At 43.9% G+C, this 144,179-nt stretch overlaps 4 protein-coding genes and 1 pseudogene across 4 annotated transcripts in view; all 5 read right to left on the bottom strand.

Moving 5' to 3' along the window:
* Nucleotides 1-1,681: 1,681 nt before the first annotated feature.
* On the bottom strand, nt 1,682-60,834 carry LOC120844653 (chymotrypsin-like elastase family member 2A). The gene is made up of 6 exons (XM_040216529.1): nt 60,754-60,834; nt 23,259-23,442; nt 22,032-22,161; nt 18,344-18,488; nt 12,616-12,746; nt 1,682-2,462 (listed from the first exon to the last, which is right to left on the bottom strand). The coding sequence occupies exons 1-6, from the start codon at nt 60,806-60,808 to the stop codon at nt 2,250-2,252; spliced, it is 858 nt and encodes a 285-aa protein (XP_040072463.1). The 5' UTR covers nt 60,809-60,834; the 3' UTR covers nt 1,682-2,249.
* Nucleotides 60,835-69,578: 8,744 nt separating this feature from the next.
* Nucleotides 69,579-86,520, bottom strand: LOC120844654 (annotated as a pseudogene).
* A 3,490-nt stretch (nt 86,521-90,010) lies between these two features.
* On the bottom strand, nt 90,011-100,094 carry LOC120844652 (chymotrypsin-like protease CTRL-1). The gene is made up of 6 exons (XM_040216528.3): nt 99,948-100,094; nt 97,094-97,289; nt 95,312-95,432; nt 93,364-93,499; nt 92,910-93,049; nt 90,011-90,339 (listed from the first exon to the last, which is right to left on the bottom strand). The coding sequence occupies exons 1-6, from the start codon at nt 100,009-100,011 to the stop codon at nt 90,136-90,138; spliced, it is 861 nt and encodes a 286-aa protein (XP_040072462.1). The 5' UTR covers nt 100,012-100,094; the 3' UTR covers nt 90,011-90,135.
* A 5,823-nt stretch (nt 100,095-105,917) lies between these two features.
* LOC115316316 (chymotrypsinogen B) lies at nt 105,918-139,624 on the bottom strand. Its single transcript, XM_040216537.2, has 7 exons — nt 139,494-139,624; nt 123,564-123,738; nt 117,608-117,616; nt 115,691-115,820; nt 111,460-111,604; nt 108,119-108,261; nt 105,918-106,174 (listed from the first exon to the last, which is right to left on the bottom strand). The coding sequence occupies exons 1-7, from the start codon at nt 139,549-139,551 to the stop codon at nt 105,968-105,970; spliced, it is 867 nt and encodes a 288-aa protein (XP_040072471.1). The 5' UTR covers nt 139,552-139,624; the 3' UTR covers nt 105,918-105,967.
* Nucleotides 139,625-140,591: 967 nt separating this feature from the next.
* LOC115316320 (chymotrypsin-like protease CTRL-1) overlaps nt 140,592-144,179 on the bottom strand; it is an 8,377-nt gene continuing 4,789 nt past the window's right edge. The window contains exon 4 of the mRNA XM_040216533.3: nt 140,592-140,830. Coding sequence (XP_040072467.1) covers nt 140,624-140,830 — 207 coding nt within the window. The 3' untranslated portion in view covers nt 140,592-140,623. The remainder of the gene's footprint in view (nt 140,831-144,179) is intronic.

Consider the following 144,179-nt stretch of genomic DNA (forward strand, 5'->3'; position numbering starts at 1 on the left):
ACATTCTGTTAAGGGCCTGTGAAGTTCCATAATGCAACACGCGTAGTGTTGCATTATGGGACGTCACAGACGTACAGACCTATTTTCAGAGAGGAAGCTGAATTGGCGTGTAGGTCACGTGATGTCAGGACACGTGACGTCGATTTCTCCGCTAAATGAATAAACGTCCCTTGACCAGACTTGAGAAGTAATCCGGTACTTTTTGAAGGGATTTTGTAATTGCCACGTTCTTTTTTTTATGTAGTTTGTGATGTAATTTCTTTGCAAAGTATTGCTAATGGATTGCTTGAATTACTCGTTACTTTAAAAAAAAAATATAAGCATTATACACTAACTGAAGCAAAACGAGCAGAACATTCAGCAGCACAAAGAGACCAAGTTGAACAAAAAAGAAAACATATGGAAAGGAATAATACCCGTAAAAAACACGATTTTTTTGTGTGACCGGTCAATAGAGCCACTAGAAAAACGGGCAAAACATGTACACATATATGAAAGACGACAATCAAGTAAGACAACGTCGAGTAGGCTCTCCGTCGTCTTCCATCGCGTTTTTCTGTTTCTCTTCTTTTTTTCCGGGCAAGAGAAACCTCTTCGTGTTTAGTTGTTTTTGTCTTATACAAATATATATATATTTCACCCTTTCCAAATTCTTCGACGTCTCCCGCCGCCTGCACATGCATCAAACGCAGGTCCGTACCCCCTCGATTCGCCAATTCACAACTCGCGTCAGAGACGATGTAGACTAGCGCGAGAGGGTCGAATTCGCTTTGTTTCTAATGTGCGTTGCTTTATTTTATCACGCTCTTGAGGCACGGCTGTAAAGCGCCCGGCGCGAGGCTAAGAGCGTGGTCTTTGAGGTTATGGACGGTGCTTCTTTGGTTTACTTGTCTGGGTATGGTGGTCGAGTCCACTCCTCACTTTGCAATCAACTGTCAACATAAAGCGGGGAGGGGGGGGGGGCGGGGGGTCAACATAAAGCGGGGGGGTCAACATAAAGCAGGATGGCTTAGGCCATCTAAGCAGTGCTGGCAGTGGGAGAAAGAAAACGCATAAAAGTGGTGTGATCGCGTATGGTTTTGGTGTGACTGATGGCCACCGCTTCTCTCGCTGTCTATGTCCTCCATGGCCTCCACGAATATTGGTATGAAAGTGAGAATCGATGAACGACCGATAACCCGTAACCGCCACTTTTTTTCGGACTGATCGAGTTTTAGGTCCTGGAGAGTCCGTCGCCTCCAGGGCCATCCCTTAGTGAGATGTGAAAAATTCAGGGCATTCAGGAGAACAGGATCTTATAGTGTCAGTGCATACTTTGCTTGCCAAAAACACCCACTGTCATCAGCAAGGACAACAAACTCTGATGTACGGAAAAACACCAAGGTAAGCTGGGACGCCAGCATTCTGCTTTGGCTATACATTTTAACGTTCGAACCAATTTTTTATTTTCTCGTGAATAACAGGCGAAACAACTGAGTCAAAGGGAGCTTTCGTAGATCGCTTCTTTAGCTCCGAACTTTGTTGCGGAGGAAGACGCTGCTACTGAGCCTGCGCACCGCTAGCTTTGTCTCCACAATTCCAGGGATATTTTCCGGAGGCCGTAAGCTACCCGGATGGCGGGTGTGGTTGCAGCTTTCGGTGCCTTGTCAGCTTACAGGTGAACGGAGTGAACCTACACTTATTTCTTTTGAATGCAATATTTTATTTTTACAAGAGCAACCATAAGACAGGCGTATAAGAAATGAAAAGTATTGCTGCAGAATATTTTTGAAAAAACTCAAAATTGTATCTATCGTTTTCTCGATAAGTGTACGGAAAAAGTAACGTGAAAGTAATTTGTAATATAACGAGAAAAGTAATTTGTTACTTTCAGCGAAAGCAATTTGTAACTGTAATTAATTTCTTTTGAGGCTTGGTAATTTGTAATTGTGATCCATCTCATTTTTCAAGTGACGAGCACAAGTCTGCCCGTGACCTACACACTAATTTAGCTTCCCCGCTAAACTTAGAAGGGAAACTGACGTCGCGTAACCTGATGTCACGTTGACTTTACGACAATTTCTTTAATTTTCTAAGTTTAGCAGGAAGGTTAACGTCACGTCGCCTATACAACTAGTCAATGTTGTAGTCCATTTTACGTATGCGACACAATCGCCCATCAATTGTGTTGCATAAATCAGCATAGAGATCAATTTTTCATTAAGTTAAACGAGTACACAACTGCGGTCCATTTGGTGCTTCATGGCATCTTACGAGCTAACTAGTCTGCATATACTCCGAATTTTCTCGCGACTTGTATTGGGATTTATGTAAGGTGCAATGAAGTCTTCAATGTAGGATGACACTTTGAGAAAAAACTGCGGTGCGTATGACCATCCACAATTAAAGGGCCCTCCGCTGACAATGCCATGTTGCGACCACACGCCGTCATTTCTGTGCACAACAGGTCCACCGCTGTCGCCCTGAAATAAAAGAAAAAAAAGCCAAAAGTCAAGTATCTCTTTTTTTTTATGTGCAAGCTTTTGTTCTACGAGTAAACGGCCTTACTAGCTGTTTGATAGAAGAAAGAACAGCGTTTTCTTTACCTTTGTAAATTAACTACGTGTTTTAGAATGCTGCAAGTCTGTTTGCGTGTGGCGCTAGATGTAGTGACGAAAAGCTAAAGTTAGCGAGACCAAGGTATACAAGGAAAAGACGCAAATTCTATCTTGAGCTAGCCGACTTACACCTGAACTCAACATCTTAGAAACAATAAGTGACCTTCTGGACGCATGGGATCTTTATATTCTCACATATGAAAAATAATAGAGGAATGTCAAACTGAAAATACACGTTTTATAAGGCGGACGTGTGCTTAAAAGGTTGAGCAAAAAGGAACCGTGCATTGTGCAACGGCGACGAAAGAGCTAGTCTCCGAAGCAGCGAATCATAATGCAATTTCGCGTCATTTGTTCAAGGATAGTTTGAAACAGAATAAACGAGGACAGCCGATAATGGCTTGAAACTTTCCAGAAGTTTGTAGTTTTGAAAAAAGAAACAAAATTAACGGGCAGAACTGGGTTCGAACATCGTTCCATGAATAGCAGCTACGTTAGTTGCGAACTTCGCCAGACACGCGGCAATATTAGTAGAAAACAGTTGGCAGCAAGAGATGCGGTTGCGTTATCTATATTACCTAAAATTTGGTTTCATCGAGTTAAATCATCAAGTCACCTGCAGTGTCCTTTTTGTTGTGATATTATGTTAGGTACAAGTAGGGTAAGAGAAAAATTTGATCCTACGGTTTTCGTCGTTTGATGCAGGTAAGGTCATGCACACAAAACTTTCTCGTTCTATACCCACCGCTAGCTTCATAATTTCGCAGAGTTTCGACTTTCCGCAATGCGTACTTTCTCTGAGCGGCCCGAAAAATATAGTTATTTCTTCTTCTAAACAGCCGCTGCTTTAAATACATACTAATTTCAATTGAAGTGCCTGTGATCTGGAAATTGTGGGGACAATCCAGACATTTTCGTAGAAGGGTGTTATTCGGTTCGATGGTAATGCTTTAAACATTTGTATAGAAAGCGGAATGACTGATAATAGTTAATAAAATAGACCACTTGGCACATACGTTCGAATTAGTCTGCGGAACATACGAACCGTTCTGGCACTAACCTGGCGTTGTTACATTGGAAAACAAACAATATTTTTGAAATCATAGGAGAGCGTTGCGTAAGCATTTTCGTCAGGCCGGTCTTTGTCTTATCGTTTCAATCCTACAAACATTTGCAGAGTCATAGTAATGAATCAAATTTGAAAACGTAAAGTTATGTGTGTGTTTTCCGCCTGGAGAAATGTTTTGTTTTGAAATCTCATGCAAATCGTATAGCGTGTGCACCTACTCGACAATTGAAAGAAATTGCTAAGAAAGCTCTGAGATTTGTAAATAAAAAGTGCAATGACGTTAAATGTCATGTCTAGGGTGTCTCGAAAACTATAAGCCAGTACCTAAAAAATCGCCGAAAAACAAAAGGACGAGGAAATAGATAGACCTGAGCGCACTCGCAACTGGTTTTTATTTGTGAAATATAATCATTTATATGCATATATTTGAACTAACAGAGAATCTCTGCTAAGTTCCGTGTAACCTCCGCAACAACAAGAAATACTCATTCACCGATAAAAAAAATTGACATATCGCTAATGCATTTTTTGCCCTTTGCCTGGATTTCAAAGGCCTCATCCAGCTTTTTAGAAACATCATACCTGTATCTATACACCGACACGCTGTTTACAAACAAGTCCGCGTTTGCCCACACCAGGTGTGGGCACCGCGCGTGCGTAGAAAGCGAATTCGCGTGAAGGGAAGCATCTGCGCATGCGCCATGCCGTCGACAGCGCCACCGCACACTCTAAGAAAAAATGGAGGAGAAAGGTAGCAACGGCGCGGTCTTCCTCCCTTCTACTGACGCGCCCCCAAGCGGACACGAGAAACAGGGAGGAACGAGACGTTTTCCTCCTTCTCCAAGCAGACGGGAGGAAGCTTTCGCCCTCCCGACTCATCTTCTTTCGGTTTCGTTTTTCGAGCACGTAGCGCACGTTGTTTAGTAAAGTTATTGAGTTGTTTGAACTTCAGCAGCAGCAAAAGCCGCCTGTAATTCCGTCGTCTAGTCCAAACGTGCAGAACATTCCGGTTGAATTGACGTTTTTACCACTAATGTTATCCATTTAGTAAACGAAGCCGCTAGAAACAGCGAAGTTCCGGAGCAGTGCCAGCAGCGCTACGTACACTGGGTAAGATGGCCGTCTCTGGATTGCAGGAGCGGGACCAGGGGGGTAAAGGTGGGTGAGGAGGAGTGGCAAATCCCGTGCGCCGACACCCGGGGTCCCGAGTGAACGATCGCGAAAGAGAGCGACAGAACACGAGAGAAAGAAAGCAACGTTGCTATGGCAAACGCGAAGAGTGAAAACTCTCAGCAATATAAACAGTGATAATTTAACGTTGTAAGCTAAATTCTGAGCTATTCTAACGCTTATAAAAAGCAATAAAGTCATTACGCTGCATTAACTTCCCTTCTGTCGAAATCTCGGAAATCTGGTGGTTGCGCAGTTTCGTATTCCTCAACTGCGCCCAGCCGCGCCCCACCAGCGAAGTTGGGTATATGGTTTAGTTTAGCGTTAACGCGAGGCCGTACATCTGCGCGCAATGCAAAAAGAAAGCTTCGAAAGGAACGCGAATATCTTTCCACCAGTAAGTTCGTGGATTGTTGAAGTTCACGAAACTGCTCTGATGATGTAACCGTGTTTGGGACCCCGAGGGTCTGCCTGCATGATCCGCCGCTTGCGGCAGCCAGAATGTATGGGAAAATGGCGGACCTTTTCCTCTAGAGTTAGCATGTATGATCTCTATGAGCGGGACCCACGCGGAGCTACAGTAGCGAAATTACGCGGAACTGTGTGGACGTTTTCGACGTTCTGGAAATCGCAGGAACTGCGTCCAAGGCAGGCAGGTTTTCCTGCCGGCTGCCTAGGTGCCTTCCGGGCTGAGTTCGGTTCTGTTTTCCCTTGCCGAGCGCCAACCGGCGTTCAACGTGGTTCTGTATTTCTGCGTGTCAGCAACATCGTGATGGCAGTGTTGTGCGTAGTGAACAGAAGACGAATTATTGCCGATGTGACCGTGTGTTCGCGTATCAGTGGTGTAACAACAAGATGAGATGACGTAAACTGTCGGGCATTGATGCCGCTGGTCGGGCCGTGATCGGAGGGGACGGGATGTCGCAGGATGACATTCCGCTTTACATTAAAGAGTTTAAGATCCCTTGAGGGATTAGGGGCAGTCGATCAACGTGTGGATAGTCATGTTGGAACGCTGGTCTGAACGGTAAGCTCCTATCGTACAGTGGCCAATGTGACTCTCGGTCCCCGGGAGCGATTGCGCTCTGGGGAAAAGAGTGAACAGTACGAAATTATGACAGAAAGTAGGTATATTTACTATGAAAGTTTAGCATTAAAAAAAAAACCGCTATCCTTTATTTTACTGTTTAAATTCCTGGAGAAACTGCCCTCCAAGTTGTGCGCTGGGATGAGCGCTAGAAGATTTCGAGCTCGCTACGGCGTAGCTCTGTACACTTAACACCTGCCGCAAGCCGCGACTTTCACTGCATTCAAGTTGATCGAAAAGCGATTTCTCTGCCCGTGAAGCATCACTTCCAGCTGAGTGAATATCTGCTCTACAAAGATTAATTAAAGACGGCAATTGCAGCCGTGCGCGAACCGCACAAATAGAAAAACAAACACTACAATAGAAAATACTGACTACGAAGTGCCGTGCGGGGAAACAAACTCTGGCTTGGAACCACATTGCAGTGGCTCGACGTATTGGCTTTCAAATAATTACGGCATGATCGAGCGTTTTCTTTTTAATAAGAGATTCATCCCCTGAGCCATTAAAAATACTCTAAGATGTATGACAGTGCCGGAAATAAATCAACATGCTGGGAATATTTTTTATTGCTTAGGGAGTCACCGAAAAATTCCGTACGTTCAAGACGACAACTATAAAAGACGGAAACGCAGAGCTCAGTTGTAGTGATCGGGTTAGTGTGCTGTTGAATCGATGTATGTATGTGCGATGCATGTGCATGCGCTCTATGTAAGTTCGTATGATGTTTGTAGTATGCGTAATATGTCTATATGTGTGTATAATAGAGGTACCCGAAGATAACACCACGCAATGCTAACGAAAAAAAATTTTTTTTTCTTGTAGAACATAAATTGGGCGGTACCAAGCGCCACCTAGCGTAGCTACTTGCGATTACTCTGCTTGACCCTGCCATCTGGTGGCAAGCGATTTAACATCCTTTTACGCTACGCAGCTACGCTATAATTTCGTGTTACCGTGCTGACATAAGCCAATAGGTTGCTTCGGATTTGCTTTTTTTGAGAGCGGCTTTTGGTTTTGCGGGCGAATGGTTTACCACTCCTCCGTGATATGCGGTTGACGCAACGGTTGACAAAGGAATTGTGGCTCGAGGAATAGCAAAGGTAAGACATAAAGTGCGCAAACTGTATGCGGGTTGCCTTCGTTTAAAGGGTAACTGCAAAGAAAAAAAAGTTTTTTTTTTAAACAGCCTAATTGGGACAAGCATGTCACAAAACAAATGTTCCGCGAAAAAAATTATTTTTTGTATCAATATTTACGCCACAGGACGTAATTTAGTAGAGTCAGAACCTGTCCACATTTGAAACTCCCGCTCTTTCGACCCCCGCGGAAGAGGAGTACGCCCCGCCCCTCACTCTCCTTGCGTTGCGGAGTTGAACTGGTTGAACGACGCAGCGTCTCGACTTCCGGCAAGATCTGGCAACTACGCCAGGCCGCGGTACCGCGGTATTGTTTTGGTTTGACGCGGTTTGCGAGAATATGTAGCGAAGACGTCACCGGAGAAGTGCCCCTGTGATGTTCCCGGAAGACGGAAAGTATCGTTTGTAATCGTCGTGCGCGCTTTGAAAGCGAAGGGAGTCACAGAATCCACGAGTGCGCAACCACAAGCCAAGGTTCACGACAGCGCTGCGTTGGTTTCGGCGATCTCGTTCTGTTTGGTGCAACACGGCGATGCGACAGAGCTGAAACGTTCGTGGTGTGTGTAATGCGGTGCTAACACGGAGCGCAAATTGGTTGTTGTGGGGTTGACGTTCAACCAGTTAAGTCCCGTCGTCGTCAGCTGATCCAGTCAAACTGGTCCGGGAGGACGCTGGGAGCGTTTTTAAAAGTAAATCTGCCTCGTTGTGTTTCAAAATGTGGAAGTTTCCCGACGCATGCCGTGAGTAAAAAGCTGCGGCCGTTTTCAAGTGTTTTAATTGAACAATGGACTCCGAATTGGTGTCCTAAATCTGCCGTTTTTATGCTTCGTGTTGGACTGCGTTTGTACAGCGTGTTGCATCGTGCGGTGTGAATAAATTTGGGCACGATTTCGTACCTGCCTACAGATGCATGAACTGAGACCATTTTTACGTAGTGGACATAGTGCTTTTTTATTGTCTGTCTAGTCGCGGACGTTAGGTGCACACGGGGCGAATCTCGACGGCCTCCAGAGCGATATGACGAGAACGTAACTAGACACGTTGGTCGCTACGCGAACGCCCGATTGCCTCCAGCCAAATAGCATTCCTTTCGGGGCGACATCGCTGCTGGAAGGCTCATTGTCGGGATCACACATCTGACATCTCCAAAAAGTCAGCATTTGCACGCGCAAACAAGCAAAAAAAAAAAAAAGCACGCTAAGCAAGCAAAGAGGAAAACGAAAGAACCGCCCTATGAAAGCCAAAACCCCGCGTCGCTTCCTATCACTAACACCTGCGACAGCTGCTAAACACACACTACTTCACTTCAAGAAGTCTCACTCAAGCACCTGGGTCAGCACGAAACGACGAAACACTGATCACTACGGCGAAATGATTAGTCGAGGTAGGCGAGACAGGCGGGAGCAGAGACTTCGGCGGCCATGAAAGAATGGCGAAGCTTTTGTTTGTATCAATCCAAACGGAAGTGCCCGTCTTGTAAACTTTTTGTAAAGAATAATAACTCTCATCACATGGGTTATTCTTTAAACGTAAAAATATGCCGCTCAAAAGGAAATAGCAACATATAACAAAGGTTTAACAACCGGATCTAAGCTGTCAATCAAACTCTTAGCCAATGAGAACCTTTTGGGATTGACGTCACATAATCACAACTTCGTGGCGCGCGATTTAAAACAGACGAAATAGCCGCAAACTAAAATGAGTCTCACGCAATAAATATTGCTGTAAAAAATGTTTTTTTCTCGCGGAAAATTTGTTTTTTGACATGCTTGTCCCAATTAGGCTATTTTAAAAAAAACTTTTTTTTCTTTGCAGTTACCCTTTAACATCGCACTGCTGACGATGAGAAGACTGAGTGACTGCATGCTTTCGAAACGTAAGTTTCTTTACCTGCAGGGGGAAGCCGGCTTCGGAAATAAATACAGTTCGCGGAAAGCTCTTGTTGCGTTTTTATTTGCTGCTCCTCTTGCTCCGTACAATAGACTTAGTGTTCTCGTTAAGCCTTATTGAGCTCGATTTGCTCGATTCGTGGCCGCCATAATGAGATTCAGGCGACGGAGGAACTTTTGCTCCCCTGCTTTAGGGACGAAAGTTTCTCCCTTTCTGAAGGAACATATGTGTCAAGAGGGTTCCTTCCTTTAGGGAGGACTATAATGACCCTTTTTTCTAAGAGTGCAGCTACGTGACGTCAGGGCCGCGTGTCGGTCTATAGACCTTTCCAGCGGCAGTCTCGAACGAAGCGAGCCGGCAAAAAATGCTGAGTCATTGAGCTGTGGACGCACGCGCAACGTCCGATATACCGCACAGCAGATCAACGGCGCATGCTTGGAAGGCGTTCCACAGCCCAGCAGACAAAGATGGCAGCGCGCACGAGGCGATTTCTGCAAAAGTCTATACTCGCGGTCAGCTTTCTGTGGCAATGCAGTCAATGCTAGGGGAGAGGGTTCATCAACCACTCTACCCGCACTTTCCTCCTCTCTTCGGATTGATAAAGAAACCTGACGGCGAGTACAGAAATCTGGAGTCGCCAAATGACGGAGCACATGTGCAACAACTGCAGTGATTGGCAAGATGTCGCGATGGACTGACTTTCGTCGTCGCGGCGTGTTCACATGCACGATCATTGAAGCACCTTCCCGAATGCTCGATATAAGACGAGCCGCATGATGTTGGAATTTCGAAGACAACACCCGTAGTACACTCCGTGTATTTGGTGCAGTGTCTGGTATCAGACGCATCTTTCGATACAATGCGATTGTTTATCCTACGGCGCAGCCACGCCAGCTTATTTGGAGTAGTAAACACCAAAGGCACCTGGTAGCGCGAGGTAACTTTCTTAAAATTATGTGTTACTGTGTGCATATACATGACTAACACCTCCCTCGTTCTATTCCTGTCGCTGGGCTGCCTCAGTAATCCTTTAATCGTGTTTACCAGGCTCTCTGCCAGCACGACCAGGGTGCCCTGAGGGAACCCCGCTCTCTTAAGCCTGCAACCTGTTTATCGAAACTTTCTTGTGCGCTATGCCTGTAAAAATATTTAAGAGCCGTTTTTGGACACATAAAGTCAATGTTCCTATTCGCAAATTTGGAATGAGCAGAGCTATACGGGAAGTGGCCCTTTTTGACCTTGGCTTGTACGTCCAGCAAATGTGGTCCTTCTGGAGACTTAACCGAAGGTCCAGGAACTGCAACTGTCCCCACCTTGGCTCCACATGAGTAAAGTGTACCCCACTGCCACATGTCCTAAACACCTCCAACATTTCCCTCACTTCAAATTCTAGTGCGTCAGCCTGATTACTCAGAGTAAGGAAATCATCCACAAATCTGAATATGTTGAACCTGCTAGAGACCCGTAGTTTCTTTTGCGATGGCTTTTCCGCACGCACTGAGAGAAACGTTGCACAACACAGGTGCCAAACTAGAGCCAATACAAATGCCCTTTTTTTCCAAAGATATCCCCATAAAAAAATGTGAGCTTCAAGTAATATGTAAAAAGCTAAAAAAAATGGTCAGCGGTAATCCTACAGGAACTCTTGAACGGAAGATTATCGTTCTTTGTCAATGCACTCTCTCATAGACAGAAACAGGGGGTCGTGAGGAACTGAATAGAAAAGGTCTTCGACGTCGACAGAGAAATCCCTTCGCATTCCCCTGTGGACACTCTCTCAACAATTGAATTATGTAATCAGAATTTTGCACCACAAACGGGTCATGAAAATTGAGGGCCGTCAAATGTTTACAGGTGAAGTAGGCAACGTTATACAGCCATGAATTCTCCTCGGTAACATTAACCCTGAAGGAGACCCCCGCTTTATGAGTTTTTGCCGTAAAGGACATGTCCAGTTTTAGTTTCTTGCTGGAAAGTCAAATACAGTTGCAGTTCCTCGACCTTCGCTAAGCCTCCAGAAGGACCACATTTGTTGGACGTACCCGCCAAGGTAAAAAAGGCCATTCCCGTGTATAGCTCTGCTTATTTCAAAGTTGTGAAAAGAAGCATTGTGTCTGTGTGTCTAGGAACGGTCCTTAAAACATCCTGCAGGCATAGTGCACAAGCAAGTCTCGATAAACAGGTTGCGAGGCTTAAGAGAGCGGATCTCCCCAAGGGCACTATGCTCGAGGTGGCAGAGAGCCTGGTAAAGAAAATAAAGGATTGCAGAGGCAGCCCTCCGACAGGAATATGACGAGGCCGGTGTTAATCACGTAAATGCACACAATCACGCATAATCTTAAGAAAGTTGCCTCGCGCTACGATGTGCCTGTGTTGTTTACTCCTGCCAATTAGCTGGCATGGCGGCGCCGTAGGATCAACAATCTCATTGTATCGAAAGATCCCTGTAATACCAGGCACCGCACAAAATACACGGAGTGTACTACGGGTGTTGTCTACGAAATTCCAACATCACGTAGCTCGTATTTTATCGGCAAGACGGGAAGGTGCTTCTGTGATCGTGCACATGAGCACACCGTGGTGACAAAAGCCACTCCATCGGGACCTCTTGCGAATCACTGCAGTCGCTGCCCATGTGCCTCGTCATTTAACGACACCAGATTTCTGGCTAGATACACGGATAGGGTTTCTAGAGAGCTGCATGGGGCCTTCGGAATCCAGTCAGAGGGCAAAAAAATGCTTAAGCGATAAGTCCATTTCCTTATCGGTAAATGACTATTTCTTTTTGTTGCGGAGGTTACACAGAACTTAGGAGAGATTATGTGTTAGTTCAAATATGTATATAGGATTTGTTTTCACAAATAAAAAAAAACCTGTTGCGAGTGCGCTCTCGTTTGTTTACTTCCTTGTCTTTGTGTGTTTTTGGCGCTTTTTTAGGTGATCATGAACGAACTTGCCCAAATTGCTACCTAAATGCTTTATGCCAGCGTTGGCGATAACAAGTTAGTAGTCATGGTGCAACCGGTAACCGTAACTCTTTTCGGTAAGGTTGTAGCGTACTTGTTACATTCCTGAAACAGTTACGCGTAAAGTACTTTCCTTACTTATTTCGCCGTAATGTGGTACGTAATTGCATTACTTCTATATTTTTTTTAAAAACTAAAAAATCTAATTTAAATTTTTTTTTGCGTTTCTATGCGTTAATCCCTATAGAGTTTTGAGTTCCCAGCGCTTACGACTTATGCATACTTGTAACGTCAAATGAGTAAAACGTTTAATTCGCAATTAGAAAAGTAACGCAAGAGTAACGTCCGTTACTTTTTAACGGTAACGGTAAATCGTTACATTTATTTTAAGATAAGTTTGGGCGGTAACGCGTTTTTTTTATTTGGAAGTAAAAAGTAACGTATTTCGTTACTTTTTTTTCGGGTAACGCCCACAAGATTGCTATTGACAAATGTTAGTCGTACCAACACATTTTTTGTCAACTTTATTAACTGCTTTGATTCCTCCAATTACAACGTAATATCTAGTCGCACTTTCTTCGAGGTTATTTTCTACGAAACTCTCTCGCATATGTTGAGTCGACGAAGAATAAATGTAAAGACACTTCAAGAATTCAGTGACCTGAAAGTCCTGAAGCCTTCGCACATTTGTACTCACCCTGCAGGTGCTGCCATGCACATGACCTCCGCAGAATATTTGTGAAATTACTGTTACTCCTCTAGCTCTGCAATCACTGTTTGATAAGTACTGCACCCTAGTCTGTTTCAGTACTGGTGAACCTCGGCTGCCTGATGGAAAACAAAAAGGAAGAAATGCACGTTGAAATGTATAGAAATACAAATCACTACAAGTGGTATACCGCGTAGAAAAGATTGACTGCCTTATCTTGAAAAGGCACCTGTGGCTCCGTTGGTTCGTTCAGGTTGTCTTATTTTGTTCTTCATTAAATATATGTACGTCGCCTTCATAAGGTTCGCAAATGCAGAGAATTAGTATTACCTAATAGATGAAAGTCTTTAAAAGTGTTTTTAAGGTCAATGCTCCAGCTTGGGCGAGTTGTTTAATCACGTTTATATTTCACAGCGCACAAAAGACAGCACACCATCAAATCAGATCCACACAAAGAAAGAACCCAGCGCTGATTGTCAACTCTGCGATATATTAAACATCATCTTCGTTATCTTTTACTCTGACGCACTAAAAAGGAGAAGAAAATAAAAATTAACCCAAAAGAACTGAGAAGAAAAAAAGAAATTGATAAATAAAAGGAAATGGAGAGAAGATAACGAAGAAAAAATAGTCAAGAAAAAAAAAAGAAAAAAGAAAAAATGAAAGAGAATAAGATCAAGTCCTACTACGGTAAAAGTTACTAAGGACGTTTTCCTTAATAATCTAACTTTTTTTAATAAGGTAATTGACGGGATACTATGACATAATCCATCTAGCAGGTCTATTCTAGCGGCTTCGATAGTTTCTCTAGTTAGTTTGTTCTTGCTTCGTCCCAGTATTGTGCAATTGTCTAGAAGGGGGAGCATCCAAAATCTCTGCAGTGAATGCCCAGACGACCTGAGTTAGCGTTAATGGCGTTGTTGTTATGTTCTCGAAGCCTATTGTTAAGACAGCTACCCGTCTGCCCGACGTAACGCTTCCCACAGGCAAGAGGGGAAAGAATATATCACTCCTTCTTCACAAGAAATGAACTTGGTCTTGTGGTTTTTGTTGCAGCGCCCTGGTGGAATAGATGGCCCATTCATCCGCTTGCATAGGCTGGAAGGTTTTTGCGGAGCAAAGAAAACAACGGCGATGTTTAGTCTACTTGCTACTTTTTAAAGCTTGTGGGACAAATTGTGAATATAAGGCACTATGACAGGCCTTATAGTGAGTTTTCTTGGTTTGTGATTAGTAGCCTATGCTTGGTTGAACTCCTTAAGTAGGCCTTCAGAGACTGAATTTATAATTACGAAGGGTATCCTGCTGAAACCAATTGTGTGATTTGCGTTTGAAGCTCATATAGGTCATGTGCACGCAGGATTTTTTGAGAGAGTTTTTTTATCAAAGTTTAGCAATGCCTCGTTTAACATGTTTTGAGTGTACGGAACTATGATTAAGTAGTGGCTTTTTTGCCCTCGGTTTATGAGACCAGCAGATGTGACGGCTTTTAAGAAACAATCGAAGGTCTAAGAATTGTATTGAATACTCGACCGGAAGTTCGTGGGTAAGTTTCAACGGATCAAGGCATTTTTGGAAGGTGGAAAGAATATTGGCCACCAAGCTGGGGAAGGTACTGTCAAAAAGAACCATCTAGTCATCCGCGTACCGCAAGACACACACTATTTCTTAACTGTTAAGGTTTTGCTGTAGGATTCTGTTGTGGGAGGCCAGAAAGAGGTCACTGAGCACAGGAGCTGTACAGGAACCTATACATATTCGCGTTTTTTTAAAAATATGTTAAGCCATTCCAGGTGGCAAACGCAGAATGTTGACTCCTTTTTTGTCATAACCTTTCAAAATGCAGCAGGGTTGTCCATCAAGGGCTTTCTGAAACTAATATTCACCTACTTGCATTCTACGTTTGCCACCTGGAATGGCTTAACATATTAAAAAAAAACAGGAATATGCATAGGTTCCTGATAGCTTCTGTGCTCAGTGACATCTTTCTTGCCTTCCACAACAGAATGTTACAGCAAAACCTTGACAGTTCAAAAATAGTGCGTGTGTTTCGGTACCTTGATGACTACTTGGCTTTTCTTGACAGCAAAGATAGCACCTTCGCCACCTCCCTACCGAAAAATGCGGTATAACTTTCCCTATCCGGAATATGGAACCGGGAATTTGTTACTGGAAACCCGAAATCCAGATTGAGAACAAAGGAATAATTTCTGAAAACCTAAATTCCAGATAGAGTCCAGATAGAATCCAGATAGATTTCCGGTTCCATAATCCGGATAGCGAAAAGTTATACCGGAATTTTCGGTAGGGCTTGGTGGCCGATGTTCTTTCTACCAACCAAAAATGCCTTGATTCGTTAAAACTTACCCACGAACTTCCGGTCAAGTATTCAATACGATTCTTAGACCTTCGATTGTTTCTTAAAAGTCGTCACATCTGCTGGTCCTATGAAACGAGGGCAAAGAAGCCACTACTTAATCATAGTTCCGCACACTCAAAACTTGTCAAACGAGGCATTGCTAAACTTTGCCTAAAAAACTCTCTCAAGAAATCCGGCGTGCACATGACCGATATGAGCTTCAAAACGCAAATAACCCGATTGGTGTTAGCAGGATAACCTTTGTCGTTATTAGTTTCAGTCTCTGAATGCCTAGTTAAGGAGGTCAAGCAAGCGGAAGCTATACTAACCACAGAACAAGAGAATGCAATATAAGGCCTGTTATGGTGCTTTATCTTCACAACCTGTTTCACAAGCTTAAAAAGGTAGCAAGTAGAGTCAACGTTGACGTTGTTTTTGCTGCTCCGCAAAAGCTTTCCAGCCTATGCAAGCGGATGAATGATCCATCTATTCTACCAGAGTGCTGCAACAATAACCACAAGACCGAGTTCGTTTCCTGTGCAGAAGGTGTGATATATTCTTTCCCTATTACCTGTGGGAAGTGTTACGCCAGGCAGACGGGTCGCTGTCTTAACGATAGGCTTCGAGGAAATAACAACAAACGCCATTAACGCTAACTCAGGTCATCTGGGCAACTAAGTAAGAATTTATCGAAGCCGCTACCATAGACCTGCTAGATGGATTATGTGTTAGTACCCAGTCGATTACCTTGACCAAAAAATACTTTGATTGTTTAGAAAAACCTCCTTAGTAACTTTTACGATAGTCGGACTTGATCTTATTCTCTTTCACATCTTTCTTCTTTTCGTTTTGTATTTTTATTTTCTTGACTCCTTTTTCTTCCTAATCTTCTCTCTCTGATCTTCCTAGATAAATTCTTATTTTTTTCTTCTTTTATTGCGTAAGAGAAAAAGGTAACGAAGATGATGTTCAATATATCCCAGAGTTGACAGTCAGCGCTGCGTGAGTGTTGTTTGTTTGAGTGGATCGATTTTGACGGTGTGCCGTCTTTTTTGTGCTCTGAAGTATGAGCATGTTTTTAATGGTTTGTGTTCGATGTTGCGATTAGCATTTCTCAAACCTGACTTATTTTATTACAGCGAAAATTGATATTTATGCTCTGAGTGCGCTACAGTCTTCTGTTGCTGTAATAATGGCTGAAATAAAATAAAAATGGCTGCATCTTCATAATCTAATAAGATACACATAAGGGGCACGTGAGAAATTGGAGTATGCTTAAACGTTCGCTATTGAGAACAGTTGCAGTCACAAAATATAAACACACACACACACACACACGCAATCTCACCTGCGCATAAATAAGATTCAATGCAAAATATCTGTTTCTGATGCTGTTTGTTACGAGAATCAACCACTTGAATAAAAACGTATTAAAAAGAGGGATGTCGTTCACTGTGGAAACACTTTATCGCGATTTTCGTTTCTTAAATGTCCAGTTCCTATCACATGTTTAGGGGCTGGAAATAAAGCTTCAATTATACCAAATGTTAGATTAATAAGCCACACGTTACTTATTCAGAACAGTTGTTTTTAAACATAATAAACTATAACCCCAAGACTAGCGAAAAAGACAACGACGAAAGAGAACAAGAACAAGAGTCTCAAACACAGCCACACCTTGAACACAGCTCAGCTCGGTTTGAGACTTCTCTTCTTCCTCTCCTTCATCGTCGTCTTTCCCTCTAATCTTAGGGTTATAGATTATCATGTTTAATCAACATCAACTCGTATTGCCCCCTAAAATACTTTTCTTCAGTTGTTATTATTTTTTTCTGTCCAATGTAACGCAAATCACAAATATCAAGATACGTGACCAACGATATAAAAAAAAGTGCAGGAATCCCTTTACGTCATTTAGAAACCACGAAATTTTGACTACGCGTAATATACTCAATTAAAGAAGTCTCAGTGCTCTTTTCCGCTGGACGAAGAAACAGCCAGTCACGAAAAAAAAATAGAATGATCTTAGCGAATGATAACCTCAAAAAAGTAAATACAACTGGATTAAAAAAAAAGGAAAATACGAAGTTTAAATATTTCTTTTGAAACATCGTGTTCATTGATACTGCGCAGCATTTTTGGTGTCTAATCGTACTCTGAGTTTCGCCTTTGCTGGAAACCTTCTACTATTCGCCATGATGGCTGCCTATCTGTTCTGCGGGAACGTAAACTCACAGACGGTTCTTAGAGTGGATAGCCTAAAAAGTGCCCGTGCACCTTCTATCACGCAAAATAATCGAAAGTCGATCTTTGTGATTCACTGTCAGGGTTCTCCCTGACAGTGAAGTCTGCCCTAAAAGACCTAGCGTGACGTGAGCTTGTGAAACACCGCCATATCGGTTTCCCATGGAAACCGATATGGCGGTGTTTTACGTATTTAGCCATATGTTTTCTTATTTAGCGTTTTTGTGTCACTTGATGATTTCCCTGTTCATTTGTATTGTATTTAAAATCATTAAGCGAGAAATATTTATCTCAGTTCGAACACGAACACAAAGCAGAAATTGGTCTTCTGAGAAAATCGGAACAGTGAGCTTTTTTCTGCCATCCACTTTGCGCGTCAATTACGTAACGTCCCACTGCAAGTAAATACGAATGAAAAAGACAAAGAGAAAAAAGGGATCTCTTATTGTAAAAAAAGAATCTGAACGCAAAATAAGAAAGAAAGCTTTTGCAAAAACTAAAAATGCCAAGCTGCTTTAGTTCTATTATGGCGGTGTTCACTCGATAAAAAGGTGTTCATTAAACGGTAGTTTAAATTAACAGTAATTTATTATTTTTAATTGTTTTCAGTGGTCTGACGGATGGAGCAGTCAGTCGTGTTCAAATATACATCCAGTGATTCCGAAGCACAATTTAATACCTATAGTGATATAAATCAATGTTATTTATATCAAATAATATTGATTTCTGTCAAATACATTTGGTTTAAATAAAATATATCTGATTTACCGGACCTTTGAAAAGAAATAACAACTTTTTGACATGGCTCTGACGATCATGAATATTACCAAAAGCGTCTTGATGTGCCCTTCAGTCATGTCCTCACAATGTAGGGCCTCTATAGCATAGAGACCCTATATATACATTGCATGTTAAGGTTTTTAAAATGTAAAAAAGGCAATTAAAAAAAGGAACCCGTGATCTCCAGTTTTTATAAGCATAGTGATTAGCTCTCGAAGGGCTCTGTAAATGGAAGGGGAGGAAGGGGGGAGGGTGGCAGGAGCAGACGTACGGGCATTTCTTAGGGTGTCTGTTTTCAAATGAATGTGTCGAGATATTCTTGAGTAGTCTTACGTTCTGTCTCTCCCCAACCAAGAACGAACACCTTCGATGTATTGGACAGTTCTTCGTGGTTTTCGGGCAAGCACACTGGCTGTATGGTCGTCGTCGTGTTCACCTTGCTCTTCAACTTGATGATTGCGATGTCCTGCCCTAAACCCTGCGAAAAGAAGGTGGTCTGTTGGGGTCATGTCTCTACTACATGCGTCACGGCACGAATCATGGCTGGTGCTTGCTACGGCATGCTGTCGCCTGATAGTGCTGGACGGATTTGACTTCTAAAATCTAAAGTAATCAATTACATCTCCCGTGACTTGCATTCAAAGTGACGTCGCTCACAAGTTGCCGTGTTCGATACAGACTTTTCTTCTAGGCCAAACAAATCGTTGCCCCTTACGTGACCCAAACGCTTCCCCATGCTCATACTGTATTGCAAATGGTGGAACCAGTTAAGGAATCTCAGCATTGTTTTAAGCTCACTCTCAGAACTAGACATAAAGGGATTTTCTGCCCACAATCACGGTATTGCCAGTATTAAAAAAATGTACACCTTCCAATAGTAATTTAAATAAAACAATCAGAAATTACTCACGAAATTACAATACAAATAAATCGAGGTTCCCGACTAATCGATTGAAAACCTTGGGGCTGTCCGTTTTATCTAAATTTTTATCTAATGACTCACAGGCTTCTTCGGTTATCTGCACGGCTGGTCAGATAGAAAATAAAATTGGCCATTGTAGCTGACGGGTGCCGATTCACATTGCCGCCCATAATGTGACCCTATGCTGAGCGCAAGTTTGTCTGCCTTTTGCGCATGGGTTCCGGTGACGTCTAAACGCAGAGTTCAGATTTGCTCTGATTGAAATGATATTGGGCAGACTTCAGTGCTAGCTGTCTCGAGGTCTACCCACTATCCTTCCAATCAAAGCCATCCAGAGCTCGTCGTTCTGACGTCACCGCAATCCCTGCGCAAGAGGCAGAAGAACTTGCGCTCCGTATAGTCAGATACAGCTGAAGAAACGCAGGGTGTTCCGAATCTCGAACACGGCATTATTGCGGCGACGCTAATAGAAAGTTTTGGGGAACCGTTTTTGCATATTGAATACTCTACGATAGGCCCTCCAATACGAACTGCGCATGTGCCACGGCAGAGGGCTCACACAATCGCAGTTCGTACTGGAGGGCCTATCGTAGAGTTTCAGACGTGCAAAAATCGTTCCCTAAGTCTGTAATTAATCCAGGTGCATTCGCCGATAAGTCCGCATAAAATGCCCAAACATTTTTTCGCCACGCCCGTCGTTTTTTTTATTTTTTATATTATTTATTTGCAGTAAGTGTACAATAGCTGAGAACGTTATTATTCACTTTACATCGATGGTTTAGCTGGAAACTTTAACGTTTGCCGTGTGTGACTGTTAAGAAAATGCCAACAATTCGTTGTCACCAGTTGCGCACGGGAAAATAAATTTTTACCTTTCAACAAGGGCTAAATCAACGGCTGCGTGATTGACATTTACACGTCTCGCCTATTTATAGTTTATCGTAGGATCATACATTGGAAGAGAGGCTCTGCCTACATGAAGACAAAAATCGAGGTGTATTTAGGCTATCACGAAACGTGTGCTGCAGCGACGGCTGTTATCTCGTGGCATAATTTCTGAGAAAATGTTCGCCCATACGGTGTGCAAGTCAGGTCTGTGCGCACCTGGCGCGCTTGTTTATCCGTAGAATGCGTTCTCTCGCTTTTGTTTCGCCTCCGACCTTAAAAGCGAGCAGGGGAGGTGGAGGGGATTTGCCAGTCTCGACTCTTGAGGCGGATGAGCCTTCATGAATGGACGCCGACTACAGCAGCGGCGGCGTCTGGCGCGGCTTGAAATTTTCATGTGTGGGAGCTCGAAGCTATCACGTGATTGACAATGTAGCTGACGACGTCACCGGTAGTTTTGGCCTTGGACGACCACGCATTTTCCCGGGGAGGTTCCAACTAACAGCCGGTGCTCAAAACAAACGCTTCGACTAATCTCTAGGGATACGAAGCGAATTTTTTTGATTAGGCGGAGCTCTAATTTCGTAAGTGCGAAACTTGAAAAAAAAAACAAAAAACACGAGGCATCGACAGATGCTCATCTCTGGTTGTAATCTTCGACAAAGAGTGCGTTTTATATGAGTGACAAAATGACGCCCTTACGGCGCGGATCCTCAATTGCTGTTGTAATGGTACAAGCGACTTTAGTCAGAAAAGGGTTTTATAGAATAGCGTACATTGCAAGATATCTGACACGTCTACTTTGGAGCAAAGCACTTGAGAAAGCCAGTCGCTGTTACTTACGCAGAACGTTAGGGAATTAGGAAATTCAAAATACGCTAACGTCTAAAAAAGCTGCATGAGGATCCATTGGTGTATACTTTGGGAATGCATTAGGGTAACGATATGAATCACTACACACGTTCCCCTTTCTGAAACGCTAACGCAGACCACTTCAATTTTCTCTTTTGGCTTTATCTTTTGCGTCCTCTCTATTTTTTGTTGGCTGTTTTGGTTTCGTTACGGGGTCAGGGCTAGCGTTTTGCAAGGGTCTTTCTAATTGATTCCCTAAAAGTCAATAATGGATCTTCCGGTGATTTGTTCACCCCCCCCCCCCCCCCCATACACACACACACACTTTCTGTGCTTTGCCTCTTAGAGTACGTCGACGCCCTTCGATAAGGTCATCCGTATCTCTCGTGGAAAGACACATCTACACCACTCGTGGAGGGAACCGCATTCATCGTTTTAACTGCACACACTGATCACAACCCACGCACCACTACTACGGAAACCCAGAGCGAAGAACAACCGGCGACGGCAGTGTGGTGACTGAGCACGCCCCGCATTCCAACGCGCAGTAGAAACACCTCTTAGATAACAAAGCCCTGGTGCTGAAGGAGATGGCGTCATCAGAGAAGACCAACGCTGGACAGAGATGTGACACGACGGTTGCGTCAACGTTCCGCTCAAACTTGATTGGAAGCCGAGCGCTGACGCAGTCCTCGTGTCCACGTCTTCGTCCAGCGTTCGCCTTCTCTGATGACGCAGTCTCATTCAGCAGTACGGTTTTGTTTTTTAGAAGACGTTGCGCGGCGCCGCCTCCTCTCTGGCTTAGAGCCAACTGCGCGCGGGACTCACGAAAACGAAAGCGCTCGTTTTGAAAGAGATTCGGCGGTGTCTGTCAGTTCGCCAGAGCAGAAGAGAGGGAGGGGTTAACTCATGCCGACGTCAGCGCTTCGGGGCAACGGGAGCGTCCCACTAATCGCCCTCTCTCATCTTCTCCCTCTCTCCCCGGCGCTGAGAAACGAAAGATGCCGCCGGGTTTTTGCCAGAAAGAGCGTTTTAATCCTAACGCATTAAAAAGCATTCTTCGCTTTGGCAGTCAGTATGACCCTTCACTATGCTCAGTGACGCAGCGCAGTGGTGTTTTTTAGTTCTGAATGCAAATTCAGCCTCTTTGGTTTTCAATGTAGATTCAGCCTCGTGATTATCTGAGCTGCTCCCTAGATAGCGGGCAGTTGTTCTCTCGCGTATATAGTGGAAACATATGCACTCCAGAATTTCTACTCTGAGAAATGAATAGCATCTATCAAAGCAGCGCTCTAACAGTGTTTTGAGGGAAGCAATCGTGTTTGTTTTGTCATCGAAAGGACCGCCATTTTGTTTTGTTACCGCTGGGAGGCTGGCACGAGAAGCAGGATGGATGCAAATTTCATGGACGTCGACAACAAGCTCCGCTGGTTCTCGTCTTAGGCGCCGGTGTGAACCGAGGTGAATCTTCAAGCTTGCCGGCCGTGTTCCCCTAATTCAAAAAAGAAAGCCGGTGCGAACAGATATAGGGTTCTTACAATGAATTCTAGCACTGCAAAACGAGCCCGCAAAATCAACACTTTTTCGTAGAAAGCTCGAACATGCACCAAAGGGAATTTTAGTGGTGCATTTTTGCTTGCGATATTTTGAGGTGCAATTTTGCTCTTGCGAAAAATAACACTCACAAACTTGCAAGATTCAGCACTGATTTAGCCATCTATAGCTATGTGCAAGTGCGGTTTCTTCTTGCTCGATTTACAGGGCTAATATTAATTCTGGAGTCTCTATATATTACTAACTGACGCGCATACCGCAAAATAAAAACAATAAACTCCACGTGGTGCATAATGAAAAAAAATCGCCGCCAGGTGGTGTGAATGTCTGGGCCGGCTTGCTAGAACAGCGTCTCAGCTGAGACTGGTGGGACGAAAGCGATGCAAAGGCGGGGCACGCGAGCGTCTTGATACGCGGTTTGAGTCCTGCTCAGCTCGTGCGTTGGCTTTGGCAGGGCTTTCTTTCACCCAGTCTCGGCTGAGACGCCCTTTATAGCAAGCCTGTCGTTATTTGCTCGAGAGTGCTGCTGAGCGAACTTGCAGCCACCACTCTCTATCCTACAGCCGCTAGATGCTGTCGATTTCGCTGAAGTCACCGATAGTCCCTAAGAGGTTAAAAAAAAAAAAAAGAAGCGTAGGGTGGGGAGAGTTTTGAGCATTTTTTTTTTGTCAATCCGTAGGCAATGAGATTTATGAATCAGCTAATAATAACAGCGAAAAAGATATCGTAAAGTAAGGACTGTGGACATAATAAGACACACACAGCGTTTCTTCCGTTCTCGGTGACTCTTCGGAGAGCAAGTTGTCTGCTTCTTGCGCTGCAGTTATGGTGACATCCGAACGACGCCGAGCTCTGACTGGCTTTGATTGAAAGAATAGCGGGTAGACCTCAATGATGAATGCCCTGAGGTCCCTACCCACTAATGTTTTCAATCAGCCAATAAGAGCTCAGCGTTCTGACATCACCACAACCTATGTAAAAGAAGCAGACGAACTTGCGGCCGTATAGTTTTAGCACTCTACAATGTCCCCTCACCAGACGCAGTGTGCGGCAGTCAAGACGTGCTGATCGCTGATCAGGGAACCGCCGCAAATATGTCCGCGGCCGCGCTGTTGCAACTGTGCTTGCCAAGGCCAGCTTCCCGGCACGGCGACCCTACCGCCATAAATGCGGTCTTCGGGCTCTATGAAAGGTTCGATCGACGGCCTCCCGCATCCGGCTGAAAAATAATGTTTTGTATTAAGATATAAACAGGGCCTAGTTGGAACACAGCTTGGAAGAAAAGCGCCGAGTAAACAGGGACCAACAAAGAGAAAGAGAGGAAGCGCACTCAAAACTGAAGTTTTATTTTAAACAGCATATTATTACTACCGCCTATGTGGGTGCTTGCTTAAAAAAATAAACGAGAAAAAAAAAACGACTTTTTATTTGTGAGTGCTAGTGACAGCACGCTTGTACACTTGTCCTCCCATTGATGCCTCATGCGAAAATGCCTCGCAAATGACTTTATCCGGTTCAGATATTGTTGTCTTTTTAATTTTGTTTTGCAATCGTCACAGTTTCGTAAATTTAGGACTTCAATTGCTTACAAAGGCATAGCTTTTTTTTTATTAAAACAAAAGTCAAAGATCAAATTTTTGGTCTTTGACTCAAGTTCCAAGTCGAAAACGAACGCATAAACAAATAGTCCGCGATATTAATTTTCGAAGTCCAATTAGTTTCAGAAATTTATGAATTTCTAATGATTACCACGCTATGTAAGGACTTCAGCGGGATTATCACATCTGGGAAAAGTTTTTCCAGATGATAAATTGTGATAAATTTGATATACTCCTAAAATGTGTCCAAAAGAGGAACAAAGAAGAAACAGATCACAGTTTATGTATTGATATGAACTTATGATTTCTGATTGTTTACTCACACGCACGCTGCTGGCTACGGTAACATTATCAAGATTTTCGTAAATAGTACAACGAGCCACATATGAAATATTTTGAAACTATAGTACAGAGGGTTTATTCTTAACTGCCCCGATTAAGTTGAGGTTCGCAAGTACCAACAAAACATACAGAATATGTTTAGCTAAACGTAAAATATCGTTCGTTTGAAAGCATCAACCTATGCATAAAAAGCTGAAACACCCTCTAACGGCTTATAACCTAAACAGAGCTTCTGAATAGTATTTTGCTCAAGTTTATGCCCAGCTTTTCAGATTTATAAATAAAAAAAGGTTCAGAATACTTACCGGGTTTCCGACACCAGACAAGGTTCAGCAGAAAGGCGAATATCACGAGCTTCATCTTTCGGAGATATTCAGTTAGCCTTAGCCGTGCCCTTTGATAGCTAGAAAAATGAGCCGTTAAATAGCAAGTAGACCTGTCTTTTTTTTTTTTTTTGGTCAGCCGCTATTGTATTAGCGACATGACCGCCGCAGCACTGAGTCACACCGTCAGGCGAGAGGAAGGGGGAGGGGGGGGTGCAGAAGGCTTTGCCCCTTTTTGCGCCAACAAAAAGAAATGCTGAATTTGCTTGACTGGAAACACCGCTCTTTGTCTATCACTCGGTTGGATTGCCACGGCGGGAAGTAAGATGGTTCAGATAATCCAAGCGTCGCCTCTTATATCTGTTTCGAACCATGGTCGAAAACGCTAAAAAGACGAACACGAGGAGATAAAACAAACACGGGCGCCTGAGTTTGTCTTCTCTCTTCTGTTGCTTTTTTTACCGCTTTTAGCCATGGTTCAAAACGTTTATCACCAACTAGCCCATCAACAAGTACGTTTAAAATTGATATCTGCTTTGTACGTTCAGGACACCAAAGCGAAAGTAGCGACGTCGAATGTCAACGATTGAGGATTCCTTCTCTCTTCTTATTGTATCCATTGTGCGTTGCGTTATACTTTTAAAGGGCGGGAAGTTCGTCAGTCCTTATGCAGGTCTGGTGTCACCTCTGTCCAAAAGAAATGTTGCTGGTGCAGTACCACTGCACCGGCGACCTCAGCGAAGGCACTTTAAGAAGCGCATGGCATGGGCTGACACGTTCACACTCCTTCCTCACTTATTTGTTCTTCGGCGCTCTTATTAGCATACATCGCTATCTCATTGGCCATGGAGCGTTAGCAGGCGCCGATGGTCGCCGCAACATGCGTTCCTTGAGCGGTCAGTGAGTCCACACAAACGTTGACGTCACGCGGCTGCGGTGGCGCTGCTGTCGTCCTGGTAGATACGCGGAATAATCCCTTGACTTGGATCCGCTTGCTGCGCAAGCGTAGTAATCACACCTACTGTGGGCAAATGCGGACTTGTTTGGAAACAGCGCATAGGTCTTATACGGAGTGCAGGTGGGTCTGCTTCCTTTGCCGGGGTCGTGGTGACGACAGAACGCCGGACTCTGATTGATTTCGATTGAAGGATAGTGGGTAGACTTCAAGGCAGCTTCCTTTGACGTCTACCCACTATCCTTCAATCGGAGCCAATCAGAGTTCGGCCTCGTTCCGACGTCATCTCCTGCTGAAGAAGCAGGCGACTTGCTCTCCGCATAGCTTGGGGACTTTAATGTATGGTAGTGCAGTAGTGATACCGCGATCGCACTCCTGTATATTCGATGCTCGCTCAGATCAGCACGGGCCAACGCCACGCCCAATAACTATAGCCTGTGCACTAGAAAGCTGACTTGATCACAGACAAGGCCCATGACGTCATTATTGGTAAATCCTCGACACGCCTCGAGCGGAAAAAAACAAGCTGAAGAGGGACAAGAGGGGCCGCAATGCGGTAGACGCGTTTCTTTCTGGCGTCGCCGCACACTTGCGTCACGCTTGTTTTGAGACGCTACGAGACCCGCTAGGGGGCGGTGCGTGGATTGGCATTGTGATGACGTTTCGGAGGTGATGACGTTTTGGGAGGTAATGACGCAGGTCTTGTCTTCCAGGTCGCATGAATTGGACCCAGGATCCTTGGGGTTTTCAGCGCGCGCCTTCGCTCCACGTGCTTTGAGTCGCGGTCCGACGATATTGGCGCGCAATGTTTCTGGATTCACGCAAGCTTACTGACACTATGTAACGCGAGCATACTCGCCCGCAACGCCACTCACCAAGAGGAGTCTTTGTCACGGTGTAATTTCGAATATAAGTGTGAAACTTTTTTTTTTCAGTTCCTTTTTTGGCAATTCTAATACGCAACGTGGGTTCCGATGAATGTCAGCCACGGTGGGTTTCCTAATGTGGGCCATAGATTGGGCAGCAGCCCTTTTTAAGCACTCGATTCGGACTCATAACAATCAGTGCCTTGACAAACATTCGTGTAGTGGCTAGAGTTCAATCGATACTATAATTAGAATAGCTAAACCCTAACGATGTGTGGAACTCAGCACATTTTAGGGCTCATCGTAGTACGGCCCTCTATTTTGCCAATGGTAGCGCTGGGTTTTCATGAAGAATGGCGGCATAGATTTATGTCCAAATCACATGGTCCGTTGTTCTGGCTACGAGTTGAGTGAGCGAACTCCTCTCGTGTTTCTCTATTCTATCCTTCGACTGCCATTGCGTGGAAGAAAAAAAAAAGAACGCGTCTTTCGCAACTTACAATTTGAAGGATCAGTTATAAGCTGTATTTACTGAAACTATGAAATGCGTTGCACCGTCGCTTTAAGCTCAGGATTTTCGGCAAGCTTTAGTGGTGGCGCTGAAGGGGTAGCGAGTAGGCCAAGTGCTCTAAACTCGTCCAACACAAAGTTGGAGCCGAAAGTTCGCGGAGCGCGCCGATTGGACTATGGCGTCAAAAGCGCTGCGTCATCGTCGGCCGAGTCCAATAGCTGCGCTCCTCGAACTTAGGCCTCAACTTTGTGTTTGACGACTTTAGAACCCCAAGGAAATGCACATTACTGCACGCCGTATCGCTCAAGTGTGCTCTTAAGTATGAAGCATCCACTATGATGTTATCACAGCTAGCTGATTCCCATGCTCAGTGTTCAAGTGGATAGAACGTATTTTCTTTGCGACATCGAGCGCCACTTATCAAACTGCGATAGGCAAAAGATCACTGTTTTGCGAAGCGGAATCTGCCACCTAAGAGATCAGTGAACGCTATTGACAGCGTGCAAGAAGGCAGTGGTCCATGGTGCAGCATTTAACAGGAGAATTTCGTACATCACTCGTACGTAATAGCCAACCTTAGTTTCTAATAAATGCCCATTGGCTCAAATGAGCACAGCGCTATAAAACAAAAAGCGGTCTCACAGTTGCACTCTTTTTTTTTTTCACACAAGACCTGGACATCGAAAGCAGTGATCATCTCCACATTCTGGCAAAACGTTCGCAATGGTCTAACATTTACCAAGTTCACACAATCCGCCGGCGAGGGAAGCGCAATATGATAATAAGCGGAGCGAAAATACTTATCATGTCAAGTTTATCAATCACTACCATTGGGAAATGTCGTGCCGTAGTGATTTCCGGACCGTCGAACACGCAAGCGCTTCATAGATGCATACTTCAGCGCTGATAAACGAAAAACGTGGTGATGAGTTACTTGCGCTGCCGCTCTCAGCTGCGGGAGACAGGATCAAACTCTAGTTCCGAGAAACTCCTGCTCGTCGAACTACGTATATGGTGCATCAATGACTTTCCTTTTAGGGTTATACTATTTTTGTAGTATAGATACTGAGAGCACGCGCTCACGAGGAATATACACAAAATATGCGGCAAAAAATGCCGCCGTAGCACACTCAATGACAAAAGCGTATCGGGAGTCAGTCTTTCGACTGCCAGAGAACAAAAAAGTAACAAACGCGTTAGAAAAAAAATAGTGGGATGTTATCACCCTAAGCAAAGCGCACGAACAGGCACCGTAACAACATGACAACACATACGCAGGGATGCCAGACTTTAATACGCTTTCGAATGTCAAGGTACCAAACCTTTGCACCGGATCGAGATCGAGAACCGCGACCACTGGAAGGCAAAGACACGGTCAAGTGGAGCGGGCACTGCTTCAGTTTGCGTTGTAACGCGGGCTCTGTCGTTGATGGTCCTGTCAACCAGATGCCGGTGTGGAGCGGCACTCCCCCTCTAGTTGCGGCACGCTCCCAATCGGGCACTCTGCGGTTACTTAACCATGAACTAACCCTGCTTGCAACTGGCGGTACAGTGTCGCTGCCTCCAAATGCAATCGCTTTTTGGATGCTAAATTCTTCCAATGCCACGTCCGATGCTGTTCATGTAAAACAGTAAAACGTGGCGTGAAGTGCAGCTTGACCGGGAAAAGCTTTCAGGTGATACTAAGCACATTTTGTGTACAGATCCTCTTTGACGTGAATATGTCTTTAAGATAAAATCAACTGACACCTGTGTTTCGCGCAGATAACCAGTTGATCATCCGCATTTGATCCACATCCTCAGACTTTGTAACCGGACTCTGAAAGCATCCGCAGTGTCCCTAAATTATAGTATCTGCTTTCGATCCGCACCCGGCGAATTCGCACCCGAATCCAAACCGCATCCGCGAAATTCGGAACAACATCGGACGCCGAATCCGCTCAATCGTGCTATATCATTTAATCAAGCGTGGATAAAAATAAAAGGTCTCGATGGCACTTTTTCCGCCGTTCGCTAACCTTTCTACAAGACCTCTTTGAGTCAGAATATGGAGAAAGTCATTTTTACCGTATTTTGTTTTATCGTATTTGTATTGTAAGCGATTACCTTTTCGGAGACAATGTGCGTCGCTGGAAAGATTATCGCGGTAACGAGATCGCCCCGGAAGTCTGCGATATTCTCTCCGTTCATCCTTAAGGTGAGAGAACGAGCTCCGCCTTCAGGGCAAGCTTTCTGCCCTTTGTAACACAAATGTGAACGCGCAGGCACGGGCAAAGCACTGCGGAAGCACTGCGGAAGCCAGCTAGCTTTCTTGGAAAGCGGACCCTCTAGTCATAGCATTAGGGTGAACGGAGTACAGAACATGCGCTCAAACGGAAGAACTATTCATTTTTTTTTTTGCAACACCCACTTTAAGCAGACGCGTATTTTTAAACATAATATTGAAAAAAGACATACTAATAAGTTTGTGCCATTTTATTTAGGGTAAATCAACAAAACAAAAAGGAGAGGAAAGGTGATCACTCACTGCAGAGAAATACTCGTATATACGTGGCAAGACTCGAGTACATCACTGGGGAAATAGCACAGTATTCAATAATGGGAGCGCCTCAAATCGGTTATAATTTTAAACACGACCCCGAATAGAGTTCTCCAAACCACGTACCAGCCAGCTTACTGTCGAGAAAGGAAGGAATAAAACACACACAGACATTATGTTTTAGTTCTCGAGGGGATTTCTACTTTGTTGTTGCTTGTACGTTTTTGTGTTTTCTTTGGCAAAACATTTTCCGCTCTTTCCCTGCCAAACAAGCACAGGATTTCCCAGGACAATTGCTGAACATGCATTTTTTACGTTTTCTAGGGACAACATTTTTGGTAAGATTGAATGCTCTAAATCGATCTTTGGCAAGAATCAAGTGTTTCTTGGCGTAAGAAAAAATTGTTTCCCTGTCTTGCTAGTTTTCTCTGGGAAATCTTCTCGCAGCTGCGGGGTCACAATCAATTCACAGTTCTGAGAAACTCCTGCTCGCCGAACTTCGTGTTTGGTGCCTCAATAACTTTCTTTTTAGGGTTATACCATTTTTTTGTAGCGTCGCTATCGACAGCTTGCGCTCAAGAGGACTATACAAAAAAATATTCGAGAAAAAAAGCAGCCGTAGCACACTCAGCAACAGAAGCTCGTGTTGGGAGACGTTCTTTCCAGTGCCCCGTAACAAAAAAGAAACAAAACCGTTAGAAACAAAATAGTCGGAAGTTATCACCCTAAGCAAAACGGACGAAAAGGCACCGTACCAACATGACAACGCATACACAGGAGTGCCAGACTTTAATATGCTTTCGAATGTCAAGGTACAAAACCCTTGCTCCGGAGCGAGGTCGAGAAGCGCGACCACAAGAAGGCGAAGAGGCGGTCAAGGGGAGCTGGCAGTGCTTCAGTTTGCTAAATAACGCGGGGTCTTTCGTTGGTGGCGCTGTCAACCAGTTGCCAGTATGGAGCGGCGCTCTATACTGGCAACTGGCACGCTCACAGTCGGGTTCTAGGTGTGGCACACTCTAGGTGTGGCACGCTCTCAGTCGGGTTGTGGTTTCATAACAAGAAGCCGAGAAAATGGAGATTACTTGGTTTTTATTGGGTGGACTAACAGGTAGGCACTCTGCGCTATACTAAAACCATGAATGAACCCTGCTTGCAATAGAGGTACATTGTCGAAGCATCCAAATAAAATTGCCTTTAGTTATCAAATTTTTTTTTAATCCCACGTGCGATCCTGTTCATATAAAACAGTAAAACGCGGCATCAAGTGCAAATTTACAATGAAAAGCTCTGAGGTGATACAAAGAGCATTCTGTTTACAGGAGGTTTATTACGTGAATGCGTTTTTAAGTTAAAGCAAACATATGGGTAGAGCTCCGCACCGATAACAGTTTGATCATCCAAATTCCATTTGTATTCTCCGATTTCGTATCCGGACTCGAACCGTATCCGCAGTGTCCCTAAAGTATTTTATCTGCTTTCGATCCGCATCCGAAAAATTTTCATTCGCATCCGAGCTGCATCCGCAAAATTCGGAAAAAATCCGACCCCCAATCCTCGCATTCATTCTACATCATTAAAGCAAGCATGCATTAAAGGGACACTGACACCCACCAAAATATTTTTTTCATTTTTTGCCAGGCGCTTTATTATGGTGTCGGAGGACTACCCAATTAATGTTTTTCAACAGAGTAGCGTATTTTTTTAATAAAGCCAAAAGACGCAACAGCTCCAAACCGAAACCGAAACCCGACGGAGGTCGGAGAAGCGGAGAGAAGAGAGTGGAGTGGCGGAAGTCACGTGGCTACACCCGACCGTGCGTTTTTTTTTTGTTTTTTTTTTTTCTCCATTCCGTAGCAGACGACTTGCGGCTTACGGGAACTGTTCGCCGTGCGATTCGTTTGCAGTTATGTTTGTTCCGCTCGTTGTTCTGTACTCCAAGATGAGTTGTTTTGCACATTGAGGAGTTGGAGATGAGTAGTGAGTGCCCGTGGTGAATTTCCATGATCGGCTCCGAAAAGAATACACCCAAGATGTTGCGTGAAGAGCTGGCTCACATGTCCTGCGTCCGAAAAAAAGTGGCATTGTGCGACAGAGTTTCCGAAAGATCAACGGGATCGAGGCCAATGGCTGGCTGCAATTCCTGTAGAAGATTTATGGGCACCTCGGAAAGCGGACGCTACCTGGGCCCGTTTTCTCGAACGCGAACCGTGGTTTCAAGTTAACTATTGTCCCTAGAAGGGGGAATTCTAGGTCACGTGACTCGAAGAGCAGGGGCGCCGAGGGAGGAGCAGTACCTAGAAGCAAAATGGCCGCGGCGTCGCTTAATGACGGCTAATCAAGGAGGTTAGAAGTACTTGGAGGGGGCACGTTGCAATATTGGTGAAGCCTAGTCATAAAAAGTTTAAACGATTTTGTGCCCAGCGTGACCACGGATCTCTCTGGCGATTGGTGCGCGTGACATGTCACGTGTGAGATGGATGGTTGAATGTAGAAGGGCTCCTTGCAGGCTTGCGGGCGCTCCGTCCGGTAGGTTTTATCAGATCGAAGGCTAGGCTGTGGTGTATTCTAGTACCCCGTAGCAAGACGAAGGCTAGCTACGGTCACGTGATGTGGTCACGTTGGCATGGTAAGTGAGGAGAGTAAGGAGGAAAATGAGAAAGAGGCGAGGCGTCAAGGGAGCATGGCTTGTGGAGGCTACGCGGCCGACGTCATGCCCTCTCCTACCCTTCTATCCTCCTTGGGGCTAATAGTTCTGCTTGGTTCTGCTGAGCATTCATTTCGATCCGGCTGTTATATTAATGACGCACCACCAACCTTTTGGCACGTCAAGCAAAGCGATAGTTCAGAGGGACTACTAAACTAACCGACGGCAGCATTCCGCGAACGCATCACTCTTCAGCAGTCCGGGATCCAAGACATATGACGGTACATAAGCCTTGCAAGTGTTTTTATGGTGAGTAAAAAAAAATGTTTTGCGAACGAGTGTTGGTATATATTTATAATCAACGTTTAATTTGTTACACTATGCACGCCAACTCGGGAGCAGCGATTACTTTGCGGAGAAAGGGGGTTATCCTCAATAAAGTCTTCGTTCCGGGTGAACAGCTGAGACATTGTACTGTTTTTTTGTTCACAGTGCGCCGACAGTATTCTGGCAGCATTGAGGTTTCTACATATCCCCGGTGGCCAGCAATTTAACGGTGATGAGAAGCTTGGCTTCTCGTCACCGGTGGATCGGTTGGACAAACGGAAGAGAGGGCAAACAGTTGAGATCAGCAGGAATCGCAGAAACGTGCTTCGCAAGGAACAAAAACGAGACTCCAGCACCGGCGTTGCCAGACTGGAAGGAACACGGTAAAGTTATGCGTTGTTTATGGCGAAACATATTGAAGGAAATGATTCTTATATTTTCGAATATTCGTCGACAAGCTCTAGCATAGTAGCTAAAATTTCTTCGTACCATCGGAAGCAAATAAATTGGTCTTCAAGTACAACATTACTATATTTTGTCTTAAAATAACATACTAGATCGATAACAACCAGCGGAAAAAGAGGCTAAAAAAATGACTGGCTTGTTTCACCGATAGATGGCGGATCTTATTGCCCAATCAAAAAGAATTATTGTTGTTCTATATCCAGCCGTTTATCACACTACCTAGGTACTTTTCCCTTGCTAGGCACCGTGGTTTACCAAAATGGGTTTACCATCGCTTCGAGAAAACCGGCCCTGATTTATATGCTCCTTGCATTTTGTGGAAAGTGATTACATTGAGTTCGCAGGTGTCAAAAAGGAAATCCCATGACATTTAATTCAGCGACGTGTCGTCCACAACATTCGTTTGCTATAATTTTTGTTTTGTTTCTTCAGTGATAATTGTAAAAAAAAGAAAATGTTGACATGAAAAAACGTTTGAAAAAAAAAAAAAGTGCTCCACGGGGGATCGAACTCGGTCCTACCGCGTTTAAAGCGGACGTCTCTCCCGCTGAGCTACTGGGGCATCTCTCTACGGGGAGATCTCTTTCCTTTGTAATATTTTAGCCGGTAAACTGTAAGTTGGAAAGTTTGCTGCCGATTTTCTTCCAGCAAAAGCACACCCGGGTCCAAGTCGGGAAGCACCACGCATTGGCAACATTCGCACCTAGTAAAGAAATCGTACACGCGCATATTCAACTCGAAGTAGACCCGCCGTGCTTGACGTTTGCGCGGGCGATGTTTTCAGCCACGAGAAGGGAGCGACGGCTCGGCGACGTCTTCGTGCAAATCGGCTTGGTGGTCGGGCGTGTCGTACGGGATGAATACCAATTCAAATTTCTCTTTAAAAGGCAGACAGAATTCGCCGGGACCGCGAACGACAGTTATGAAATACAGGTCCCACGCCCGTCGTCCGCTGCCATCGCCGTCCCCGCAAGTCCCACGATACGCGAAACGACGCACGCACAGAATGCTTCCGGTTGTCTGTGGAACTTTTATTTTCAATCAACGTATTGGCAGCTTTCTAAAAGCCACAAAAAATGGCTTTCATATTTTTTTTTTCTATTTTTAATATTGAGTGTGTGCCTTCAGTGACCAACGACTTTGATTAAATTTGGTGGTCGCATCGATACCTTAGAAAACGGCCCGCGACCACGGAAAAGAGAGTGAGCGAGGCTCGAACCGGCCAGTTCTTGATCGGCGGTTTTCGGGCGGAAAGAAACCGAATTTCGAGTCGCAAATTGTGTTCTGAGTAGTTGGGCTCTCATATGTCATGTACAACTAAAAACCTTGTCGAGCACAAACACCCTGTCAGTGTCCCTTTAAAAAAACAATTTCGGATGGTACTTCATACGCTGCTGTTTATCCTTGAACAAGAACTCGTTGAGTCAGAATATGATGAAAGTAATTTTGTCATATTTTGTTTTATCGTATTTGTATTATAAGCGGTCATCCTTCCAGGTATTCTTTGGGTCCCTAGAAAGATTATAGCAGTTATGAGATCATCCTTGGAGTCTTCGACATCCTCTTTATGCTCCGTTCACCTTTAAGCAGAGACTGGAAGCTCCGCGTTCAGGGCGAGCTTTCTGCCCCTGGTAAACACAAGTGTGAATATACAACGCGCAACCAAAGCACTGCGGAAGCCAGCGAGCTCGCGCTGAAGGCGGAGCTTCTAGTCTCAGATTAAAGGGATACTAAACCAAAATATTGATTTCGCAAAATAAGGCCGCAGAAGCGTTGAAAGGGACGCTGCGATCTCCAAAAACTCACTCATACGTCGGTATCTCCAACGGATGGACGTATTTTTAAAAAAGAAGGGCGCGATCAGTCAAGGACTTTGACGTCCCGATTTTCCGTGAGCAGCTGAGAATGAAGGGAAGCGGCCTCGCTTCCTTCCTCCTTTCATATGTTCACCAGCGTGACGGGACGAAGAGAGGAGGGCAGGGAATGAGAACCGTGACACCACATGTCTCGTCGGCCTCGTCGGCTGTGTGGAATCGCACATCTCTTTTCCGAAAAATACGGCCATCCGTTAAAGATATTGATTTATGAGTGATGTTTTGGGCTTCTGCAGAATCCCCCCTATCGCTCCAGCCCTCTTTTGTGAGCTCAAAATTTCAGATAGCATCCTTTATGGGTGAACCGTGGAAGCTCCGCGTTCATCAGAAGAACCTTTTCATACATTTTTTTAAATTTTATTTTGTAGCACCCACCTTAAGGATACCCACATTTTCAGAACATAAAAAAAACATACTAATATGTTTACGCCATTTTATATAGGTAAATCAATAAAAAAGGGGGAGAAGAAAGGTGGTCGCTTACTGCAGGGACATACTCGTATATACGTGGCAAGACGGAAGTAGATCACTGGAAAAATATCACAATATTCAATAAAGGTAATACCTCATATCGGTTTTAATTTTTAACACGACCCCGAACAGCGTGCTAAAAATCCACGTACCATTTAGCTAACTGTCGCGAAATAAAAAAAAAATGAAAGCCGTTTACAATTCCCTGTAACGCCGGTTAGAGCGCAGCTCTTGAGGAGGAAGATGGAAGCGTACTGAGGGATAGGTGACTCCTTGAGGTCACGTGACCTCATGGGGTCACGTGACCTCAGGGGGTCACGTGACCTGAAGGGTCACATGACCTTAGGGGGTCACGTGATCCCCAGAAGTCACGTGACTTCAGGGGGTCACGTGACCTCAAGGCGGTCACGTGACTTTTGGGGGTCACGTGACCTCAAGGGTTCAGGTGACCTCAGGGAGTCACGTGACCTAAGGAGATCACGTGACCTAAGGGGGTCACGTGACCTAAGGGGGTCACGTGACCTAGAGGGTCACGTGACCTAGGGGTGTCACGCGACCTGGGTGGGTCACGTGACCTCGCGGTCACGCCAACGGCGACGCCGACGGCGACGCCGACGCCGCTCAAGCCGGAAACGGGCCCCTAAGAGCTGCGCTCTAAAAAATAAAGCACACATAGACATTACGTTTCACTTGTAGAGGGGACTTCCTTCTTGCGGCGTGTACGTTTTAAGTTTTCTTTGGAAAAAAAAACATTTCCCGCTCTTTCCCTGTCAAAGGAGAACACGCTTCTCCGGGACAATTGATGAACCGGTATTCTTTACTTTTTCTAGGGAGAACATATTTTTCAAAAAATAAAGCTCTAAAGCGATTTATTCATGTACGGACGCTGTCTTTTTTGTGCAGTATTTATCTGCAGGCCTACATAATTTTTTTAGGGGGCAAGTTTCTTAGGGTCTGGCCTTGTCCATCCGTCCGGCATCCGTGCTCACATCGATTGCCATCCCATCTGTCTGTCATGGATTAAACGTTGCATGTAGCCGCTCAACGTCCATACAGGAGAGGGCGCTGCGGTCAAATCCGTATATAATCATGTTAAACTTTGCATGCATTGCCTTAACGTTTATAGACGAGAGGGCGCTGCGGTCGAATGCTCAAATGCGTATGTAACCACGTTCCATACCACATATTCTCTTTCTGACATGGACCGTTGACTTAAGCGGTGGAGAGGCGTTCCCACGGCTTCTAGCGGATCCAAGCTGATCCGCTAGAAAAACCACTGGCTCTGCATTTCACCGACCATAAAGCAGTAATAATGAAGTCGAAACGCAACCCGGAACTGAGCTCTACCTATGAGCAATAAAAAAAAAAATCAGCATCATCAGCACTACCTATGAACAATAAAATCAGTATCATCAGCACCACCATAGCTTCGCCCCAATCAACATCATTCACCACGTGGAGATGTCGTGATTGTTTTTTTGTTGAGATGGCTTGGTGGTTTTACCATGTTGTTACGTGTGGCCACATTGTTTCATGTGTTTCTGCAGGCTTAAAAACATCAATGTGCGTCGTTCTTTGTCACGGCGCGGGGGCCAATCTGGATTTAAATCCTTGTTTTTTGTCTTCGTATACAGTGTTTTTACTGCCTATTTTTTATGTTTGATTTTTCATGATCAAGTAGATTTCGTCCTCTGTCAGACATTTCTTTTGTCTGGGCATGCTGGATTGTCTGGCTGTGAAGGGAAAGGGGGGGGGGGGGAGCAGTTTCCTTGTCAGGCATGTAGATGCATTTTGTGGAGGCCCCCATGACAACTGTATTCCTCGACAGTTGTCTCACTAAACTTTGACTTTGACTTCGAAAATTAGGCTTTTCTTGGCGTAAGTAACAATTTCTACCCGACTGTCGTATTTTCTCTAAGCAGTGCGCCTTACAGATTTATTTTTAGCCGCATCTGCCAGTTGACTGCATATTAGCGCTTCGTCTCTGTCCCCTTCTTGGTCCTTGTTTATTCGGCGCTTTCCATTCAATGACTGCATATATTCGTAGGGGATGTGCGGGTGAACTGAAAAGGGATCTACACATCGGGTACTATGCAGCGTGAAAATGAATATGTAGCGTTTACATGGTGATTTATTCCGATAGTGTAGCTTCGTGACTAATAGTACGACTGAAATAAATATGGTCATATTCATTATGATTTACGGCTACACTACGTGTAGGACCTTGAGCGGGCACCGCGCACGAGGGAGGAGCTAATGCTGGCCCGAGGCATTTTGCCTGTTGACAATATCAAGACAGTATACTCCGCAATTTCAATGTGCAAACGCGCTGAATTCGGTGCAGACCAGAAGTTATCGTTAAGATCTGTCAATGTGAGCCATAAAAAGTCAGATGGCGAACGCAAAGCCCGTCACTTTGCCACCACTCTTTCCCGAGAGCGTCCTTAATGTGTGGGGTGAGGAATAGCCATAGGGTTACTCAAGAGCCAAAGGGTGTGGGGGAGGGGGGGGGGGGGAGGATTACTCCTTCCAGCTGTCGGAGCGTGATTGGGAGGAAATATGGGGGAATATTTTAGAGAGGTAATTCTGTGCAGCGGGACATATGTCCATCGCGTATGCAATTAGTTGTGATAGCCTGAGGCAGTGCGGGTATTTAGGGTCGCTCCTAAGCATGTGGTGCGCCACAAAAAAAAAAAAAAAATTCCAGTAATGTAAGAATGTTACTTATTCATTCCATTTCTGCAAAGCTTTTCGTAGGCATTCAAGACAGGATGTTTAAAACTATACAGGTATGCTAATGACATCACTGCACGCACATATTATTGATTACAAAAAAGGCGTGCCTCATGAAAAAAAAATAACTTGATATTTACTTGTTATTTACGAAAACAAAGACACATTTCAGCATCTAGTTTAATGGTAAGCATTTGTTCTGGATATAGACATTTTTATATATGAGGCTACTATACAGGGTGTTTCAGAGAACGCAGGCCAAATCGCTCCTGCGAAAACTACTCATCGCAACGAAAAAAGGCTTGTGGCGTTTTGGTCCTGGGCCAGGAGCCCATTTACGAAAATTATTAAAGCCCGGAATAATTAAGTTGCTAATTATTTTTGCGTAATTAAGTCTTTTTAATATTGTGTTTGAGGGCATCGTTTAAATTAGAAAATTGCCCAGCATCATCGAAAAACTCTAAATCAACAAATTGCAGAACGATCGAAGGCACGCAAAGCATTTTACGGCTTTCTGAAAAACCGCACAAAATCGACGGGTTTTTAAGTTTCGGTTCGCTATCGGAGCGCCGCTCAGCCCTGGCGGCACCGCGCCCCGTGGAGAGATAGTGTAACCAGCCTCTGCTGCGTCGCGCGATGACAGCGCGACGCAGCTACTGAAGGAATACTTCCGCTCGTAGTAATGCAGCCGGTCGACTGTATGTCGGAAAGTTTGCTGCCGATTTCCCGGATTTACCTCCTTTACCTGTACTCCCGGCTTGAAGTCGGGCAGCACCACGCATCGGCCCCATTCGCACCTAGTAAAGAAACCGTACGCGTGCGTATTCAACTCGAAGTACGCACTTCGTGCTTGATGTTTGAGCGAGCGACGTCTTCAGCCACGAGAAGGGACGACGGCTCGGCGACGTCTTCGTGCAATCAGCTTGCTGGTCGGGCGTGTCGTACGGGATGAATATCAGTGCTTTTGATCCGTCCAAAATTTCTCTTTCGAAGGAAGACAGAATTCGTCGGTACCGTGAACGACAGTTGTGAAGTAGAGGTCCCACACCCGTCGTCCGCTGCCACCCGCGAGTTCCACGAAACGCGAAATGACGCCATGTTGAGAATTATGCAGTGAACGCACAGAATGCTTCCGGTTGCCTGTGCAACCTTTTTTTTTTTTCTTTTTTTTTTTAATGAACATATTTTTAGCTTTTTAAAAGGCAAAAAATATGGGCTTCATTTTTTTTTTTTATTTTTAGTGTCGACTGTGTGCCTTCAATGACCCTCGACTTCGATCAAATTTGGTGGCTGTGTCTAAACCTCAGAAAATGGCCCGTGACCACGGAAAAGAAAGTGAGCGCGACTCAATCCGGCCAGCTCTCGATCGGCGGTTTTTGGGCGGAAAGAAACCGAATTTCAAATCAAGTCAAATTTGGGGGTTTTACGTGCCAAACCAACGACGGGCATCTGGCACGCCCCGGTGGAGGACTGAGGATTAATTTCGACCCTCTGGGGATCTTTTGACGTGCAACCGCAAGCTCGGTTACACGGCGCCTTCTCCGCAATAAGCCTCCGCCAGATTGTGGGCACTTCGGCCGGGATTCGAACCCGCCACATGGGGATCCGTAGGCCGACGCTCTCGGCTCGGAGCCACCGAGGCGGCTAGAAACCGAATTTTAAGTCGCAAATTCTGTTCTCGGTATTTAGGCTCTCATATGTCACGTACAACTAAAAACCTCGGCGAGCATAAATACCCTGTCATTGTCCCTTTACACATTGTTTCACCCTTTCCCAATTTTTGGACGTCTCCCACCATCTGCACAGACATCAAACGCGAGTCCATACACCCTCGATTTGCGGGTTCACAGCTCGCACCAGAGACGATTTAGCGTAGCGCGAGGGTGTCGAAGTCTCGTTGTCTTTAATGTGAGTTGCTTTATTTTAGCACACTATTGATGCACGGCTGAAAAGCGGACGGCGCGAGGCTAGGAGCATGGTCTTTGAGGGTACGGATGTTACCTCTTTCGGTTTACTTGTCTGGGCATGGTAGTCGAGTCCACTCCTCACTTTACAGTCAACCGTCAACATAGAGGGGGGGGGGGGGGTGGGGGGGGAGGCCATCTAAGGAGTGCTGACAGAGGGAGAGAGAAAACGCGTAAAAGTGGTGTGATCGTCTATGGTATTGTGAGGCTGATGGCCACCGCTTCTCTCGCTTTGTATGTCCTGCATTGCCTCCACATATATTGGCATAAAGGTAAGGGCCGATGAACGATCGATAGCCCGTAATCGCCACATTTTTTTTTTCTTACTGATCGAGTTGTATGGCTTGAAGTGTTCCTCGTCTCTATGGCCGTCTCTTAATGAGCTGTTCAAAATTCAGGGCATTAAGGAGAACAGAAGCCTATAATGTCAGTGCATACTTTTATTGCCAAAAATACCCATTTTTTGGGACGCCAGCATTCTGCATTCGGTATACATTATAACGCTAGAACCAAGTTTTTCTTTTCCTGTGAATCACAAGGGAAAAACTCGAGTCAAAGGGAGCTTTCATGGATCGCTTCTTTAGCTCCGAGTCTCGTAGCGGAGGTAGGCGCTGCTGGTGAGCCTGCGCACCGCTAGCTTTGTCTGCACAATTCCAGGGATATTTTCCGGAGGCCGTAAGCTACCGGGAAGGCGGCTGTGGTTGCAGCTTTCGGTGCCTTCTCAGCTTACAGGTGAACGGAGTGAGCTTACACTCTTGTTTTTTTTTTAATGCAATACTTTATTGTTAGAAGAACTACAATAATACGGGCGTATAAGAAATGAAAAATAGTGTTGCAGAACATTTTTGAAAATAAAATCAAAATTGTTTCTATCGTTTTCTGGATTAGTGTACGAAAAAAGTAACATGAAATTAATTTGTTATGTAACGAGTAAAGTAATTTGTTACTTTTCAACCTCAATTACATTTGAGGCTCGGTAATTTGTAATTGTGATCCATTTCATTTTTCAAATAACGAGCACCAAGTCTGCCCGTGACCTACACACTAATTCAGCTTCCCCGCTAAACGTAGCAGGGAAATTGACTTCACGTAACCTGATGTGATGTTGCTTGTACGACAATTTAGTTTCCTTTCTAAGTTTAGCAGAAATGTTAACGTCACGTAACGTACACAACTAGTCAATGTTGTAGACCGTTTCACGTATGCTACATAATCGCCCATATATTGTGTTGCATAAATCAGCATAAAGATCAAGTTTTCATTAAGCAAAAAAAAAAGTACACTAATGCAGTCCATTTGGTGCTTCATGGCATATTACGAACTAACTAGTCTGCATATACTTCGAATTTTCTCGCGACTTGTTTTGGGATCTATGTAAGGTGCAATGAAGTTGTCAACGTAGGATGACACTTTGACAAAAAGCTGCGGTGCGTAGGACCATCCACAGCCAAGAGGGCCTCCACTGACGATGCCATGTTGCGACCACACGCCGTCATTTCTGTGCACAACAGGTCCACCACTGTCGCCCTAAAAAAAAAGGCCACACATCAATTCCTTTTTTTTTTTCCTTATATGCAAGCTTTTGTTGTACGAGTAAAGAGCCTTAGCAGCTGTTTCCTAGAAGAAGGAACCGCGTGTTTCGACCTGTGTAAATAAACTACGTGTCGCAGAATGCTGCAAGTCTGTTTGAATGTGACGTTAGCGGTAATCACAAAATACGAAAGTTAGCGAGACCAAGATGCATAAGGAAAAGACGCAAATTCCTCATTGAGCTAGCCGACTTAGATCTGGACTTAATATCTTCGAGCCAATAAATGACGTTCTGGACGCATGTTGTATTTATATTGTCACAGATGAAAAATAATAGAGGAACGTCCAACTGAAAATAAACGTTTCATGAGGCGGACGTGTGATTAAAAGTTTAAGCAAAAAGGAACCGTACATTGTGTAACTGCGACGAAAGAACTAGTCTCCGAAGCAGCAAATCATTTTGCAATCTCGCGTGATTTGTTCAAGGATGGTTTGAACCAGAATAAACAAGGACAGCCGCTACTGGCTTGAAACTTTCCAGAAGTTTGAAGTTTTGAAAAACAGACAAAATGAACGGGCAAAACTGGGTTGAAACATCATTCCATGAATAGCAGCTACGTTACTTGCGAACTTCGCTAGACACGCTGCAATATCAGTGAAAAACAGTTGGCAGCAAGAAATAGAGTTGTTCTCTGCATTACAGACAAATTGATTTCACGAAAATAAATCATAAAGTCCCCCATAGTGTCATTCTTGATGTGATAATATTATGTTTAGGTACAAATAGGCTCATAGAGACGTTTATTAATGTCTTACGGGATTTGTCGTTTGATCCAGGTAAGGTCATCTACACAAAATTTCGCGTCGTATACCTACCCCTAGCGTCATACTCTCGAAGAGTTTTGACTTGCTGCGATGTGTGCTTTATTTGAACGGCCCGAGAAATAAAGTTATGTACTCTGCTAAGCAACCGGAACTTTAAATACATACTAATATCAATTGAAGCGCCTGTGACCTGCAAATTGTGGTGGAAATCCGAGCATCTTCGCAGAAGGGTGTTAATAGGTTCGATGATAATGATTTAAACATTCGTATAGAAAGCGAAATGACTGATTTTAGATAATAAAATAGACCACCTGGCACACACCTTCTAACTACTCGGCCGGATTAAAAAAAAAAAAAAACGTTCTGGAACTAATACGGCGTTGGTACAATAAAAGCAAAGCAAATTTTAAAATCAAATAACAGCGTTGCGTCAGCATTTTCGACAGACCGGTCTTCGTCTGTTCTGTTCCAATCCTACAAACACTTGCAGAGTCAAAATAATGACGCAAATTTGACAAAAATGAAGTTACGCTTTTTTTTCTACTTTTTTTTTTGTACCTGAGGAAATGATTGGTATAGTAGTGTAGGGAGCGGGTAGCGTTTGCACTATACTCGACAGTTGAAAAATGATCGATAGTGAAGCTTTTCGAGATTTCTAAATAAAAGATTATAATGACATAATAATTCACGGCTAGTGAGTGTCGAAAACTATGTGACAGCACCTAAAAAAGTGCCAAAAAACGAAAGGACGATGAGAAAGACAGACCAGAGCGCACTCGCAACTGGTTTTTACTTGTGAACTAATCATATGTATATGTTTCAACCGACACTTGGAGGGATGGTGAACTGAACATTTCAGTGTCTATAATCAGTCTTGGGTAGTAACGCGTTACTAGTAACGCGTTACTGTAATTTCGTTACTTTTTTAGTAACTTGTAACTGTAACGAGTTACTTTTTGAAAATGTAACTTGTAACTGTAGTTCTATTACTTTTTCTGAGGTAACGATGAAAGTAACGACGTTACTTTTGTCGTTACTTTCCAGTTTTTTATGAATAATATATCACTGAACGAGTACAATTTAGACATTCGTTTTGCTTTCGAAATTGTCTGTTCCGACATTTTGAGTGTCAAGTTATTTTTTGCACAAACTTGTGAGTACGCTCTTTCTCGCCAGTCACGACCCGAATATAGCCACGTGTAGATTTGGTTAAAAAACAATGTAGTTATCTTTAGCACGCCAGTATACTTTGTGAGTGAACACTTACATCTTGGTATCTTGAAGAACTATCTCTTTTGCGGTTTTTCGTTTTTCTGCGCAAATGCTTTTTAATCGGGCGAATCAAACATGAACCTCCAATGCACGCGGAGGGCAGTGCGAATGTTTCGCATTTTGATTAGCGCCACCACTCCGCACTGCGCATGTTTCGTATTTTGATTTACGCCACTACTCCGGAATAGTGTCAGCAGTCGAGACAAAATTTACTGCTGTTTGCGCGGGGTATGTTTCTGGCTTGCCGGGTACCAACTGAAATATGTCCAGGGACTCTATGAACCCAGGGCAACCGTCAACGAGCCAGCAATGTGCTAGTGCTACCAAGGATATGAATGATGATAATAACAAAGAAGAACTACCATGGCCGGCGTACAGAGAGTATTTTGCTGTGGTGGAGGCGGTTACTAACAACTTGACCGCAGAAAAAGGCACTCTGTTGCCTCAACACCTACTCGGCAATCAAAAACCTGTTCCGGCGAAACAGCACAGCAATCCCATCCAGCGCGTTAGACGAGCCCCTGTTGAGCAAGGACAGGGACGTGTTCGTTATCAAACAAGGGAAACTTTCAGACACTAATTTAGAGAAGCAACTGCTGCTAAGTTACAATATGAAGTAAAAAGCACACTGTTTAATTTCATGCAACTTGGTGAAAAGCGTTCTCTAGTTTTTCCTAATTTTTTGTGTTATAAAAAAGTAACTAAAAAGTAGCGTCGTTACTTTTTAAAAGTAACTGTAACTGTAACGAGTTACTTTTTTGTTGCGGTAACTGTAACGGTAACTTCGCAACTTTTTTTAGAAAGTAACTGTAACTGTAACGAATTACTTTTTAAAAGTAACTTACCCAAGACTGTCTATAATACACGGCGCACTATCTTTTCATGAGTAAGCAGCCCCTGGTGTGCGCGAGCACACGCAACGAAATTTTTCGTTATAATATCTCCCATTCACGCTTAATAAGCTCGAATGGGGGATAGGATCACGTCAATTTTGTTGCGTGTGCTCGCGCACACCGGCGGCTGCTGACTCATAGAGAGATAGTGCACCGCTTATTATAGCCACTGAAATGTTCGGTTAACGATCCCTTTAATCTCTCCTGAGTTTTACGCAGCCCCCGCAACAAAAATGAATACTCATTCACCGGTAAGGAAAGGGAGGTATCGCTTATGCATTTTTCGCCTTTTGCCTGGATTTCGAAGGCCTCATGCAGCTCTCTAGAAACCCTATCCGGGTATCGAGCCAGAAATCTGGTTTCGTCAAATGACAGGGCACATGGACAACGACCGCAGTGTTCGGCAAGATGTCCCGATGGATTGGCTTTCGTCGCCGTGGCGTGTTCACGTGCACGATCACCTAAGCACCATTCCGTCTGGCCGATATAAGACGAGCCGCATGATGTTGGAATTTTGCAGACACCACCCGTAGTATTTTGTGCGGTGTTTGGTATCACACATATCTTTCGATACATTGAGAGTGATGATCCTTCGGCACAGCCTCGCCAGCTTATTGCATGTAGTAAACACAACAGGCACCTCGTCGCGCAAGGCAACTTTCTTAATATTATGCGTGAATGTGTCGGTCTATAAGACCGACACATTCACGCATAACGCGGGCTTGTTTGTAAACAGCGTGTCGGTCTATAAGACCGACACGCTGTTTACAAACAAGCCCGCGTTTACCCACACCAGGTGTGGGCACTGCGCATGCGCAGAAACCGAATTCGAGTGAACTGAAGCATCTACGCATGCGCAGTGCCGTCGTCAGCGCCACCGCAGCTGCGTGACGCCAGGGACGCGTGTTGGTCTATACGGGATTAACACCAGCCTCGTCGTATTCTGTCGCGGAACTGCCTTTGTAATCCTTTAATCATATTTACCGGGCTTTCTGCCACCTCGGCCACAGTGGCCTGGGGGAAACCCGCTCTTTTAAGCCTCGCAACCTGCATATCGAAACTTTTCTTGTTAACTCTTGTGGAGAGGGGACGCCGGCCTGTACCTTCCACTGCATTGCCAAGAAAAGTTGTCGCGGAGTATAGGGTTTGTAAAGAGCTGAATGGAGGCCTAGGAAATCCAGGCAAAGGGCGAAAAATGCATAAGCGATACGTCCCTTTCCCTATCGGTGAATGAGTCTCCCTCTTTGTTGCGGGGGCTACACAGAATTTAGAAGACATTATGTGTGAGCTTAAATATGTTTATTTGATCAGTATCACAAATAAAAAAACATTTGCTAGTGCGCTATGATGTATTTCCTCGTCTTCTTGTTTTTTGGCGCTTTTTTAGTTGATAATGCACCAACTTCCCAAATTGCTACCTCAGTGCTTTATGCCAGTGTTGGCGATAAAGCGTTAGTAGTCACGGTGCCACCGGTTACCGTAAGTTTTTTCGATGACGTTCTAGCGTACTCATTACATCCCTGAAAGAGTTAGGGTACTTGCCTTACTTATTTTGCGTAACGTGTAGCGCAGTAGCGTTATTCGGTACATTTTCTTAAAAAAAATTAACTTCAATTTTGGTTGGCGTTTCTAGGCGCCAAGCCATATAGAGCTTGGAGTTTCTAGCGTTTACGGCTATGCATACCTGTGACGTCAAAGGAGTTAAACGTGTTAATTAACAATTACAAAAATAACGCAAAAGTAACCTCCATTACTTTTTAACGGTAACGGTAATTCGTTCCATTTACTTTGAGGTAAGGTAGGACGCCAACGCGTTTCTTTTATTTGGAAGTAAAATGTAACGTATTTCGTTACTTTATTTCGTAACGCCTAAAACACTGCTATTGACTAACAATAGTCGTACCGCCACCTCTTTTGATCAACTTCATTAACTGCTTTAATTCCTCCATTTACAACGTAATATCTAGCCGCACTTTCTTCGAGATTATTTTCTAAGAAACTTATTGTACTTGTTGAGTCGAGGAGGTAGAAATGTAAAGAAATTTTCAGAGTTCAGTGACCTCAGAGGCCTGAAGCATTCGCAGACTTATACTCACCCTGCAGGCGCTGCCATGCACATGACCTCCACAGAATATTTGTGAAATTACTCTTACTCCTCTTGCTCTGCAATCTCGGTTTGACAAGTACTGCACCCTAGTTTGCTTCAATTCTGCTGAACCTTGTCTGCCTGTTTGAAAAAGAATAGGAAAAAATGCACGTTGAAATTTATATAAATACGAATAATTACAAGTGATATACCGTGTACAAAGAGGCGACCTCCTTATCTTAAAAGGGCACCTGTTGTTCTGTTGGTTCGTTCAGGTAGTCTTATTCTGTTCTCCCTTGGGTATGTGTACGTCCAATACGTAAAGTTCCCAAATGCAGCAACTTTATATTACCTAATACATGAAAGCCTTTACAAGTGTTCTTTTAAGGTTTTGCTTGTGACGTTGCCTTTAGCATTTCTCATACCTGCTTTACATTTTTATAGCGAAAATGGATATTTATGCTCTCGTACACTACAATATTCTGTTGCTATAATATTGGTTGCAATAAACTAAATATGGCTAGATATTCGTAATCGTATAAGGAGCACATAAGGAGCGCGTGAGGAAATAGAGTATGTCCAAAGGTTCGCTATTGAGAACAGCTGCAGTCACAAAATATAAACACACACTCACACACACACACACACTCTTCCCTACGCCTAGGTAAGATTCAAACAAAAATGTGTGTATTTAGTCTTGTTTTTAGAAGCATTATGCCTCTTCAATAAAAATATATTAAAAACGTGGATGTCATTCAATGTGAAAATAATTAATCACGATCTTTCTCGGTTGAATGCCCAGTTCCCATCAGATCGTTAAGTGCTAGAAATAAAGCTGAGATTATATCAAATATGGGTTTAACAGGTCGCAAAATTTCTAAGGAAGAAGTGGCGCACAAAAAACCGGTGCTTACTTCTTCAAAATAATTGTTATTAAGCTTAATAAACTATAGCTCTGAGACTAGGAGAAAAACAAAGATGAAAGAGAGCAAGAACAGCAGTCTCAAACACTGCCCAGCTCTGCTTAAATGGTATGCAAATCACAGTGATCAAAATACTCGCGCAACTATTTATGAAAACTTGGATTCTTTAATTCATTGGATTAAGTACGGTTCATTCATCTGCACATATTGGTTTATATCCCCCTCGGAGACCACGTACGATGACGTGAAGTGCCCGTGTTGTATATATATATATATATATATATATATATATATATATATATATATATATATATATATAGTAATGAAGTCGCACTTCGAAACGTTGCTGGAGTTTTAAAGCACTTAGTGAGTCGACGTTTCGGCCTGAGACAGGCCTTCTTCAAGACTGGTGGCCAAAATCGCTTACAGAGTTGTTTTCGGTTTGCACACCCGGGTCGCGTCACGTGTCACATCATGTGTAAAAATGGCCAAGTAAAACCGCTGCTATACTCCCTCCCACTCCACGCCCGGCCGCAGCAGACGCCGCCAGCCATCTGAGCCAACCAAAGACCGCGTCAGTTTTCGTGACCCTAGGAACGGAGTGCCATCACGTGCGGAAGGCACAGTCACGTTCAAATAGTTGGATCGGCCCAGATGGACAGCAACGCACGCCGCAAAAGGATGTAAAGCCAAACAAAGCTCAGTAGAAAGAAAAGGAATGAAAGAAGCGCATACAGTAAATCAACGCCTACGCGCATAGACAACCATCCTGCATTAAAAAAAAATTGAAAAAAGCGCACACAGTAAACAAGAAACGCTCGGCCGAAGCGCATAAGCGAATTTCCTGCATTACAAACAAACAAACCAAAAAAAAAAAAAAGAAACACGCAAATTTAACAGTGTTAACCACAGTCCCAGAACATTCAAAAAGGAGCAACAGGTGGAAAATGCCTGTTGAAGGTCATGACCCGTTGACTCATTGACAGGTAATACAGAAATGCACACGGAAATATTCGAGGGTTGTACTAATGGGATTGAATTAGCTATAGTCACTCCGCTACAGGGCGATCAAGGTAAATTGCATGCATAGAGGACATTATACCGGGATCTTCATTAATACCGGCCCGGATTGAATTAAATTTGTAAATCAGGTTCGATTCTCTCTGCTCGCGATGACGGTTGCTTTTGAAATTGGATTGTAAAAATGTAACGTCCAGTTTGTAAAATGTGTGTTTAGGTAAGGCCATATGTCTTGAAAGGGGGAGTTTGGGAAATGAATTTACATGCGTCCAGTTATTGTTAACCCTCAATCGGAAAGGTGTGCTGGTTTGGCCCACGTACTGCTTACCGCAGGTGCCACATGTCGGGAGGTATATCACATTACTTGTGCCGCAGTTTAAGTTTCCGTGGATTAGGTAGGTGAAATTAGAATTGGAACTCTCTACTGTGGTTTTAGGTGTCACGTGTTAACACACCTCGGAATTGGTTCTTCCACAAGGGCGAGCGACTGCCAGTGCTTTCAGTGCAAGTTGTATTAGACCTAACTATGGCGTCCTTATAAGATTGCGTGGGCGTCTGTAGACTACTCGGGGAAAGGAAAGGATAATCCATGCTAGGCGTTCACTTTGTTGTAAGATGTTAAAATGTTTTCATAATATGGGTGTGACGTTCGGAGGCTTTTTGTTGAAAGTTAGTACGAGGTTCGCCCGACACTCCTGTGTTCGAGGGCTCCGCTCACTCAACAAGAGACCACGATCAAGGACCTGTGCCTTATTGATCGCATCGTCTATGATCTTTTCCGTTTATTTCTGTTCTTTCAGGACTTGTCGTAATGGATCGGTGTTTGTTTTAAAATTGTCGTTCTTTGAACATATACAAGCCTACGAGCCTGACTATAAGGTATGCTAACGAAGGAATGTCCTTACAGCATATAGAATAGACCTGGGAATATCGAGTACGCATATCCCTACACTGAATGAAAGCCTACCTGGGGTACAATTTTGTTAAACATAAAGACAACCAGTTACTACAAGCCATAGAACCATCGCAGCGAAGGATGAAGCTGAAAATAGCAAATACGACTGGATCTAAAAAAAGACGCAATATACCCAGGGTCAACAAACGAGGCCGGCGCTACTTCAGACCATGCAAAGTGCGTCGTCGACTTGCGAATTTGAACTACGAAGGGATGCCCGACGGAGCATGAACTTCATCGCGTCGCCCTCCAAGACCAGAAGTCGTCCACGTCGTGCGCCTCAAGCCGTACTACGCTCGATAGGACTGTGGTTTACAAGCCTCCGTACTTTGCCATTGCTTTGGTTTGTTTTTCTGATTTATTTCCCGTCAAGTTGCATCGGGACGACGCTTTTTATAAATGGGGGAGTAATGCAACACGCGTCGCCGAGCGAGAGCGTGCGTGGCCGAATGGTTATCGCGCTCGACTGTCGCACGGAAGATATGCGTACGATTCCAAGTAGCAGAATGGTCTTTTATTTACTCTTTCTACTTGTCGTTCTCTCAAGTTCGAGAACTTTCTCGCCTCATCGAGTTACGAATGTCCTACGCGCCGAACGTTCTAGGCCGAATGTTCCAGAAACCCACGCCGCTACAAAAGGTGCTCTCCGTGACGAACCAGAGTAAGTCTCGCCCCGTTCGATTCTGCTGTTACGCCGTTATCGACGCCCGTGACGCTCTATTATTATCTTCTATTTCCTCTATGTTTTGGGCACAAGTTAGCCCATTAAACCTTTCGTTGGATTTAGTTTTCATCGCCTCATCAATTCTCATTCATGACAATATATCTGCTTTACCAGACATTTGAAAAGAAATAATGATTTTTACCCTACTCTGACGACAGTGAATATTAACAAAAGCCTCTTAATGTGCCCTTCAGTCACTTCCTCACTATGTCTGTGAAAGAATGATCGCATTAAGGCCCTATATATAGATTGCATTTCACTGCCCTTAAAATGTAAAAAAAAAAAATAGAAACCAGCGATATCTAGTTTTTTCAAACGTAGTGATTAGCTCTCGAAGTGCTCTGTAAATGGAAGGAGAGGTGGGAGGGGGGTGTGGCAGGGGCAGACGTACGAGAATTTCTTAGGGTGTCTCGTTTTCAAATGAAAGTGTCGAGATATTTTTGGGTAGTCTTACGTTCTGTTGCTCCCCAACCGAGAACGAACACCTTCGATGTTTTGGACAGTTCTTCGTGGTTTTCGGGCAAGCACACTGGCTGTATGGTCGTCGTCGTATTCACCTTGCTCTTCAACTTGATGATTGCGATGTCCTGCATTAAACCCTGTGAGAAGAAGGCGGTCTGTTTGGGTCATGTCTCTACTCCATGCATCTGACACGAATCGAGGCTAATGCTTACTACGGCACACTATTGTCCGAAAGTGCAGGACGAATTTGAGCACAGAAATATATAGTACTGAACTACGTCCACCCTGACTTGTTTTCAAGGGGAAATCGTTCACAGGCTTCCGTGTTCGAAACAGACTTTTCTTCTAGGCCAAACAAATCATTGCCTCTTACGTAACCCAAACGTTTCCCCATGCCCATGCTGTATCGCAAATGGTGAAACAAGTTGAGAAATCTCAACATTTTTTGTAAGTTCGCTCTCAGAACAAGACATACAGAGATTGTCTGCCCACCATTGCCGGTATTAAAAAAAGATTTACATCTTGCAAAACTAATTTAAATAAAACAGTCCAACAATACGGACGAAACAGCAAACGAAACTGCAAACAGTCAAACTCGAGGTTCCCGAGTTTTCGATGAAAAATGTTGGGACTTTCCGTTTTATCTAAGCGTTTATCTAATGACTCACAAATTTCGTCGGTTATCTACAGGGCTGGCCAGATAAAAAATAATAATTGGCCATTGTAGCTGACGGGCGCCGATTCACATTGCTACCCATAATGTGACAATATAGGCAACCTGCAATGCTGTTTGGTTTGGCGCCATCTAGCGACTGAAGCAAGAAATATTGGGTACCCATGGGAGTGGCGGCTGCATCGTTAAAACGTGAGCGCTTACTCCGGTGGCGCCGCTTAGCCTAGTGTCTGAAGCAAGAAATACTGGGTATCCGAGGAAGCCGTGATTGCGATACGTGCCAGTAGAGCGGAAGCTACGGCCCTGGCGGGCCAATCGGAACGTGACTGCGTATCACCGGAGCGCGCCTAAACTGCGGAGAAGTATCAGGCTTTTCGCTGCGTCATGCTCCAATATGTGTGCGTTGCGCTCGTATACGTCCAGCATTTCGAAGCCTTCGGCACACAATATGGGGCTTATCGTTCACCCTTTGCCAAGTTATAACGAGACAGGGTATAACTGTGCGCTCTCACGCTGCTGGCGCCGCCTGGCCGTTGCCGGTTGGCTATATGCTGAGGGCAAGTTCGTCTGCCTCTTGCGCATGGGTTCCGGCGACGTCTAAACGCAGAGTTCAGATTGGCACTGATTGGAATGACATTGGGTAAACTTCAGTGCCAGCTGTCTCGAGGTCTACCCACTATGCTGCCAGTCAAATCCAATCAAAGGACGGCATTTTGACGTCTCCGCAATCCATGCGCAAGAGGCAGTTGAACTTGCGCTCCTTGTGTTCGCTGACAGTTGAAGAAACACAGGGCGTGACGAATCCCGAGCACAGCATTATTGCTGCGAAGCTAATAGATGGCTTTCGGGAACCCTTTTCAGGCATAGGATACGTACGATGGGCCCTCCAGTACGAGCTGCGCATGTGCCCCGGCAGAGGACTCACACATTCCCAGTTCGTACCGGAGGACCAATGGACCTTTTCCACATACCGACGGCACCAGGCGGTGGCTGCACGAACTAAAAATCGAGGAAGCGACCTACCTGCGCTACCAATCGATAATGGGAGCTACGCTACCAGTTTCTTCCCTCTCTGAGCAGCGGCGCCTGCCCAACGCAACTTTAAAGAGGGGCATCCAAGGCGTCCACCCAAACGTCGTGTTTTGCTTTCCGTCGACGTTCTTTTTTTGTGTAACACAATTATATATATGCTGCAATTACGTGTTCTACTCGCTGATATACAGCCTCCTTCCGAATTTCCTCGATTTTTCGTTCCTACTTCCGCCGCTTGGCAGCGGGCGCTCGCGCGTGCGCAGAACGCTTCTCGGAAAAGGTCCATTGTACATGTGGAGAAAACACGTCAAGCGACTCCGATGTCTCGGACGGAATGTCTTTAATCACGCGCGCTCGCGACCAATCAGCGTTTAAGCATGGCGATGGTACTGCGAGCTAAAAGAGAAAATAAAATAGAACAAAGTGGGCCCCCGCGGGTCCCATACAGCACACTATCGGACGTACAAAAACGGTTTCCTAAAACTCCCTAATGATGCTAGTTAGATTAGCCGATAAGACCGCTCAAAACGCCGAAACATATTAGGCAATTAACCTCGTTTTTTTTTTTGCTTACAATAACAGTACAATAGCTGAGAACGTTAGTATTCAATTTATAACGATGGAACAGTTGGAAACGTTAACGTTTGCCGTTCGTGGCTGTTAAGAAAGTGCCAACAATTCATTGCCACCAGTTTTTCGGGGAAAAACATGTTTACTTTTCAACAAGAGGCTAAATAAATGGCGGCGTGATTGAAATTTACACGTTTCGCATATCTATAGTTTCTCATAGGATCAATAACTGCAAGAGAGGCTCTGCCTACATAAAAACCAAAATCGGGGTGCATAAAGGCTATCACGGAGCCTGTGTCGCTGCGACGGCTGTTTATCAAGCGGCATAATTTCTGAGAAAATGTTCGCCCATACGGCGTGCAAGTCAGGTCTGTCCGCACCTATTGCGCTTCTTTACCCGTTGGATGCCCCCTCGTGCTTTTGTTTCCCCTCCAACCTTAAAAGCGAGCACCGGAGGCGGAGGGGATTCGCCAGTCTCGAATTTTCAGGCGCCGATAAACGTGACGCCGACTACAGCCGCCGTGGCGTCTGGCGCAGCTTGCAGTTGTGGGAGCTCGAAGCTATCAAGTGATTGATGACGTAGCTGATGACGTCAACGGTAGTTTTGGTGGCGGACGACCACGTATTTTTCCGGGGAGGAACTTCCCAATAACAGCTGTTGTTCTAAACAAACGCTTCGCTCAATCTCCAAGGTGACGACGCGAATTATTTTATTAGGCGGAGCTCTATTTTCTTAGATGCGAATCTAAAAAAAAAGAGGCATCGACAGTTGCTCATTTTTTGGTGATATCCAAAAACAGTGCGTTTCTAATGAGTGACCAAGTGACGTCATTCCGGCACGGATCCTATATTGCACTTCTAATGGTACAATCGACTTTAATCAGAAATGTGTTTAATAGAATAGCGCACACTGTAAGATATCTGAACCGTCTACTTTGGCGCAAAGCACTTGGGAAAGCGTAACACTGTTATTTACGGAAAACGCTGCTGAATAAAAAAATTGAAAATACGCTAACCTCTTAAAAAAGCTACAAAAGAATCCACTGGTGGATACTTTGAGAATGGGTTAGCATGACTTTTGGAATTGTCCCACACGTCCCCCTTTGAGAAACGCTAGGAGAGACCTTTTAATTCTTTCTTTTGGCTTTATCTTTCGCGACCTCTATATTGTTTATGTCTTTCTTTGGTCTCGTTACGGGTTCATGGTTAGTATTTCCCAAACGGGGACGTGTGTGGCGCTTTCTAAAGGTCACGCTAACTTATTCCCTAAAAATCCACCAATGATTCTTCCTGGAATCTTTTTCGGCCCCCTATCTGTACTCTGCCTGTTAGAGTACGTCGACACCCTTTGATAAGGTCACCCATATCTCTCCTCGAAACCAAAGCACATTCATAGAACTCGTGGAAGGAACCGCATTGATATCACTTGTGGAGGGAACCGCGTCCAGTAACTACACAAACAGATCGCAGCCCACGCACCGTTACTACGGAAACCCAGAGCGAAGAACAACCAGCGACGGCAGAGCAAACATGAGCACGCCCCCCCCCCCCCCCTTCTACCGCGCCGCGGCAACACCTCTAGGATAACAAAGCCGTAGTGCTGAATGAAATGCCGTCATCAGAGAAGGCCAACCCTGTGCACAGATTGGACACAACGATTCCGTCAACGTTCGGCTCAAGCTTGACTAGAAGCCAAGCTCTGACGCAGCCTCGTTTCCAATCTGTGTCCTGCTTAGCCTTCTCTGATCACGCCGTCTTATTTAACACTACAGTTTTTTTTTCTAGAAGGCGTTGCGTGGCGCCGCCTCCTGTCAGGCTAAGAGCCAGCTGCGCGGGTGACTGACGAAAAAAAAGGGCTCATTTTGTCAAAGACCCTGCGGTGTGTGTCAGTTTAACAGCGCAGGAGTGAGTGGGAGGGGTTGACGTGTGCTGAAGTCAGCGCTTCGGAGCAATGGAAGTTTCGCACGAACCACACCCTCCCCTCCATCTCCCTGTCTCCCTGGCGCTTACAAACGAAAAACACTACCGAGTTTTCCGCAGAAAGAGCGTTTTAAGGCTAACTCATTAAAAAGCAGTATTCGCTTTGGCAGTGAGTATGACCTCTCACTATGACCAGTGCCAAAGTGCAGAGAGTTTTTTGGGTCTGAATGTAAATTCAGCCTCGTAATTTCCTGAGCTGCTCGCTAGATAGCAGCCAGTTGTTCTCCCGAGTGCTTTGTGGGAAAATGTGGGCGCTTCAAAATTTCTAGTGTGAGAAATGAATCCCATCTATCAAAATATTCTGGCGGGCTAGTTGGTTATACATATTAAACTACAAATAGCGCTAGGACGAGGACAGACATCTGTCCTCGTCCTAGCGCTATTTGTAATTTTATGCACATCTATCAAAGCAGCGCTCTAACAGTGTTTTCGGGAAAGGAATTGTGTTTGTTCTGTCATTGAAGTTACCGCCATCTTTGTTTTCTTACCGGTTGGAGACTCGCACGAGCAGCAGGATGGATGCAAATTTCATGGACGCCAACAACAAGCTCAGCTGGTTCTCGTCTTTGGCGCCGGTGTGAACCGAGGTGAATCTTCAAGTTTGCCGGCCGTGTTCCCCTAATTGAAAAACAAGGGAGCCAATGCAAACATATGTAGGGTTTTCACAATAAACCCAGCGTTGTAAACCGAGCCACCGAAATCAACACCTTGACAGAGAAAGCTCAAACGCGCACCAAAGGGGCATTTTACTTGTGCATTTTACATTGCGATATCTTAAGGCGCACTTTCGCTCTTGTGCGAAATAACACAAAAAAAAGCTTGCCAGTTTCATCACCGAGTTAGCGATCTATTGCTATGTGCAAGTGCGGTTTCTTGCTGCTGGATTTACAGCACTATTCTTAATACTGGAGACTCTACATATTACTAAATAATACGCATACTGCTAATGAAAACAATGTCCGCCACGTGGTGCAAATGAAAACAATGACCGCCAGGTGGTGCGAATTTCTGGGCCAGCTTAACACCAAAAGTAGCGCAAGGTGCGTTGATGCACGAGGCACGTGCAACGTGCAGCCCTTGGGAAGATCATGGCGGCAAAGCGCAGCAGTGAGATACATTTCAGACGCCATGAATTTCCCAAAGGTTGCGCGCGGCACGTACCTCGAGCACTTCTACAACAATGAATGGCGCCACTTAGGATAGAGGGGCTTTAGGCCGGCTTAATGTCAAAAGTAGCGCAAGGCGCGTTGATGCCCGTGGCACGTGCAACGTGCAGTCCTTGGGAAGATCATGGCGGCAAAGCGCAGCGCTGAGCTACATTTCAGACTCTACATTCGTCCCGAAAGTGGCGCGCTGCATGCGTCACCAGCATTTCCACAACAATGAATGCACAACGTTTCTCAGGATAGAGGGGCTTTAGTCCGGCTTGGTAGAACAGCTTCTCAGCTGAGACTGGAAGAACGAAAGCAATGCAAAGGCTGGGGCGCGCGACCGTCTTAATACGCCGTTTGATTCCGGCTTAGCTCGCGTATTGCCTTTGGCAGTGCCACGGCCGCTTGATCCCCCCTGTTGGTGCGGCCTGCCGATTTTTTTCTGAAAACCAAAGAGCGCGCGTTAGATGAGAGCTTCTTCCATCTGCCGTGGGGGCGCTGCACATCAGTGAGTGGTCTTTTGAGCTGAAAGCTAGAGAAGGCGTCCAACGCGCCCTTGCTCCGCGACCCAGATAAAATATCTGCCCGTCATTAGGGAGTTTTCGTAGACCGCGTTTCCCCCTCCGCTAAGCCCTCCGCTAAGCCCTCCGTAAGGAAGAAGCCGCTACTGCACCTGCGCGCCCATGGCCTTGACTGTAGAGTTCCGGGCATCGTAGCGGGTTGCGGAGAGCCGTTGCGGGACGACGGAAACGATCTACGAAAACTCCCTATTGGCTTCGCCGATACCGAGGCGCTGCTGGGGTTGCACAAGGCCGCAAAACTCGCTTTCCCCCAACCTTTGTACCGCTTTGCGCGGAGAAGGTATCGTAGTGTCACCCTCTGCTCGCGGGTGTGGTTTGTGTTGGCATTTCGGGGGCTGCCAGAAGTGGAAGTGCGCCATCTAGTTTTGAGTGCCACACGGCGATGAAATCTGCCAGCTCCACTGGTGAAACAGGAAGTACTGCATTTCCGGAGGAAGCTCTTTGTGTGCTTTAGAAAATTCAGCACTTGATGAAGTACAACGAAGTCCCTTCCGAACTTGAATTCGCACCGCTGACTTACATGGCTGGCCACTTGGCCTTCATTTGCGAACAGAAGGTGACCATATTTCTTTTTGTAGAACTTGTAGTAATTTTAAAGTAATTAGCTGGAACTTTCATCCTAGCAGAGGAATAGAAATGTCTGAGCGAAAACAAAGGAGGGTTATGTGCAGAACCCGCAAAACTTTGCAGCTGACGTGTCCTGGATGCAAGCTGCAACTTACGCGAAATGCATCACGTGACGGAGCATATCAGCTTGTGTTTAGCCTCGACCAAAGAGTACTCAGATATCCACGACCTGAAGCTGTCTGGCTGTGCAAGCTCGTCGGCACATTTGTTGACAGGGCTCTACAGTGGGCGGAGATTCGTCGTTGTGGACGGAGTTGCAATGTCAATTCGAGCGCTGGACTTCCACACCTTATGGACTTCCCGCTGATGTGGTGCACTAACTGCAGAGACCCCCACCACAGCGAAGAGCTTGGAATTCTTTTTGGCGCTCAAAAAACAAGGACAAAGAGACGAGAAACAGACAGCACAGTGCGCTACTAACAACTGATTTTATTACATGAAACAACACTTTTATACCATCCGAGTTTCTGATTTCGCTCCACCACTAGCCAACCCGATGCCAGGCCGTGTCATTGAGGAACGAACGCGCCTTGTCCAGTAGATCAATTGAGGCAACGCTGAAACATGCTGCATTACCCTTCTTAATCTCATCTGCCTCGATTTTTTCCATCACAGTTTTTTTCTTGTGCCGTGCCAAAATCTTGCACTCGATAAACAACGGCTCACACTTGCAGCTTTGACAATGATCAGACAGATAACCGTCCCGATAATCAGTCTGTCTGTCTGATCATTGTCAAATCTGCAAGTGTGAGCCGTTGTTTTCCGAGAGCAAGATTCTGGTACGGCACAAGAAAAAAACTGTGAGGGAGATAGTCGAGGCAGATGAGAGTAAGAAGGGTGGTCCAGCATGTGTCAGCGTGGCCCCAATTGATCTACTGGACAAGGAGCGTGCGTTCCTCAATGACGCGGCCTGGCACCGGGTTGGCTAGTGGTGGAGCAAAATCAGAAACTCGGATGGTATCAAAGCGTCGTTTCATGCTATAAAATCAGTTGTTAGTAGCGCACTCTGCCGTCTATTTCTCGTCTCTTTGCCCTTGTTTTTTGAGCGCTAAAATGTATTCCAAGTTCCAAAACCAACTAGCCCAACAATCTATTCCACAGCAAAGAGCTCTGCGAGCTCTTTCTTAGGAAGCTCCTCAGACCTTTTTTAGCAAACTGGGCTGATGACCTGAAAGCTCTCCAAAGAATATATTGAGGCTTTCGCAAAAGCCTCTTTCCCGAAAGGTGCTACGCTTGTGAACTATACGACTTTCATAATCTCTTTGGAAACAATGAAGGTTATATTGCCAAAGATATGCACGAGGAATCAGTTTTTTTTTTGTCCTTCACAGATGAATAATAGGCACAGCTCGAGCCTACTCGGATGTCGGTTTAAACTGGAAATTATACGGCGTAGCTATATCCAACTATAAATCTTATATTCAGTGGTAATAGAAACGGAGCAACTCTTACGGGAACAAGAAAACGACAATTCGCTCATACTGCCAGATGAATGTGGTTCTAACGCGCAGCCTGCAGCTGATTCTTTCAGCCAGTGAGCTCCTCGTCTAAAGAATCGTGTGCTTTTATTCTACACAGATTTGTCACATTATTCATGCAATCTGGGGCTCGTTTCAAGTGAGACTTGCCACTGCACGAAAATAATCTAGATAGCCACACCGGTCCGGGCCGGCCGGACTGCTCATCTGTCGCCGATAACGAGCGCCACGGCTGGCCGTGCGGGGTATAGTAGAAATATCACTCTCACCGGAGGAGTGGGGCATACGGCTGGCCGCTCCCAGGGGGGGGGGGGGGGGGGGTCCTAATCGAGAGGCCGTGGCAGTGCTTTCTTTCAACCAGTCTCAGCTGAGACGCCCATTTTAGCAACCCGCCCTTGATTTGCTCAAGAATGCTGGTGAGCGAACCTGCAGCTACATCTTTCTATACTATAGCTGCTAGCTGCTGTCGATTTCGCTGGAGTCGCCTATAATCCCTAAGGGCTTAAAAAAAACAAAAAAACATTAGGGCGTGGAGAGTTATGATAATTTTTTGTCAATGCGTATAGGCAATGAGATTTATGAATTAGCTGATAAAGACACCGACACAAGTATCGTAAAGCAAGGACTGTAGACATGATAAGCCAAACACAGCGTTTCCTCCAATGTCGGGGACTATTCGTAGAGCAAGTCGTCTGCTTCTTGCGCTGGAGTTGTGGTGACGTCAATACGAAGCGGAGTTCGGATTGGCTTTGATTGAAAGAATAGTGGGTAGACCTCAATGTTAGATGCCCTGAGGTCTCTAACCACTATTTTTTCTTTTTTTTTCAATCAGCCATTAAGGGCTTTTCGTTCTGACATCACCGCAACCCCTGTAAAAGGAGCAGACGAACTTGCGCCCCGCATAGTTTTAGTACTCTGCAATGTCCCCTCACCAGACGCAGTGTGCAGCAGTCAAAACGTGCTGATCGCTGATCAGGGAACCGCCGCAAACATGAAAGCGTCCTTGCAGTTGCAACTGCGCTTGCCAAGGCCAGCTTCTCGGCACAGCAACCCTACCGCCATAAATGCGGTCTTCGGGCTCGATGAAAGGTGGGATCGAGGGCCTCCCGCATCCATCTAAAAATAATGTTTTTTTTTTTTATTAAGATATAAATATGGCATAGTTGGAACATTGCTTGAAAGAAAAGCGCTGAGTAAACAGGAACAACAAGGAAGAGAGAAGAAGCGCACTCCCAACTGAAGGTTCATTTTCAACAGCATACTATTACTACAGCCTATCAGTGTGCTCCCTTGAAAAGAAAAATTACTTATCTGAGAGTTGTTGTAACGGCGCGCTGATACACGTGCTCTCCCATTGCTGTTTGATGTAAAAACACCTCGCAATTGAGTTTATCCGGCTCAGATATTGTTCTCTTTTCAATTCTGTTTCTGCGATCGTCAAAGTACTGGTTGAGGACTTTGAATCCTTGCGAAGGCATAGCTTTTCTCTTAATTAAGAACAAAAGAAGTTAAAAACCAAATTTTTTGTGTTCAATTTTAATTTCAAGTCGAAAGCCAATACAAAACAAAAATAAAGTGTGAAATATTATTTTCCAAATACCTATCACGTTCAGAAATGTATTTACTTCTAATGACTACTAAGCTATGTCAGGGCATCAGCGGCATTACCACATCTGCCCGAAGTTTTTCCAAATTAAATAAAGGTGGTAAATTTGATATTCCCCCAAAAATTAATTTAAAAATGAACACAGAAAAAACAGTCCACAGTTTATATATTGATATAAAGTTATGATTTCTGACTGTTTACTCAAACGCACGCGCCTGCTTATGGTATTATTAGCAAGATTTTCGGAAATAATACCATGAAATATTAAACGTAAATATTACGAAACTATAGTACATAGGGTTTATTCTCAACTGCCTGAATGAACTTCAGGTTCAGAAGTATCATCAAAATGTACGTAATATTTTTAGCTTAACGTAAAATACGGTTCATTTGAAAGCATCAAACCTATGCATACAAACAGAAACACCCTCTAACGGCTCACAACCTGAACAAAGCCTCTAAAAAGTATTTTGCCAAACTTTAAGCCAAGCTCTTTAGATTTAGAAATCAAATAGGTTCAGAATACTCACCGGGTTTCCGACTCCAGACAACGCTCAGCAGATAGGCGAATATCACGAACTTCATTTTTCGGAGAGATCGAGTCAGCCTTAGCCGTGTCCTTTGATAGCTACAAAAAAAAACCGTTAAATAACGAACACGTCGTTTTTTTTTTTGTGTTTTTTTTCTAATTGCTTAGCTGCGATTGTTTCAGCGACGTGACCGAAGCAGCATCGAGTCACACACCATCACGCGAAAAGGGGGGGGGGGGGGGGGGGGGGATAGGGAGGCTAGGCCTCTGTTCGCGCAAATAGAAAGACATGTTGACATTGGCTTCCCAGTAACGAACGTTGTTCGGCTATCACATAGTCGGATTGCCACGGCGGCAGGTAAGTTGGTTTAGGCAATGTAAGGTCGCCTCTCATATTTGTTTTGAATGATAGTTCAACCTGCTAAAAAGACCAGCGCGTAGAAATAAGACAAACACGGGAGCTTATGCTTGTCTTCTCTTTTGTGTTTGTCTTTTTATTGCTTTTAGCCATGGTTGAAAACGTCCAACAAGTACGTTGACCGTTCATATCTGTTTTGTACGTTCGGGACGCCAGAGCAAAAGCAGCGACGTCGAATGTCAACGACTGGGGACGCTTAATTCCTGTCTTCTTATTGTATCGATTCTGCGTTGTGTTGTACTTTTAAAGAGCGTAAAGTTCGTCAGTCCCTATGCAAATCTGGTGTCATCGCTGTCGAGGAGAAATGTTGCCAGTGCAGCACCACTACAGCCAGTGAAGACTCAAAAATAAGCGCATTGCGTGGGCTCGCACGTCCACACTCCTTGCTTCCCCATTTGTTCTTCGGCGTTCTTATTAGTAAACGTCGCACTCATATGGGCCATGGAGCGCTAACAGGGCACCATGGGTCGCCACAACCAGCGTTTCTTGAGCATGAACATTGGCTCCGACGTCAGGCGGCTGCGGTGGCGCTGCTGTCGACCTGGCGCATGCGCAGAAAAGTTACTTGACGCGGATGCGGTCGCTCCGCACCCGTACTGGTCACACCTGCTGTGGGCAAATGCGGACTCGTTTGTAAATGGTGTGTATGTCTAGAGTAGCTTGGGCTCTTTAACGTACATAACGCAATACTCGTAGCAATGCCGCGACCGCACGCCGGTGTATACGATGCTCGTTCAGATCGGCACGGGCTGACGCCACGTACAATAACCCTAGCGTGTGCACTTTAATGTTTACGTGATCACCGACAAGGCCTGCGAATGACGTCACTATTGGTGAACACCCGACCCGCCCCGAGCGGGAAAAAGCAGGCTGAAGGTCGACGAAAGAGGCCGCAAAGCGCTACACGCGTTCCTTTGTGGCGTCACCGTGCGGGCGTCATGCTTGGTGAGAGACGCCACAAGGCGAGCTGGGAGCGGTGCTGACGCCCGCTAGGGGGCGCTGGGTGGATCCGCATAGTGATGACGCTTGGGGGGTAATGACGCATGTCTTGTCTTTAAGTCGCATGGATTGAACCCAGGATCTTTGGGTTCTTCAGCGCGAGCTTTCACTCCATGTGCTCCGAGTTACGGCGCGACGATATTGCGGTGCAGAGTTTGTCACTACAAGCAAGCTTACTGACACTATAGGGCGCCAGCATACCCGCATGCAACGCCACTGACCACGAGGCGTCTTTGTGACGGTGTAATTTCGAGTAAAATTGGGAAATAGTTGTTACAACGAAGCTGTTTATGGCTGGGGTTCCGTGAATTTTTTTTTTTGCGCAGTGGCACAGCTTCCTCTATACTCACAAATCCTGACAGTTCGACGACAGAGCCAGAGAGCGCCAGGTTGCAGATTTGGAGCGCGAGGATCTGGTATCACAGAACATTAAAGAGCCATTTCTCGGGGAACCTGGAAGTCAGCGCTCAGCTTTTGCAGCGGCGAGGACCCGATACACACTTGTTCGCTCGGGAGAAGTGCGTTTCGGCGTCTTGCCGCAGCGGTGCGCCAGTCACGTGGCTCTCCTCTCATCCGGTGTCTGCCGCTCCCCCTTTTCCATTTCGACACCGCTTTTCGTATCGATCTACCAGGCTTTGTCAGTATATTAGCGCCGAGATATTTCCGTGGCGCCCTCTTATGGTTTCCCTACGTGACGTCACAACTAAGATTTGCCTCGCCGTGACGTCACCAGTCGCTATTCTGGCTACTTACCATCGGGTGCAGCGACGAGTTCGACGATGTGTTTAAAAAGCATAGTAGAAGCTAGGAGCCATCGCAACCCGAAACTAACACCGCCAAAGTTGACAATCTGACAGTGCATGCTCATACGCCGGTGGTTTGGCCAATCGTGGAAAGCTGACCACAGCGACGCTTTTGGCCACGCACATCGCCAATAGGAGGCTATGGCAGTTACTAAACCTCTGCGCTCACACCGCCCGCATGGGCATGCCTTCTACCTGTAAAAAAGTCGAAATAAATAACCTAAATAAAGCATTGACTAATGCGCGTTCAAGGCGTCATTTGTTTTAGGCTTTTGCTGTACAACATTTACTACTGCAGACGTCGGCGCTGCACGAGCACGCCTTCCCCGTATAGGATTCGAAGAAAAGAACCAAAATAAAGCGTTGACGAAAGCGCGCGCAAGATGCCATTTGTTTAGGCACAGCCTGCTATATATTGACAAAGCCTGTCAGATCGCCACGAGAACCGGCCGCCGAAATGCAAAAGGTAGAGCGACTGAGAACGAATGAAAGGAAGGTCACGTGACTGGTGCCCCGCTGCGGCGTCTCGTAGGGTGCCTACATGTCTGTCTGTCTCAGGGTGAAGACATCCATTGTTGCCCTGAATGTGAAAGCGCATGACGCTTTCGCGCACTCAGTGCGTTACTCGGGCGGTAAAATGGCGTCTATGCATTAGCCAAAGCTACGCGCTAGAGCTGAGTGACACCGGATTTCGCTCCACTTCAAGATGCATAAAAAAACGATTGGGCGGAAAAATGGCTGAGATTTCACCACTCAAGCAAAAGCGCGCGTGTGTATGAAGGCACTCCAACGTCTCGCAGCGGACCCGAAACACATAAGGAGTGTGTTCCGGCTGCCGTTTGTTTTAGGCTTTTCCTTTAGAACAGTTACGGCTGCAGGCGCCTGCACGTGCGGCGCGTGGAACACCATTCCCTGGATTCTCCTTGGTGCTTGGATAATTGAGCAATAGGTCTGTTCGGTATATTAGTAATCAATACGCACCATTTTAAAGATCAGTAGACTCTCCACGTAGAGAAGAAAAGGTCCTCAAACATTTGCCGCTGTGCGACCCACGTCGGCCATCTCTACGCTCGCGCCGCCCTTTTTTCGTCCTCGTTTCAAGCGCTTGCGTGCCTAGTTTCCTTTCTGTCTTTTCTCCCGGGGTGGCGGTCCCGTCGCGTGTGCCTAGTTTCATCCGGCTCCTCGGTTCGGGTCTGTGTCGTGTGCTAAACAGCTTTGCTGGTCATCCACCTTTACAGGGTGGAATGGCTCATGATTTTTTTTCAGCCTCTCCTACGCTAAACTTGATGACGGAACACGGGGTCCGTTTAATGTCAGCCATAGAGGGTTTCCGAAAAGTTAAATGTGGCCCATAGATTGGAGACAAGCACTGCGTGAGAACTCGATTTCATCTCATGACAATGTCTCGACAAGCATTCGTGTACTGCCTCGAGTTCAATGGATGCAATAAGGGGAACAGCTGAACCCTACCAATGAATGGAACGGAATGAATGGAATGGAACGATGGAACTAGGGTCCATCGTAACACCGCCGTCTGTTTTGCCAATGCTAGGGAGGAGATTTGATGGAGATTGGCGGCATATATGTCTGTCCAAATCACGTGGACCCTTGTTCTGCCTGCGAGTCGAGTAAGTAGACCTCGTGTTTCTCAATTTTTTTTTCTGCGACTGTCATTGCGTGGAAAGAAAAAAAAAAACACGTCTTTTGTAACTTCCAGTCCGGAAGGATCAATTGTAAGCGGTATTTACTGAAACTACGAAATGCACTGCACCACCCCATTAAACTCGGTATTTTCGGCAAGGTTCACTCGTGGCGCTGAAAGGGTCGCGAGGAGGCCAGGTCAAGGAACTTTGCTGCACGTCGTATCGCTGAAGTGCGCTCTTTAATATGAAGCATCCACTCTGATGTTCTCATTGCCAGCTGATTCCTAAGCTCATTGTTTAAGTAAATAAAACGCATCTTATTTGCGACATCAAGTGTAACCTACAGAACTGCGATAAGCAAACCATCAGTGTTTTGCGAAACGGAGCCTATCATTTAAGAGGTCAGTGGACGCGATTGGTAGCGTCCAAGACAGTGATGGCATAGTGCGGCTTCCTAATAGAACCATTTCCCACATAGATCGTATTTTGTAGCCAACCTTAGTTTCTATAACGCTAATTAGCTCACATGAGCGAAGCGCTATAAACAAAATTCAGATTCACAGTCGCCGCTTTTTTTTTTTCCACACAGGATCTGGAAATTGAAAACGCCGATCCTCTTCATATTTTGGCGAAAACGTTCGCGATTGTCTTAATTCCAGCAAGTTCATATAATCTGCCAGCGAGGGAAGGTCAATATGATATTGAGCGGAGCGAAAAATACTTATTATATTGAACTGATCAATTACTACCACTGCTGAATGTCGTGCCGTAATGATTTACGGACCGTCGAATACGCAAGCGCTTCCAAGAGGCATATTCCAGCGCAGAGCAACCAAAAACATGGTGTTGAGGCGCTGTCGCTGCCTCTCGCAGCTGCGGGGGTGCCTCAATGACTTTCTTGGTGCCTCAATGACTTTCTTGCTGCCTCAATGACTTTCTTGGAATATATTGCCTCAATGACTTTATTCTAGGGTTATACCATTTTTTCTGTAGTATCGATACCGATAGCATACCCTCACGAGGAATATGCACAAAAATCCGGTAACCGAAATGCCGCCGTGGCACACTTAACAACAAAAGCGCGTAGTGAGACACTCCTTCAAGTGCCCCAGAACGAAAATGTAACAAAAGCGTTAGAAACAAAATGGTCCGATGTTATCACCCAAAGCAAAGCGCACGAAAAGGCGCCGTAACAACATGACAACACATACACGGGGATGCTAGACATGAATGTGCTTTCAAATGTCAAGGTACCAAACTTTTACTCCGGAGCGAGATGAGATCGAGAAACGCGACCAAAGGAAGGCAAAGACAAGGTCAAGGGGAGCGGGCAGTGCTTCAGTTTGCGAGGTAACGCGGGGTCTGTCATTGGTGGCGCTGTCAACTAGTTGCCAGTAGGGTCACTCTATACTTAGTTGCCAGTATGGACCGGCGCACCCCCTATAGTTGTGGTACGCTCCCAATCAGGATCTGTCTTCATAAGTAAGCGAGATAGTGGAGATTACTTTATTTTTATCGTGTTGTTTAACAATCAGGCACTCCGCGGTTACTAAACCATGAATAAATTCTGCTTGCAATTGGCGGTACATTGTCGCAGCCTCGAAATGCAATCGCCCTTTAGGTGTCTACATTTCTCCAATGCCACGTCCGATGCTGTTCATGTAAAAGAGTAAAACGCGCCGTGAAGAGCAGCTTGACCGGGAAAAGTTCTCAGGTGATACTAAGCACTTTCTGTGCACTTATCCTGTTTGATGTGAATACGTCTTTAAGATAAAACCTGCGCAGATAATCCTTTGATTTTGCGTATTCGATCCGCATCCTCAGACTTTGTATCCGGACTCGAACCGTATCCGCCGTGTCCCTAAATTATTGTATCTGCTTCCGATCCGCATCCGGCGAATTCGCATCTGAATCCAAACCGCATTCGCGAAATTCGGAAGCGCACCCGACCCGGAATCCGCGTATTCAAGCTACATCATTTAATCAAGTGTGGATAAAAATAAAATGCCTCGATGGCATTTTTTACGCCATTTCCTTACCTTTGTACAAGAACTCTTCGAGTCAGAATTTGGAAATAGTCATTTTTGTCGTATTTGCATTATTCGTATTTGTATTGTAAGCGATTATCCTTCCGGAGACAATGTGCGTCGCTGGAAAGATTATCGCGGTTACGAGATCGCCCCGGAAGTCGGCGAGATTCTCTCCGTTCATCCTTAAGGTGAGAGAAGGAGCTCCGCCTTTAGCGCAAGCTCTCTGCCTTTGTAACACAAATGTGAAAGCGCAGGCATGGGCAGCCAAAGCGCTGCGGAAGACAGCGTGCTCCCGTTGAAGGCGGAGCCTCTCGTCTCAGCTTCAGGGTGAACGGAGTACAGAACATTCGCTCAAACTGAAGGATATATTCACTTTTTTTTTTTTTTGCAACATCCATTTTAAGCAGACCCTTATTTTATAAACATAATATCTATAAAGAACACGCTAATAAGTTTGTGCCATTTCATTTAGGGGAAATCAATAAAACAAAAGTGAAAGAAGAAAGGTTGTCACTCGCTGCATGGAAGTACTCGTATATAAGTGGCGAGACGCGAGTACATCCCTGGGAAAATATCACAATATTCAATAATGGAAATACCTCCTCTCGGTTTTAATTTGAAACACGACCCTGAAGAGCATGTTCCAAATCACGTACCAGCGAGCCAACCGTCGAGAAATAAATAAATAAAACGCACACAGACATTACGCTTCACGTGGTAGGAGACTTCTACTTTCTTGTGGCTTGTACGTTCTTGGCTTTTCTTTGGTAAAACACATTTTCTACTCTTTCCCTGCCAAACATGCAAAGGCTCTACTAGGACAATTTTTGAACCTGTATTTTTTTTTTTTAGCTTTCTCTAGGGGCAACTTTTTTGCGAGATAGAATGCTGTAAAGCGATTTTGGCAAAATCAAGTCTTTCTTGGTATAAGGGAAAATTGAATCCCCGTGTGGCTATTTTCTCTAGGCAATCTGCCAAAACTGGTTCATTTTTTTTTCTGTATCCGCCAGTTGACTGCAGATATTCGTAGTGATCGGCCCCTAATCCGAGGATATCCAGGCCTCTACACATGGGGTAGCATAGTACCAGGGTGATTTATTTAGACAGAATAAATACGTGACTAATAGTTCGATTGAAATAGATTTGGTTACATTCGATCTGGAATCTACGACTGCGCCGATGAGGCCCCGCGGCGACTGCCAGCCATTTTGCCTCTTGTCGAAAATATAAAGTCTGTATACTTGCAATTTTAATGTGCTAACGCACTGGCTTTGGTGCCAAACGAGAGATATTGTTCAAATCTGTCAATTTGAGCCATAAAAAGTGAGACAGCGAGCCTCATGCCCATAACTTTCTCACCACTGCATCCCGAGCATGTCCTTAAAGTGTAGGGTGAGGAGTGGCCATAGGGTTGCTTGAAGAGCCAAGGGGTGGAGGCCAACTCCCTCCAGCTGTCAAAGCGTGATTGAAAAAAAAAAACAAAAAAAACATGAAGGAATATTTTGAAGAGGGAATTCTGTACACCGATGTATTTATCGATAATGTATGAAATTTGTTCAGGTAGCCCGAGCAGTGTGCGCCTTGGGGGGTACCGTGTGACCTTGAATATAATTTGGAAAGTTTAGGAAGTGCAACTTAAAAGTAAGTTCAAAGAATTTAACAATTTAGTAGGCAGGCCCGTATCACCAAAACCCCGTAAGAAATATAAGCAACATGTCTCAACAAAAAGGCTGTCTGTGATGGTGCAGATATGATTAGAAGAATCAGAGATGACAGAGAGGAAGTACATACGAACGAGTGCACGAGAACTAGAGTCAGGACGGAACAGCCAGCAGCCGGGGGCCAAGACTGAGCGTTTGGGACACGCGCCAATCCATGACTGGGCTGATTGGCGGCAAGTTACAAGAAAGCCGCCTCAATTACGCTCCCAGATGACTGCTTCCTGGAGGCTGCACGCCGACGTCCCACCACTCTGGTCCACCTACCTTCATCACTTCGCCCGGCTAAAACCTCACGGTTGTAAAGATAAAGACGACCCCCTGCCCTGAATCTTTGAACTCACCCGGAGTGAAGAAAAACAGGACTATCTTTTCTTTAAATGTTTAATTTAAAATTTATTTTATTTTCCATATTTTTTTAACATATAGCGGATGTTCTTACAGGAATAACCCTGGTTTCACAACGTTTTCCTTCTGGTTTTACAGCGTTCCGTTAGAGAGTGTAATAAATATTCGGACGCAAAATGTATTGCTGCGAAGTCGTATTCTAGCCGTTAATGCAAACTTTTGACTAAGGGACCACTATTAGGATAAGAATGGACGGGAAGTCCATCGGGTGTCTCGCCTTCAGCGCAGGCTTCCTACCTTCGATAACGCCACAGCGTCTAGTGGACCTGGAGTGTTCAGGCAAAATCCACAGCACGGCAGAAACAAGCAAGCGCGTGTTGCAGGCGGGTCCTCCGGAAGACACTTCCTGCCGTTCTCAGGCTGGCAGTGGCTATAGAACTTGCATCTCGAAGAAAATATCCGCAACCTTGTGATACGCGCCTCGACGCTGCTCAGAAATGAAACTCACTTCATAGCATAGAGTTACGTCTACTATGGTGCTTAAAGTTCCTACAGCATCCTCAAATGTGCTCCCTCGATTGCCGATTGATGACATCTTAAACCGTCATGCTGTTTTTGTCTTGATGCATTAACAGCAGCGCAGGTGGATGTGCCAGACGCCTGTTCCTCTGCAAGTCACTCTGCAGCTTTACTGTTCACGAAAGCTTCGTCAGCCAGGGGTGGACACGCCGCGAATACAGGAACACTCGTGTTCGATCGTGAGTTTTGCCGGAACCTCTACGACTAGAGCGACAAGATTGCAGCATCCGACGGATGCTTGGGTCGAATAGGACACTAAACAGACCTATGGAAGACGGGTTCCAGGTACCGTAATTCTACGACTGATCAGAAATTTTCCAAGAATCCGCAAGACAAAGAGAGGTAAACTTCGGGGAATTTTCACCACATAAACAGCCTTTCGTTTACGTATTCTTTTATATATCTTAAGTACGATTTTACTAAGATAGTGCGCATACACAATTCTTTTCTTGTAGAGTCTTGGCTCTGGTGTATATTGAAATAAAGTTGTCCACAAAATAAGAAACCTTCGTGAAAGTAAAGGATCGTCGTCAAGACCACATGATGATGGTCCTCCGGACACGATGCCTTGTAGAAGCCAGATGCTTCCAGACAGCTGCACCATTGGACCGCCACTGTCACCCTGAAGAAAAATAGAATTACGTTTATGGAAAGTGCAATCATTTGTTTCGCTTACGCTACTTTAAGGTTTCCTGCATTCAAAATAAAAGTGGACATAGCCCTCATCTGAAAAAAATACCGCCAAATAAATTTGCAGATCCTATGCTTAATATGAATGAGAAATAGGAATTCTAATGCAGTCGTTACTCGGTTCATTTCGTGGTGCCATTCAGCTACCGAGCTCAAAGTCAGCAGAATTGAGATTTGAAAGTTTCTCAGTTCGAGTTTTCATAGACTAAGCCAGCGTACTTTGCTTTCATTAAAGTTTTGAATTCTAAGTAATCACAAAACGGGAAGATCAGAAACTAAAAAAAAAATTCTAAAATCGTTATAGTAAAGAACTAAACACTTACAAAATATATATAAAAAAATATTATTATGATTCATGCGGTATGAAGTGGACTTGGAAATTTATGTTTAGGAATCTCTCCTTTCTAAGAGGCTATATTGAATCTTAATAAGGCTGTTTGTTGGTATGTTTCACTGTAGATCGTTTTGTGTTTAGGAGAAACAAACTTCCATAAAACGACGTCTATACCTCTAGGGGGCACCCTTTAACCCTTCTTAATTACGATAAAAAGATGGGCTACTGTAGATGGGTAGGTATAACAATGCAGAATAAACATGGACCTATAAATAGAGACAAAATGAACTCACAACTGAAGGTTCATTAAAAATAATATACCATTAGTACCGCCTATCTGGATGTTCCCTTTCTGTCATGGGAAGTGACGGCGTACTCATACATGTGCTCTCCTCTTGCAGTTTGATGCAAAATACCTCGTAAATTTCTTGAGCTGTTCTATCTGCGTAAGTCCCGAGAAAGGTTGTTATCTCTAATTCCGGGTCGCATGGGTGAACTTATCGGAATGCTCTACCAGAGTACACTACGGTGACTATTTTGTTGACCAGGCATGTTCTCATGCCCTCTTGTTTATAGTCCTCACCGTTTAAACGAGAGCGGAAGACAACATGCGTGGTCTAGAAAACAGTCGTCGTCGGGCAATCCGGTAGTGCGCTGAGATAGGTGCCCAGGCGACCTGGAATTGGAAAGAACAGCATATTTCGGGAGTTACACAGAGCAAACAACCCGATATATTTACGAGGCATTTTGCTTCATGAAGCAAGTGTATCTTCGCGCCGTCGCAATAGCTGACATACAGTGTTTTTTCTCTTGAGCGAGCACCCAGATAGTCAGTACTAATAATATCCTGCTATCAATAATATTTCCGTTGTTAGTGCGCTTAATCTTTCTACCTCATGGTTTCTGTTTATTCGGTGCTTTTCTTTTAAACGCATTTTAGTACTTAACATTACTATGAGCTCATCAAAATATACTGTATATTTCTAATTTTATAATATGTACACTAATATTCGTACTAAATATATTGAAGTCTTCTGAAATAAAATCTTTCGCCTATTAATTGAGTATTATCTTACGCCGTTAATTTTACAAACCAATTCTTTGCAAAAGTGTTTTATGAAAAAAAATTAAGTTAAATTGAAAGTACAATCTGCTTAACGGTTTTTGATTAATTACTACCTTCGAAGAAAAATTTTGACGTTCATGACTACACTGTCACTGACATACGCCGAGTAGGGTCTTTCTAATAACTGCAATATCTGTAAGTTCCAGGAACGATAGCTTACTTTGCAAGATGATCCAAAGTCGTGACCAGAGCAAATAACACTTTCAGGAATCTGACCTTTGTAAACTTGGTTGCACGTTTTGTTTGATAGGATTTTCGTGCGGAATTGTTTCAAATACGGGGACAGCTCTCGTCCTTGATCTGCATTATTATAATGCACCGAAATCAACAAACACATAAAATAGCTTAAATGTATATTTTCTAGTTACCAACAAGCTTTCTTTAAGGATCATGAAAAACTTCCACATTAAAGATGTGTGGATGTTAATGTTATCCCGCTTTATCTCAGAAGCGTTTAGAACTTGCGTGAAAGTGAAACCTTACTGGCTGGAAGAAAAAGAAAAGAGTGGATTATTTTGGTTATTTTGTTAAACGCCCACATAAAACAGAAGCACATGTGTGAAAATCAATAATGCACAACAGCCACTAATATAGGCTAGGCACGAATAAACTTGCTGAAAATAAACACAGCCGAAGATCAAGAATATAATATATCTAAAACAAAATCTGTGATCAAACTTTCGGGGTAATTTATCTTATCGTTTTTCGTCACATTTGTATTTAATTCCTGGCATGTCCTGCTACAGTTACCATGTGTGTGCTATAAAATGTAGTGCACCAAAATGCTTTGGCTAGAAAAGAAACAGATAAATTCGATGCCATTATTTTTGTAAAGAGGTATTTCATAAACTAGAGTAAAGCAATTTTGTTAGCGAAAATCTAAATTTGATAAAGCGACACAAACAACAATACGGAAATAACCAACAAAAAACAGTCACGTAAAAAAAATTTGCTTTTTTAGTTGTGGTAGTGCAGAAGTACTTAAAATGTCACGAACTATTTAGTCATAGATTGTAAAAGCTTGGTTTGCTGGGCAAGTTGGTAGTGGACATTCATGTTAAAAATAGCGCAAAAGAGACGGGACAAAAAGATGAAGAAGCACACAGGACAAACGCTAACTGGCAACTAAACTTTATTGAAAGCTTCCAACTTTGCTATCGCCATGCACGCGCTTAGTCTCGTTCAACGAAAACAGGGCGTACCGCCAAATCCGCACATTCATACCGCCCACCGCCTGTTCCAAAAAGTCAGCAAAACAGCTACATCACCCCACCGCACAATCCGAACGAGAACAGAATAGAAAAAACGCCGCGTTAATATTGTCAAGTAAGATATTGTTAATGAAACTGTACTCTTTCGGCTGCATATACACCGATGCGACGCTTATGCTAACGTCTTTGTCACAATCATGTATTTTTGCTGCCTCCAGCAACTCTCGTTCCCTCCTTCCTTTGTTTCGTCCCTCCACCTGCGCACCGTCCAGCGTATGGGAACAACCACACGTTTCACAAGTTTTACAAAAAAGGCCCTTTTAGCCTTTGACTCAGCCCACTCTAAATTGATAAAGAGGGGCATCGCATCGCTCTGCCTCCGGTCGGCTCTGTTGAAGTCCTGTCCGCATGTAGTTAGTGAGAGTTTTGACCTCCAGACACTTCGCTTGGAACACTCCGGGTTTCCCTCGGTTTTAATACAGGGAGTTGCGGAATCCCTTCTTAAGAAGTTAAAATGCTCATCCGTAGTACCTAAAGGGAAACCGAAGAATTTTGTAGTGCTACCTTACATTCATAAGGTGTCGCACAATCTGAAAAGGATAGCATCAAAGTTCGACGTGGACGTTGTCTTCACTGTTCCGTGCAGATTGTCGAAATAGTGCGCTATGGTGAGCGGGCCGAAAGGGAAGAAACCTGTTTGTAGCAAGAAACACGTGACAAAGTTTGTGCCTTGTGCCACTGAGTTGGTTTACAGGATTCCGTTAACGTGTGGTCGTGTTTACATAGGGCAGACGGGACGTTGCTTAAATGATCGACTTCGAGAGCATGCGGCTTCTCTTGGCAACAATTACGGTTCCCACTTACCGGGGCATTGTAAAACTTGTGGTTGTTCCCCCACGCTGGACGGTGCGCAGGTGGAGGGACGAAACAAGGGAAGGAGGGAATAAGTGTTGCTGGAGGCGGCAAAAATACATGATTGTGACAAAGACGTTTGCATAAGCGTCATATCGGTGTATATGCAGCCGAAAGAGTACAGTTTCATTAACAATATCTTACTTGACAATATTAACGCGGCGTTTTTTCTATTCTTTTCTCTTTCGGATTGTGCGGCGGGGCGATGTAGCTGTTTTGCTGACTTTTTGGAACAGGCAGTGGGCGGTATGATTGTGCGGTTTTGGCGGTACGCCCTGTTTCTGTTGAACGAGACTAAGCGCGTGCATGGCGATAGCAAAGTTGGAAGCTTTCAATAAAGTTTAGTTGCCAGTTAGCGTTTGTCCTGTGTGCTTCTTCGTCCTTTTGTCCCGTCTCTTTTGCGCTATTTTTAATATGAAAGTCATAGATTGCCCTCCTTAATTTTGCAGAAAAGCAACTAAGCAGGACTTCTACAGTTCCGTACATTTAAATACTGGCTTAATAATATTCAAAGCTAGAAGACAGTGAAGATAAAACTACAGGTAAGACTACAGGAGCATATTTTATGTATAATTATCTTTGCGTATTTAAACGTACTCTAATTTTAAAAAAATAAAGAGGTTAGGTTGGACTTATTTTTTGGTGCTTAGAATAACTAAGCACCTTTTCTTGGCTCTACTTGTTTGGAGAGATGATTGACATGTGAAATGTTGCTTGTAAAATTTTATCTCCATTCCGTAATAATATTCGAATCGACAATATTTTTTTTTTATTTCAGAGATAAATATTTTAGATAGAGCGATTATTGTTCCCAAAACTACTCCAAGGTTGACTTTTCTAGATTGGTTTGGAACGATCCGAACATAGCTACCGGCGTCTGCGGACTGCTCAACCCGCGCATGTCGTCGAGCTCTTCCATTCTTATGAGTGCGAGTCGTTGGGCGTTCACCGAGATGTTTAGGTGTTAACAAGCAACTGCCTTAAGTACGCGCATTCGGAAGCGCTGTGCGGGTTTTTGTTTTCATAGCGGGACTCACCTAAGCCTAGCGTCCCACGTCAAATATGTTGAATGATCTCTCTTGATGTGTTCGTTTGCGCTCAGTGATGCTGAATAAAGATGTTGGTTTCCGCTGCTCTGTGCGTTGTAAAACCCCCGCGACAGCAACCATGCATGGTGAAATTACCGAGAAGATAAACAGGCAAGAATGTGCGATCCCTTTGGCTGGAGGCAGTAGGCCGTTGGGCTCGCATCAAGTTTTTCTAGGTTTGTTCCCGTCATTTCGCTTTGAAATGAAAGTAGCTCCTACGTTTTGCGCTGCACCTGGCATGCCAAAGCGAATATATGTGTTTCGGTCGCGTTCTTATCGTGCGACATGACGCTCACCCACCTTGCTCCCATATTCCATACCAAAGGAATAACAACAAGGGAGAAAAGCTGGAAGGACTGCATATGTATTTTGTTGATATTTTGTGTCCTCTCGGTCGCTTTATACCGCGCATTGAGAGACTCTGGCAGACGCTTGTATTGAACCGTGGTTCGTGCATGATGAAACGCTAGAACGTTGCTTTTATCATCGCGTTTTGCGAGCGTTGTAGACGTTTTTAGACGGGGGCGAAATAGTAAACGGAGAAAGGCGGAAACGGACGCCGACGGGCGGATTTCATTTCCCCGCCTAGGCATCACAGGGGGCAATAGACGGCGGTGGAATAGCACACGATGCCGGAGGCTGCTGCGCCTGTGCTTGAAGGGCGCACCGGATTACGCGAAGGGGGGACACCAGGCTTGCGAGCATGTTCGTCCGAGAAGCCAAGCTAATCCAGTAGTAATGGAAGGGGGCCACTGAACTGTGGGCTGTGCTTAGAGCTGCCCATGACCTCCACCAAACTTTAGTCTAATAACGTAAATATTTAAAAAAAAAAGTTTTTTGTAGACGATTAAATTATTAAAAAACAAACAATATTTAGATCCACCTAAACCTTTATGAAAAAAAAAAGAAAACAAATGTTTCTCCTTTTATGTTAATTTTACATTAAACCCGACGTCAACACGGAACTTCGTACTTTTCGGTACTTACTCTGAAATCGTCCCCAACCAGTAACATATGTTTCAGAATTCACAACAATCTCCACCATCTTTTGAGGCAGACACACTGGCAATATAGTTTCGGTGAACTTGACTTTTTCTCGCAGAGTGAGCACTGCGATGTCATTCTGAAAGTAAGAGCGACTACCGGTGACACAGAGTTCTAAAGATATGCAATTAGACCTGGGACGCTTCTTCAACGTAAATTTTAACATTGAGTTCTGGGGAGGAGGTAGCTTGTCATATTGTTTCTTCAACTTTTTTTTTTTCTCCAAGTTCCCTTACCGCTATAATAGAAAATAAACGTACTAATAATAATATATGAAAAGGCTTGCAAGTTTGAAAAATTTTAGCCCTAAATACACACTCTTCTTTTTGACGTTGAGCCTAACATAAGCACTTGAAACGCCATGCTGAATATTACAGGGGATATTGTATTATGCTAAACATATGTCTCGAGGAAGCGGTTGACCGGAATCTAGCGATTGGGTCTCTCAAGTGCTTTGCGGAGAAGTAAACGCATCGGACTTTTTAGGGTTGTTAAAAACTCAAAACATCTATGGTGAGTCATACGTTTCTAATCACAGTCTGTATTTTAGCTCATAACTAGTAATGCAATACTATCGATAGTACTATCAATAGTATTGATAGTCGTCAGAAATCTGACTGTCGATAGCACTATCGATAGTCGACTATCGAAAAAAAATCGATAGTACTATCGATTGTCGACTATCGAAAAACTATCGGAAAATTATCGATAGTCGACTATCGTAAACCTATCGATGGTACTGTCGACGATTTGCTATCGATAGTTTTGCAACACTAGTAGCTTGCGTCGCTCCCTCTTTCTATCGCTTTATTTTTTTCAAATGGGACACCAGCTAGCCCAGGCAGTTACCGTGCCATCATTGGTTCAGCTTTTAGTGATGGCGAAGACGGGAGTTTGGGCGAGGAGTGGAGAAAGGGAGGCGAGTGGCGGTGCGGCAACTGTGTTCGCTCTATAGTTCGTTGCAACTGAAGAAGGTAGGGCGAGGGTAAGACGGGACGGGGGAGAGGAAGCAGAAAAAACGCTGAAGAGATGGGAAAACCTCTTCTCTTTAGTGTTCCGTCGGCTTCCTCCTCCCCGGCCCGTCTTACCCTCCCCTCACCTTCTTGAATTGTGACGGATTATAGTGGTGCAAAACTAACAATAGCACTATCAATAGTATCGATAGTCGTCAGAAACCTAACTATTGATACTAAAAAAACTATCGATAGTCAGAGAAAGTATAGTAAGGGTGCAGGCGAGGTGGTGAATGTTAACCAAGTTCAATAACCTGAGACTGGGGCAGATGTGAACAAATAAGTCGAAGGTACAGAAAAGGACAAGACGACGTCTCAAGCTCAGCTACCAGGTTTATTTAGTCCGCCTCCTTATATAGCCCACCATCAACCACCACCAACACAAAGGGGCAGCCTCTAGAGAGGGCGTGGAAGCACGCACACTACACACATTGTCAACTTTTAGAGCGCAGCTCTTAGGCGCCCGTTTCCGGCTTGAGCGGCGTCGGCGTAACCGCGCGGTGCATTATGGGAAATGTCCTATAATGCACCGCCCGAGCCCCCCGGGTTCACGTCACCCCCCCCCCCCTCCCCGAGGTCATGTGCCCCCCTCCCCCCTGAGGTCACGTGCCCCCCCCCCCCCCCCCGAGGTCACGTGACCGCCCCCCCCCCCCCCGGAGGAGATTCAAGAATGAGAGGAAGAGGAGGATAAGGAGGTGAGGAGGTGGGAGGAGGCGCTTACCCTCCCCTCAGTACCCTTCCATCATTCTCCTCAAGAGCTGCGCCCAATTCGGCGTTACACGGAGTTGTAAACGGCTTTTACTTTCTTTTCTTCTAACCCTGCAGTTTTTGAGCGGGACGGCCTTGGGTCTCCGGCCTGGCTTCATGGAAGCGAACCTGTCTGGAATAAAGGATCCTACCGACCTGGATGGCATCTCTCCTTTCATCGACGTTTCCTGTACCACAAACGAAGACAAGCGCCAGGCAACCGAGGCAATCAACTTTTTCGTTATCAACCAGCTTCACCTCGGTCATTCCGGAACAGCCACATCAACACCCGCATCATCGCATTGGCCCAGGAGGCCGGCCTCGTCACCGTGGATCGTCAGAGCGCATGGAAGCACGCACACGATGCACATCGTCAACTTTTTTCTTCTAACCCTGCAGGTTAGTAGCCATGACGGTTCTTATTGTTTTAATTCTAGTGACGTCTGTCTAATAGTGCTTCCATGCCCTGAAGCTTTGGTGAATTCGTTCAATGTTGTTGTTGCTGCTTGGAGGTAATGTCGAGAGTAACCCCGGACCAACTAGTATTGAACTACCTAAGCAGCTTGATGAAATGATGCGGGTGTTGCAGGATACAAATGCGCGAACTCAGAGGGTTGAGGAAGGGCAAAGTAGTATACTGAGCTTTATTAACGAACTACAACAAACCCACAACAGCCACAAGTCACGGTGAAAAATATCAGTCGAAGGGTTTCTGCTACTGAATTGAAGTCACCTTCAATCGATGTATTACACCGCCAGTTGGCTGGTGCCAGCCAATCTGTTCAGCGCATTCAAAACGAAAATCATGCTTTGCGCAGTAGATTAGACGAGATCTAGACCAGTCACGCCGGGATAATCTTGTATTTCATGGTGTAGACGATTGCCTTGGTGAATCCTGGGCCCAGGCGGAAGCGGAGGTGGTTTGTTTACTTTCAGATTGAGCTTCCAGTATTATGTCGCGTGAACAAATCATGCGTGCTCATCGCTTGGGGCCTTTTATAATGGGAAGGCGTCGTCCTATTTCAGTGAAATTTCAAACCTTTAAAACTAGAGAAAGTGTCCTGCAAACCAAGTTAAAATTAAAAAGCAGCCCTATTTCTGTTTCAGAAGATTTTAGCTTTTCAACTCGTTTAGCTCGGTGCAAACTACTGGAGTATGGACAGAGCCAGGAAAACCAGTTTAAGCTAAGTTAAAAGAAACGTTTTGTTCATAATCAGTGTTATGCCTACAATGAAATCGAAGGCTGTATTTATAAAGTAGTCATGCCTCGTTGCGAGGTTTCTTCTGTGGCACCACTATCTGGTTTGCAAACAGCGTCTACTTCTATGTAACCTTAACAATCAGCATCAGGCAGAAAAGTGGTTTGGCACTTTTTTAAGCGTTTCCGTTTTATTTACTAACATTCACACTCTAATCCGTAAACGAGATGAATTGTGCTCAGTTGCTGACTCATGCGACGCCGACGTCATTGCTCTCACAGAGATATGGCTTTCTAGCAGTTGTCTGGTAGCGAGCTGTTTCATTGTAATAAAACGTTTCAATAAATTTCGCTGCGATAGACATGAGAGAAGTGGCGGTGGTGTTTTGTTGCCGGTTGCTGATTCATTAGTTTCCTACCCTGTCATTGTAGCTTGTGAACTAGAGCTTTTTGGGGTTTGCGTTTCCTTTAAACATAAAAAAACGATAATGGGTGTATGTTATCGACCACCCACTAGCAGTTGTTAATTTATGAATTTGTTATATAATTGCCTTAACTAAATCACCGTCCAAAATCCAGGAAAGCCAATCATATTAATGGGTGATTTCAATTACCCCAACATTATCTGGTCTAATGTATGTCCTGTTTGAACCCGTTCTCATCTGAAGCTAACGAGTTTATTAAACTCTGTTCTAATTTTAACCTTTCTCAACTCGTCTCAGAGCCCACTAGGGTTACAAACCGTTCATCAAACATACTCGCTCTCGTATCAACAACGCATCCAAGCGTCATATCATCACTAACACACTTTCCACGTCTCAGTGACCATTCAGTTCTTCACTTTTCCTTAAATATTTCATTCGTTGCGCCTAAAATCTAAATAAAATTCATTCGTGACTACAGCAGAGCTGATTTTACGTCAATTAACTTGTACCTGTCTGAGTTTCTTAGTGATTACTTACCTGAATTCTCAGAGCGCTCCGTTGAGTCTAATTCGATGCTCTTTAAAAATGTTGTAATATTAATTGAAAAGACATACCATCAAGGAAGATTCGTTGCAACACTAACTCGCCTTGGTTTAACTCTAATCTCAGGTGCCTGCGAAATAGTAAAAAAAAGACTGTTTCGCGCTGCCAAACGATCATCCGCTGATGCATGATGGGCTGCGTGCAAAACTGCAGATCAAGAATATACATCAGCTCTTATGGAAGCGTAATCAAAATTTTTTAATCATACACTAAATATCATATTAGCAACTAATCCTAAACAATTTTGGAATGTAGTTAATCCCAAGTGTCAGTCCACATTGTTCTTCAATCATCTGACGGTATAGACATATCAGTAACTAAAAATGCAAGTGCATTAAATGATGTTTTTAGTTTGTCATTTACAACCTCTGATGTTAACCAAGTACCGGTATTGTCATTTTCTGATTTTTTGCCTACGGACCCAGTGGCAGTTGACGCGGTTGGTATTGCTGGCATTATTACTAATATGAAGCTTTCGTCCTGCGCCGGAATCGATGGGATTACAGCAAGTTCTTACAAATTGCAATATTTATTGTTCAATATTTCTTTCAAAACTTTATATGCAGTCTCTTAACCATGGCGTAGTCCCGAGCGATTGGTTGGTTGGGAAGGTTAAATAAACCTTTACATAAATCTGGCGAAAGACAAAACCCATCCAATTATCAACTGATTTCTTTAACAAGTGTGCCGTGTAAAATATTTGAACACGTCATTTACTCACAGTTGATAAATTATCTTAAAACTAATGACTTCTTCACAAGTTCACAAGATGGCTTTCAAAAAATTTTTTTGTGTGAGACGCAACTACTATCCTCCACGCATGATCTCCATAATTCTCTTGATAATCATAATAAAACCGATTGTGTTTTTTTAGATTTCTAAAAGCCTTCGACAAAGTTTGCCACAAACTCCTTCATAAACTACAATCACTTGACATTGACTCCTGTATATTAAATTGGATTCATGGCTTTTAACTAACCGCCTACAATTCGTTACAGCTAATAATACAAATTCGTGTACTGTTCCAGTAACCTTGGGCGTCCCACAGGGATAAGTGCTTGGTCCGCTCCTCTTTCTTATTTACATTAATGATTTGGTGCAGAACTTTTCGTCCTCTATTTACCTCTTTGCTGACGATTGCGTAATCTACCGGAAAATAACTTATATATCTGACTCTATTCTGCAATCTGACCTTAATCGTATATCACTAATGGAACTTAACGATAACAAAGGCAAATCGATGAGAGTGTCAGGTGCTCAATCGGTGTGTTATACTTATCATCAAAACAGTAATCCGCTCGCTTCAGTGTCTGTTTACAAATATTGTCACGGGTGGTGAGTCGTGACCAATAAACAAGAAATAAACAGAAATAAATAAACGTTTAATGTGGCGAACTTGTGCCAAAAATAAAGAAGGAAACAGAAGAAAGCAGAGCGTCGCGGGCGTCGAAGTCGGCGTGTCAGCAGAATCGAGCGCTAGGGCGAGACTGACTCGACAAGGTCGCGGGCGGCCTCTTATCTAGAGTGCGCCGCTATCTCGAAGATTCGGCGAAAGCGGTTCGAGCGTCGCGTGATCGGGGCGAGAATGAACACGCACTTTCTAGAAAACAAAAGCAGGGATAAATGATAGAAGTTACGTGCGGTACATGAATAAACGGGAACTTTCTGGAGGACCGTGGCCGAGCGTTGCTTTCTCAGCCTTGCGCGCGGCAATATCTTGGTGTTCATATAACTTGTAACCTTTCTTGGAAGATTCATACTGAATGCGTAATTAACAGTGCTACCCGTATGTTAGGATACTTAAAAAAAAGATTTTTTTCCTCGCTCCGTCTTTATTAGAATTAACTATGTAAAAAACTAATCCGTCCAAAATTGGAATATGCTGCTACTGTGTGGGACCCCGCTCACTCGTCACTGATTGCTCATGTTGAATCCGTTGAAAACCGCTCAGCTTGTTTTATATTGACAAACTATCATCGCACTGCCAGCGTTACTACCATAAAAAATACTTTAGGTGTGCCGTTACTAAGTCACCGCCAAAAAATCTCTCGTTTGGGTCTTCTTCATAAAATATTTCATCATATTGTTACCCTTCGTCATAAACTAATTACTCCGCCACTCTACATATCTGCTCGCATTGATAATAGCCATAAGGTTGGTATTCCAAATTTTAAAACTTCATTATTTCAATATTATTTTATGTTACAAACATCTCAAGACTGGAACCGCCTTCCCGCCTCGATTGCTAACTTTACTGATGTTGTTTTGTTTAAAAATGCTATTACTAATATGTGCACTTTATAGTTAATATTTTACAGCTCTTCAATGTACTTACCTTGAGGGTATTTGAAATAAATGAAATAAATAAACCAGTTCAAACGCCAAACCCTCCAATCAGCCACTACCTACACAAAAGGGCAACCCCTAAACAGTCCAAACGCCAAAGCCTCTAATACACAAAGCAGTACTATGGACGGCCTTCATACCGATTCACAAAGATAACTCTACAATCTCACCCAAAATTTAACAAAAGAATCACTACCTATTTCATTAGAAAACAAAAACAATGTTTTCTTTACACACACACACAAAAAAAGCTTTATGCCAGCGATGAAGGGATGACACACACTGCATCTAAAACGGGGCAAAGATACACACATAAAGAAATAGAAAAAAGTTATATTAGAAAAAAAAAACTTTTGAAATTTTTACTCAACTGTAACAAAGCCTGACTTATGTAATTGCCTAGAGATTTTACCCCCACAGTCTCCCTTACTAGTCTTTTTGCATCATTCCTCTCCTTGTGGATGATTTCTGTCTCCGACCAAATCGCAATGCAGTCGTTACATTCGTGTACATGTTTTGGGATTTCTGAGTTCGGTGCATTGTTCTTCACGTTTTTTTTTTTGTTTTTTTTTTGTGTTTACTTAAGCTGTCGTTGATACATCGTGATGTCTGCCCTAAATATTTAAACCCGAATTCCAGTGGTATCTCATACCACTCTCGCAATTTACGTATTTTTCTCGATGGTTCTTCTCACAGTTATTCGCACCTTTTTGAGATGGCGTCAATCTACTGAGTTTAAAATCCGAGCTAAAGACCGTGTCTACTGATTGGAGGGTTTGGCGTTTGGACTGGCTAAAGGTCGCCCCTTTGTGTTGGTGGTGGCTGATTGTGGGCTATAAAAGGAGACGTACTAAATAAACCTGGTAGCTGAGTTTGAGACGTCATCCGGTCCTTTTCTGTTCCTTCAACTTATTTGTTCACTTCTGCCCCAGTCTCAGGTTATTCAACATGGTTATCGATAGTCGACTATCGAAAAACTATCGATAGTACTATCGATAGTTCTGAGACACTATATCGATAGTTTTAGAAAAACTATCAATAGTATTGATAGTCAATTCATCGATAATTTTGCATCACTACTCATAACGCGTTTATTAAAAAAATGACTTTCCAAGACACACGCATTTTTGGTCCTACGCTGGCGCGTAGGTGTGGCGTAGGTGTGGGTTTATATTTGAAAGGGGAAATTGCATCCCCTATGTGACAAGAATTTAAAGGTGTTCGAGCTTTCCGAAATGAGTACCGTGTTGGGCGGCTGGTATAGCGGATGGGCGCATATTTCCTCCACGAGGTAAGACTCCTCTGCAGCGTCTTCCGTGTCCCTCATGTGAGCACCAAGGTGGACACGTATCGTGGCTGGGCTTTTCTTTCTGCACAATAGAGAAGCAGAAACGCTCCTGCGTGAATCAAAGTCGAAACTGCAAAAGGTCTCACTCAGACCTAACAGAGATTCATGAAGGTCATGCGGACAGCAAGTCGTCTGCTTCTTTTGCAGGGGTTGCAGTGACGTCAGAACGATGCCGAGTTCTGATTGGATCTGATTGGAAATATCTTAGACATACCTGAATGCTAAAAGCCTTGAGATGTACTCACTATTTCTTTCAATCAGCCAAGAAGAGCTCGGCGTTCTGGCATCATCGCAACCCCTGTGCAAAAAGCAGACGAACTTGCTCTCCGCACACGTCTTACGGCTGCCATTCCACGTCACAAAGCATAAACTCCTTAAAGCTAACGGCCTCTATGGTATGTAGTGGAATTACGCAAACAGAATATCAATTTAAAAAAGAATGTGACAAAACTCGGATGTTTTGCCATCTATACAGACGGCGTCACATTTATGCACAAACGGAATGACGACGAGGGCTTACGTGTCTGGAGCATTTATCAAATGCCAGGAAATGTTTAACGCGGTGGTAGGTGCCTTTAAAACACCTCTGGTGAGGAAATTTGTACTTCCATCTATTCGGATAACAGGTTCGAAACAATCAAAGGCAAGTATATGTGGTGTAGGGAGTAGTGTACCTCTATGGTGGTTTCTGAGTTCGCGTTCCTAGAGAACTCGAAGACGACCAGTCAGGGCGAACAGTATAAAGATGCCAGCAAATGACGAAGCTAAGAATACAACTAAATGTGAAAATATGCAACGTTTGCAAGTACAAGGGTCAAGTGAAACGTCAGGTTTATAGTTGCGCAGAGCGCTAAGATTTTTTTCATCGTATTCGGAGCTTCGTCGTTTGTTTGGATATTTCCATCATTGGCTACGTTCGCGCTCTTTAGAAAAATTGAAGTGACATGCACCAGGGGAAAGCTTTAAAAAAATTATTTACGACAACTTAGTCAAAATTTCAGTACATAGTGCTCGAACTTCTCTTTGTTAATCTTGTGTTAGATATAATAACGCTGGTTTATTATTTTCTGGATCTAATGCACGTTCAGAAGAAAAAAAGCACGCTCTCGCGCACACGTAGGACATGACAACAGCCTTAAACCAGCCTAAAAAAATATACTAATCTGCTTTTTTTAAAGCACTTAGTGCATTAAACAACAAGATTAAGGAATGGGGGACTCTTGTTATTTTAAAATAATTAAAAATGATAAAAATAACGTCATTCTCAAGTGGCTGAGAAAAGATTCCAAAATGTTTCTTAATTATAAAAAAATAAGATTTTTACCAAACCTAGATCGTTGAATGCTACTTATTCTAAAATGTTTGCATGCCAAATTTGATTAGAATAAAACGGTATTAAGAACAAAGGTTCTCCTGCGATTATTGTGAAGGTGCTCCAAATGTACATGAAAAGAAAAAAAACATGTTCCAAATTCCAATATTACCATAGATGAGTAGCGATACGCTTTCGCGGCGAGACATGTTGCCGGGTTCACCACTTTCTTGGAGACCACCACTGCTCTCGCCCAACCTCTTTGCATTATCAATGCATAACGCGTGTTTAACTGGGGCAAATCAATAGGGGTGACGCGTCGGTACACTTGTGCCGAAGAGTGAGTTAAAAGGCTGGTACGCCTCATGCAATAAGCATTTATGGGAGTTTTCAGACTCATTAAGGTGTAGTAACGTTTCCTTTTGGTTGTAAGATGAAGCGTCCGTGTTTCTAAGTAAGGTTACCATAAAGAGCGTAATATCTTATGTCAACATACATTTTTTTATTGCCATGAAATCTGTGGTTATGCATTCAATATTGAACACAACGTGCTCCTTTTATTATAAAAAATAAGTACCAAATGTAAGGGATGCTTGAGAGCGTACGAAGATATCTTAAAAAGACTTCCCTACCGAAAAACTTAGTATAACCTTTCGCTGTCTGGACTATTTAACTGGAAGTCTACCTGGATTCTCTCTGGATTTCCAGTTTTTAGAAAATGGAAATTTTTAGTTTTTAACAGATTTCCCGTTTCATAATCCAGATAGGGAAAATTATACTGGGTTTTTCGGTAAGGTTATCATTTCGTACTCAATGATTTCAATATAAATAAAGAACGCTGTAATCAATACTCAATTCATGACCAAGGATTTGTCAGGTATTAGAGTTTCGCGTGTGTACGTCGTCCAGTAGAGTTTTATTTGCATAATTAATGTCATGCCTCATGAAACAATATTTGCATGCAAAACGCGTAGATGTAGTATATGGATTCTATACAAAAGAGGCACAATCAGATAGAAAGGTACTCACAACACACAATGTCGGGCGGTTACCACGTGCTTCTCAGATATGAGAACACCCGAACATATAAAGAACGGAAAGAGCGCATTGGTGTATATCCCAGCATGCCAGGGCCAGCTGCCCGGCACGGCTTCGCGTCCACCGTAAATGCGGTCTTCTTCGTCGAGGACTGGTTGAATTCGAGAACGACCACATGGTTCTAGAAAACACGAGGTCTGTGAAACTTCACACGTGCGACAGTAAACTGAAGTAGTCACAGGATTTTGATTCAAAGCTAGGAAATCTCACAATTTTCCCATATTCCATACTGTAATCAGAATTCATCACAATCCGATTTTTATAGACCTTTTTATCGCTTATCAACCGCGCGAAAAATTCCGAGTCACTGAGCTGGGGAAGCTCGCGCATCATCTGATAAACCGCAAAGCAGATCTACACCGCTTGCTTTGAAGGCGTTCCACAGCCCAGCAGACAAAGATGGTAGCGCGCAGAAGGCAATTTTTGCAGAAGTCTACAATTTATTTCGCACTACGTCCAAAAGCCACACCAAAAGTGCATCGTCACGCCGTACGTCGTCTTGATGTGTTTCCTAACAGCGGTTGAACTAACGATGCAAAGTGAGTCCGTCGTGGTCGTGCATGTTTTCTGTGCTCGAAGGGCTTAGCCGGCTGAGGGCGAATTACAAAAACAGCGAGCGCCGTGATGGTGCACTTTTGGCGCTATTTGATTGGCTGCATCAGATTGGTGAGTCGGTTGCCCTTGGACTTGGTGTGAAATGGAGGTTGTAAAATTACCTCCATTCTTATATTTCATATCTTCGGAACGAGGGCATTGCGAAATAATAATACAACACCCCCCCCCCCCCCCCCCAAATAAAAAAAAAAAACTGTTTTCAGTGTTGCCATAGTAGAAATTGAAGATAATTAAGCGGAACGACGATACCTTTAAACATTCGTGCTTCCCTGGCGCAATATTTTAGATTAAAACTCTTTGCATCAAGAAATAGTGAACAGTGTCAATAGAGACGTGTATGAAAGATGATTGAGTCAATCGTAGATTGGAAGTTAACTAGTCGTGGCCATTGTTATTTATTTATTTATGTGTATTGGCAATCGTCCTGTAGAGGAGACTCTACACTTAGAGTTCACGTTTGGTACGTCATCCATATATAGCACGTGTTTCCTAATTCTTTTTTGTGTAAATTTACTATGTTTTTATACTCACGCGTGCTTCGATTGCACTTTGTCTTTTTTATTATTATGCGACGCGTAAGAAAGTCTTTTTTTCATGTGTACATCTACACTCCTCTAACAGCCCCGAAAAGCGAGCACTATAAATAAATAAATGGATAAATGATAAATATAACTTACCTAGTTCCAGTCCAAGTGCTATAAGCAGGTGTTCGAAGAAAAAAATGCAGGACAGAGGTTTTATAATCATAGCCTGAATCTATTCTCAGCACGTGAGCAGTTTATGAACCACAGTGCAGATGTTTTTACTTGGGAACCTCACACGCCTGCGCTTATAGATAAGACTGCCCTGCGAGTTGCGATATGGTGTCCTTTATATGAAGCAATCGCTAGAGCGTCATAAGTCGTTTTATTGTGCGACATTGGGTGTGTCGCTATCAGACAGAAACCGGGTGTTTTATCTGCCCTTCTAGCTTTTATAGCAATATGTGTGAAGGATTAATCCCGCCGATACGTTTATGCACTAAGATCTGTTCATTTTTTGTTGGTGGCACTTCTTTACGGTAAGTGTCATTTTGGGACGTTATTTATTAAAAGATATAGCTGAAGTTGCAAGCTAACCGCCTTTTCACACGGGCCCATTTCGTTGCTGATTGAACAAGTCTGAATTGTCTAACAAACATGAGCTGATAATCTTCTGAAATTGGCGCTTTTTTCCAATAAAAGAACCTAGGACCTTCATTGCTTCTATAGCTGGTGATAAGGTTCTGCGATAAATTTTAACATGCTCACCTCATTCGGTACCAGTGCGACATGCATGTTACAAAAATATTAGGCTAAAGGCAGCATCACTGCCACACAACGACTTCAAACATACTGATGTACCTTAGCAATAATTAAGTTGTGCTTGTTCTCAAATGCGCTAACTGTTTATTTATTCGAAAATATGGTCTTCGAGTACTCAAATTTACTAAACTTTTACAGAAACGTTAGTAACAAAATGACGTAGGCACTGCATGTGCCCATGGCATACACTGGTACTCCTTAGACACTGGCACTGGACTACAATATTTAAAGTATATTTTCCAGAGAAGCGACAAAAGTACAAAAATACATTTAAATATCTTCGTTATTTATTATTACATCAGCTAAAACAAATATAAGGATTCACTTCAGCCTAATAAAAATGAGGCTTTAATGAATCAACTACGTAGGCACGAGAAAAGAATGGTGCGTTGATAGGTACGATGTGAAGCTATAGGATAGCCGATTTTAACATTGACATGAAGTAACCTAGTGCCATAATTCTCGGCCTCGAGTATGCAGATATACGTATGTTTCTACAATGTGAAATAGGCAAAATGTACCTGATCTAGTGTTTCAGTACTTCGATCTATCCTACTTGCGTGGAATCCGAGTTCCTAACCCCAGAGGGCTCCAAAAACGTATGTATGTACACAGACTCTAAGGAGGACGTAGACACGTGCCGGAAGATCAAGTCAAAACCGTTGACCTACAAATCCAGAGGAATCAGAGTAACCATTTCTTGGGTTTTGCGTCATACCTGGATTGAAGGGAACGAGAGAGCGCAGGAGACTGCTCGGAAGCTCATTTCTTGTCCCTACATCCCCACAACAGGCCAAAAAGCAAATCGCGACCACACTCCGCCAGAAATAACCCAAGAGCACTAAGATGACGAGGGATCCTGCGTCGTCTTGTGTAGAAAGACGTTGACCCACTACGAAACGGATACGGTTGGAGAGCTACTCTGCACCTCTGGAAATTCCGAACCGTAACGGCCGCGTCCCCAGCAGTTCGAGCCGAATTTGAGAATCAGGTACTGAAGAACACTGACGAAAAATAACGCAACGATGAACCGGAGCTTAGAAGAAGTGATCAGAAGACTGCCGCCCAAGCTACGTCCAAGTTCCCTTGGTGAGTGAACATGCCAGAGGTGACCTTCGCAAAACCGCCTTCGACGCAAATCTTTATAAAGACGGAAGTTTTCAATATTCCCCCTCCTGACCACATTCCAATTTCTCTCTCTTTCTAATATAAGTAAAACATAGATTAGAAAGAAAGTTGTAAATAAAGACATGTTTAATAATAATAATACAGTATCAGCACATCAGCATTTCATTGCCGGACGATTTGCGCAATGTTGTATGTTCGGTGATTCTTTCCCATTGTGAAGTTAATATGGCATTGGCTACATCGATAGACGGTACACTCCATGATGACGCTTGTTGGAGACTCAGTAGATGAGGCAGTTTGACAACAGAGACAGAGCTATATTTGTATGGCAGCTATTTCTGGGTGACTTTAATCTTGACTTACGGGCTACATGCGTCATCCGATACACCTGTAGTTGTGCACTTCAATCCCAGTTGGCAAGTGCGGAGCATCACCGACAATCCTTTCTTATAAGAACTCTGCAGCTATTGCGTTCACCACCAAACACGCTGACGGCCAGTATTCTGGCAGGGGAGACGAACCCCAAGGAATATAGTAGGGACGATAGACACTCCCTTCGCATTCTCTAAACCGCTCCCTCATCACCTTTCATACTTCACCCTTCTACGCGCGTGTGCCTACTATGCTTTCTTGTTTGTGTGTGTATGTGTGTGCGTGCATTTCCCATTGCACAATTTTTACTGTTAGGTGTATTAGGCCTTTTGGTATGGGCCTTCGACCTTCCTAGTAGACGCCAATTATCCTGGGTTAAATAAGGACATCAAGATTTATGGAGGAAGGAAGCAGGTAATAATACAACAACACGCATATCTGACGTCACACTGCTGCCGTGGCGCTGCTCTTGAAACGGCGCATGTGTAGACGTATCACTTGATGCGAGTCTGGTGTCTGCGGACGCGCATAGCCCACACGTGGTGTGGGTAAATGCGGACTCGTTTGTCGGCACTGTGTTGGTCTACACAGTACCTCCGAAGAAAAACCCTAAATCGTGCGCGAAAGTATCACAATTCATTCTAAAAATGTATTATTATTTTTTTCCCGAAACCTCCGTGACAACACTCTGAGTGTGACCACAATTTGTGGTTGGGCGCAATGGCCGCATCTGAGCCAATTACGAGGAAAACAAACGACCACATAAATTGCATGGTTTATGTATGTACAAGTGTCCTATTTATTTCGAGATTTATTGCTATTCAGTCGAGCAACAGATAATATTAGAAAGGTCCCGTTGCCGTCACCAATTCACACTCATCGCATCGCCTCGTCATTGAAGCGAACATAAAAGTGCCTTTTCTTTCCGCGTTTCCGCTGCCATATACGGGTAGATGAACTCCTTCAGAAAACTTGACACTTCGGTGAAGAGCATTGGGTACTTCTTGTCGCCGCAGACATGGGGACCTCCGGACAACAAACCTTGGAGAATCCAACGATCGTCCTTTTTCTGCACCACGGGTCCACCGCTGTCACCCTGTCGGGTGCAATTGAGCGCTGCTTTACATTTGAGAATCATAATGCACCCCAAGAAATCTAGGGTGTCTACCAACCTGCAGTGCACATGAGGGAACCAGTCGCTACATTCTACGGCAAATGGCGAAACTCAACACGCGCTAAGATCTCAAACCCCGGTCTGCGCTGTAATTGTAATAGTTATTATTATTGTAATTGTAATTGAAGATAAAATTTCTTATCCAGTGTCATTGCCCAGACTATTTTGCTTTGTGTAAACCAATTTTTAACATCGTCATTCGTTGAGCTGCTTCCGTAGATATCAGAAATCAGCTCTTCAAAGTGCTTTGCGGGAAAGTAGACGCTTTATATTCCTTAGAGTGTGTGAAATCCATTTTAATGCCAAACCCTACAGTATCTCACACACACAAAAAAGAGAGCCATTTGCATAAGAGAGTCAAGCGGATTGTAAACAGATCAACGACGTAACGTGTTGCACACGCGTGAGTGTCTGCATATTCATGTAAAAATGTGACACAGGCAACTCGGCTATTATAAAAATGGCCACTGGGATTCACGACGTGCGGCACTTAAAATAAAATGTATCTGTATTCACACCAGAACATTTTACGCATTTATAATATAAACATACACGCACACACAAGGGAGTGTTTTTGAACGTTCTAGAGCATGTCATTTATATAACGTGATTGAAACACTCGAGTTCAAAACAGTGTGCAAAAAGAAGATAGCTATGAACGTGCGTATTAGTGAAGATAAAAATACAGTCGAAGCTTCAGCGAATTGCTGAGAGCATGTTAAAAGCGGTTATGACACGCTGGCACCAGAATTTTATTCGGGCCCAGGCTCCGCCCGAGAAACTTTGTTTGTTTGAGAGTTGACAAAGCGATCTCGAATGTATCATTGCCGAGAGCATATTAGGGTATAAAACAAAAACGGACGACCCGCTGAGTTTCCCGCTAACACATATGGTTTAACTAGGACTTTCTGTTCTCTGATAAATCTACAATACTGAATGTCATGCCGAAAAGGGTTCAGAATGGAATCGAGTTCATTTAAAAAAGTCGATCGTCCATCTCTCTACACGATGCACGTTGGACGGATAAAGTTGGGCCTTGTCGAGCGAGCGACGAGGCGTCGAAACAGGTTGACTCAAAAGAGCAATCTGCATGTGACGAAGCGGAAATATGACTAGCTGTACTCATTTCTAAAGCGTTAAATAATCCGATTTACCAAAGTACCAACATCCTTTTATCATGGAATGAGCGCTACTACCGTATGTGAGCCAAGCCTCGCCATTCTTCGGCTTATTTTGCCTTCCACATGGAAACACGAGCACCCCGTTTTGTCTATCACATTCATAGCGGCCACCAGTGCGCGACATTCAAAGACGTCAAAGACGACATCGGCACTTTTCTGCGTTTTGCTCGGACAGAGTATTGGCGAGAATAAAACTTCATCAACGAGGTTACTGCCCTGAATGAGGACTTTTAACCCCTCTAATAATTTTTATAGCATCTGTCCAATTTTAAGGGGAAGAAAAGAAAAACTAACAGTTTGTCTGCTTTAAAGGGCAACTCCGCTTAATTTCAAAAATTTTGAGATAGTGGCTGATTTTGCTTTTTGAAGCACTCAAAAACAATCCCCAAACCTTTGTTTCGCGAAAAATAAAATATTTTTCGTGTAATTTTACTTTAGCCATGATCACAAACCGAAACCGAAACGGTGGCAAAGCCGGACAACATTGTATATTCGGCATCACTAAGCATGTACACCAACGTAATATACAAGGGGAAGAAGGAGCTCCCCTCTTATCAGGATCCTCCTTTGTGCGTCCCTGATCTGCAGAGACGTCGCTATTCTCCCCCCACAAGATTATAGAAGATTAGCCCGTCACTCAAAATTCTTACAAAAGCAGCTTCCCTCTCCTCCTTTTACTTGGTGTTCAAAAGTATGCGCACTGAACACACAAGCCGCGCTCAACGAGGCGAAGGGCCTATCAGTAGTATCAATAGTCGAGCGCCGGGCCGGCCGAGCGCGTCACTCACGTCTCTCACGGCGCTGGCGCCACCCGTGCTCTCCCCGGGAAAGAAAACAAAATTGAAAAAAAAAGGAGCTGTACATGCTTGATGACGTCACGGACGTGCCAGGAGAAGGAATTTGGAGGAAGCGGAAATGCAGCCGGGCAGTGTTGTCTTGCCCGCACGTCTCATCCAAAACCAGCGGATTCGTGCTTGTCAAACTTTGACAGCGATTTTAATGAACATCTAGGCGGAATCCCGTCGTAATATTTGCCATGGGGGTTTTGTAGATGATAACAAAGAGAACTGTATAGTTTTGCACTACTGGAAAAGAAGCGGAGTTGCCCTTTAAGAGAGTCGCGCTGTGTACCAACTTGACAGTACGTGTATGGTCAGCGAAATTAATCTAGCGCTTTAGTATTCTCAGGCCAAATTTCTTTTTTGGGCTCGATATTTGTTTCATAAGCGATTTTTCTAAATCACCGTAATTGACCTAACGTGTGTTTTGTTGAGAGCTAGGTTCATGTGCGCGCATATTTAGATCGTTTACCTCACAGGTGGAACCGTAGTCGTGCGTGCCGCAGATTGTGGTGCCCGGAATGGTCAGGTTGAAGTCGACAGAACACTTTTGCGGCTTCAGGAACCGCGTCTTTACCTGCTTCAATGTCGGTGAGGCGTGCACTCCTTTAGCTGAAACAGCAAACGATGAAATTGGAAAACACGTCGGCAGTTTACGTCATAACGTCTACCAAACCAAGCTTGTTACATCTATAAGCCGCAGCTCAAATGGCCTAAGCACAATATTTCAGCATGGCAAACTCTAAAATTATTTTAAAGCCATATGCTTTCCGTGATCAGCCAACATCTACTAGGCAAAAATAAGGAACAATCAATGTGTTGCATTAGATAGTGATATAACACTACCATAGTATGCGCCACATGTTCGCCAGCGTAGGAGGTTTCAAGACCATGCATTTAGCTGTCAGATGTATTGAAGCGCTTACGATCATTAATTCCCCATCCTGTGATATAGCCCACTGTGCCGCTTTCTACTGCTTCGCCGCTCCTCGGCAAGCACGCTGGTATGATATGGTCCGTAAAGTTAACGGGCCGTTTAAGCGTGATGATGGCAATGTCGTTCTGCATGGAAAAAATACAATTTTGGGGGTATATCAGGATTGGCCATAATGGCATGGCTTAGAACCGTAAACAAAAAATGTAGTCTTTACCAATAAAACCGCAGAGGGGGTCTTAGCTTTATTTTAAAAGCATACTTCTGATGTAACACTGGCTCGAATTATAGGTGTTTTGCACGTCATCCTTTACGCCAAGAAATACGTGAGAGCCTGGTTGGAATGTATTCAGTGTGGTTGTATCGGTGTCAAATTTGAAAACCTATGAAGAATGTGATTGCATCAATAATATAATTAAGCCCCAGGGCGTTTAATTGTTTTTTATATCATTAGTTCTATGCGTACAAGGACGAAGTCACCTCTTGAACGGGCTGCACCAGAGTCTCGCATGGCAAGACAAGGTAGCGGCGATGTCTATGTTAGGTTGACCTCTACATTCCAAAACACAGGCGTCTGAATCTACACGGCCTTGGCTAATTACAAGGTCCAAGTATCGTTCTAAGGTGATCTGCGTTTCCTCTCTTGTCATGACGGTTTATTTGCACGTGAACATTTACGCAACTCAAGCCAGTTTTAATTTGAAAATCGTATCTCTCTTGCATGTGGCGGAATGATTACTGACACATTTTATGAACAACCATCTCTTCTTGGTATCAAGTATGCTTTGTTTTAGGAGTTTCCAGATAGCGACAACCGCAACTTGACTTTCACGGGTATAGTACCCTGTACTACGTCCACAACATTCTCATATTTCCTAAATGAACGGAACAAATTGAAGTAAGAGCGTAGTGAATAGGATTTCGTATTCTAAAACGTACATCAATTGATTTAACGGTAGGTTTGCTCCGGCCAAAATGATATTACAATTTTTTTAGTTAAAATACGAGCTGGTAAGTTAATCATGCCTTGCGAGAAATTTCATGATGTAGTAATCTTGAAGGAAAAACAGCTTTATTCTGCATCTTGTTTCGAGGTAACACGATTTCACGGAGTATTAAACAATACTATCTCCAGAAGAGGAAAATGCATCTCCGCCGAATTATATCAAATAAGAAAATACGAGCAGAACTGTCTTAATAGTGATATGTTAAATTTGCGATTGGTATTCTACAATACTGAGACAGTTATGTTACAAAGGTGTAATACATTATAGGCTCTGCGATAAATTGGTTTTTATAAATTGTTGCGTTTTATATTGGATTCCAGCATTCAAAAGAAAGACTCACACTTGATACTCAAATACAAGATAACAGATACGGTTTGCTGGAGATAGTTTGTGGCCGCTATGGCAAAACGTTTTAAGTGTGTATCAGGCATATCACCGCAATTAGCTTTAGACGGTCATCTGCACCCTCTAAAGCTTTTTAACAACCTCTGGTGCTTCTAGTATTATTAACCCCATTTTAAAGAACAGTGTAATATTGAATTCCGTGGCACTTCTTTTGTAGACTATAGTTTTAGAAAACAAATTTAAGCAGTAGGGCTCGTTTCGCAACTTAGGTATGCGGTGAATATGAACTAAAACTAGATGATTTCTCCCTAAACACTAAAATCAGGAGGCAGTAACGTCATCTTAGTAGTTTTCATCTGGGTATAATCAATAATCTTATTGTAGGAACCTTGAAGGCTTTCAAAAAAAAAAGGAGTGCATTACTTCGAAAACCTTAAAATGTCTTGCCGCTCGTGAGAACCGAGAACAGTCGATGTATCGTGCGGCCTTCAATACTGTAACATTGTTTGTGTACTTCACTTGCAATTGTGTTTTTTATATGCCCACACATTTTTTACTCAATAACTGTCTGGAAAAAGTGTGACTTACGTGGCCCGTGTAATTTTTGTGGAGGCAGACTTCTTGAACGTCAACAGCTACTTCTCCTCTGTCGAGGAAGGTCCTCTTGTAGGAACCGAGGTGGACTCGGATTGTCTGTGAGGGTTGTGCCCTGTAAAAAATGCAATGAAAGAAATATTTTTTGGCCAGAATTTGGTTGTTAAGTATTGTCCAATTTTGTTTTTAATATCACACACAAAGAAAGAGTCATAAAAATGATTGATATAAATTCTGCAATATATCACAGAACACTTTCGAGCTTGTAGGATGTAGGCCATTGCAAGAAATCCACTACACTTTTGTGTCTTACATTTCTTGTGTTTAATATTCAGTATACCTCAGAACCGTTTAGCTTGTTCACTATAGGTGGTACCTTTACGCAACTTGACTCTCGGGTTCGTTAAGCACTGTGGTTGATCATACGATGTTTTTGTGTATTGCACTTATTAAAACTTTTCTCACTGAGAAACAACTCTTAATATTAGCGCAGTTACATTTCTTAATTAATCTCTGCTTACTACCCAAAATATCGAACGCAACTAACTGCTGTAGGTCGTACAAAAATGGCATCAATCTTCGTAAATAACAGTTGGCAGCAGTTAAGGACTAAATGGTTTATATTAGTTGACAATTCATGTTTGGACATTAAATTTTTGAATACAGCATTACGAATGATTATCATCAAAGAAACAGAAAATCCACTTCTGTTAAGTGTTTTTTTTTATTAAGAAGCATCGGGAACTACAGCCATAGGCCGTAGATCTTAATATGTTTACAATAAAGTTGTTTGCGCTCTTACTATATACATCAAGCAATCTAAAAAAAAACAAGACGCCAATATAGTATACTTCGCCTCTCAATAAATTGCGTGGTGCTATACAGTAGTTGAAGTTCCTCAAAATATTATGCGGAATTAGCGATAGAGTGTAGCGTGTGAGTGAATCAAATCTAGAACAATTATTGGCAGGTGTCATCTGCTCTACATATATATCAGTTACTTTCTAAATAAACATCTACTTAAACCCTGAACTCATATTTCTCCATGATACACTCGAAGCACCTAGAATCGTTAGTGTATTATTCAGTTCAACTAATGAATAGGAATATCGAAATCATTCTCCACTATCCATGCAGTATAGTCAATTGCGGCGTACTGAGGGGCCTAAGAGTCCGTATCGGTTCGACTACGGTAACTGGAACACGCCTTGGATTGATGTTTTTATCGCCTTTTACTCCCGTCCACCTAATTGGTTCTGAAGTGGGAATTACTTACGCCCCAGGAGCCTGCATGTCTTGCTGTCGGTCGTAGGTATCTGAACCCTGCTGAAGAACCTGCCCGGTACACATAAGCCCAACGCCTCCGCGTGCGGGTCAGTCGGTCCGGTTTTTCGGAAGAGGTCAGAGAGTTATCAAAAGTTGTAGAAATGCTGTCGAAAAAGAAGAGTGGACGCATGGGTTGCTGTTTTTTGCGATGACTAGTCTCGTGTCTGCTAAGCTTCGGTCGCCTGTCGGGCATAATGGGCGGCAGCTGAGGAGCTGTAGGTCTTCTGCCTACACCTAAGCTGCCGTGCCACCGCTAGGATTTCGGTAGGCCACAACGCGAGGCTTTTGTGACGCCATCAGGCAGAAATCGAGGCACCAAGAAATAAGGACTGGGTAAAGACACCCATCAGAGACTCGTTTCACGCACCATAGTTTAGCTAATGGTTTATAGTCAATGTGTCTGCTCGCAACCGAGTAAGGTGGCAGTAAACTCGGCCTTGTAAGACATACCTGACGCAGTGCGCGGCTGTGATGATGTGTCGATCCGAGACCAAAGCTCCGCCGCAAAACTGCTCAGGCCTGAAGTTGGACTTGGTGTGGATGGCCGCGTTCCAGGGCCAGCTGCCTGGGACGGCTGTGTCTCCTCCTAAGATACGGTCCTCGTACTCAAGTTGAGGCTCAACTTTGGGAACACCGCAGGATGGAACTAGAAGGGTAGACGAATAAAAAAAAATTAAATATTGTTAAAAAAGAAAAAAAAAAACTTGTCTCCTAAGAAATATAAAAATAAGTTTTTCTTGGACGTTTTATTAACTCTAAAAATGCTCATACGTTCACTTTCTCGACATGCTATGAAATAATCAATATCTTCAATCCACAGAGTTAGTTTACGAATTAGTAGCACAAAATATGTTTTATGAGCTGAATTTTATGAGAAGACCGTCGCTAAGAACCGCCATGGCAAACCATCACGAGGAATCATCAAGAGCCGTCAAAAACAGCGATGACGTGACGTGGCACCGTCACGTCAACATGACGTCATAACGTCTGTAAAAGATTATGATGACATTGTCATCACTACATTATGATGTCAACGTGACGTCAGGACGTAATTAAGTCCTCACCGTGACGTCGGGAGTTCATATGAGGCATTTTGGACGTGACAGTGTCACCACCGTGACGTCAAACGTCATTATAACGCTTCGGTGACGTCCTAGTGACGTTGTAATATTACGTTGCATAATGACGTCATGTCGTGTCACAATCACATGACGTCACAAAACGTCACGCGTACATTGCCGTCTCTAGCTCATTCACAACACAATCCGTGTTTCCACGTTTTTGTCAGCATGATCAAGCTTATGCAAATTAGTATTCATTTATTTGCAAGTACTGATGATGTCATCTCAGGTACTCTTGCAGGTTTGAAAAGTATACGAATTCAAAACATCAAAATGTTAAACGGTTATTTTCATTCAGAACACATCGCGTAAATTATTGCAATTACGGAATCTTGATACGAAATATTCCAAGTAAACCTGTTTCCGTACTCTACAATTCTCCGAGGGAAAAATCATAATTTCGAACAATTGATGGGGAGTGGGAAATATTAAATTGTAAAAGGGTGTGCCCCACGGGTAGCACAAATAGTAAAAATCTATGCACTTATCAGCGTTTGTTTACGCTGCCCAAGTATGTGTCGAAATAAAACTCGTAGCCGGCAAATCCGGTTTCTATTTTACACTGAGGCAGCTTAAGCCCATTGACAAACCTGTAACTGTCTTTAGACCTAATCATAAAGTTTTAGATGTGAAACGCAGCCTTACTTTAGCATGGTAAAACGTCAAGTTCACTGTTACATTGCAAACTGAATTTTATTTTTATGTATATAAACATTTCCTTGGGCTTCACTGAGCCGACTTCGCAGAGCACAGCAATCGGCTCTCCAAGGTGCATTGCCCGAAATATACCAACTTGATTTGTTAAAGGCATTTTTTATTAAACTGCTTAAAATAGTCTAAACTTGTTTCACTTTAATATTTAAATAGGACGATCAAGCAATCTCTAAATCAGGGGCCCAACGTGTCAAAACCTGTTCGGCTTCTTCGTCTGGGCGACTATGGAGGGAATCATAACTTCCCTTTGTCTACATAATTCAGGGCGTTTTCTTACACTGAGTTGGTGCAACGTTGTTCTTTGTACTTTCAAATATCGTTTAAGGTATTTAAAATGATCGGTCAATGATTTTACAATATACAGCACGTGTAGGGGGAGAGCAGTTTTCTTAGGAGGACGGGAAAAGGCCAATGATTGGTCTATCCGTAGCAAGTCATACGATTAACGAGGCATCGCTGGCCATCTAAAATGTAATCCACGCTGAAATTCTAAATATGTGAAAGACTTGCTGAGAGTATCATTATATTTTGTGAACCGAAACGCAATCATTAAATAGACATTTGATAACCCCCATTTACCCTTTTTGAAGGACTACCCAAACAGTAGGACACTTAAATGTTTATTGACTCATTCAAATATGCCGAGAAACCTAATATTGCAACCCGGAAGGTTTCTAAACTAACTAAATAGTTGCACATTGAGGTCCAATCTGAACGTTGATCCTTATCCCGTTTCGCCGCTGGGGAACTTTGGTTTGCCTTTCATTGGCTGCAATATTAAATGCCGTCAGAGAGGCAAGCATTGCAGTACACGGATGCGACGGTGAGGAAAACTTGCAAGGGGACGTTTTCATATAGTTGCTGGTTTCAACGCACTGGTATGTACACTATTTCCACTTGACGTCGTCCGGCGCGCAATTCATGTTTTCAGTGTTAATTTAAGGTCAATAGAAATACTGAGCTTTCACATTGTAGTTATTTTCATTCATTTCATTTATTCATCCCTTAAAGGCTCAATGGGCAAACTTAGTGTCTACCCTTTTCTTAGGTTTCGATAGGTATCACTAATATCAATATCCGTCGTCGACGCTGGTACTACAAGGTAATATACACAGGTCGACACAATAATACGGCAGTTTTGGAAAAAAAATAACCACATACATATATCTAAGCACTCTGGTGACTACTTTCGCCACCTTCGTGCGCATCCGGCATTCTTCCATCTTATGGAATAACAAACTAAGATAAAGCTCTCTAAAAAATAGATTCTCAGTCCGTTTACAAAGTCAATCATTTAAAACGGGATCAATCATTTAAATCAAAAAACCTGAGAATGAAAGTTATCTGGCTGGTGTTCACGTCCAAACAGCAAGAATCCCAATGTTCATGTTTATCTTACAGACCTACGACTTTCAGTATGAAATCTCACGGGCTAAACGAATTGTCTATTGTCAAGAAAGCTCGCTCACCATTTTGAGTCAGTGCGCACGACGTGGATAACATCAGGAACACCAGCGCTGAGGGGATTGCCATCTTGCGGATTACGATCTCTTCAGTTCATTACCAGCGGAGCCGTATTTAAGGCGTCCAGTTTCCGAGACTCTTGAGAACGCTTTGGGAAACCTCGCAGATGGTGCGGTCCCAAGGGCCAGCCACCATATCTTTCCTCCTTTTTTTCTCCTTGGCTGTAGGCATCATTTCGCAGAATCAGTGGTCCTTTTTTATATGTGTTAGACTTCGTCCACTCTTTCCTTTTTGTTCTCTATCGCGCTCTCGAAAAGCCTGGTCGCCGAACGGGTTTCACCACAACCATCTGTTTGTGCGTTAGAGCTGGTCTCAGGTGGACGCTCACAAACAAGAAGTAATTTGATATGTTTGTTTGCTGTTTTTGAGCTTGAACAGCACTTGCTTGACCTGGCGCAACGCAGGAAAACGCGCGTGTAGAAGAACACGTGGGGCGCCCAAGCAATTAATCAGGGATAGGAAGAGGAGGGGCTCCTTAAGCACCTAAAGCAGCGGCAGTGACTCCTCGATTCTGGCCGTTCCTTTGCGATCGGATGTTGTGAAACACGTTTTCGCAGGCATATTGGAAATCGTTTTGAAGCCTTGTGTGCGGGACGCTTTTTTTACAAGTACTGGCTGCAATGATACCAGGTGGTTACCAACACCACACTTCGCAATTCCGCATCCCGCTTTGACGTCTACCCATTGAGGAAGTTGGTTGATTGCGTACGCAATCTAGTAAGCGTGTTTCGGTCGCTGTAGTCGCTGACAGCCTAAGAAGTACAGGGCGTCGCCATTCACAGTATTGTTATTATCATTCCGCCAGCAAATATGATGCGGCATTAGCAGCTCAATAGTGGGCGTCGCAAAAAAAAATTACATGGTTTTATTCAGCGAGAAAATTAACTGGGCATCGGCGAACCCCCATTCTTTTCTCAACTGTAGAGCGAGCAGTCCAAACCAGATGCCGAATTTTCAGCACTTACTGCTGTTTTATTCACACGTTACACCAGATTTTCTTAAATTTGCAATGGGAAAGTGGTGGCCGACAGTGCACTCGAATACATGGAGCTCCTTGGCGCCAGTCACCGAAAAACGGGCGAAAACAAACACCATTTTCCCAAGGGAGTTATTAAAACATGAGTTATAACGGTATAAAATAATACGGTTGGTGTTGAAACTTTGTCACATGGTTCGGACTGATAGCGTTACATTTGGGGGGAAATGGCGTAATTTATTTTTGCGATAAAAAAAAAAACTGTAAATTTTTGGGGGGCACGTCATAGCCGAAGGCTCACTACACAGTAAAAATTGCGAACATAGAAAGCTACGTTCTGCGTTTCTGTTTATCTATCGGTGATTATACCAAATGAGTCTTGACTGAGGCAATCATCACAATTATAGATGAGGTGTTGATTTGTTAATCCGTAAATATTAAATAAATCATCATTTATTTTGTTGTTTTACGTTTTAGAGACAAATATTGGGAGAGCAAAAAAAGATTACTTTGTATTTTAGTAAGATTAAAATAATCATACTTGTTTACTGAATGGAAGAACCTTAGTCTTCAAAGCTCACTGAAAACTTCAGAAACGCGGAACATTGACTAATATGTTCACATTTCTTGCTGGGCGGTTCGTTCTTCGGCGTTGTAATCGGCTATGCCGCAATCTCCTTTGGATTTGAAGCGATCATAACTAAAACAAAAAAGCTTTCTCGTGAGTACAAGAGACTAGCGTAGGTCTCTTGAGTTGTACTGAGTGCGGTTCTAGTATCTCCTCACTTCGTACGCATTAAAAAATATGGCGCGCCTATTTTTTTCCGCAAAGCACTCGAGTGATCCAATTGGGAAGTCCGGTGCATGACGAGGCTGAACACATGTTTTAAACTAAACAAAAACTGTCTTGACAGTAACACCGAGCGTGGCATAAAAGCAGCTCAAATATCACGCTCAGTGTCGCAGCGCAGAGCGCTTGGTTCAATTCAAAACACATTTTCGTCCATGCCACTCAACGCGAGCTTCATTTCTTATATTGCGAGGATTGCTTCGCCCAACAGCTTGGCGAGAGTTTCAGGACACTCATGATGTGGCTTTTGATGCTCACGCTCCTTTCTAGAAACTCGATTCTTTCATTTTCATTCTGAAAGTGTTGTCTGCCATTGCGTAATACTCCACGTTTTCTTATTCCCCAGATGAACCGTTTTTTGACGTGGGAAGTGAGCATTTCGGAAGCTAAAGAACGCATGGTTACATTAAGGTGCATATTGATGCTACTTGTTGTGAAACTTGCTGCAGTTTGTAAGTTGGACTTTTTTGTGTTAAACATATACTGAGGCCAGAGTCTTGATTCATTGACTTTCCGTGTTAGTCACTGCCTCGAAGGTGACTATATCTCGCTGGGGTATTCTTCTTAGGAAGGCTGGCCTCGGACTTAGCGTCATTAAATGTCTGAGAAACCTTGACCAGGTAACATGTGCAAGGAAAGTTGCTCACTTCCTGAGGCTTCGGTTCTCTACGCAGGCATACATGGAAAGCGAATTAGGATAGTCCAGTAATTGAATACACATGCTTTAAAAAGTTTTTAAAAGAGAGAATGTAATAATATTTTGTAAAAATGATTGTTTATATTGTTTCGTTCGCAAGTGTGCCTCACTGGGACAGCTGCTCTAATCGCAGAAGCGAAATTTCAGTCATTCACGTTCTCTTGTAGTGTTTACGCAAAAAAACAAACAAAGAGCTGAGCTCACGCATCTTTTTATTATTTTTTTTTGTAACGTGAGAAAGGGGAACATCGATCGACTAGCGTGGGGGGCTTTGCCGCCTCACAGCTATTGTGTGGAGGTTTATTCTACTTCACACAATAGCTTCCCATAATACTACTACTGAGGTGAAGTGGGGTTAGTACCGCAACGGTTGTGACCGTTGCGGTGTGAGCTCCACTTCAGGTCTAGGCGGAGAGGACCTAGGCCTCACTCCCATACAGCCCATAGCGACCATCCTTCAGCAGCTCTCGCCGCTCGGCATCACCTGCTGTGGGAGTGCGCAGAAAGGCGGCAGGAATGGGAGGCTGCACCTGTCAAGCTCAGCCCAGCGAATCGACCCAAGACGCTAGAGGCTTTTGGAGGGCACCAACAGGCCCCAACGAAGCAAGGAAGCTTGTTTTCGACTCGCTATACACGAACTCATCTCTGTTACGTCACGGCGCGGTGGTGGCGCGTCGGACGCACTTCCGGTCCGGGGCTGTGGGCGGAAGTGCCCATCTGAGATATGTATTCCTGCGTTGTTTTGAAAGGAACCAGACAAAAACCTGCCTTCTTGTCAAAATGCTGCGACTGGGGCTATACCAAAAGGGTCGAGAAAGGTTTGAAGGTCAGTTTTCATGCGCTCGGCTTGTCCGAGATTGTGGATATGTGCCGTGAAAAGGGAAAACCAGACGCCGTCGGACCACGATTGCATGGGCGGGAAGCATTTTGGGTTGAATTCACGGATACTTATGGCCATCAGATTTATTTGTTTTGTTCCAAAATGAACGCCGGAAAACCGTCAAGTTGTACGGACCACCTGCGGACTACGTTCAGTGCGTCTTCAAGTTCAAACGGTCGCCTGATCGTTCGAACTGTCGTCTGCTCTTTCAAACGTTTCTGCTTGTCGTCTGCTCTCTTAGAGGACACCGGCCCGTAGACCAAACTTGGGCCCGGTACTTTCGATACGAAGTAAGTACAGGCCTCAAAAGACTTAAGTTTGAAGGTTGGTAAGCAGGTTTGACGTAAACCGTAGATACAAGGAGATGTTGATCATTGTTACCAGTGGCCATCACCGACTTGTTATGCCTGATTCACTAGGTTAAATTCTGCTTGCGATTTTCAGTATCGACGTCAACCATCTCAGCTACGGTTCACGCTTTTGCAGTCCGAGCGACGTCGTTACTGAAAATTGCGAGCGAAATCTTATCATGTGAATCAGGCTTTAGCGTACATTCTGCGGCGTCCACGCGGAATGAATCACCGCATGTCAGATTATTCACGCGAGAAGTTTTGCGGTGTAACGAGCCTCGTTAATTTCGCTGACGCCGTTCAAGTAGTCAGACATCGTTTGGAGGACGTAGAATCAACAATTCCAACGTGAAAAAGAGCGCGGGGACTCACACCGACGCCGACAACATCGCATTTCAATGGTTTGTTTATGGGCGACGGCGAGCTTCTTGCCCACACCCCCATCGCGCATGCGCGGCGCCGGTGGCGTCCGCTAGGGGTGCTCCGGGCGCTCCGGTTTTTTTGTAAACATGAGTTGGTGTATTGGCTGATATCAGAACGGCTAGTGTAGCCGGCCTCATATAGTTCTCCCTCCCCCAACTCCCCTCCCTCAAATCCCTCTCCCCTTCCCCTTGGCGGCAAGGCCTGCAACCGGCCGCGAAGTAACCCTCCTAAACATAAATAAAACGTTTTCAACAACAAAAACTCTTCTAGAATATCTGTCAAGTAGCCATTAAACACCACTGAAGATTACGATGAGTTGAATTTAGAATGAGGGGGGGGGGGGCTGTATTAGTGTTTCTTAAACATGTGCAACAGGCTCTTGAAATAATCGCCCACATTTAGTGCACACTTCAGTAGCATTGAGGCGTGATTACTTCAATCTGAGCTTTACAACCTCATAGACGCCGCACATGAACGTCAACATTCGACTGAAATCTTGCTAGTTGCATAAAATAATATAAAACAAGAAAAAAAAAACAAATTGGCGACGTCAATCTAAACTTGAATTGAAAACCCTACATTTTCATGCCCACTGGGCTTTTCTTCAGGGCTACTCTGGCGATAGCCGTTGAGTGGCAGTGTTTTTGTTTTCGTCTTCCTTTACAGTAGTGCCATTATTATTTCTTTTATATTAACACTGCTCCTCAAGTGCTATCACCACAGTCACCCCTCAAGAAGAGCCGAGTAGTCATCAAAACATAGGGTTCCCAAATAGGGCTTGGCTAGAAAAGAGTGGGGATGTGGCTTAGCTGGTTCACACTGACGAAAAGGCAAACAGCGTACAGTAAACGTGAACTAAGAAAAGTGGAAACAGGAAGTCGCCCTTTTTTTTTTAATTAACTGTATCACCTGCCGTAAGATTCGACATGATCTAAAGTAGGCCTGGATACACCTAGACACATATGAAGGCACCTTTACCTGAAAGAACGTTGAACTCAGCTTACATTCGTTCGGAATATAACACGTTACCTGAGATCCAGCGACGAGGTGCAAACTGGTCTTTCAGGCACAAGAATAATTATTACGCGCTCATAATTTCTGAATTCTGCTCTGCCTGTCTAACACAGACACTCGACATCATGACACCAACTATTTAATCAGAAACAGGCGTGCTGCCACAGCAAGTTCTAGGCCTCTTTTTATCACTCAACGGACAACAAGATTTCGGTATTAGTTAGTAAGAAAGCCACAATATGAAACCGCGTAGATATAAACATAAACATTTAACTCCCCCGCGGGATTTTTTTTTTTTTTTTTTTTAAGTTTCCACAACATATTTATTTATGCAAGAGGACGTAGGTGCATCCGCCATTTTCAGCGATAGTCACTGTCAGCTTAAGAAACACAGGACATGGCATATATTATCGCTTCCTGCTTGGCGACTCATTCGCGTTCTCATTATCTAATACTACAATCTCACCGGCTAGACAGCGATATTAATAAGCACGGAACTCGACACGCGGGGTGTTTTTTAAACTGTCAGCGACAATAAAAGAAGCGTAGTGCTGAAAATAACAAAATGCTGGAACTGAACAAGTTGGTTTCTCATATATCGACCTGAAACGCACACCTTTTGTTGCCCCTCGGGTATTCTTCTTATGCTACGCACTGTGCCCCAAAATACCGTCACTCGCCGATTACACTTTTCATCAAGTTCGAATGCACAATACAGAAATTACTGCTCGCCATTAGGTTTATTGCACAATCACAGCTTGCAAAAATAAACACCTTAGGTGAGCCTGCAGATCTTCCTACTATCCCTCCGAGGCGTACGCGGGTCCATGAACGGCTGGATGAAGTGGTCCACGTAGTACGATGTCTTGGCGAAGAACAGCGGGTCCGCGTTTGAACCGCAGACGATGGGACCGCCAGTAACGATGCCGTGCAGGGTCCAGGTACCGTTGGCATTGTGAACCACGGGACCTCCGCTGTCACCCTACGCGGATATCGGTTACGGATGTGGTTAGATTGATGAATCAGATAGCGGGCTTAAAGGTACACTGGACAAAGTATTTATGCTTGCCGAGGTTTTTATTTGAATAGGGCCCATCAGAGCCCAACTCCTCATAACACAAGTTCCCGCTCGAAATTTTTTCTTTTTTTTTTGTGGCGCCCAAAATGAGCCGTTCGAAAATTGGCTGGTTTCAGTCGCTCTTAAGCTTTTTTTCTACGGCCGCGTGGTGTTCAAACCATGTGTAGCAGCTATATTTAATGTCATGGGTCACCTAGGGAGCACATCCAATATTGAGGATGGCAAAGAATATTAACTTCATTCTGTGGCCTTCAAAAACTGCAAATAAGTTAATCGAAAAAAAAATGTTGCACAGATCCATGGAGGTACGTGTACACGTCATTATGAATATGGCGACGTGCAGCGGGCTCGACGACGCGATGGCGCTGCACGACGGACGAACGTTACGACGGACGTGGCACCGCTACTTAGGAACTGTCGTTCGTTGTACCGTCCAATCGATCTTCGAGCACAGAACGTCGAGTTGAAGGGATACATACTCGAGCAGAACAATCGCACGATAAACGGTGCACGCAAATGCGCCGTCGTCGTCCTCGTCGTCGTCGTCTCCTTCCCAAACCGGAGAATCGGAGGGAAAGAAGAACGGTGGACGGGCGCAGCCACGTGATTTCTGGTCATGAGCTTCTGTGCTTGTGTTTCGGTTTCGGTTTCGAACAGTCGAGTTTTTTTTGGCTTTATTAAAAGATGTACGTGACTCTGCATCAAGATATTTTTTGGGTAGTCTCCTAACAGTATAATAAATCTCCTAGCAAAAAAAAATATAATTTTCGAGGTCTCTAGTGTCCCCTTAAGAAGACATCTTCGTCACGCGGGTCTCTACGCCGTTTCGCATTAAATCGTAGCGCAGCCTACGCAATGATTTCAAGGAGCCAATCAAGCAACACCAAATCTGTATCTTCACAGCGCTCGTCATTTTTGGGTGTTCGCAATCATCGGCTAACTTAATTATCATGCATTAAAAACCACACCATATTCACTGCGCGTGATTGGCTTCGTCGGTGATAGCAAAAACGCTAAGAGGACGAGCACCATGAGGACGCACTTTTGATGCGGCTTGATTTGGGTTCATATGATCGTAGCGCCGGCTCCGGTCGGACTTGGAGTGAAACGCAGCATAGATACAGTAAACATTGGTAAGATATAGAAACGGTTTTAAGAAACAACAGTTTTCACTGAGATTTTTAAACTTGTGATTGACCTCGCCGCGGGACGATGCATTATAACAAAGAAAGAAAAACGGAAAATAAAAGAAAAAAAGGCTTTAATTAAGGTATTTATATACTTACTTAATCCACGCATTTTTTTACATAGGGTGCACATAATAGCTCGATGCAATGGTTCTCTGCGTAATCACAATATATATATATATATATATATATATATATATATATATATATATATATATATATTATCTTTTAATTTGCAGTTGCGGTTAGCGGTCACCATGTCCCGTATTCTGGGACACAAGTTTCTGGTACGCCATCTTTCCGAATTAAACGAATCCATTTTCTTTCCGCTGGCTACCCTACCCATTGACCCGGGGCATTTCCTCTTTTGTCTGCACTACGGCCTTCCGCCGCGACCTTTGGCTGTGTTGGGCGCGGTGCTTTGTGCATGAAGCATACCTCGACATGTCGACACCCGTCGATTGGGGGTTCTGAAGACAAGTTTTGAGAATCCATTTTCATCTCAATGAAGCATTCCCTCCTCAGTTTCCATTCGATCGAAAAATAATAAAATTACAGGCTGTTCGCCGCCCATTTTGAAGATTTCGTTCTTTCGCGTAAGTAGCCTGCAAAGAGTCCGGTGAACGGCCCTACCAGGATGCCCCAAAGGAAAGTGACTCACGTAGCAGGACGAACCGGAACGGTGGGTGCCACAGAAGCGACTTGGGGGCGCTGGTACACCATCGCCGTCCGAACATTCTTTGGTTGGAATGGCTGTTGTCAGAAGCTGCTTGAGTTCCAGTGACTTGGACTTCATATTTTTCGCTAAATGAAAACAGTGAAGACCGCCAAACGATTAAACAATAATATACAGGCACTGAAATCTTAAGAAACTCAGCGCGTGGCAAGTCCCGAGCTTTTGGCTTTTACTCCACCACCAACGATATTTGGGCAATACTGGTTAAGAATGTCGAAGAACAAATCAGGAAGGAAGACGCGTAAACATAATGATTCACGCCTTGCCCTCCGTGAGCTCCCAGTGAATATAATATTCTGCACTCCTCACATTCAGCACGAGGTAAAAATTTCATACACCTAACGGTGTTACCCACACGAGCAGAATTAAAACAAATGAGTACGAGCAGATTCAAACAAATTCAAACAAAAAAGGTAAACAAAAAACAACGTATAATAAAAATGATACAAAGAACTCAAAATCCCATACTCTAAGATGGTCCTATATAAAAGAGATATATTTATGACGTACGAAATAAAAAAAGCCGATGTTGGTTTCGCTCGTGCTCACAACTGGCCACATCTGGGATTTGGCTATAAACCATTTGAATGCACACATGAAAAATAAAACGCCCTACTTTCGTGTCACTAAAAATAATCTCTTTTCGTACCCACTGTTCATTTTTTTTTGTAGTGTAATTAGCAATACACATTTTAACTCGTTCTGCAAAGTCCGGACTTTATTATAACAAAGATAGTTTAATTACAGGATGCGTAGCATTTTTATGATTAAAGCATGTACTCTGTGTTAGCCTATATCAGATGACAGTTGTAAAACAAGAATTAAAGGTGAACATAAAAATGGCAAGCTCCTTCGTATTTACAAATTGGTGGTACACCACGAAATAAACAAAGACAGAGAGTTAAAACGGCGATTTGGGCTAGTTGGGTTTTAATTCTTAAAGTGCGACGCCAAAACAACGAGGACACAAGAAAATATACCTTTATCATTAAGCTCTTAGCTCAGCAGATTGGCAGCGGCGGGCTTCCGTCCCAGTGTGCTTTGCGATGTGTAAGATTATCTTTTAAAGGAGGTAAAAAACCAGAACAGATAAGTTTGTGAGGAGAGCATAAGGAGGGCGGTCAGACCTGCGGTATTACCCAACACACATAGACTATCCCACAACTTGAAGAAGCTAGCTAATCTGTAAGGCATTCCTGTCTTTTTTTTCTGCTCCAAATAACCTACCTGCATTGTGCTAAATAAATTAATAGAAGCCCAGATGACTCCGTTGTGATAGAAGAGGCTTGCAAAAAGAAGCACGTGGCAAAGTACCGCGAGTGTGTCACTGCCGTCATTCACTAGATTCCCCTTTCATGCGGGAGGGTTAGGTTGGTCAGACAGGGAGATGCATTAACGATGGAATCAGCGAACACTATGCGCCAACTAGGCAATCTCCGTCTCATCACTTGGCCGTACATTGTGATCCCTGTGAGGGTAACCCAAATATTAATGAGACAAAAATTTTGGGAACAAGAGGAATAAAAATTTTGCGCGAAATTCTGGAAGCATTTAAAGTTAAATCCCATGGAACCAATTTATTTATTCAAACGCCCATTATTTTATTCAACGCACATTATTTTATTCAAATAATCATAATATCATCATAATCATAATATCATATATCATAATATTCATAATCCTATAGCTTCATCATTCGCTCCGATTCTACCATTGATTGTCATGATTGACTGTCTGTATTCTGCAGGAAGGTGAACTTACTGACCTTCCTCAGTGTTAGCAGTGTTGCTCGTTGTACACAAGGTTTTGCCGAAAAGCTGGAGGTGTGAATTTGTAAGCTGTTTCTCCAGAGGCTCTCGAGAAGTCATTGCATTTCACAATGCGAAATGAAACGTTTTAAATCTTGACGATAATTTTTGAAATGCTCAAATTTAACGAGGGCTTCGTACTGAAGTAATTGTTTAAAAAAGACATATGCCACACCGTTTTTCGGACAAAGCTCAATAAACGGGCATGCGGTTAAATGCGTTGGTTCAAAGCTATTTAATAGCGAACTATTGTGCTTAAATTTGTAAAATTGATCGTCAGTCAAATTTTGTGTTTGTAATTTTTCGCCGCTCAAGACGCCTGCCCGCCTTCATCGCTGCTATTGCGAAAACCACACATTTCAAGAAAGTTGCTTCGGAAATCAAGGCAGAAAATCCGACGTCTTAATTAAACCCTGTGCACTTTGTGATTTCTTCGGGACTTAAATATATCAGAAAAGCATAACATAAAACATGAAGTAGTTGTCTCAGTCTTGCACGTAAGAAGGCTACTTTGCCACTGAAAGCTTAAAAACAAAGAAGGGGGTGTGGCGAACACCTGGCAACGAAGTGTTGTTCCATAGCTAATAAACTTTGCCGCAAGTTAAAAAAAAAAAAAAAGCTCCGAAGAGCGCATTGCAACGTGGAAAACGTGAGTATAAAAAGCCACGTCCTGCTTTTTCTCCAGCTCTTCCTGAATATACTGAATTGCACACTACGTCGGAGTGCAGCCGACTCTACCATCCGGTAGAGTAGAGCCCCCCCCCCCCCCCCCCCCATGCTAAAGTCCCTCGATATCTCTTTTACAAGCAACGACAACCAATACGAGTGACAGGGCATATTCCGCTGGACAAGATGGCGGCATTCAGTTGAAACCTCTGCTTTGCGCCGCCATTCGCTTCCTAAAGCCTGCACCGTCACGCAGTCGGCGCTGCAAAGAATGGCACTACTTGTAAGAAGCTCTTATCTAAGGACTTCAGGCCATGCAAGATGCGCCAACAAATGTGCGTCGACACGGAACTGATTGTTCTTGCGCGTCTGCTATCATCGGCTAAAATAATCGCGCACTGGTAATAAGCGCGGGATCACGGCGTATTTTTTTTGTGCGCGGTTGGTTTAAGCCGGTTATGGGAAACACACAAAAACGACGAGTACCGTGACGAAGCACTTTTGACGCAGCTTGATCGGTCCCAGCGGAACGTAGCGTGGGCTGCGCTCGGGCTTAATGCGAAACGGAGTATGCAAAGTAACCTATAATTACACAGGGCGTGGCGAGGCCCAAGCTGCCTAATTATCATCGCCCAACGACCCGTGGAACTGTGGCGTGAGTCGATGAGGAACACCGAAAAAAAATCGGTAGGTAAGAAAGCAGAAGATAATAAGCCTCCGCGTTTTTGAAGTCGTCCATGGCTGTCGCAGTGACCGCAGCATATTCCTCATGCGGTGGGAGTGATATCTCGCCTTTCGTGGCACCCCAGCCTGTGATGTAGAGCTTCGATCCAGTGGCAAGTTCTTGGCCGCTCGCTGGCAAGCAAACGGGCTGCACGGTTCTGCTGGTGTTTACAGGGCGACTCAGCTTCAGGATGGCAATGTCCTCGAAGTCTGCCTGCGGGGATCAATCGCAGGATTGCACTACGCCGAAATCACGTTAGGATATATTTAATAAAAAAAAGGAGAAGGATAATTTATCACTGTATGATCGTGCGATATTTTACTGCGAATGCGGCCGCATTTCTAAACAAATCCTATATGCGCTTTCGCGTCCGAGCCTCGGTTTGTTAACCACGAAGCAGGTGGCACGGATCAGTTATAAGCCTACATCAGGTACACGTATAGGGGATAATACGCGGCACAAGTATAATATTAGGCTGAATTACACATTAAAACAACTCTTCGCATCTACTTACCCGCAAAACACTCGAAGAGCCAAACTCTGCGACCTGCGAATAATGACGCGGAACATCTGTTTAGACCTAAAAATGAAGTCTGCGTTGTGACTTTACGCAAATGCAAAGCGTCATGCTTGCATTGCGTAATGACACAACGCAGACTTAATATTTATGTCTAAACAGATGTTCCACGTGATCATTCGCTGAGTTGATTTCGTAGATCGCAGAGATCGGTTCTTTGAGAGTTCTTCGAATAAGTAGACGCGCAGGCATTTTTTAGGGAGCATACGGTTGTAATTTGGGCCAGTTTGCAGCATCCAAACATTATGAAATACAGCCTCAGTAAACGCGGACGAAGAACGAGAAACGAACACGACAAGACAACGGCTGACTGGCAACTGAAATTTATTTTATAAAAAAAAACAAAAGAAACTTCTTAAACAGATTACACACAGAGAGAATAAAACGCGCGCTTAGCAAGAAACTAGAGGCCACAGAAATACTGCCTTACAAATTAGCACTCACGTTAGAGTGAAGGTACGTTATATCATTTTCGGATAACGCCACCGATGGTTCACTAACACGTATGTCCGCCAGCGAAGAAAGGAAGAATGCTTCAGTTATTTCTCGAGTAATTTCGTCTCTGTGTCTGCCCACAACAACTGCGCTTCTAAAAAAGCGAGACATGAACAATCTCTGGCATGGTAGTGTAAGTCGCCCGACCGTAGCCGTAAGGGAGTATGCGTGCTCTCTCAACCTTTCATTTACACACCTTCCGGTCTGGCCTAGTTAAGATCTTCCACACGATAAAGGTATCCGGTAGACGACAGCCGATGTGCAAATCACAAACGATTTTTAATGTTTTTTGTGCACTTAGCTTGCGGACGTTTGTCAGAGATGGCACTAACTTGCGCGCATACCTGGCTCATCTTTCGTGGAACTTGTAACATAACAAGGATCCCGTATCGACCTCCGACCTGATTTAAGTTGTGTTAAACCCGATGAAGGTATGAGAATACCACCGTTTGACGACTTTCCACACCTATCTTTTTCTTTTCTATGCATTTTGCTTGTTTCGAAAGAGGACCCGCTACCTCTCTCAATTGGCCAAACGGAAACCCCAACATCCTAAGTCAACTGCCATTTGAAACCCTTTAATAGAGTGAACACACAACTTCTTGAGGGCCGATCGAAGGCATGAAATGGCAATAGCCCTCTTTACTTTTTTTGAAGGGGTGGATCTGTAGTCAAATATCGCCTTTCTAGAGAGCTGACGAAAGGACCAGCAAACATGCTTTTCTTTTCTTGGGGGTCAGCGACAGATGGACAAACTGGATAACCCCCTCATTATGTTCTCTCTGTGTGTAATCTTTTTAGGAAGTTTCCTTTTCACAGAATAAACTTGAGTTGTGAGTCAGCCGTTGTCTTGTCGTGTTTGTTTTGTGTTCGTCGTCCGTGTTTACTGCGTGAGCATTTAATCATCTTTAAACAATATCATCTCCAGAATGACAATTGCGGTGACCAAGGGTCTTGCTATGTCTTTATACATATTATTTTTATGTGGATAGAGTAAGATGGATACATTTGAAATTGAGTAATGCTACAACAGAAGTCGGAGGTTCGTTCGCGAACTCCCGTCCGCGGGACTCCCGCTGAAAAATTAAAACTTGAGATTTTTTTTAAATTCAATTTTCAATTACTTTATGACGTATACGTATATGCCATAGTATTTTCCGTCAAGAGATCACAATTTGTGGCTAGGTTCTCGGGAAACCTAAGTTTCAAATTTGGTTTTATGTGCGTTTAAATCTCCTCTCACAGTGGTTTGAAATCTGATAATAAGCTTAAAAACCACATGACAGACTTCAATATTTATATTTGTTAAATAATGCTACACTGGTAACAGTTGTGTGCTACTCAAAGAGATGTTACACAGTTCACTTGCATCTTTTTTAAGTGCGTCCGAATGTCGCCTCTCTCCACAAAAATATTTAATTCGTTTGCCGAGGCATACTTTCTTTTCCCATGTTTACCCCCTTACACGGGCATGCAATTCATACTTATCCTCGTGGGCGTAGATTATTTAGATATTCGATTCATTGTTTTATACGTCAAGAATTCCGAAGGTAAATACGAGTTATAAGCACCTTTAACATCAAACAAAAACGCAAACATATTGAAGGGTGTAGGACAGCCATTTCCAGCAATAATTATGTCACTATTTGAAACAAAAAGCCGTTGTAGAGACAACCTAAACATATTCTTACGAGTTGGTATCACATTACTTGACAATGCTGCTTGCGTTTCACCTATCCTCAAAGGAAATTGTTGTTTGTATGTTTATACAGCTTGAAGTTAGCCTGCTTTATAGGGCGTCTGGTGCCTTAGATGTAGACGAGCAATTTAGTCAGTGCGTTACAACAGGTAACCTGGCGTCTTTTGACGTGCACCACGCTGGAGGGATAGACGACAGCACGCCGGTACGATGCTCATCCAGATCAAAACGAACAAGGGTGGGGATGGAACTCAGGATCCCTGGGTTCTGCAGCGCGAGCTTTCGCTCCACAAGCTCCGAGCCTCCTTGACATCAGATTCGATAAATACCGAGCTTTCGTCCGACACCAAAAAGTAGTACCCAAAAGCACGAAACCATGAATTAATGTGTGCCTAAATAAAATGTCAAAATCCTTTATGTTAACCCCTGGTATTTCGGTTTAACTTAAACGATCTATCTCTACCTGCTAAAAACTGCTAGAGGGCGGATTGGGTTTACAACAAGTGTTTTTTGTGCCATCGCAACATGGGACCGCCGAAGACTTAGGTGTGAATTCTCAACACTTATCAGAGTTCAGGCTCTCAAAATCCCGGCCAACAAGTGCTTAGCATAAAAAAAATCCCGCCATTTGATTAGGGGTATCGGTGTCCGAGTGGGCTAGCGCTCACCTCACCTTGGTATACAAAATAACATTTTTTTTTAAAGTTGTTTCAACTTACGATATGTTAAGTTAATATGATTAGGGTTCTATTTGTTTGCTATATTACGATACAACTAAAAAATTAATCTCCGAGTCGGCTTGATAAAACTCGGGGAGAACCAAAAAACCCCAAATTGGAGATTTGTTTTCATGAGGCAAAACCCGTGCTTCACGAAAAGAAATCTTTAGCCCCAACTTTATTCGATGGTTACCCGGGAAACGGAGCGCACTGAACTTCCATCGAGGCTACGTATTTTCTCTTGCTCTCTCCTCGTCCAAATCTTGTTTTTGTTTTTCTTATCGCACCGATATGATTTGTAAGGATTCCGGTCATGCCCATGTTACCTGGAGGTTGGGTTTTCCTTGTCATTAGATTAGATAAATACCGAGCTGTCGTCCGACACAAGAATTTCGCATCCGAAAGCATGAAACCATAAATATAATGTGTGCTGAAACGGGCTGTTAAGATCCTTTATATAAACCCCTGGTATTTTCATCTAACTTAAAAGATCTAGCTCTATTTATTAAGAACTGCTAGAGGGTGGGTTTGCTTTGCAACCAGTATTTTCTGTTCCATCGCAACACGGGAGCGCCGAAGACTTAGGTGTGAATTCTCAACACCTGTCAGCGTTTAGGCTATCGCAATCCCGGCCAACAAGTGCTTAGCATTAAAAAAAGATCCGTCATCTGAATTCCAATCGGAAGCGTCTGAAACAAAGTGCATCCTTTGAGTCACGCGAGTGAAGGAAGTTTTTGTTAATGTGCCTTTGCTCCTGCGGTCAACCGTGGGATATTTCCAAAAGTATTTTCCAGGAAAACGTAACCTACGGTACTTCCAGTAGTGCGGAAATTGGGAGTCACGCAGACATCATCCACTCCAACCAACACTTCGGTGCTGTCCATGGCTAGGCGTTGGTGCGAGCCAAGGTGAACATTGATATCAGTCGCCATCCTTTCCCTGAAAAAAAGGATGCTCACGTTTTCGGAGGTGAAATAAACCGAAATATGTTTTCGTCAAAAACATTTCGAGGCATTAAAATTTCAAAAAGTCGGAGCGGAACCAAACCCGATGTCCTTTGGCTAGAGACAGAAAATTTTTGGTACGCGATCGCCAAGAAAGCTCCAGGGTTAGGCTTCACTGTTTGCATATTCAGTTTATACATGGCTTTTTTGGGGTCCTACCTCAACCCCCAAGTAAACACCTTATTTAGGCTTCATAGCATGGTAATTCGGTTGTTACTGGCATATTCTTCTCGTGAATCGCACTTTGGCACCCCTGTGCCGAATTAAAGAAAATAAAAAATTTGTCTTTTTTATGGCTCGTTAGTACGAATGCAAATCACTGTCGCAATAACTAGCGTGTTGAAGGAATCCCCTATTAGGCCCCACTTTGGCGCCATGAACAAACAAACTTGGATAAGTTAGTCTCTTTTTTTTTTCTTTGGCGAGTTGTCTGATCTTGTCATAAAGTCAAGTATGGGTCAAAAAGAGCACAGCAAAAAAATCTTTTAAAATATACGCTAAAAACTCCTGAATTAACTTTGATAATGTACATTTAGTCTAATTTTAAATCATGGTTTTGTGAAGATGTAATAAAGAACTTGTTTGGGTTTGGGATATGACAAATATTGACTAAACAAATCTGCGCTCGTATAAAAAAAGTGTGGAAATGTGTTCGTATGTGTGCATGTGTTTGTACAAGTGACCTGGGAAAAAGGGGGGGGGGGGCGTAGGAGTAAATGCGGGAACGTCAGCGGGAAGCAGACACTCTCCCACGTCTCCGCGAGAGATCTTTTCATCTTTTTCTCTTAGTTTCTTCCACTGGAGTTTTCTGGAAGCGACTTCTTCGGCATTGCGCTAGGCCGTCTACGGACGTACTGACTGAGTAACTCAGCTTGAAGTCATGAGAGTGTTTTTTTTTGCTGTGTTTGTCTAACTCGACTTGCATATAAATATATCTCATAAAAATAAACGTCAGTCGCTTGAAAGATTTTTTTTCGTTTTATTATTTATAATTTAGCAAGCTGTTTAGACTTATTGCTCTTAAAGTTCACGATTATTATGCTCGGAATATTTCTGAATTCTTCTTTTTTTCTCCCGCGATTGTTAAATCTTTTTATGCGCACCGCATTATACGTGAATGACGAGAGCTATGAGTTCATATGGTATCTCGAAGCTGCAGAATTAAGAGCCCCCAGAATGCAATAAAAGTAACAACAAACAACTGCATTAAGAGCATTCGAAGAGCACTGATATGCGATTGCAGCTGTTAACAATATGCAGGATGTATAACCTTGTCACGCTAATGAAATCGCAAGCATCTACGAGACATTAGATAGTTTTTTCAAGGGTAAGTTTTCTGCAAAACTTATGAAGGACAATATTTACTAGTCACATGGTTGTATTTAAAAGCGATGTTGGCGATTTTCTTACGCAATTCACTGGTCCTCTAAACCACCGGTGCCAATACTAAACATCATAAAAAAGGCAGTCTGCAACTATGTCGGTGCATGTTTCTTTCTGGTGCGACAACTAAGTTACATCGGTGATAAAAACATTGCCTGCAGACATGTTCAAAGTATGCATAGTTATGAAGAAAACATGCCTCGATCATGCGTGAGGTGTGACCGCACAGAATTATGTCATCTTTTGTGCAACGATCACCTTGTCTTTTGTACGACGTATGAGAGGTCTGATTGCGGCTTAAAGGCACGTTGCAAGAGAAAGTATAGGAACCTTTCTCACCAGACGCAACCCTTAATGAAATGTCATATATGACCCAGATATATTTGATATAGGGCCGTATATGGGCATATAAGCAGACATATACGGCCATATATTGCCATACAAGGGCTGAAATCAGGGCAGATATGGTAAGGTGACACCATATATGACGACATATATTGCCAGATAAAGCCATATTTGGTGCCAGTGGCTGCCATATATAACAGTATAGGATGCCTGATACTCCTGTATATGGCACTATATGGTGCCAGTCAACATGTAGATGCAGGTAGCACTCCGCGTCGGCCGGTATCGGGACTACGCCGGCCCGCCCATGGTAACAGGATGGCAGCACCCGGCAGTGGGCACCGGGGAGCTACCGGCCCCGGCCGGCGTCGGGGTTTCGTCTTGCTCACTGGCAAGTCCAGCCGTAGAACTGGCCGGCATCGGGTGTTTGCTGTCTTTGCTGAGTAGTCTTTCCATGGAGGTTCCAGTAACTGGCCGGCATCGGTAGTTTGCTGTTTTTGATGGGCAGTATTTACATGGAAGTTCAGTGACTGGCCGGCATCGGCGCTTTGCTGTTCGCAGGCTGGCGAGCCCCGGGAACTTCCGTTTACTAACCGGCATCGTTCTTTTTTTTTTTTTTTGCCTTTTTTAGAAAACTATGCAGTCACGTCATTGAGATTCTGACGAACTGAGGCGATTCATATGTAGCGAGTGGAAATGTTTGCGTTGATAAATCTTTCGTAAATTACTGCAGACGCTGGCGTATTTGAAAAGGCTGACGTGTTTTATCGCGAAAACGCGAAAAAAACAACAACAACAAAAAAACAATGCCGTGAGGAATATTTCCAGTCCAGGATTTGAGAATCTGACCCCTTACGCCACGAAAATTAAATTTTACAACGCCGAACGATACTTTTTTCAGGAAGTTAGTTTAATTTGATGTACTATACTTAAGGTCTGGCGTTATACGCACGTGCTTGGCTCTGATAAAAAAATAAAAAACGGTATAGCGGAGCCTCGAATGAAAAAAGAAAAAAGACGTGGCATGATTGAGCACGCGCTTTGAGCTACAAAAACAATAATAAGCATTACTTTCCAGAAACCAGAAAAGTAAGAGGTGTGTTTATTGCTTATGACGCTACGAGAGGTACATAAATCTCCTGAGAGATCATTTTATTGGTGATTTTAATCTAGTGTGAAAATATGCTATTTTAGGCAGGAATCGACTGTTTTCTGTGGTAGTTACGATCATCTAAGAGAAATTTTTTAAATGTTCACATAGCCAAACGATATGTGTCTCTTTAATAGCTTATGTTATACGACCTACCGTACCGGAGGAACGCGAATATAAAAACTTTTTTTCTTTACTCAAAAAAGCGAGAAACACCAGTGCGTTGTGGATGTACACACTGCTGGGTTTGTGAATGACACTACGAAAAATAAATGTCACAATGCCGAACGATAGCATTTCTGAAAGCTAGTTTAATTATCCGCGCTGTACTTGAATTTGAGGAATAAAAAAGTGTTTAGGCCTATAAAATAAGTAGAACTGCGGAGCGCAACGTGTATAAGTAAGACCTGGCGGCACGCGAGGGATAGCGCTGATCTACCAGGACAAGATTAAATACTACTTTCCGCAAGTCAGAAAATTAAGAGATGTGCTTATGAGCTATGAGCTCAACTAAATTACTGCCTTAAAATGGCGGTATTTTTGTTTCAATAGTGGGTGAAGATGACCGCTTCCATGACAAACTTTGGCTTCATCACTGCGGCAGTTTTACCACTTACATTTTCCCATTTTGCTCTAAATGTACCCATTCTTATTAATTTTATTTCTTCGTTGAAAGGACTTGCGCTGTTTGCCTACTACACTGACCCACCTATTAGCACGGAGGGAGCGAATCATCCCGGCAAAAAAGAGGGCCAGGGTTTCTTAATTGCATCAATTCAAATGTGGGCTCGCACTTTTTATTTTCACCTTCTGCGTGATTGTTACCCTGAAGAACGGTGCCGACGACAGCATAAACATAGAAAATATTTAAAATAATAAAAACTAATACACGCAGTGAGAAAACTTTTAAAATAATAAAAACGAATTAAAAAAGGTGAGAGAAAAATATTTAAAATAAAAACGTAATACAAAAAGATGAGAAAAATATTTAAAATAAAAACTAATACAAAGAGGTGAGAAAAAATATTTAAGATAATACGAAATAATACGAAATAATACAAAAAATACAAAAAATACAAAATAAAACAAAATAATACAAAATAAAACAAGATAAAACAAAATAAAACAAAATAAAACAAAATAAAACAAAATAAAACAAAATAAAACAAAATAAAACAAAATAAAACAAAATAAAACAAAATAAAACAAAATAAAACAAAATAAAACAAAATAAAACAAAATAAAACAAAATAAAACAAAAATAAAACAAAAATGTGATAAAAAATTAAGAAATAAAAACGAATACAAAAAAGTGAGAAAAAATATTTAAAGGAATAAAAACGAATACAAAAAGGTAAAAAAAAACATTCAAAATAAAAAAAAAGTGTAAGAAAACAAATACCGCTTACCGCGATTCGAACCAACGACCACAACTCAGCAACCCAGAGCGTTAGCACGCTACGCTACCGCCCGGATGTCCTTCGCTCTCTTTTTAGAAGGTTAAATGTCGGCTAAATTGTTGGTCACAGTTTTCACCATTGCAGGCTTAGTTTCGTATTTATTATTTCGCAACATGTTCAGGACTTATTCATAATATTGTAGCGAAATTGATGTGCGCAATAATTTATTATTGGTGTGTATTTAATGAGTTCTATAATGCGGTTTGCTGATCGTTTTATTTCAAACGTATTGAAGATACGAATACAATCTTATCGAAGCAACGGCCTATGTTTCGCACGTTTGGCCGGCCGTGTGCGTTTGAATGCCTGTGTTGACGGCCGGCTAACGGTCCAATTACCCGATTAGTGGTGATGCGTGGAGTTTGCCTTAGTTTCAAACGTGTCCGACAAAGACGGAAGCGACTGTGGGACGTGGAACTACGTCAAATCTGCTCAACAGCCAAGATCATGGAACGGGATCGAAGTAAGTTCGTGTTTTGTTCGTTTGGGGCTAGATCATTTCCTGCGTTCAAAAGGCTTGTTATTGTCTCCGGATCGCTTGCTTTTACCAGTATTACTAATTGTGCGCGAATGGTGTTATGGGAGGCTGTTTTTCTTTTTTCCCATATGCAGAGGCCGTCTACTCGCTTAAGGTCGATCAGTTGCGGCGGAACTCTTTGGGAGACGGATTGAAAGGTGGGGGGGGGGGGGGGCGGCAAAGGCGGAAGAGGAGGGTGGGGGTTGATTTCCTCCCTCCGCCGTATTGTTTACTGGTAAGCTACAATGTTTGGAAGAGCGCGGTGCCCCTTCATCGCCGACGCCACTCCCCGTACTTGCGTGCTGAGAGCTGGACCCGACAAAAACAGCGATTAATTGATCGAGCAAGTTCGTAGCTTTCGCCGCCCCAGTCGTCTGCAGACGCCTCCATTTTCGCAGTTCGTACCCAGAAAAAAAATTGCCAAAAATTGGTGCCGCGATGAATTTACCCCATGGTGATTAATGCAGAGCATACCACTTCCGATCGCAAAAATTTGTGCCTGCGAAATAATTTTTGACGCTGGCATTTATTCCTCGCGAAATGTCGAGCTCTAAAGATCATTTGCTGTACACGTGTTTCGTATGATCCAACGCACGTGTAACGAATTTCACACCGCCAGAAACACTTTTTTTCCGAACTCTGATCTCCACGAGATCACAATACCAATGTTTCTGTTGTAGTGGCACGGCAGAGTCTATACTTGTTTTGCTCCAGTCTTTATAAGGGGGACGCTGTAATCCGATTCTACTGAATTATGGGGTACTAGATAGCGCTATATTTGCAGAGCTAGTCTTCTTTTTTTGTAGTTGCATCGAAATATATTTCAGCTTTTAAGTTACTTGTTATTTAGCATGTAAATTTACAGCTTATCTACATTGAAGGCAGCAAATATCTTGCCAGCACTCATGCTACGTCTTTGAAGTATATTGCGTTAACATAATTGACCAACCTTTGATTTTTATTTGTCAGTGCCTCAAGGGAAGCAAGGAGAAGGAGTGGATCCCCGCCCCTGCCCGTTCCGATCTGGATGACCATCGTACCGGCGTGCGGTTGTGTATCACTACTGCGTGGTGCGCGTTAAAGACCCCAGGCTAGCGGTTGTACCGCGCTGGCTAAATTACTCTACACCTGAGACAGCAGACGCCCACTGAGGCAAGCTAACTTCCGACTGTATAAACATACACACAATTTTTTTTTTTTTCAGAAGGAGTGGGATTATGTAGAGAAGCTAGTGGGTTTTTCTACGGGTACGAAGCTGTCGGAAGTAAGGTCAGAATGGAAAAAGCACCACGAAGTTCCGCCTGGTCCCAAACAGCCACAATAATGAACACGGAATTCAGAAGAATAGTAATACGAAGGACTTCCGCAGGCAGCCACACTTTCTGAGTTCGCAATGACATTTGATTATGATCACAAATATTCCTGCTTTGCTCAAGGTGGCCTAGTTTACACACCATATTAGTGATCTTTAGTGCAGCAAGAATATTTTTCTCAGAATTAAACGTCGTTGTTAATTGAACAAATGTAGCTGTCTGTGTAAGTCCTTCGTGTTTTTATTCTTTTTACTTCTGTGTTCATTATTTAATTTTTTTCATGATTTAGTCCTTTTGTTTTTGTTTCTTATGTGTTCATTATTTTATTTTTTTATTTTTATGAGATTTTAGTTAAATATATGATGCCCTCGTCATTTCGTAGTCCGGGAAACAGTGGTGACCTCGTCGTGTTCAAGGAGCAGTAACGACCTTTTCATCTTGTATAGCTTCCGCGGCGAACAACGGTGTCTGTGTGCGTGTGTGATGTGTTAATCACACGGGAATATTTGACGACCGAACGGAAAAACAAGGCCAGCGAGGAGCGACTGGGGGCTTTGAACATCACACGGTGCAAGGAAGGACTTCAACGACGAGGCTAGCAAGCAAGCCCTTGTCAAAACTGCTGTGCTCGACCGGAGAGTTGAATGAGGTCTGTGACTCTGTGAGTAAGAATCAACGACTTTGGAACTTCCGTATAGTTTACAGCTTAATTGTTGCCTTCCGTTTGTTTTATTTTAATAGGTGTCTATTTGCTGATACATTTTTAGTTTATTTTAATGGTTGTCCGTGTGATATTACAGTTTTGTTCCTTATAATTTTTTTCTTGAACAGGGAAGAGCTTGTTTGGAGTTTTCACGCTTTCTTGTATAAAACTTCTTTTGCAAACCATACCCTCGGTCTGCTCTCTCGACAACCAATCCCGCCAAAGGGCTGTGACTTTCTGACGTCGAATGATATGTTACAATGTTTTCTAACTAGCGATCGCCTACATTCTATCTTTGTAGCATACATATTTGTTGAATGACAAATTCCGAACCAGGCCAATAAAGATTGGTCAGTAGACTATTCTGTAGATATATCTACGTGAACACACGTTTGGGGCAGTGTGGGATAGAAGTACGATGTATATTTTGTGGATACTCATAGAAATGCGTTATATGATCCCATGTCTGGACCTGGAAAGTATGGTAACTGTCCCATGGCAATAATTTTCATGTGATGCCAGAAGGAGCATTACATGAAAATTGCTTTATATGGGGTGGTTACCCTATCTACCAGACCCAAACACGGGATCATATAAAGCAGTCTATATATGGTATATAAGGAATTGGGCAGATATGGATATATAAGGAATTGGGCAGATATGGGTATATAAGGAAATGGGCAGATATGTCTATATCCATCCAGATATGGCCTGATTGTGCATGTCTGGCCATATCTGCCCAATTCCTTATATATCCATATCTGTATTTTTTAATATAAGTCCAGATATGACATTTCTGTAAGGGAATGGGCCGCTGTCAACACGTGCTGGTCACTGATGAGCGCGCCGCCGCAGAAGTGCGAGTACTTGGTCGTGTAGATGCCGACCTGCCAAGGCCAACTTCCGCCTACTGCAGGGCGACCGCCGATGATCCTGTCTCCCTCGTCGGTGTCGGGCGGAATTTCAGGCTTTCCGCATTTTCCTGCCCCACCGAAAGGCAAACAATTTGAGCACAGTTATGCGCATCTCCTTCCCATAAAAAAATAGAAGCATTCCGAGACTCCCGTCTACAAAGACATGGCGATGAAATATCTATATCGCATCTTTTGAATCCGTCTCGTGCGATTTGCGCCGATATCTAGGGATAAGCATAGGTACATGACCCAAGTTCAGAAAAAAAATATAAAGAACAAAAATAAAGGTAAACATTTCTGAGGCGTCCTGAACGAAATAAATTTTATAAAGTTTGCCAGAGGATAAATTTTTACAGTAATTATAAAAAAAAACACAACTTATAATTGTTCAACTTGAATAATATACCAGCAATTTAATCTACGACAAGTTTATACAGCATAAGGTTAATTCTCGTAAGAAGTCAACTAAAGGGCCGTGATTATCTTCCAAGGGAAACACCAGGTTTGCGATTTTTATGCGAAAATGCACGGTTAAAGCGAAATGAATACCACAGAGGTTAGTTGGTTTGCTGGGGTTAATAAAAGATTACATGATTATAACAATTCGTTGCGTAGGTCGAACATTCCCCATATTGGCAAGGCGAGGAAGCATACATTAAATTGATGTTTGTCTACCCCTATCTAGTCGTTGCTGACAAAAACTTTATGGAACGAAACGTCAACTCGCGCTGGACATCTGTATCCTCTGCGGAGATAAATAATCGAGGCCAGCTGACCTCGACGAAAGGGATCTGACTGTGATAGTGAACACCAGAAGCGAATATTAAAAAATCCCTCAAGCAAATTAGTTTTTATCTTTACACAGGTGCAGCTGTCTTTGTCCACCTATTTTTTTTCTTTCGACATCTACGTTATTCTGGTCCGGCCTGAGTATAGACTCAACTCGCGAAGGAATGTATCCACATCCTCGTTACGTACGTTTCTACGTCATTTCTATTATTTCGTGTCATAAACGATAATTCACGGGCATCACAACATTGGTGTTTGCTTATTTACTTAGGGACAATTTTTATTTATATGAAGCTAAGATATTTCAATTAAAACGCACAAAGAAAAAAAAACCTAGAACAACCTTTAGTTTCATTAAATTCTCAGTAACTAATGCAACATATGCGCTTCCTCCGGGTTACATTTAATCAGAAAATCTGTTCTTGATGCGAGTTTGTAATAGTTGCGTTTTCTGCTTGCAGTCTGAGGCAAGCGGTGAATAATTGAGGGAAGCTGTTGCGTCAAAGTTAATTTTCGTATCAAGGAAAGTGTGTTCTTCTTGCCATAAACATAATAAGTAATTAAAAAAATTTCACCACCCAATGTGTGAGATTTCTTACCAGTGAGCTGGTGCAAAACTCAATTAAACTTTGAACGTTAAGACACGTCTTCCGTTACACGGATTGAGACCTAACGTAAAAAATTCATAACCTTTATACAATATTGTGTACAACCTATCCATAGGTTGCACCATATGAAAGACGAATGCAGCGTTGTTGGGTGATGGCATTGGAATATCGTTAGTATTATTGCATATTTACTTAAATAGTTCTCAGCCAAGAGGGCGAAACTATTTATTTATTTATTTATTCCAATACCGTTGAACCCCATAGAGGACGCAACATGACTTAGTTCTTACACACACACTTTAGTAACCTGCAAAGTATGCATTAAGATATGACTTCTTTCTTTTGCCTTTCCTGATCGCCAACACAAGCAACCATTTTAGCACACTCAGAGAACTCCTAAACTGCGGTAGTCCTAAACGAAAATAGCTGCTAAATTTGATTTCATGAGATGTTACCAATCGTCGTTACTGGCGATGAAAAATCTGGACACCCTTAGCGTTTAACTAGACAAATAAGCAGGAGCACCATATCGCGATCAAATATTAAAAGTATATGAATTCTAGTATTTTAAAAATCAAATTAAATTAATTGTTTTTACTAGCATATTACAAATGGATGATGGAGGCAGCAAAGAAGCTGCAGAAGTGCAGCATGACGAAGTCCATTTCCCCCTTCTGACTGGTCGGCCGACAGGAAAAATACCAACTTATAAGGCAGTAACGAAAATCAGTGTTATGTAGTCAAACCTTTATCCGCAAGAGAATAATATTTTTGCGTATTGCTTTGTTATCTATTGCATCAACACAAGTAACTTCTTTAAAAACATCATTGCAGAAGTTAGTGTGCGCTGAACAACCTGAAACCCTTAATTAGTTCGAGGACGCGGCGCTCTCAAGGATCCGGCGCTGCGCACTCCATAAATAATATTTCTTGAGGTTAGTTTAGAAGGCCTTGCGATGAATGATTGGGAATTTTACGCGATGCCGCGTACACTGTCGCGAGCTATATACATGAAATATACTTGTTTTCATTTACGTGATTTCATCTTTAAAAAAGTGGTTCAGCATATGCGTTATACGAGGCACTAGCTACGATCCGAATTGCTTTCGTCTGCAACGCAAACAATTTATTCGGGTTGTTGCTTGTCGTTGTTCCCCAAACTAGGTGACAGTAGGATGAACGAGAATTGAACCATGCTTTATATATTAGAAGTTTTAGACTAGTCGGCAAGATAGGACAATACGTGTATAGAATACCTATGATATTTACTAGTTAGGTGTAAGGTTTTAGATATAAAATTCTTATTACATATGTTAGAGGAAAAACACGCCTAAAGTAGTTACAAATTAAACCTCAAAGTAGTTCACGATTTTGTGGTGGCATAACATACGGTACCCTTTAGATGAGAAACTATCGGTTTTTTTCTTAACTTTTCTTTTCTTATTAAAGAATTTAAGGCACTTAACGTACTGAGCTTTTGCTACACTGTTAGCAAAAATAACACGCCCAGACGTGTAAACCGTTGTCCCATAGCGGACACGTCGAAACGTGTTCGTTTTACACGAGGCCATCTGTGTTTTTCGTCTACACATGAGGTGCTGTGTAAACTTAACACGCTACACCGTGTCTGCCTTCCGCAAAACCGTTTCGAGCGTGTTCCTTATGAAACATGGCGGCCAGCGGCCGAGAACAGACGAGAGACGAGCCCAGCGAGCTGCGCGCCTTTCAGCCGAATTGAAAGCACACAGGGCGCGTTAGTTCTCGTTCGATGTCTTTTATACACAGTAAAGTCTCCAAGCGGCGGACGTAGCTACTTGCAAAGGTACGTACGTGCGTTGTCGGCGGTCGGCGGCGTCGGTAGCTTCAACAAACCGCTAAAAAAAAAAAAAAAAAAAAAAAACCGAGTGCCGAACTCACATGAATAAATAACTTGAGCAAACTGTTTAGAGTCGGGCGGTAACTTGCGCCACCTATCGAGATTTCTAGCAGCCTGTTTTTAAAAAAAAGGACGAGTCTGTTAACACCGCGAACGACCACGACTACACAGCAACCCTACATACAACGCAAGCAACACAGCACACAGCTACACAGCACCGACATGTACACAAACACAACAACCGACACTACGCCCGACACTTCCTACTCGATATCCATTTCTTCCCGCGGCGCATATAAGCTTGACATGTGCGGGTGAGCTCTTTGGTCGCTGACCATTACAGATTTATAGAAGAATACACAAAACACGGCGCAATGGACAGCCGTGTGTTAGAACTGTTTGCATTTAAAAAGTATGGAGGCAAAATCCATAATGTTAATCCGTTGCAATAAATAACGATATGTTAACAATAAATCTTAAACCGGTCATGAAGAAGTTCAAATTTTTGTTATTTTCTTGCTTGACCAGTGTTATGAGCAGTCCGACTAGCTTGAATCAGATAGGAAAACAAATTATTGGGATTTTGTCATTACGTATACAATAATAAATGAAAATGATCCTTGCGTAAAGCATTTTTTATATATTTTTGTGAAGGACATCCGGACATCCGCCCAACACTTCACTTTCGCTAGTTGCAGCAGTTGCAGTACCGGAGCAGACGCCTTCACTTTTGGGGCGTTTTGATGCAGTTTGTTGTCGTATGTCGTGTCGGTGTCCAGAAGAGCGGTAGGGCTTGGGAGTTTGTGATCGGTGTTATTCGTGAACACTGGTGTGGGGCGCTGATGCGCCTTTTTTTATATACTGCCACCACCCCGAACTTTGAAGATACACGGGCCCGTAGCAGTGCATTATGCTGAATCGCGAGCTCCTTCTCTGTTGACGTCGCTTTCCTGGTACCACTCGTGGATACTGCAAGCGTTTAAACAGTGTGCACCGTCTCGCCTACATCCCCGGTGACGTACTCGACCTGTTGAAACTTATTGCTTCCGTCATTTTAGAGTACGCAAGGCAGTTATCTCGTTGGTCTGGTTTCGGTTATAAAAGCAAGGCAAAACGCTCGTAGTTCCCGCCCTCAGTACACGTTGGACATCTTCCACACTTTGACACCGGATAACTGAATGAACGAGGATTTACATTCACTTCCGAGGTTACTCTCGCCGCTTCCTCACCGTTGAGCAGCAGGATGAGCTGGCGACAAGCCGCGGATAAAAGGCTTGAGCATCAACAGCCCAAGCGCACTCGGTGCCGATGCGGGCGACGCGGGTTTCTGTCAACCGGGAGGCCAGCACAATCCGTGACCGTTTAAGCTCTTCGTCATGACACGGTGTTGCAGAGAGCAGGGTAAAATACAACTTAATAGGTGGGAACAGCGCAGGAAAAACCGACGAAGGACGAGTAGAAGAAGTGCACAAACACAGCGCTGTGTTTGTGCACTTCCTCTACTCGTCCTTTGTCGGTTTTTCTGCGCTGTTCCCACCTATTAAGATGCTTAACCAACTCGCCCAACTCTCTGCCGTGTTAAAATACAACTACACGGATCACCGAAGCAAACGACTGCTATCTTAAATCTTGGCTTGTGATTGCGCCTTTGTAGTAGATCATCTTATTCGTTTTGCTGGAGAGACGCAAACGACGGGCATAACAAAGTCGCTTGCATATTCCGCATATCTCACAACAGCATTTACCCTGTCACCTTGCGAAAAGCGCGAAACACGGAGTCCGCACCGTCCTAAGCTTCCCGTTTTTTACCTGCTTTAGAACAGTTTGTACCTGCTAGTAGATATGCCTACTGAAACTGAAACAGGGCAGTGCCAGAGAGAAAGAGACAAAGTTGGGAAAGCTTGCTCGCTCTCCAATTTCTCAACTCTCAAGTGATTGTACCATAATAAATGCACCAACGCGTCTTCCAAAATAAAGAAAGAGCACTACGTTCACAACATAAAAAATGGTCTCAGTACATGCATCTGTGGGCAGGTAGGAAAACTTGCCCTAATTTATTCACGCCGCATGATTGGTGCAACAAACTCGTTGCAGGACCGAATCATCTACTCAAGCGGTGTGCGTCGCTATGCAAACGCAGTCGAACACGAAGCATAAAAAACGGCAGATTTAAGACAACAATCCGGAGTCCATTATTCAATTAAAACATAATTTTGTTGAAAACGCCCGCTGCTTCTTACTCACGCTATGTGTCGGGATACTTCCACAGTTTGAAACGGAACGAAGGAAGATTTACTTTTAACAACGCTCGCTGCGTCCTCCCGGACCAGCTGGACCGGATCAGCTGACGACGACGGGAGTGTACCCGTTGAACCTCCACCACGCAACAAACAATTTGCGCTCCGTGTTAAAAGCGTGGTTCAAACAGACCCGGAATACAAAGCACCGCACCACACACGACGAATGTTTCAGCTCTTTTTCGCATCGCCGGGTTGCACCAAACAGAATGAGATCGCCGAAGTCAACGCCGCGCTGTCGTGAACCTTGGCTTGTGGTTGCGAACTCGTGGACCCTGTGACTCCCTTCGCTTTCAAAGCACACACGACGATTACGAATGCTACTTTCCGTCTTCCAGGAACATCACAGGGGCACTTCTCCGGTCACGTCTTCACTATGTGCTCGCAAACTCCGAAGCTCTATGCGAAGCTTCTCGCGTCCCGTCAAACCAAAACAGTAGCGGCGCCATGCGTACTTGCCAGATTTTCTCCGGTCAAACAAAAACAACGAAAGCCAACCGGCGCTTGCTTCCAGCGTACATCGGCGTTGCGCTTGCGCCGTGGCCAGATCGCTTGCAGTTGAAGGTTGAAGCAAAAACGAAACCAACTGCAATGTCACGTGTTCACATCGAGGACACGCTTTTTATATCGATTTTAACTGTTTGGAACGAATAATTAGACCCATGACTTTAATTGTGGTGTCTAAGAAACTGTTATCAGGACCCCTAAACTAAATACAAACATGGGCGACATGAGGGAAGCCGCATTGCCATCGACGAGAAGATGGCGGCGAGCACGGTAAGCGGCGGGTTTCGCCAACGTCCTGCGACATGGCGCAATTGCTTTTGGTGCATATCTGTCTCCGAGACATGTTTCTTTCCGCGGCATTTGTCTCGACGGTCCTTTCTAAGTGTGTCCCCAAGCATTCCGGTGCTTCGATAGCCGGCAATGCCGCGGTCGTCGCCGGGGGCGATGCGTGTTATCGAGGTCGGCTACACGGTTATGCGTGTATGACCGAACCAAAACACGTTTTTTACAACCTCGCATGATTTCTGAACGAATTATCCGTTACTCATCGTGTAAATTTATGGTAATTTGTGTAAATAGCGTGTTTTTCACCCCAAATATTCGCCAAATACACGGGACTTGCTAACAGTGTAGGCAGGTTTTTTTATCAGAAATTAGCCTGCCTGTATTTTTCTTTAAAAACATAAACTACCCAAGCAGCACGTTGTGAATGGGCCATCGCTGGCAAGTGTACTATGGCCAACCAGATTTTCGATGGCCCAAGCTTGGCCAAAGTGCTCGGCAATAGCAGTGTTTTCGTCCTCGTCTGGTGACTTGCCATTCACTTTATGCCAGTCGCTGGCCATTCACTTTAGGCCAGTGACTGGCCATTCACTTTAGGCCAGTGACTGGCCATTCACTTTAGGCCAGTGACTGGCCATTCACTTTAGGCCAGTGACTGGCCATTCACCTTTGTCCAGTGGCTGGCCATTCACTTTAGGCCAGAGAATGGCCATTCAGCTTTGGCCAGTCACTTTCGGCGAGCCACTGGCCATTCACGTTTGGCCAGCCACTAGCCATTGACTTTCGGCCAGTCACTGGCCGAAAGTGGCTGTAGTTATACACTTAATACATAATTTATCACAGACTGCCAGAAAATTTCGGTGTTCCTCAGAAGACTGTCAAGAGTTTCGGGAGGTCAAGTTTGAGAACTCAACCCCAGAAACTCTTACATAGTAATGACACGCGAAGCTGCTGCAAGTCTGCTCAATATGTATTGGACCTTTTTGAGTACTAAGTCTTACGACGCTGGTTGCGACCACCATTCCAGTCGTCGTGGGTTCAGGGATGGTATGTTGTCCCACCATTAAGATCCCCCGGTAGTGCAGCAGTAAAAAATAAAAAATAAAAAGAAGTAACTTTAGGTGAAAGGATAGTGCAACAATAGAGAGTTTTAGTAGATCGTTCCGATACCTCCGATAGCCGCGATAACGATACTATGCATGCGCAAGGGAGGCGGTGGCGGAGTATCGGGTATCGTTATCGGAGTCATGGGAGCGAGCTACTAAAACTCTCTACTCTTCAGTTACAATATTTTTCAGTTTACGCAAGCTTACTGGCACTAATGGGAAAGAGAAGCCTTGAGTACACAGTAAAGGTTTTTACACACTTAAGGGTGTAAATCAGTTTGTCCCTGGGCTAACACCCTTATAACGTTCAGGCAAGCGCCCTTCATAAAGGGTGCTTGCTAACACCCTTGGTAAAGGGTGTTTGGCATGAAATGGGCACCTGCTGGCGTGGCCCAGTGGATGCTGGGCCACCCCAGCCAATCTGGCGCCGGGAGAGTATCATGCGACGTTTTGGTTATGTGGAGTACAAGGTCACATGACGCTCTCCCGACGCTGGATTGGCTGGTAGCGTCCGCCGCGCTCGGACGAAGGGTTAAATGAAGTATAGACCCCAGTGAACATTTCATTGGAATGTGTCCAATACACATAACAGAACTTGTAAATTGTACAAAAATCATATATGCTATTGCATATTCTTATATTATTATTATATGATTTACAGCTTATCATGTTTACTGAACACATTTACACTTTTTTCACTTAGAGGGATTGCCACATCACCACATACGAGGCACGTGATAAAGAAATAATGAGTCACGCTAAACACAACTCACTTCATGAAGTAATACAAAAGAGCTCCTTGCAAGCCACATCATAACCCCGTGGGCAATTGGGAAGTGCTACGGCACCCCCCTTTCTCGAACTCTAAGTGAGCAAGCAGTGGCCCCAAGCATCGCACTGCACGGCTGAACCATTGTGAACATCATGGTCTGCCACAAACGAAGCATGTAAAGCTTTCCTGTTTGAAGACCAAGTGACATGTTTTGTTTGTCTCAGGGGATTGCAGGCAACCCACGCTTCGCTTATCACTTGTCTCCTACGCGCATCTGGCTCAACTTACAAATCGCGCATTGTACTAAACGGTCCAAGAAGACGGAAAGGAAGGACTCCCCTCATTCTCGGACCCTCGTTCGTGCAACCGGAAACAGCCATTTTCCCCCTAGAAGATTAGCCCGTCGCTCAAAACTCGAACAAAAGTTGTTTTCCCCAACCTGTTAAGCCCTAAGCTGACAGTGTTGTGGAAGCTACGTGCTCCTTGGGCCAGCCACACGCTTGTCACATTACGGGTGCTTCGAACGGCTCGGTTGTAACGCGCTGACGCTATTGACACCACCACAACGCTGCCAGCGCCACCAAGGACAAAGCTGATAACCACGCCTGCCTTGCTACTCCACGAACGCGGGGAATCTTTTCTTTCTGCTTTTGTTAGCGCCGGAAATCCCCTGACGCATCGCGCTCTCCGTTCGCTTCTCTTCGAGCGCTTGCTGGAGTGCACCGTTTGCAACGCAAAATATAGCCAGCCGTTCAAAATACAAACGTGCGATTATCATTTACGGTTATTATCCCTCATACTTGATTCACTTCCAAACGAAACTTGAATATTTCGATTTTTGTTTCCGTACCCCTTTAAAGAACACAACTGTGATGATGATTTAATGAATGATGATGATGAAACAATTTTGACTAAAGAGAGTGACCACAAGGGTATACTGAAAGAATCACTAACAATGATGAAACCTAGAAATCTATTAGTGCCTTCCCTGTGTTTTGCCATTGAGTGGAAGAAGTTTCTTGGCCTATATTTTTGTTAGAAACAGGTGTGATGCGTCCGTCTGTTTTTTTTTAATCTTGATGTTGTGCATATTTTTTATTTCCTAGGTTGAAAGCTCAAGGCATTCCCTGTTGTTTGTTCAACCACATTTACCCAAATGTTAGTAGGTTGCTTTTTTATGTTTACTGTCCTTGGGTATGTCAGGGGTTGTGAACAGTAAAACGCTGTAAGACCCAGGAAGGAATTCCCTTTGTAAAGTGGTGGCAAGCAGAAGAGGAATTGTAAAGACTGACTTCATGTCTTCTCCTGCGTTTTCTTTTTTGGGTCGCCTATTCATTTTTTGCCCATTAATACTCAGCTGTGTTTGATACTTCTCTGCGTTTGTGTCATCCTTCAGAGAACCCGTCTTTAATAAATTATGTGTTTAGCCTGTCTAGCTAGCTTGCACCCTCCTTTTTGTTTTTGACCAGTAATAAATGACTGTAGGATTCAACTGCAAGCACGGTGTTAATGCATACTAATAAATAGCAGCACACTTTTATTGCCTAGTGGTGATGATTGGACTAGTTAGTAGCCAATTATTGAAAAGGAATCATGAAGAATATGGGAACAGAGGCTCTGAACACAACACAGCGCTGTGTTGATCTCCTCCTTCTTGTCCGTGCCATTCACATTCCATGTTTTTAATAACACATTTATTAATAATTTTCTGCTTGGTATCATCTGTATAGGGGTTCACTGGAACGACCCATCTGCTATTGCATTCACTTTAGGGCAGCTCCCCCTTCCTCATGGTGCCATCGCTCAGGAAGTGCAAGGCGGGTGTCACTCTCACTCTTGTGGTTCGGTTCCCCAGGTTCCCATAGGTTTCAAGCTGCTAGCCAAACTGAGTCAGGCCTTCCAGCCCTGCAGGAAATGTCAATTCCACTCTTTTAGACGTAGACACCCAGATTTTGCGTGTTCGTGAAAGAAGCTCTAACAGAGAGGAAACAAAATGATTGGCCTTTTTTTAATGCATCCTTTTCTTTCGCTGAGAACATACATAAACGTTACACGCTATTGTACATTCTGTGGTGCGGCTTAATTTAGGAAGAGCACTTTTTTTCATATAACTTTTATATAAAGAAAAAACTCAATATAATGGGTCGGACATAAATGGTTGCTATGAACTGCCCTATACATTTACACATTACCTGATATCATTAAAAGAGTAGAGTAGCGTAGGGCTGCACTGCACCAATTACGCCTTTGTAACCAATTAATAGTTGGCATTTATTTGTTTATTACTATTGGCTATTATTCTTTGACAGGAAGAATAACCGGGCGAGTTGGTACGGTGATAGTCTTTGAACTCCATCAAATATTCAGGTTTGACATTAGTTAAAGGGGCCCTCCGGATCGTTATGCGATGATCTATTTATGGCGGTAACTCAATCTACATGGCCCTAAGGATCCTAAAAATCATAAAATTACGGTCATGCGCGGCGGATTTCCATACTAAAATTGCTATCAAAGTCCACGGCACGCCCCCCTTTCTGAGATGAGCCCGGAAAAAGGGAGGGGCATCTCTTTACGCGTCAGCCAATAGCAAGCGAAGGATTCCGGCGTCACTGCGCGTCACCAACGCGGCCGACCGCCGACCCGCGGAGGAATCTCTTGAACACGCGCGGACCGTCGTCAAGGAACCCGGACTTTGTGCTCGGCAGTTGTCGTTCGTCGCACCGCACCGTCGCGCTGCTACTGCAATACGCAGTCGCATTCCACAGATGACAAGGAAAAGTTTGACTCGTTGACGTGGAAGGCTCGCAAAGCTGGCTTCGGAGTCGGGATCCACGGGAAGGAGGAACATGTGTCCCGCAAACGCACGCCTGCAGACGCCCCGGGAAGCAGACGAGCCGACGCGCCGACGCATCGCCCAATAGCAACAAGCTTGCGGGGAGAAAACATAGTTCGCTGGTATTGGAGCGATAATTGCGGACTATGTTTCCCGCACCACAATCAGTTTACGTTTTTCTCAAACTCTAATTTACAACAAGCTTAAAAAGTGTTGCAATAATAACGTTCGCATTTACCGCGAGATGCAGCATTTCTATTGGTCAAGTTTTAGCGATGGGCAGGGAATGGGGGATCGTCTTCCAAGAGAAAATAGTCCCGATATATTTCTTCTGCCATCTGCTTAATAAACGGTTTTGTAATCTAAAACTTTGTATACATATTAACTTGCACCTACTATGCAATATAACAACATAAACAGACGATCGCAGAAAGCTCCGGAGGGCCCCTTTAATTTTTTCCGCCTTTTTTCATGTTTTTGTTTTTTCTAGCTACTCTGATTTTTGTAAGGGCTTTCGCCACTACTAAAAACGTGACATCTAAACTCCTTTTATTTTTTGCATCACACAATCGTAAACTTAAAAAGTGTGCCGGTTCGGTAAACGCGAAGAGACCTAATTTCCGAGGGTGAAACCTGTAAAAACAACGGAAAAGTAAAAGAAACAAACACAGGGCGTTGTTTGTCCGTTGTTTTTAGCGCTTTTACCCTCGGAATAATGACGAAGCGACCGCGCGTCTCTACGCACAGGCATTAGCTGATGCAAAAAATCATGCTGCATGCTCGCTCCCGCTTTATGAAACAAATCGGTGGCGAGCGGCTGTTAGGACAAGATGTCAGAACTAGCATGACTTGTGATTAACACTTTGGGACGGCGACTGAATGCTTGAACTGCCGTCAGACGGCACTTGAACGCTCCGCACAAGCGTCGTCGGACGAGCGCCGCACAACGGCGCAAAGAACATGCCCAAGGTTCCGCCGCGCGGGAATCTTTCTCACACTGCGGAGCGAGCCACAGGTTTTGAAGAAGATACGCTCTTTTCAAATAACGAAATAACACAGGGCAGAAGCATAGTTAGAATCAAGCATAGCTTAGCAAGCACACGCTACACGACAAAGTTTGAAACAGCAGCCCACTTCGCAGAAACAAAAGAAAGTTGCTAACCGGCGTTTCACGAGTCGTGCATGGGCGGTTCTGAACTTACGGGCGTTGCCAAGACGCAGCGTCTCCCAGCTCTCAGTCATCGATTGTTATTCTTCAAGACGGTGTTTGTAAGGAAGATATTTAAAATATCCACTAAAACGGCTAAAACGTAAAAAAAAGGAGATTTCCGAAGCTTCTGGAACTTCAACGACCATTCAAACGAGCCCAACGGAAGCTGATTGCGATAGCGATGGTCTTGCGCAGTCTTCAAGAGTCTCTTTTCCTTTTTATTTATTGTTATTTTTTTTAGAACTATACTAAGCAAAATAAATTATATTAGTAACAATAAGAATGTCACTAAAATAATAATGTAAAACATTACAAAAGTGAGTAAATCTTAGGTTTTATTTAAACTTTAGGTTGTTTCTTTTTTGTGTAAACCGAAACCGAAACTAACTCAAGCAACGTTTCCTTCGTCGTAATTGTTTGCGTGTGCGTGTGTGCATGCGCGTGCGTGTGTTTGTGCGCACGCGTGTGGATGCGTCCGCGTGCATGCACGTGTGCGTTTCTGGTTGTGCGTGCGTGTGCATCTGCGCGCGGGCGTGGGTTTGCGCGTGTGCATGCGTGTGTACGTGCGTGCGCGCGTGTATGTGTGCGACTGCGAGCGCGCAAGCGTCTGTTTGTTCGTTCTATTGCACTGTGCCCGCAAGAAGAACAATTGGATGTCCCTGGAAACTGTTAAAACACTAACTTATTGATTATTATTATTATTATTATTGTTGTTATTGTTGTTATTGAAACATAGCCCTGAGACTTTAGACACAGGGCCCTAAACTTTTCTATAGCTGGCTGTAGCTGTATCTATAAATTTTTAAGGCCGACCATGCGAAGCTACCGGGGGTGATAGCCTCCCATTGAATTTACCATAGACGACCATAGGCCATTTTTTATGGGATGTCTCGGACTGGTTTATTATGGGATTTGCCTCTTTATGTGTGTGAGTTTTTGTGCATGTCACCATATTCTCAAAGGAATATTTTACTCGGGTTGACATGGTCATGAGACAGGTTCTAGCAGCATGTCATGAATATTTGTCAAACATTTTCACAATATTTTGATTTCATGTTGCCAGATATAAACTCGAGACTAACTGATTTTCTTACTGTACACTTCCATCAATCAATATTTGTAAAAAATGCTAGTATAGAGCATTTCACCCTACTTTCCTATTTCTGAGCATGGAGTGATTTGTAAGAAAATTAAATATGAACTCATATATAAAATTTTGTTCTCAAACATAAAAATTGTATGCAAAAGAGGCACTAAATTATGAGCTATTTGCATGAATTACAACTGACATTATAAGAAACTAGACTGCTAACAACTGTTGCTTTTCAAGCAGAAATTTTACCTGTACATTAAGTACAGAGCCATATATAAGCTTTCCAAAACCATTTCACATTATTTATTTAGCACCCTCTTCTACACCCTTCTCACATTCTTCACTAAATGTAGGGTGTAACACGAAACAGCACCTTTTTCGGTAACATTATGAGGTTGTGTTCCTAGTTTTAGGTTGTTAAAAAGGTGTAGCCGAGGGTGTAAGTTGCTACAACACCCCTTTTACACCCTTCAAGGTGTAAAAACTTCTACTGTGTTGTACGGCCGAGCATCACTGGCGTCAATCACCACGATTAACAACAAATTGTTAACAACAAAACCAGCGTTCTGCACATCTAGGTCGAGATGTTCATTTTCTTCTTCTTTTACGTGTGGCTCGATTTTGAACGTTTCCGTTGCGGTTTTAACCGAAGCTGTTAGCTTTCCTTGGCTCAGGAAATCAGTATCCTAGCACCTAATTAAAACATTACTGAGACTAGCTTAAGTTTAATCAATATATGAGAGACGTCTTGTTTAGGCTCTTCCAAAACACAAAGTCTGAAATATCCAATCTTATCCGATTCAAGCACAAGCTGATCGGGGTGCATGGCTAGCGTGGCGGTTTACTAAGCCGAGTGCATTGATACACCTATAGGTTTTTAAGGTAGAGAAGGGGGCTTATGGTCGGTATACAGGTACACTGGCTGGGTAACGGTGGGTGCGTCTTCCAGGAAAGGGGAGCATCTGCGCCCGATGCACCCGACTACAACTTTTTTTTCTTCGAGTGCAGTTGGGATGTAAATATGTGGAGCAGTAACGGAAAGATCGCGAATGTGGCATTCGCGCTAGGAGTGCCGCGCGGCGACAGAGCGGTATAGTTAACGCGAAGATGACGTCAGCGCTGCTTTCGTATTTTATTTTCATAGAACAGCGACTGGCACAATATTTTCCCACTTCTAGTATAATGTTCCAAATGAACATATCACACGACACTGCTAGTTAAGACAATAGCCTTTCAAGTCTAACGAAAAAAAAAAACTGAATAAAACGGTGATCGTTTGCTTGCGCTAACAGTGTTCGCGCGATGCACGCACTAATATTCTGCCAATCACTCACTCGTGATGCTTCTCTCGCTGCCCGTCGTTATGCCAAAGTTTCGTCAACGCGATGAACGTTTAGATTATCGGTGTCCCTGCGGCGAAACTGAAAATCAGCACTTTTGGCAGAACACTTGTCGGCCATGTTTATGTCCACGGCGGCCAAGCTGAGAATCAGCACTTCTGGCCAAACACTCGCCGGCCGTGTTTATGTTTCCGGCGGCCAAGGTGGAAATCAGCACTGCTGGCCAAACACTTGCTGGCCGTGTTTATGTCTCCGGCGGCCAAGCTGAAAATCAGCACTTGTGGCCAAACACTTGCCGGCCGTGTTTATGTCCTTGGCGGCCAAGCTGAAAATTACCACTGCTGGCCAAACACTCGCCGGCCGTGTTTATGTCTCCGGCGGCCAAGCTGAAAATGAGCACTTCTGGCCAGGCGCTTGCCGGCAGTGTTTATGTCTCCGGCGGACAAGCTAAAAACAGCTAGTTTGTGGCCGGACCCTTGCCGGCCTTGTTTATGTCTCCGGTGGCCAAGCACTTAAAGTGGCCAAGCTGTCCAGACACTGGCCAACCGTCGGCCGATCGAAATTCACTTTCTGGTGCTGCTTGGGTATACTATCAACAGCATAAATTAAAAATGAGGTATTACTTTTCAGAGTGACTATATCATTAATAACCGATTAAATTGCAATAACCCTAAAACGCTACCTTGAGGTACCCCTATCTGAAATGGTTGTCATTAAAGCGGCCCCTGGACTGTGTAGCCCTTGATTGATCCTTTTTTAGCAATGAAGTTTAAACTATAGGTAAATTTTTTATCAACCAGGACAAGGATTTGATTTTTCTTTAACGTCACAGCGTTCCTCTTCCTACCTTTTTCAGTGTTCTTATAGCGGAATGAGCGCCACGTCATACAATATAACTTGGGTATAAATTCAGGAATTTTCGGAGCCAAGGACAAGAAACTAAATTGCACTCACGCAGTATTGGGAGCTAATTTGAACACGAGCAAAGCTTATAAACGCCAAATTAAAATCATAGGTAAAGAAATAACTACTATTAAACAATTAAACGCATAAAACTGTTCAAGCTGGAAATTAGAAAATATGTCCAAATAATTATTTTGCAAAACTTACCTTGGTATTTTGACAGGGTGGGCACCAGCAAGAGGGATAAAACAATGAATCGCTTCATGGCGACTGGTTTCCAAAAATGCGGCGTCCTCCTGCCCGTGCGTTAGTAAAAGTCCTAAGAAAAAATGGAGCCTGTTCAAATAGACCTCGTCTCTCAAGATACCGTTCGAAGGAACACGTGGGGCACCTGCAGTGCCTAGAGATAAATCGATAAGATTTCTTTCACTGGTTCTTCCTCTCACGGGAAAAAAGATGCCTTCTCACAAGGCGTGGTTTCCAGATGTTACTGCTTTCGTTGAATCATCATCCGGCTTATTGGACAGAATGGGAGCACCGTGCCGTCACTGCATGTATCTTTTTTCCTCAAGCGTTATCTGAAACATTCGTTAAAGTTGTCGTTATATTCCTTATATTACTATCTACGGCTAAATGCGTGCTCACATAATATTGTGCAATTGGAGAGTTTGGTGAGTTTAAGGCATTAGACGGAGGTGAGTCTGGTGTTAGAATCTAATGAATATCCACCATTTTCCAAAGGGTGGGGTCAATGAATTCCTTCTTCGAGTGGTAACTAAATTAGTAGTTAATACTTTTGCCTGCAGGTGTCTTTCAATACATTGTGCGTTCGTTTAAGGTGTTCCTTAATGAAGGATATCCAGATTTTATGCAGATACACGGCGAAAGACTCGCAGAACTTAGATGGACAATCCCTAAAACAACGCCCTTCTAAAGTACTTTAATAATCAAATCTTACCTAAAAGAACGTTTCAAAGTGTTTTTTCAGCAGCACCTTACTAATGATATTTTTAATATACACAACGTAGCACGAAAGTGTTAGCAACATCTTTATAGTCAATAAAGCTATCCACCTTACACCTCTGCGTAGCACAAAGAGGCAAATTTCAAAATGTGTTATTCCATCTTAGCAGAAAAAAACAAAGCCGTTGTGTTATTTATACGGGTGGCGTCTTCTGTTAAATGTTTCTAATCAGGTACAACTCTTATACATTCAGAATTTCTGAATTTGGTATTGTTTTATTGGCACTGACTCCAAAGATTCACCGACATGTCATATACAGTAACTTAAACAGAGTTATGATACAAAAATTTACCAAATGTATCGGCTATAAATATTAAGCTAGATCGCAGATTTTCTTTTTCTCGGACTTTCCTCGTGAGTTTAGGTAAGCACTAATAAAATCGGTAATAAAATGAGAAACTTTTGTATTAATCAGGGGAAGGTGCTCAAAGCCTCCAAGGTGTGGGCCATCAGAGACGATGCCGTAGAGTGTCCAGGTCGTTCCGTTTCCGAGCCCCACAACCGGACCTCCGCTGTCTCCCTGCATCGGAAGATGAATGTTGTTTTAAAAACACAATTTAAACAATGCGCTGAGCTGGGACATTACGAAACGCGTTACACTTTAGGTGTTCTGTTTGACACACGTTACAGATTATTAAGGAACCTAAATTCACAGATTTGTGTGAATGAATAAAGTCACCAGCTCGAACTTGGAAATTATCAACGCCTCGACATCAACATTCCTGTCCGTAGTGTCTGCACCTTAAAGAAAAGGACCAATCACTCCCGAATCACAGACAACTGAAGAGAATATAGAAAGTATTATTGTTGAGATTAGAATGCCTTTTGTGAATTGGAGTAATAAAATTTCATACTGGTCCAGTGCAATAAACTGACCAATTAAACATCAGCTGTATAAACCTTAAAACTTACTTAGGGACGTAATTAATTCTTTCAGCCCTCCAGAGTTGAAACCAGAGTGCATTCGCTCAGTTATAAAATGTACCATGCGACGGGAGAGCGCCTTTAGAGCGCGCGACACTAGAGCACCGACGTTAGAGCGCACGACACGAGCGCGCTGCGACAGTAGCGCGCTTGACACAAGAGCGCAAGACACGAGAGCGCATGACCAGTTGCGCGCACGACACGAGGGCGCACGACCGGTTGAGCGCGCGACACAAGAGCGCACCCCATTTGAGCAAACATCGAAACATGTGTGATGTACCCGCGGCTCCACAGACAGAACAAAATTGTGCGACTCATCGGATTGAAGCATTGGTGATTTTTTATTCATTAATTATGCCTTTCATGAAAATGAAAAGGGTACGACTCTTTCTAACCAATTGTTTATTGAGATTGGAGAGAAAAGGGGGCAGGGGAGCGGGCTGAGGCATATTGGTACAGGGAAAGGTTGCATTTGAGTGGAGCAGCGAGTTTAAGATTTCTTCACAGCGCTGCGGTGCGCCTCTCGGATATTCTATATATAATTTACTTATTGCAATATTTTGTCTATTCTTGACAGGCATTTGGACTCCAATCTATTTGGTGGCTATTTAGACACCCCTCGCATAAGCTTAAATGGTAATCTGACGTCGATGTCCGTAATGAAGAAAGATCCCCCCCCCCCCCCCCACCGCTAAAAACTATCTGTAAAAAACTCATCTAAGGGAAGCTCAGCGCAATTTTATCGCATGCCGATCTTTCTAGCCTTTTAACGGATACATGAAAACCTCCCTTGAAAATCTGTGATATACAAAATCAAAGAACTATTGAAGCCTTCATTAGTTCTTTGATTTAGAAAACGTTAGAGAAAACGTTTAAAAATTAGAGAAAAACATGGCAGCTGACCTTGGCTAGGTCACCGGCAGTGCTTTTTTTTTTTTTTCTTTCTGGAAAAATGCAAGCTACAGATATTCTTTTTTTTTCTGTTCGCGTTTTGTAACACATTTTGGTTTGTCACATGCAAACATTTCGTCGACTCATTTCGCAATGTCATTGCTAAATTCCGCGGCATACATCCCTGCCAATTGTACTTAAAACACGCGAAGCCCGAAGAAGTGGTCGGTCTGGTCTGGCCACTCGCGCTAGAGTGGTTTTGTGCTCTCGTGACGGGCGCTCTAAAGGTCTATTCACACGATGCACCTTGTTGGCGAATCTTGTCGCGAAACTAGGTTTCGGGAAACAGATTCCCCGTCTGAACGCGACCGAAAAAGTGGCGCGCCTTCGAAATAAGTGGCGCGTGGTCCTCGTTTCTGGATAAATTTTTCGCTGAAACCTCACCGAGGCCTGTCAATCACCCGAAGGAGAAACGCGGACGCCGCCAATGGCCGCTTGACTTCGCTATGACGTCGGACCTTCGAGGAGGAGCGAGCTTTTGGAGGAGTCTGATTTTTGGCCGATTCCGTATCCGAGCCAAAGCCGAAAGAAAAAAAAGCGAACATGGCGACCGACAAGCGGAGAAGCGGTCCGTACGGGCGACGAGCCTTGTTCCTACTCGGTTGCAGGTAACGGCGCTTTAGCAGTACGGGTTGGTGGCGCAGTGCAGATCCATCAACAGTCGCGACGAGTGCAAGCACCGCATATATGGCCTCGCCTACATGAAAGCGACTTCAGCGCATCGACTTCACTCGTTCATCAAAGGAAGCCGACGCGGAAACGTTTACATGAATGCGCACGGAGTATATTTTGATGGGTCATTGTTATAACTTTCTGATTTACTAGATTTTGATATATGTGTATTTTGTATACCTTGTATTACTGCGCAGCAATTTTTCCACCATTGCTTTCTTGTTTTATGTGCAACCATTGTTTTTTGTAGCGTTATTTATGTTTGCCGCCCACCCTGCTTGGACCCCGAAAGGTCCGCAGTATGTACTAAATAAATAAATAAATACACGAAGGTGGCGCCACGCCGTGTCAAAGCTCGAAGTTATGCAGTTCCGGCGCCAGCCGCACCACGTTTTCCGGTGCATCGCACTGGAGGTCTTTCGACGTGTTCAGTGAACGTAAAGATCGTGCCCGCTGTCTTCAGTGCTGTGGAAAAAGTTACGAGACGGAAGAGACATCAAAACCCAGGCGTTTCGGGCTCGAGGCCGGGCCGCCGGGTCACTCTGGACCAAAGGCGACGTGTGTGCACTCGCTTTGAAGAAGCTTCCGCAGCCTCCGCGCTTCGCCGCGCCAGACCTCGCCGCGACCGGACCAACCGGACCCCGAGTCCGAAAGGCTCCTGCGCAGCCAGGAACGGCACCGAGGTAGGAGCTGTTTGTTCTGCTCTACCATGCAGTGATCTACAGTGCTCGGAGCTCTCGGTGTCATTCGTGCTTGCGCCGAAGCCTTAGGGACTCCTTCGGACACGCAAGTCGTACTTCGCAAGGCTTGGACGATGCCGCCCTCATCGAGCAGCTCCGCTATGTTCCGCTTACTTATGGCAATAAAAGCTCGCGTTTGTTCTCGGGAAAAAATTGCGGACGACCATACGGGACCGCTCTCCGCGCCGCCGACGAGGTTGGCCGCCGCCATGTTCTCAGCTGTTCACTAGCTCCCGCAGCGAGCGCCTTCCCATAATCTTCCCCGTAATGCGATGCGACCTCCGCGCGCGCTAACGTCGCCGCGCTCTCGAGTCGCGCGCTCTAACGTCCGGCGCTCTAGTGTCGCGCGCGCTAACGTCGTGGCGCTCTACTGTCGGCGCTCTAATATCAGCGCTCAAGTGTCGTGCGCTCTAGTGTTGTACAGCCCCACGCGACAGGTGATATATAAACTTACAAGATTTTATTTTGCAAAACAGTGATGACAAATCCAGCAGCAAACTTGATTCCTGCGCGTATTCAGCGCCCCCAGGATGCAAGGAAACCGATATCGCTCTTTTCATATTTTGTCAAGTTTGTTTTTCA

This window comes from Ixodes scapularis, unplaced genomic scaffold (assembly GCF_016920785.2).
Source record: "Ixodes scapularis isolate PalLabHiFi unplaced genomic scaffold, ASM1692078v2 PGA_scaffold1__304_contigs__length_218370807, whole genome shotgun sequence".
NCBI classification, from domain to species: Eukaryota; Metazoa; Arthropoda; class Arachnida; order Ixodida; family Ixodidae; genus Ixodes; species Ixodes scapularis.

What these genes read in the sequence shown, in the direction of transcription:
- LOC120844653 (XM_040216529.1), bottom strand. Translation starts at nt 60,808, where the DNA reads ATGAAGTTCGTGATATTCGCCTATCTGCTGAGCGTTGTCTGGAGTCGG. An exon ending in CTCGTGCCAGCCTCCCAGCG is followed by an intron (nt 18,489 to 22,031) that starts GTAACAAAACAA and finishes TTCTTTTCGCAG; the next exon opens with GGTTTAGGGCAGGACATCGC. An exon ending in TGGTTGGGGAGAGACAGAAC is followed by an intron (nt 12,747 to 18,343) that starts GTAAGACTACTC and finishes GTTTTCCATCAG; the next exon opens with GCAGCCGAGGTTCACCAGTA.
- LOC120844652 (XM_040216528.3), bottom strand. Translation starts at nt 100,011, where the DNA reads ATGGCAATCCCCTCAGCGCTGGTGTTCCTGATGTTATCCACGTCGTGC. An exon ending in GTGCGCACTGACTCAAAATG is followed by an intron (nt 97,290 to 99,947) that starts GTGAGCGAGCTT and finishes CTACCCTTCTAG; the next exon opens with TTCCATCCTGCGGTGTTCCC. An exon ending in ACAGCCGCGCACTGCGTCAG is followed by an intron (nt 95,433 to 97,093) that starts GTATGTCTTACA and finishes CATTTTTTACAG; the next exon opens with GGCACAACCCTCACAGACAA.
- LOC115316316 (XM_040216537.2), bottom strand. Translation starts at nt 139,551, where the DNA reads ATGAAGCGATTCATTGTTTTATCCCTCTTGCTGGTGCCCACCCTGTCA. An exon ending in CACCCTGTCAAAATACCAAG is followed by an intron (nt 123,739 to 139,493) that starts GTAAGTTTTGCA and finishes TCGGTGGGGCAG; the next exon opens with GAAAATGCGGAAAGCCTGAA. An exon ending in GTTCCGGTTCGTCCTGCTAC is followed by an intron (nt 106,175 to 108,118) that starts GTGAGTCACTTT and finishes ATATCCGCGTAG; the next exon opens with GGTGACAGCGGAGGTCCCGT.